General features: G+C 42.6%; 2 protein-coding genes across 2 annotated transcripts in view; both read left to right on the top strand.

Moving 5' to 3' along the window:
- The window catches only part of ngfa (nerve growth factor a (beta polypeptide)), a 58,370-nt gene extending 20,492 nt beyond the window's left edge, over nucleotides 1-37,878 (top strand). Inside the window, 4 exon segments of the mRNA XM_065020063.1 lie at nucleotides 37,038-37,186; nucleotides 37,189-37,743; nucleotides 37,745-37,838; nucleotides 37,841-37,878. Of these exon segments, the coding sequence (XP_064876135.1) occupies nucleotides 37,049-37,186; nucleotides 37,189-37,743; nucleotides 37,745-37,838; nucleotides 37,841-37,878 (825 nt within the window). The 5' untranslated portion in view covers nucleotides 37,038-37,048.
- A 22,828-nt stretch (nucleotides 37,879-60,706) lies between these two features.
- On the top strand, nucleotides 60,707-121,242 carry tspan2b (tetraspanin 2b). Its single transcript, XM_065021009.1, has 9 exons — nucleotides 60,707-61,044; nucleotides 94,750-94,852; nucleotides 110,443-110,540; nucleotides 111,398-111,472; nucleotides 111,662-111,751; nucleotides 115,063-115,119; nucleotides 115,224-115,307; nucleotides 120,912-120,999; nucleotides 121,167-121,242. Exons 1-8 carry the CDS (start codon nucleotides 60,976-60,978, stop codon nucleotides 120,975-120,977), a joined length of 642 nt encoding a protein of 213 aa, XP_064877081.1. The 5' UTR covers nucleotides 60,707-60,975; the 3' UTR covers nucleotides 120,978-120,999; nucleotides 121,167-121,242.
- Nucleotides 121,243-141,135: the final 19,893 nt, after the last annotated feature.

Here is a 141,135-nt window from a genome sequence, read left to right as displayed (position 1 = left end):
TAGTGGTGTGTTAGTGTAGTATAGTGGTGTGTTAGTATAGTGGTGTGTTAGTGTAGTATAGTGGTGTGTTAGTATAAGTGGTGTGTTAGTGTAGTATAGTGGTGTGTTAGTATAGTGTGTGTTAACATGTGTTAGTATAGTGGTGTGTTAGTGTAGTATAGTGGTGTGTTAGTATAGTGATGTGTTAGGTAGTAGTGGTGTGTTAGTATAGTGGTGTGTTAGTATAGTGGTGTGTTAGTGTAGTGGTGTGTTAGTATAGTGGTGTGTTAGTGTAGTATAGTGAATGTGTTAGTATAGTGATGTGTTAGTATAGTGGTGTGTTAGTATAGTGGTGTGTTAGTATATATAGTGGTGTGTTAGTGTAGTATAGTGGTGTGTTAGTATAGTGGTGTGTTAGTATAGTGGTGTGTTAGTAGTGGTGTGTTAGTATAGTATAGTGGTGTGTTAGTATAGTGGTGTGTTAGTGTAGTATAGTGGTGTGTTAGTATAGTGGTGTGTTAGTGTAGTATAGTGGTGTGTTAGTATAGTGGTGTGTTAGTATAGTGGTGTGTTAGTGTAGTATAGTGGTGTGTTAGTATAGTGGTGTGTTAGTGTAGTATAGTGGTGTGTTAGTATAGTGGTGTGTTAGTGTAGTATAGTGGTGTGTTAGTATAGTGGTGTGTTAGTATAGTGGTGTGTTAGTGTAGTATAGTGGTGTGTTAGTATAGTGGTGTGTTAGTATAGTGGTGTGTTAGTATAGTGGTGTGTTAGTATAGTGGTGTGTTAGTGTAGTATAGTGGTGTGTTAGTGTAGTATTCAGTGGTGTGTTAGTAGTATTTATAGTGGTGTGTTAGTATAGTGGTGTGTTAGTGTGGTGTGTTAGTATAGTGGTGTGTTAGTATAGTGGTGTGTTAGTATAGTGGTGTGTTAGTATAGTGGTGTGTTAGTGTAGTATAGTGGTGTGTTAGTATAGTGGTGTGTTAGTATAGTGGTGTGTTAGTATAGTGGTGTGTTAGTAGTGTGTGGTGTGTTAGTGAGGTATAGTGGTGTGTTTAGTATAGTGGTGTGTTAGTGTAGTAATTAGTGGTGTGTTAGTGTAGTATAGTGGTGTGTTAGTGTAGTGGTGTGTTAGTATAGTGGTGTGTTAGTATAGTGTGTGTTAGTTAGTATAGTGGTGTGTTAGTGTAGTGGTGTGTTAGTATAGTGGTGTGTTAGTGTAGTATAGTGGTGTGTTAGTATAGTGGTGTGTTAGTATAGTGGTGTGTTGTTAGTATAGTGGTGTGTTAGTATAGTATAGTGGTGTGTTAGTATAATTGGTGTGTTAGTAATTGGTGTGTTAGTATAGTATAGTGGTGTGTTAGTATAGTGGTGTGTTAGTATAGTGGTGTGTTAGTGTAGTATAGTGGTGTGTTAGTGTAGTGGTGTGTTAGTATAGTATAGTGGTGTGTTAGTGTAGTATAGTGGTGTGTTAGTATAGTGGTGTGTTAGTGTAGTATAGTGGTGTGTTAGTGTAGTGGTGTGTTAGTATAGTGGTGTGTTAGTGTAGTATAGTGGTGTGTTAGTGTAGTATAGTGGTGTGTTAGTGTGTATAGTGGTGTGTTAGTATAATGGTGTGTTAGTATAGTATAGTGGTGTGTTAGTATAGTGGTGTGTTAGTATAGTGGTGTGTTAGTAGTATAGGTGTGTTAGTGTAGTGGTGTGTTAGTATAGTGGTGTGTTAGTATAGTGGTGTTTAGTGTAGTGGTGTGTATAGTGGTGTGTTATAGTGGTGTGTTAGTATAGTGGTGTGTTAGTGTAGTATAGTGGTGTGTTAGTATAGTGGTGTGTTAGTGTAGTATAGTGGTGTGTTAGAGTGGTGTGTTTAGTATGAGTGGTGTGTTAGTACAGTGGTGTGTTAGTATAGTGGTGTGTTAGTGTAGTATAGTGGTGTGTTAGTATAGTATAGTGTGTTAGTGTAGTACAGTGGTGTGTTAGTATAGTGGTGTGTTAGTGTAGTAGTGGTGTGTTAGTATAGTGGTGTGTTAGTGTAGTATAGTGGTGTGTTAGTATAGTGGTGTGTTAGTATAGTGGTGTGTTAGTATAGTGGTGTGTTAGTATATAATGGTGTGTTAGTATAGTATAGTGGTGTGTTAGTGTAGTATAATTGTGTGTTAGTATAGTGGTGTTGTGTTAGTGTTATTATTTAGTATAGTGTGTGTGTTAGTATAATTGTAGTGGTGTTAATGTGGTGTGTTAGTATAGTGGTGTGTTAGTATAGTGGTGTGTTAGTATAGTGGTGTGTTAGTGGTAGTATAGTGGTGTGTTAGTGTATAGTGGTGTGTTAGTATAGTGGTGTGTTAGTGTAGTGGTGGTGTAGTATAGTGGTGTGTTAGTGTAGTGGTGTGTTAGTATAGTGGTGTGTTAGTGTAGTATAGTGGTGTGTTAGTATAGTGGTGTGTTAGTATAGTGGTGCTGTTAGTATAGTGGTGTGTTAGTATAGTATAGTGGTGTGTTAAGTATAGTGGTGTGTTAGTATAGTGGTGTGTTAGTATAGTATGGTGGTGTGTTAGTATAGTGGTGTGTTAGTATAGTGGTGTGTTAGTGTAGTATAGTGGTGTGTTAGTATAGTGGTGTGTTAGTATATAGTATGTGTTAGTGTAGTATAGTGGTGTGTTAGTATAGTGGTGTGTTAGTGTAGTATAGTGGTGTGTTAGTGTAGTGGTGTGTTAGTATAGTATAATGGTGTGTTAGTGTAGTATAGTGGTGTATTTAGTGTAGTATAGTGGTGTGTTAGTGTTTAGTAGTGGTGTGTTAGTGTAGTAGTATAGTGGTGTGTTAGTATAGTGGTGTGTTAGTGTAGTATAGTGGTGTGTTAGTATAGTGGTGTGTGTTAGTATAGTGGTATGTTAGTATAATTGGTGTGTTAGTATAGTATAGTGGTGTGTTAGTATAGTGGTGTGTAGTGTAGTATAGTGGTGTGTTAGTGTAGTGGTGTGTTAGTGTAGTATAGTGGTGTGTTGTTAGTATTTTAGTAGTGGTGTGTTAGTATAGTGGTGTGTTAGTATAGTGGTGTGTTAGTGTAGTGGTGTGTTAGTATAGTGGTGTGTTAGTGGTGTGTTAGTATAGTGGTGTGTTAGTGTAGTGTAGTGGTGTGTTAGTATAGTGGTGTGTTAGTATAGTGGTGTGTTAGTATAGTGTGTGTTAATATGTAGTATAGTGGTGTGTTAGTGTGGTGTGTTAGTGTAGTATATGGTGTGTTAGTTAGTATAGTGGTGTGTTAGTATAGTATAGTGGTGTGTTAGTATAGTGGTGTTAGTTAGTATAGTGGTGTGTTAGTATAGTGGTGTGTTAGTATAGTGGTGTGTTAGTAGTGGTGGTGTGTTAGTATAGTGGTGTGTTAGTATAGTATAGGGTGTTAGTTAGTATGGTGGTGTGTTAGTATGGTGTGTTAGTGTAGTATAGTGGTGTGTTAGTATAGTGGTGTGTTAGTGTAGTATAGTGATGTGTTAGTATAGTGGTGGTATTAGTGGTGTGTATAGTAGTGGTGTGTTAGTGTAGTGGTATAGTGGTGTGTTAGTATAGTGTGTGTTAGTATTAGTGGTGTGTTAGTATAGTGGTGTGTTAGTATAGTGGTGTGTTAGTAGTGTGTTAGTATAGTGGTGTGTTAGTATAGTGGTGTGTTAGTGTAGTATAGTGGTGTGTTAGTATAGTGGTGTGTTAGTATAGTGGTGTGTTAGTATAGTATAGTGGTGTGTTAGTATAGTGGTGTGTTAGTATAGTGGTGTGTTAGTGTAGTATAGTGGTGTGTTAGTATAGTGGTGTGTTAGTATAGTGGTGTGTTAGTGTGTAGTGGTGTGTTAGTATAGTGGTGTGTTAGTATAGTGGTGTGTTAGTATAGTGGTGTGTTAGTATAGTGGTGTGTTAGTGTAGTATAGTGGTGTGTTAGTATGTGTTTAGTATAGTGGTGTGTTAGTATAGTATAGTGGTGTGTTAGTATAGTGGTGTGTTAGTATAGTGGTGTGTTATAGTGGTGTGTTAGTGTAGTATAGTGGTGTGTTAGTATTGGTGTGTTAGTATAGTGGTGTGTTAGTGTAGTATAGTGTGTGTGTTAGTATAGTGGTGTGTTAGTGTATATAGTGGTGTGTTAGTATAGTGGTGTGTTAGTGTAGTATAGTGGTGTGTTAGTATAGTGGTGTGTTAGTGTAGTATAGTGGTGTGTTAGTATAGTGGTGTGTTAGTATAGGTATGGTGGTGTGTAGTATAGTGGTGTGTTAGTAGTATAGTGGTGTGTTAGTGTAGTGTAGTGTAGTATAGTGGTGTGTTAGTGTAGTGGTGTGTTAGGTAGTATAGTGGTGTGTTAGTATAGTGGTGTGTTAGTGTAGTATAGTGGTGTGTTAGTGTAGTATAGTGGTGTGTTAGTGTAGTATAGTGGTGTGTTAGTGTAGTATAGTGGTGTGTTAGTATAGTGGTGTGTTAGTGTAGTATAGTGGTGTGTTAGTATAGTGGTGTGTTAGTGTAGTATAGTGGTGTGTTAGTATAGTGGTGTGTTAGTATAGTGGTGTGTTAGTGTAGTATAGTGGTGTGTTAGTATAGTATGTGTTAGTGGTGGTGTTTAGTATAGTGGTGTGTTAGTATAGTGGTGTGTTAGTATAGTATAATGTGTTAGTATAGTGGTGTGTTAGTGTAGTATAGTGGTGTGTTAGTATAGTGGTGTGTTAGTATAGTGGTGTGTTAGTATAGTGGTGTGTTAGTATAGTGGTGTGTTAGTATAGTGGTGTGTTAGTATAGTGGTGTGTTAGTATAGTGGTGTGTTAGTGTATATAGTGGTGTGTGTTGGTATATAGTGGTGTGTTGTGGTATGGTGGTGTGTTAGTATAGTGGTGTGTTAGTATAGTGATGTGTGTATAGTGGTGTTAGTATAGTGGTGTGTTAGTATATAGTGGTGTGTTAGTATAGTGGTGTGTTAGTGTAGTATAGTGGTGTGTTAGTATAGTGGTGTGTTAGTGTGGTGGTGTGTTAGTATAGTGATGTGTTAGTATAGTGGTGTGTTAGTATAGTGGTGTGTTAGTATAGTGGTGTGTTTAGTATAGTGGTGTGTTAGTATAGTGGTGTGTTAGTATAGTGGTGTGTTAGTATAATGGTGTGTTAGTATAGTGTGTGTGTTAGGTATGGTGGTGTGTTAGTATAGTGGTGTGTTAGTGGTGTGTTAGTATAGTGGTGTGTTAGTGTAGTGGTGGTGTGTTAGTATAATGTAGTATAGTGGTGTGTTAGTATAGTGGTGTGTTAGTGTAGTATAGTGGTGTGTTAGTATAGTGGTGTGTTAGTATGGTGGTGTGTTAGTATAGTGGTGTGTTAGTATAGGTGTGTTAGTGTTAGTATAGTGGTGTGTTAGTATAGTGGTGTGTTAGTATAGTGGTGTGTTAGTGTAGTATAGTGGTGTGTTAGTATAGTGGTGTGTTAGTATAGTATAGTGGTGTGTTAGTATAGTGGTGTGTTAGTGTAGTATAGTGGTGTGTTAGTGTATGGTGGTGTGTTAGTATAGTGGTGTGTTAGTATAGTGGTGTGTTAGTATAGTGGTGTGTTATAGTGGTGTGTTAGTGTAGGTAGTGGTGTGTTAGTATAGTGGTGTGTTAGTATAGTGGTGTGTTAGTATAGTGGTGTGTTATGTAGTATGGTGTGTGTTGTATAGTGGTGTGTTGTGTAGTATAGTGGTGTGTTAGTATAGTGGTGTGTTAGTATAGTGGTGTGTTAGTATAGTGTGTTGTGTTAGTATAGTGGTGTGTTAGTATAGTGGTGTGTTAGTATAGTGGTGTGTTAGTATAGTGGTGTGTTAGTATAGTGGTGTGTTAGTATAGTGTGTGTTAGTATAGTGTGTGTTAGTATATAGTGGTGTGTTAGTGTAGTATGTGTGTTAGTATAGTGGTGTGTTAGTATAGTGGTGTGTTAGTATGTGTGGTGTGTTAGTATAGTATAGTGGTGTGTTAGTATAGTGGTGTGTTAGTATAGTGGTGTGTTAGTATAGTGGTGTGTTAGTATAGTGGTGTGTTAGTGTAGTATAGTGGTGTGTGTAGTATAGTGGTGTGTTAGTATAGTGGTGTGTTAGTGTAGTTAGTATAGTGTGTTAGTGTAGTATAGTTAGTATAGTGGTGTGTTAGTATAGTGGTGTGTTAGTATAGTGGTGTGTTAGTATAGTGGTGTGTTAGTATAGTGGTGTGTTAGTATAGTGGTGTGTTAGTATAGTGGTGTGTTAGTATAGTGGTGTGTTAGTATAGTGGTGTGTTAGTATAGTGGTGTGTTAGTATAGTGGTGTGTTAGTGTAGTATAGTGGTGTGTTAGTATAGTGGTGTGTTAGTGTAGTATAGTGGTGTGTTAGTATAGTGGTGTGTTAGTGTAGTGGTGTGTTAGTATAGTATAGTAGTGTGTTAGTATAGTGGTGGTGTATTAGTATAGTGGTGTGTTAGTATAGTGGTGTGTTAGTATAGTGGTGTGTTAGTATAGTGGTGTGTTAGTATAGTGGTGTGTTAGTATAGTGGTGTGTTAGTGTTAGTATAGTGGTGTGTTGTATAGTGGTGTGTTGAGTTAGTATAGTGGTGTGTTAGTATAGTGGTGTGTTAGTATAGTGTGTTAGTTAGTGGTGTGTTAGTATAGTGGTGTGTTAGTATAGTGGTGTGTTAGTATAGTGGTGTGTTAGTATGTAGTATAGTGGTGTGTTAGTATAGTGGTGTTAGTATAGGTGTGTTAGTATAGTGGTGTGTTAGTATAGTATAGTGGTGTGTTAGTATAGTGGTGTGTTAGTATAGTGGTTGTTAGTATAGTGGTGTGTTAGTGTAGTATAGTGGTGTGTTAGTATAGTGGTGTGTTAGTATAGTGGTGTGTTAGTATAGTATAGTGGTGTGTTAGTATAGTGTGGTGTGTTGGTATAGTGGTGTGTTAGTATAGTGGTGTGTTAGTGTATGGTGGTGTGTTAGTGGTGTGTATAGTGGTGTGTTAGTGTAGTATAGTGGTGTGTTAGTATAGTGGTGTGTTAGTATAGTGGTGTGTTAGTATAGTGGTGTGTTAGTGTAGTATTAGTGGTGTGTTAGTATAGTGGTGTGTTAGTATAGTGGTGTGTTAGTGTAGTGGTGTGTTAGTATATAGTGGTGTGTTAGTATAGTGGTGTGTTAGTGTAGTATAGTGGTGTGTTAGTATAGTGGTGTGTGTTTGAGTGGTGTGTTAGTATAGTGTGTGTTAGTATATAGTGGTGTGTGTTAGTATATAGTGGTGTGTTAGTATAGTGGTGTGTTAGTGTAGTGTTAGTGTGTATTAGTATAGTGGTGTGTTAGTATAGTGGTGTGTTAGTATAGTGGTGGTGTGTTAGTATAGTGGTGTTAGTGTAGTATAGTGGTGTGTTAGTATAGTGGTGTGTTAGTATAGTATAGTAGTACTAGTGGTGTGTTAGTATAGTGGTGTGTTAGTGTGGTGTGTTAGTATAGTGGTGTGTTAGTATAGTGGTGTGTTAGTATAGTGGTGTGTTAGTATAGTGGTGTGTTAGTATAGTGGTGTGTTAGTGTAGTATAGTGGTGTGTTAGTATAGTGGTGTGTTAGTGTAGTGGTGTGTTAGTATAGTGGTGTGTTAGTATAGTGGTGTGTTAGTGGTGTGTTAGTATAGTGGTGTGTTAGTGGTGTGTTAGTATAGTGGTGTGTTAGTATAGTGGTGTGTTAGTATAGTGGTGTGTTAGTATGTAGTATAGTGGTGTGTTAGTATAGTGGTGTGTTAGTATAGTGGTGTGTTAGTATAGTGGTGTGTTAGTGTAGTGGTGTGTTAGTATAGTGGTGTGTTAGTATAGTGGTGTGTTAGTATAGTGGTGTGTTAGTGTAGTGGTGTGTTAGTATAGTGGTGTGTTAGTATAGTATAGTGGTGTGTTAGTGTAGTGTAGTGGTGTGTTAGTATAGTGGTGTGTTAGTATAGTATAGTGGTGTGTTAGTGTAGTGTAGTGGTGTGTTAGTATAGTGGTGTGTTAGTATAGTATAGTGGTGTGTTAGTATAGTGGTGTGTTAGTATAGTGGTGTGTTAGTATAGTGGTGTGTTAGTGTAGTATAGTGGTGTGTTAGTATAGTGGTGTGTTAGTATAGTGGTGTGTTAGTATAGTGGTGTGTTAGTATAGTGGTGTGTTAGTATAGTGGTGTGTTAGTATAGTGGTGTGTTAGTGTAGTGGTGTGTTAGTATAGTGGTATAGTGGTGTGTTAGTGTAGTGGTGTGTTAGTGTAGTATAGTGGTGTGTTAGTGTAGTATTAGTGTGTTAATAGTAGTGTGTTAGTGTAGTATAGTGGTGTGTTAGTGTAGTAGTGGTGTGTTAGTATAGTGGTGTGTTAGTATAGTGGTGTGTTAGTATAGTGGTGTGTTAGTATAGTGGTGTGTTAGTATAGTGGTGTGTTAGTGTAGTGGTGTGTTAGTATAGTGGTGTGTTAGTATAGTGGTGTGTTAGTATAGTGGTGTGTTAGTGTAGTGGTGTGTTAGTATAGTGGTGTGTTAGTATAGTATAGTGGTGTGTTAGTATGTAGTGGTGTGTTAGTATAGTGGTGTGTTAGTATAGTATAGTGGTGTATAGTGGTGTGTTAGTATAGTGGTGTGTTAGTATAGTATAGTGGTGTGTTAGTATAGTGGTGTGTTAGTATAGTGGTGTGTTAGTGTATATGGTGGTGTGTTAGTGTAGTGTAGTGGTGTGTTAGTATAGTGGTGTGTTAGTATAGTGGTGTGTTAGTATAGTGGTGTGTTAGTATAGTGGTGTGTTAGTATAGTGGTGTGTTAGTATAGTGGTGTGTTAGTGTAGTGTGTGTGTTAGTGTAGTATAGTGGTGTGTTAGTGTAGTGGTGTGTTAGTGTAGTATAGTGGTTAGTATTAGTGTAGTATAGTGGTGTGTTAGTATAGTGGTGTGTTAGTGTAGTATGTGTGGTGTGTTGTGTTAGTATAGTGGTGTGTTAGTATAGTGGTGTGTTAGTATAGTATAGGTGTGTTAGTATAATTGGTGTGTTAGTGTAGTGGTGTGTTAGTATAGTGGTGTGTTAGTATAGTGGTGTGTTAGTATAGTGGTGTGTTAGTGTAGTGGTGTGTTAGTATAGTGGTGTGTTAGTATAGTGGTGTGTTAGTATAGTGGTGTGTTATAGTGGTGTGTTAGTATAGTGGTGTGTTAGTGTAGTATAGTGGTGTGTTAGTATAGTGGTGTGTTAGTGTAGTATATAGTGGTGTGTTAGTATGGTGTGTGTTGTTAGTATAGTGGTGTGTTAGTATAATGGTGTGTTAGTATAGTGGTGGTTAGTTGTAGTGGTGTGTTAGTATGGTGTGTTAGTATAGTGGTGTGTTAGTATAGTGGTGTTAGTATAGTGGTATGTTAGTATAGTGGTGTGTTAGTGTAGTGGTGTGTTAGTATAGTGGTGTGTTAGTATATAGTGGTGTGTTAGTATAGTGGTGTGTTAGTATAGTGTGTGTTAGTATAGTGGTGTGTTAGTATAGTAGTGTGTAGTATAGTGGTGTGTTAGTATAGTAGTGGTGTGTTAGTATAGTGGTGTGTTAGTATGTAGTGGTGTGTTAGTATAGTGGTGTGTTAGTATAATTGGTGTGTTAGTGTAGTATAGTGGTGTGTTAGTGTAGTAGTGGTTGTAGTGTGTTAGTATAGTGGTGTGTTAGTATAGTGGTGTGTTAGTATAGTGGTGTGTTAGTATAGTGGTGTGTTAGTATAGTGGTGTGTTAGTATAGTGGTGTGTTAGTATAGTGGTGTGTTAGTATAGTGGTGTGTTAGTATAGTGGTGTGTTAGTATAGTGGTGTGTTAGTATAGTGGTGTGTTAGTATAGTGGTGTGTTAGTATAGTGGTGTGTTAGTATAGTGGTGTGTTAGTATAGTGGTGTTTAGTGTAGTATAGTGGTGTGTTAGTATAGTGGTGTGTTAGTGTAGTGGTGTGTTAGTATAGTGGTGTGTTATAGTGGTGTAGGTAGTATAGTGGTGTGTTAGTGTATAGTGGTGTGTTAGTATAGTGGTGTGTTAGTATAGTGGTGTGTTAGTATAGTGGTGTGTTAGTATAGTGGTGGTTAATGGTATAGTATGGTGTGTGTTGTATTATAGTGGTGTGTTAGTATAGTGGTGTGTTGGTGTAGTGGTGTGTTAGTATAGTGGTGTGTTAGTATAGTGTGTTAGTGTAGTATAGTGGTGTGTTAGTATAGTGGTGTGTTAGTATAGTGGTGTGTTAGTATAGTGGTGTGTTAGTATTAGTGGTGTGTTAGTATAGTGGTGTGTTAGTATAGTGGTGTGTTAGTATATTAGTATAGTGGTGTGTTAGTATAGTGGTGTGTTAGTGTAGTGTAGTGGTGTGTTAGTATAGTGGTGTGTTGTTAGTATAGTGGTGTGTTAGTATAGTGGTGTGTTAGTGTGGTGTGTTAGTATAGTGGTGTGTTTATAATTGTGTGTTGTAGTGTAGTGGTGTGTTAGTATAGTGGTGTGTTAGTATAGTGGTGTGTTAGTATAGTGGTGTGTTAGTATAGTGGTGTGTTAGTATAGTGGTGTGTTAGTATAGTGAATGTGTTAGTATAGTGGTGTGTTAGTATAGTGGTGTGTTAGTATAGTGGTGTGTTAGTATGGTGGTGTGTTAGTGGTGTGTTAGTATAGTGGTGTGTTAGTATGGTGGTGTGTTGTTAGTGTAGTATAGTGTGTGTTAGTATAGTGGTGTGTTAGTATAGTGGTGTGTTATATAGTGGTGTTAGTATAGTGGTGTGTTAGTATAGTGTGTGTTAGTATAGTGGTGTGTTAGTATAGTGGTGTGTTAGTATAGTGGTGTGTTAGTATAGTGGTGTGTTAGTATAGTGGTGTGTTAGTATAGTATAGTGGTGTGTTAGTATAGTGGTGTGTTAGTATAGTGGTGTGTTAGTATAGTGGTGTGTTAGTATAGTGGTGTGTTAGTGTATTAGTATAGTGGTGTGTATATAGTGGTGTGTTAGTATAGTGGTGTGTTAGTATAGTGGTGTGTTAGTATAGTGGTGTGTTAGTATAGTGGTGTGTTAGTAGTATAGTGGTGTGTTAGTATAGTGGTGTGTGTTAGTATAGTGGTGTGTTAGTATAGTATAGTGTGTGTTAGTATAGTGGTGTGTTAGTGTAGTAGTATAGTGGTGTGTTAGTATAGTGGTGTGTTAGTGTAGTATAGTGTGTTTAGTATAGTGGTGTGTTAGTATAGTGGTGTGTTAGTGTAGTGGTGTGTTAGTATAGTGGTGTGTTAGTATAGTGGTGTGTTAGTATAGTGGTGTGTTAGTAGTGGTGTGTTAGTATAGTGTAGTGTGTTAGTATAGTGGTGTGTTAGTATAGTGGTGTGTTAGTATAGTGGTGTGTTAGTATAGTGGTGTGTTAGTGTAGTATAGTGGTGTGTTAGTATAGTGGTGTGTTAGTATAGTGGTGTGTTAGTGGTGTGTTAGTATAGTGGTGTGTTAGTATAGTGGTGTGTTAGTGTAGTGGTGTGTTAGTATAGTGGTGTGTTAGTATAGTGGTGTGTTAGTATAGTGGTGTGTTAGTATAGTGGTGTGTTAGTATAGTGGTGTGTTAGTATAGTGGTGTGTTAGTATAGTGGTGTGTTAGTATAGTGGTGTGTTAGTGTAGTATAGTGGTGTGTTAGTGTAGTGGTGTGTTAGTATAGTGGTGTGTTAGTATAGTGATGTGTTAGTATAGTGATGTGTTAGTATAGTGGTGTGTTAGTATAGTGGTGTGTTAGTATAGTGGTGTGTTAGTATAGTGGTGTGTTAGTATAGTGGTGTGTTAGTATAGTGGTGTGTTAGTATGTGTGGTGTGTTAGTATAGTGGTGTGTTAGTATAGTGGTGTGTTAGTATAGTGGTGTGTTAGTATAGTGGTGTGTTAGTATAGTGGTGTGTTAGTATGTGGTATATAGTGGTGTGTTAGTATAGTGGTGTGTTAGTATAGTGGTGTGTTAGTATAGTGGTGTGTTAGTATAGTGGTGTGTTAGTATAGTGGTGTGTTAGTATAGTGGTGTGTTAGTATAGTGGTGTGTTAGTATAGTATAGTGGTGTGTTAGTATAGTGGTGTGTTAGTATAGTGGTGTGTTATAGTGGTGTGTTAGTATAGTGGTGTGTTAGTATAGTGGTGTGTTAGTATAGTGGTGTGTTAGTATAGTATAGTGGTGTGTTAGTATAGTGGTGTGTTAGTATAGTGGTGTGTTAGTATAGTGGTGTGTGTGTTAGTATAGTGGTGTGTTAGTATAGTGGTGTGTTAGTGTAGTATAGTGGTGTGTTAGTATAGTGGTGTGTTAGTATAGTGGTGTGTTAGTATAGTGGTGTGTTAGTATAGTGGTGTGTTAGTATAGTGGTGTGTTAGTGGTGTGTAGTGGTGTGTTAGTATAGTGGTGTGTTAGTATAGTGGTGTGTTAGTGTAGTATAGTGGTGTGTTAGTGTAGTATAGTGGTGTGTTAGTATAGTGGTGTGTTAGTATAGTGGTGTGTTAGTATAGTGGTGTGTTAGTATAGTGGTGTGTTAGTGTAGTATAGTGGTGTGTTAGTATAGTGGTGTGTTAGTGTAGTATAGTGGTGTGTTAGTATAGTATAGTGGTGTGTTAGTATAGTGGTGTGTTAGTATAGTGGTGTGTTAGTATAGTATAGTGGTGTGTTAGTATAGTGGTGTGGTGTGTAGTATAGTGGTGTGTTAGTATAGTATAGTGGTGTGTTAGTATAGTGGTGTGTTAGTATAGTGGTGTGTTAGTATAGTGGTGTGTTAGTATAGTGGTGTGTTAGTATAGTGGTGTGTTAGTATAGTGGTGTGTTAGTATAGTGGTGTGTTAGTATAGTGGTGTGTTAGTGTAGTGGTGTGTTAGTATAGTGGTGTGTTAGTATAGTGGTGTGTTAGTATAGTGGTGTGTTAGTATAGTGGTGTGTTAGTGTAGTATAGTGGTGTGTTAGTATAGTGGTGTGTTAGTATAGTGGTGTGTTAGTATAGTGGTGTGTTAGTGTAGTATAGTGGTGTGTTAGTATAGTGGTGTGTTAGTATAGTGGTGTGTTAGTATAGTGGTGTGTTAGTATAGTGGTGTGTTAGTATAGTGGTGTGTTAGTATAGTGGTGTGTTGTGTTAGTATAGTGGTGTGTTAGTATAGTGGTGTGTTAGTATAGTGGTGTGTTAGTATAGTGGTGTGTTAGTATAGTGGTGTGTTGAGTTAGTATAGTGGTGTGTTAGTATAGTGGTGTGTTAGTATAGTGGTGTGTTAGTATAGTGGTGTGTTAGTATAGTGGTGTGTTAGTATAGTGGTGTGTTAGTATAGTGGTGTGTTAGTATAGTAGTGTGTTGTTAGTATAGTGATGTGTTAGTATAGTGGTGTGTTAGTATAGTGGTGTGTTAGTATAGTGGTGTGTTAGTATAGTGGTGTGTTAGTATAGTGGTGTGTTAGTATAGTGGTGTGTTAGTATAGTGGTGTGTTAGTATAGTGGTGTGTTAGTATAGTGGTGTGTTAGTGGTAGTATGTGTTAGTATAGTGGTGTGTTAGTATAGTGGTGTGTTAGTATAGTGGTGTGTTAGTATAGTGGTGTGTTAGTATAGTGGTGTGTTAGTATAGTGGTGTGTTAGTATAGTGGTGTGTTAGTATAGTGGTGTGTTAGTGTAGTATAGTGGTGTGTTAGTATAGTGGTGTGTTAGTATGGTGGTGTGTTAGTGTAGTATAGTGGTGTGTTAGTATAGTGGTGTGTTAGTATAGTATGTGTGGTGTAGTTGTTAGTTAGTATAGTGGTGTTAGTATAGTGGTGTGTATAGTGGTGTGTTAGTATAGTGGTGTGTTAGTATAGTGGTGTGTTAGTATAGTGGTGTGTTAGTATAGTGGTGTGTTAGTGTGGTGTGTTAGTATAGTGGTGTGTTAGTATAGTGGTGTGTTAGTATAGTATAGTGTGTGTTAGTGTGTGTTAGTATAGTGGTGTGTTAGTATAGTGGTGTGTTAGTATAGTGGTGTGTTAGTATAGTGGTGTGTTAGTATAGTGGTGTGTTAGTATAGTGGTGTGTTAGTATAGTGGTGTGTTAGTATAGTGGTGTGTTAGTATAGTGGTGTGTTAGTGTGTGTTATATAGTGGTGTGTTAGTATAGTGGTGTGTTAGTGGTGTGTGTTAGTATAGTGGTGTGTTAGTATAGTGGTGTGTTTAGTATAGTGGTGTGTTAGTATAGTGGTGTGTTAGTATAGTGGTGTGTTAGTATAGTGGTGTGTTAGTATAGTGGTGTGTTAGTATAGTGGTGTGTTAGTATAGTGGTGTGTTAGTATAGTGGTGTGTTAGTATAGTGGTGTGTTAGTGTAGTATAGGTGTGTTAGTATATAGTGGTGTGTTAGTATAGTGGTGTGTTAGTAGTATAGTGGTGTGTTAGTATAGTGTAGTGGTGTGTTAGTGTAGTATAGTGGTGTGTTAGTATAGTGGTGTGTTAGTATAGTGGTGTGTTAGTATATAGTGGTGTGTTAGTATAGTGGTGTGTGTGTTAGTATAGTGGTGTGTTAGTTAGTATAGTGGTGTGTTAGTGTATAGTGGTGTGTTAGTATAGTGGTGTGTTAGTGTAGTATAGTGGTGTGTTAGTATAGTGGTGTGTTAGTGTAGTATAGTGGTGTGTTAGTATAGTGGTGTGTTAGTATAGTGGTGTGTTAGTGTAGTGGTGTGTTAGTATAGTGGTGTGTTAGTTAGTATAGTGGTGTGTTAGTATAGTGGTGTGTTAGTATAGTGGTGTGTTAGTATAGTGGTGTGTTAGTATAGTGGTGTGTTAGTATAGTGGTGTGTTAGTATAGTGGTGTGTTAGTGTAGTATAGTGGTGTGTTAGTTAGTATAGTGGTGTGTTAGTATAGTGGTGTGTTAGTATAGTGGTGTGTTAGTAGTATAGTGGTGTGTTAGTATAGTGGTGTGTTAGTATGGTGTGTTAGTGTTAGTATAGTGGTGTGTTAGTGTAGTGGTAGTGGTGTGTTAGTATAGTGGTGTGTTAGTATAGTGGTGTGTTAGTGTAGTATAGTGGTGTGTTAGTATGTGGTGTGTGTTAGTATAGTGGTGTGTTAGTATAGTGGTGTGTTAGTATAGTGGTGTGTTAGTATAGTGGTGTGTTAGTATAGTGGTGTGTTAGTATAGTGGTGTGTTAGTGTAGTGGTGTGTTAGTATAGTGGTGTGTTAGTATAGTGGTGTGTTAGTATAGTGGTGTGTTAGTATAGTGGTGTGTTAGTATAGTGGTGTGTTAGTATAGTGGTGTGTTAGTGTAGTGTGTATAGTGGTGTGTTAGTATAGTGGTGTGTTAGTTAGTATAGTGGTGTGTTAGTGGTAGTGTAGTGGTGTGTTAGTATAGTGGTGTGTTAGTATAGTGTGTGTGTTAGTATAGTGGTGTGTTAGTATAGTGGTGTGTTAGTATAGTGGTGTGTTAGTGTAGTATAGTGGTGTGTTAGTATAGTGGTGTGTTAGTATAGTGGTGTGTTAGTATAGTGGTGTGTTAGTATAGTGGTGTGTTAGTATAGTGGTGTGTTAGTATAGTGGTGTGTTAGTATAGTGGTGTGTTAGTGTAGTATAGTGGTGTGTTAGTATAGTGGTGTGTTAGTGTAGTATAGTGGTGTGTTAGTGTAGTATAGTGGTGTGTTAGTATAGTGGTGTGTTAGTGTAGTATAGTGGTGTGTTAGTGTAGTATAGTGGTGTGTTAGTATAGTGGTGTGTTAGTATAGTGGTGTGTTAGTATAGTGGTGTGTTAGTGTAGTGGTGTGTTAGTATAGTGGTGTGTTAGTATAGTGGTGTGTTAGTATAGTGGTGTGTTAGTGTAGTGGTGTGTTAGTATAGTGGTGTGTTAGTATAGTATAGTGGTGTGTTAGTATAGTGGTGTGTGTTAGTATAGTGGTGTGTTAGTATAGTATAGTGGTGTGTTAGTGTAGTGTAGTGGTGTGTTAGTATAGTGGTGTGTTAGTATAGTATAGTGGTGTGTTAGTATAGTGGTGTGTTAGTATAGTGGTGTGTTAGTATAGTGGTGTGTTAGTGTAGTATAGTGGTGTGTTAGTATAGTGGTGTGTTAGTGTTAGTGTGTTAGTATAGTGGTGTGTTAGTTAGTATAGTGGTGTGTTAGTATAGTGGTGTGTTAGTATAGTGGTGTGTTAGTGTAGTGGTGTGTTAGTATAGTGGTGTGTTAGTATAGTGGTGTGTTAGTATAGTGGTGTGTTAGTGTAGTATAGTGGTGTGTTGGTGTGTTAGTATAGTGGTGTTAGTTAGTATAGTGGTGTGTTAGTGTAGTATAGTGGTGTGTTAGTGTAGTATGTGTATAGTGTTAGTATAGTGGTGTGTTAGTATAGTGGTGTGTTAGTATAGTGGTGTGTTAGTATAGTGGTGTGTTAGTATAGTGGTGTGTTAGTATAGTGGTGTGTTAGTATAGTGGTGTGTTAGTATAGTGGTGTGTTAGTGTAGTATAGTGGTGTGTTAGTATAGTGGTGTGTTAGTATAGTGGTGTGTTAGTATAGTGGTGTGTTAGTGTAGTATAGTGGTGTGTTAGTATAGTGGTGTGTTAGTATAGTGGTGTGTTAGTGTAGTATAGTGGTGTGTTAGTGTAGTGTAGTGGTGTGTTAGTATAGTGGTGTGTTAGTATAGTGGTGTGTTAGTATAGTGGTGTGTTAGTATAGTGGTGTGTTAGTGTAGTATAGTGGTGTGTTAGTATAGTGGTGTGTTAGTGTAGTATAGTGGTGTGTTAGTGTAGTATAGTGGTGTGTTAGTGTAGTATAGTGGTGTGTTAGTATAGTGGTGTGTTAGTATAGTATAGTGGTGTGTTAGTATAGTGGTGTGTTAGTGTAGTATAGTGGTGTGTTAGTATAGTATAGTGGTGTGTTAGTATAGTGGTGTGTTAGTGTAGTGGTGTGTTAGTATAGTGGTGTGTTAGTATAGTGGTGTGTTAGTATAGTGGTGTGTTAGTGTAGTGGTGTGTTAGTGTAGTGGTGTGTTAGTGTAGTGGTGTGTTAGTGTAGTGGTGTGTTAGTATAGTGGTGTGTTAGTGTAGTATAGTGGTGTGTTAGTATAGTGGTGTGTTAGTATAGTGGTGTGTTAGTGTAGTATAGTGGTGTGTTAGTATAGTGGTGTGTTAGTGTAGTGGTGTGTTAGTATAGTGGTGTGTTAGTATAGTGGTGTGTTAGTATAGTGGTGTGTTAGTATAGTGGTGTGTTAGTATAGTGGTGTGTTAGTATAGTGGTGTGTTAGTATAGTGGTGTGTTAGTGTAGTATAGTGGTGTGTTAGTATAGTGGTGTGTTAGTATAGTATAGTGGTGTTTAGTGTATGTGGTGTGTTAGTATAGTGGTGTGTTAGTGTAGTATAGTGGTGTGTTAGTGTAGTGTAGTGGTGTGTTAGTATAGTGGTGTGTTAGTATAGTGATGTGTTAGTATAGTGATGTGTTAGTATAGTGGTGTGTTAGTATAGTGGTGTGTTAGTATAGTGGTGTGTTAGTATAGTGGTGTGTTAGTATAGTGATGTGTTAGTATAGTGATGTGTTAGTATAGTGGTGTGTTAGTATAGTGGTGTGTTAGTATAGGTGTGTGTTTTAGTATAGTGGTGTGTTAGTATAGTGGTGTGTTAGTATAGTGGTGTGTTAGTATAGTGGTGTGTTAGTGTAGTGGTGTGTTAGTATAGTGGTGTGTTAGTATAGTGGTGTGTTAGTATAGTGGTGTGTTAGTATAGTGGTGTGTTAGTATAGTGGTGTGTTAGTATAGTGGTGTGTTAGTATGGTGGTGTGTTAGTATAGTGGTGTGTTAGTGTAGTGGTGTGTTAGTATAGTGGTGTGTTAGTGTAGTGGTGTGTTAGTATAGTGGTGTGTTAGTATAGTGGTGTGTTAGTATAGTGGTGTGTTAGTGTATAGTGGTGTGTTAGTATAGTGGTGTGTTAGTATAGTGGTGTGTTAGTATAGTGGTGTGTTAGTATAGTGGTGTGTTAGTATAGTGGTGTGTTAGTGTGTGTTAGTATAGTGGTGTGTTAGTATAGTGGTGTGTTAGTGTAGTATAGTGGTGTGTTAGTATAGTGGTGTGTTAGTATAGTGGTGTGTTAGTATATAGTGGTGTGTTAGTATAGTGGTGTGTTAGTATAGTGGTGTGTTAGTATAGTGGTGTGTTAGTATAGTGGTGTGTTAGTGTAGTGGTGTGTTAGTATAGTGGTGTGTTAGTATAGTGGTGTGTTAGTATAGTGGTGTGTTAGTATAGTGGTGTGTTAGTGTAGTGGTGTGTTAGTATAGTGGTGTGTTAGTATAGTGGTGTGTTAGTATAGTGGTGTGTTAGTATAGTGGTGTGTTAGTATATTAGTATAGTGGTGTGTTAGTATAGTGGTGTGTTAGTATAGTGGTGTGTTAGTATAGTGGTGTGTTAGTATAGTGGTGTGTTAGTGTAGTGGTGTGTTAGTATAGTGGTGTGTTAGTGTAGTGGTGTGTTAGTATAGTGGTGTGTTAGTATAGTGGTGTGTTAGTATAGTGGTGTGTTAGTATAGTGGTGTGTTAGTATAGTGGTGTGTTAGTATAGTGGTGTGTTAGTATAGTGGTGTGTTAGTATAGTGGTGTGTTAGTATAGTGGTGTGTTAGTATAGTGGTGTGTTAGTATAGTGGTGTGTTAGTATAGTGGTGTGTTAGTATAGTGGTGTGTTAGTATAGTGGTGTGTTAGTATAGTGGTGTGTTAGTGTAGTGGTGTGTTAGTATAGTGGTGTGTTAGTATAGTGGTGTGTTAGTATAGTGTAGTATAGTGGTGTGTTAGTATAGTGGTGTGTTAGTATAGTGGTGTGTTAGTATAGTGGTGTGTTAGTATAGTGGTGTGTTAGTATAGTGGTGTGTTAGTGTGTGTTAGTATAGTGGTGTGTTAGTATAGTGGTGTGTTAGTATAGTGGTGTGTTAGTGTAGTATAGTGGTGTGTTAGTATAATTGTGTAGTATAGTGGTGTGTTAGTATAGTGGTGTGTTAGTATAGTGGTGTGTTAGTATAGTGGTGTGTTAGTATAGTGGTGTGTTAGTGTAGTATAGTGGTGTGTTAGTATAGTGGTGTGTTAGTGTAGTATAGTGGTGTGTTAGTGTAGTATAGTGGTGTGTTAGTGTAGTATAGTGGTGTGTTAGTATAGTGGTGTGTTAGTATAGTATAGTGGTGTGTTAGTATAGTGGTGTGTTAGTGTAGTATAGTGGTGTGTTAGTATAGTATATAGTGGTGTGTTAGTATAGTGGTGTGTTAGTGTAGTGGTGTGTTAGTATAGTGGTGTGTTAGTATAGTGGTGTGTTAGTATAGTGGTGTGTTAGTGTAGTGGTGTGTTAGTGTAGTGGTGTGTTAGTGTAGTGGTGTGTTAGTGTAGTGGTGTGTTAGTATAGTGGTGTGTTAGTGTGTGTTAGTATAGTGGTGTGTTAGTATAGTGGTGTGTTAGTATAGTGGTGTGTTAGTGTAGTATAGTGGTGTGTTAGTATAGTGGTGTGTTAGTATAGTGGTGTGTTAGTATAGTGGTGTGTTAGTATAGTGGTGTGTTAGTATAGTGGTGTGTTAGTATAGTGGTGTGTTAGTATAGTGGTGTGTTAGTATAGTGGTGTGTTAGTATAGTGGTGTGTTAGTATAGTGGTGTGTTAGTGTATATAGTGGTGTGTTAGTATAGTGGTGTGTTAGTATAGTGGTGTGTTAGTATAGTGGTGTGTTAGTATAGTGGTGTGTTAGTGTGAGTATAGTGGTGTGTTAGTGTGGTGTGTTAGTATAGTGGTGTGTTATAGTGATGTGTTAGTATAGTGATGTGTTAGTATAGTGGTGTGTTAGTATAGTGGTGTGTTAGTATAGTGGTGTGTTAGTATAGTGGTGTGTTAGTATAGTGATGTGTTAGTATAGTGATGTGTTAGTATAGTGGTGTGTTAGTATAGTGGTGTGTTAGTATAGTGGTGTGTTAGTATAGTGGTGTGTTAGTATAGTGGTGTGTTAGTATAGTGGTGTGTTAGTATAGTGGTGTGTTAGTGTAGTGTAGTGGTGTGTTAGTATAGTGGTGTGTTAGTATAGTGGTGTGTTAGTATAGTGGTGTGTTAGTATAGTGGTGTGTTAGTATAGTGGTGTGTTAGTATAGTATAGTGTGTTTAGTATAGTGGTGTGTTAGTATAGTGGTGTGTTAGTGTAGTGGTGTGTTAGTATAGTGGTGTGTTAGTGTAGTGGTGTGTTAGTATAGTGGTGTGTTAGTATAGTGGTGTGTTAGTATAGTGGTGTGTTAGTATAGTGGTGTGTTAGTATAGTGGTGTGTTAGTATAGTGGTGTGTTAGTATAGTGGTGTGTTGTGTATAGTGGTGTGTTAGTATAGTGGTGTGTTAGTGTAGTATAGTGGTGTGTTAGTGTAGTGGTGTGTTAGTGTAGTATAGTGGTGTGTTAGTATAGTGGTGTGTTAGTATAGTGGTGTGTTAGTATAGTGGTGTGTTAGTATAGTGGTGTGTTAGTATAGTGGTGTGTTAGTATAGTGGTGTGTTAGTATAGTGGTGTGTTAGTATAGTGGTGTGTTAGTATAGTGGTGTGTTAGTATAGTGGTGTGTTAGTATAGTGGTGTGTTAGTATAGTGGTGTGTTAGTGTGGTGTGTTAGTATAGTGGTGTGTTAGTATAGTGGTGTGTTAGTATAGTGGTGTGTTAGTATAGTGGTGTGTGTTAGTATATTAGTATAGTGGTGTGTTAGTATAGTGGTGTGTTAGTATAGTGGTGTGTTAGTATAGTGGTGTGTTAGTATAGTGGTGTGTTAGTGTAGTGGTGTGTTAGTATAGTGGTGTGTTAGTGTAGTGGTGTGTTAGTATAGTGGTGTGTTAGTATAGTGGTGTGTTAGTATAGTGGTGTGTTAGTATAGTGGTGTGTTAGTATAGTGGTGTGTTAGTATAGTGGTGTGTTAGTATAGTGGTGTGTTAGTATAGTGGTGTGTTAGTATAGTGGTGTGTTAGTATAGTGGTGTGTTAGTATAGTGGTGTGTTAGTATAGTGGTGTGTTAGTATAGTGGTGTGTTGATTAGTATAGTGGTGTGTTAGTATAGTGGTGTGTTAGTATAGTGGTGTGTTAGTGTAGTGGTGTGTTAGTGTAGTGGTGTGTTATATAGTGGTGTGTTAGTATAGTGGTGTGTTAGTGTAGTATAGTGGTGTGTTAGTATAGTGGTGTGTTAGTATAGTGGTGTGTTAGTATAGTGGTGTGTTAGTATAGTGGTGTGTTAGTATAGTGGTGTGTTAGTGTAGTATAGTGGTGTGTTAGTATAGTGGTGTGTTAGTATAGTGGTGTGTTAGTATAGTGGTGTGTTAGTGTGTGTAGTGGTGTGTTAGTATAGTGGTGTGTTAGTATAGTGGTGTGTTAGTATAGTGGTGTGTTAGTATAGTAGTTAGTGTTGTGTTAGTATAGTGGTGTGTTAGTATAGTGGTGTGTTAGTGTAGTATAGTGGTGTGTTAGTGTAGTATAGTGGTGTGTTAGTGTAGTATAGTGGTGTGTTAGTATAGTGGTGTGTTAGTATAGTATAGTGGTGTGTTAGTATAGTGGTGTGTTAGTGTAGTATAGTGGTGTGTTAGTATAGTATAGTGGTGTGTTAGTATAGTGGTGTGTTAGTGTAGTGGTGTGTTAGTATAGTGGTGTGTTAGTATAGTGGTGTGTTAGTATAGTGGTGTGTTAGTGTAGTGGTGTGTTAGTGTAGTGGTGTGTTAGTGTAGTGGTGTGTTAGTGTAGTGGTGTGTTAGTATAGTGGTGTGTTAGTGTAGTATAGTGGTGTGTTAGTATAGTGGTGTGTTAGTATAGTGGTGTGTTAGTGTAGTATAGTGGTGTGTTAGTATAGTGGTGTGTTAGTATAGTGGTGTGTTAGTATAGTGGTGTGTTAGTATAGTGGTGTGTTAGTATAGTGGTGTGTTAGTATAGTGGTGTGTTAGTATAGTGGTGTGTTAGTATGGTGTGTTAGTATAGTGTGTTAGTATAGTGGTGTGTTAGTGTAGTATAGTGGTGTGTTAGTGTAGTGGTGTGTTAGTATAGTGTAGTGTGTTAGTATAGTGGTGTGTTAGTATAGTGGTGTGTTAGTGTGGTGTGTTAGTATAGTGGTGTGTTAGTGTAGTATAGGTGTGTTAGTATAGTGGTGTGTTAGTATAGTGGTGTGTTAGTATAGTGGTGTGTTAGTATAGTGGTGTGTTAGTATAGTGGTGTGTTGTATAGTATAGTGGTGTGTTAGTATAGTGATGTGTTAGTATAGTGATGTGTTAGTATAGTATAGTGTGTGTTAGTATAGTGGTGTGTTAGTATAGTGGTGTGTTAGTATAGTGGTGTGTTAGTATAGTGGTGTGTTAGTATAGTGGTGTGTTAGTATAGTGGTGTGTTAGTATAGTGGTGTGTTAGTGTAGTGGTGTGTTAGTATAGTGGTGTGTTAGTATAGTGGTGTGTTAGTATAGTGGTGTGTTAGTATAGTGGTGTGTTAGTATAGTGGTTTTAGTGTAGTATAGTGGTGTGTTAGTATAGTGGTGTGTTAGTATAGTGGTGTGTTAGTATAGTGGTGTGTTAGTATAGTGGTGTGTTAGTATAATAGTGGTGTGTTAGTATAGTGGTGTGTTAGTATAGTGGTGTGTTAGTATAGTGGTGTGTTAGTATAGTGGTGTGTTAGTATAGTGGTGTGTTAGTATAGTGGTGTGTTAGTATGTGTTAGTATAGTGTGTGTTGTGGTATAGTGGTGTGTTAGTGTAGTGGTGTGTTAGTATAGTGGTGTGTTAGTATAGTGGTGTGTTAGTGTGGTGTGTTAGTATAGTGGTGTGTTAGTGTGTATAGTGGTGTGTTAGTATAGTGGTGTGTTAGTATAGTGGTGTGTTAGTATAGTGGTGTGTTAGTATAGTGGTGTGTTAGTATAGTGGTGTGTTAGTATAGTGGTGTGTTAGTATAGTGGTGTGTTAGTATAGTGGTGTGTTAGTATAGTGGTGTGTTTAGTATAGTGGTGTGTTAGTATAGTGGTGTGTTAGTGTAGTGGTGTGTTAGTATAGTGGTGTGTTAGTATAGTGGTGTGTTAGTATAGTGGTGTGTTAGTATAGTGGTGTGTTAGTATAGTGGTGTGTTAGTATAGTGGTGTGTTAGTATAGTGGTGTGTTAGTATAGTGGTGTGTTAGTATAGTGGTGTGTTAGTGTAGTGGTGTGTTAGTATAGTGGTGTGTTAGTGTAGTGGTGTGTTAGTATAGTGGTGTGTTAGTATAGTGGTGTGTTAGTATAGTGGTGTGTTAGTATAGTGGTGTGTTAGTGTAGTATGTGTTAGTGTAGTGGTGTGTTAGTATAGTGGTGTGTTAGTATAGTGGTGTGTTAGTATAGTGGTGTGTTAGTGTGTATAGTGGTGTGTTAGTATAGTGGTGTGTTAGTATAGTGGTGTGTTAGTATAGTGGTGTGTTAGTATAGTGGTGTGTTAGTATAGTGGTGTGTTAGTATAGTGGTGTGTTAGTATAGTGGTGTGTTAGTGTAGTGGTGTGTTAGTATAGTGGTGTGTTAGTATAGTGGTGTGTTAGTGTAGTATAGTGGTGTGTTAGTATAGTGGTGTGTTAGTATAGTGGTGTGTTAGTATAGTGGTGTGTTAGTATAGTGGTGTGTTAGTATAGTGGTGTGTTAGTATAGTGGTGTGTTTAGTGTAGTGGTGTGTTAGTATAGTGGTGTGTTAGTATAGTGGTGTGTTAGTATAGTGGTGTGTTAGTATAGTGGTGTGTTAGTATAGTAGTGTGTTAGTGTAGTGGTGTGTTAGTATAGTGGTGTGTTAGTATAGTGGTGTGTTAGTATAGTGGTGTGTTAGTATAGTGGTGTGTTAGTGGTGTGTGTTAGTATAGTGGTGTGTTAGTATAGTGGTGTGTTAGTATAGTGGTGTGTTAGTATAGTGGTGTGTTAGTATAGTGGTGTGTTAGTATAGTGGTGTGTTAGTATAGTGGTGTGTTAGTATAGTGGTGTGTTAGTATAGTGGTGTGTTAGTGTAGTGGTGTGTTAGTATAGTGGTGTGTTAGTATAGTGGTGTGTTAGTATAGTGGTGTGTTAGTATATAGTGGTGTGTTAGTATAGTGGTGTGTTAGTATAGTGGTGTGTTAGTGTAGTGTTAGTGTGGTGTGTTAGTATAGTGGTGTGTTAGTATAGTGGTGTGTTAGTATAGTGGTGTGTTAGTATAGTGGTGTGTTAGTATAGTGGTGTGTTAGTATAGTGGTGTGTTAGTATAGTGGTGTGTTAGTATAGTGGTGTGTTAGTATAGTGGTGTGTTAGTATAGTGGTGTGTTAGTATAGTGGTGTGTTAGTATAGTATAGTGGTGTGTTAGTATAGTGGTGTGTTAGTATAGTGGTGTGTTAGTATAGTGGTGTGTTAGTATAGTGGTGTGTTAGTATAGTGGTGTGTTAGTATAGTGGTGTGTTAGTATAGTGGTGTGTTAGTATAGTGGTGTGTTAGTATAGTGGTGTGTTAGTATAGTGGTGTGTTAGTATAGTGGTGTGTTAGTATAGTGGTGTGTTAGTATAGTGGTGTGTTAGTATAGTGGTGTGTTAGTATAGTGGTGTGTTAGTATAGTGGTGTGTTAGTATAGTGGTGTGTTAGTATAGTGGTGTGTTGTATAGTGGTGTGTTAGTATAGTGGTGTGTTAGTATAGTGGTGTGTTAGTATAGTGGTGTGTTAGTGTAGTGGTGTGTTAGTATAGTGGTGTGTTAGTATAGTGGTGTGTTAGTATAGTGGTGTGTTAGTATAGTGGTGTGTTAGTATAGTGGTGTGTTAGTATAGTAGTGTGTTAGTATAGTGGTGTGTTAGTATAGTGGTGTGTTAGTATAGTGGTGTGTTAGTATAGTGGTGTGTTAGTATAGTGGTGTGTTAGTGTAGTGGTGTGTTAGTATAGTGATAGTGGTGTGTTAGTATAGTGGTGTGTTAGTATAGTGGTGTGTTAGTATAGTGGTGTGTTAGTATAGTGGTGTGTTAGTATAGTGGTGTGTTAGTATAGTGGTGTGTTAGTATAGTGGTGTGTTAGTATAGTGGTATAGTGTATGTGTTAGTGTTAATTATAGTGGTGTGTTAGTATAGTGGTGTGTTAGTATATAGTGGTGTGTTAGTGTAGTATAGTGGTGTGTTAGTATAGTGGTGTGTTAGTATAGTGGTGTGTTAGTATAGTGGTGTGTTAGTGTAGTATAGTGGTGTGTTAGTATAGTGGTGTGTTAGTATAGTGGTGTGTTAGTATAGTGGTGTGTTAGTATAGTGGTGTGTTAGTATAGTGGTGTGTTAGTGTAGTGGTGTGTTAGTATAGTGGTGTGTTAGTATAGTGGTGTGTTAGTATAGTGGTGTGTTAGTATATAGTGTGTGTTTAGTGTAGTGGTGTGTTAGTATAGTGGTGTGTTAGTATAGTGGTGTGTTAGTATAGTGGTGTGTTAGTATAGTGGTGTGTTAGTATAGTGGTGTGTTAGTATAGTGGTGTGTTAGTATAGTGGTGTGTTAGTATAGTGGTGTGTTAGTATAGTGGTGTGTTAGTATAGTGGTGTGTTAGTGTAGTGGTGTGTTAGTATAGTGGTGTGTTAGTATAGTGGTGTGTTAGTATAGTGGTGTGTTAGTATAGTGGTGTGTTAGTATAGTGGTGTGTTAGTATAGTGGTGTGTTAGTATAGTGGTGTGTTAGTGTAGTGGTGTGTTAGTATAGTGGTGTGTTAGTATAGTGGTGTGTTATAGTGGTGTGTTAGTATAGTGGTGTGTTAGTATAGTGGTGTGTTAGTATAGTGGTGTGTTAGTATAGTGGTGTGTTAGTATAGTGGTGTGTGTTAGTATAGTGGTGTGTTAGTATAGTGGTGTGTTAGTATAGTGGTGTGTTAGTATAGTATAGTGGTGTGTTAGTATAGTGGTGTGTTAGTATAGTGGTGTGTTATAGTGGTGTGTTAGTATAGTGGTGTGTTAGTATAGTGGTGTGTTAGTATAGTGGTGTGTTAGTGTAGTGGTGTGTTAGTATAGTGGTGTGTTAGTATAGTGGTGTGTTAGTATAGTGGTGTGTTAGTATAGTGGTGTGTTAGTATAGTGGTGTGTTAGTATAGTGGTGTGTTAGTATAGTGGTGTGTTAGTATAGTGGTGTGTTAGTATAGTGGTGTGTTAGTATAGTATAGTGGTGTGTTAGTATAGTGGTGTGTTAGTATAGTGGTGTGTTAGTATAGTGGTGTGTTAGTATAGTGGTGTGTTAGTATAGTGGTGTGTGTTGGTGTGTTAGTATAGTGGTGTGTTAGTATAGTGGTGTGTTAGTGTAGTGGTGTGTTAGTATAGTGGTGTGTTAGTATAGTGGTGTGTTAGTATAGTGGTGTGTTAGTATAGTGGTGTGTTAGTATAGTATAGTGGTGTGTTAGTATAATGGTGTGTTAGTATAGTGGTGTGTTAGTATAGTGGTGTGTTAGTATAGTGGTGGTTAGTTAATGGTGTGTTAGTATAATGGTGTGTTAGTATAGTGGTGTGTTAGTATAGTGGTGTGTTAGTATAATGGTGTGTTAGTATAGTGGTGTGTTAGTATAGTGGTGTGTTAGTATAGTATAGTGGTGTGTTAGTATAGTGGTGTGTTAGTATAGTGGTGTGTTAGTATAGTGGTAGTATAGTGGTGTGTTAGTATAGTGGTGTGTTAGTATAGTGGTGTGTTAGTATAGTGGTGTGTTAGTATAGTGGTGTGTTAGTGTAGTTATCCATTTAATAAACACAATGGAACAGCAACATTGACACATGGGTAAGGTGGCAGAGGCAGGAACAGTGGCATCTTGTGGCCAAAACCTGGTACTGTCACACTATTTCATGGTAAATAATGCAAGCGAATTCAAGGACTAATTTCTCTGAAGAGTTGAAAAAAAAGAAATCACAGGAAATACATTACAAAGGAAGAAGAAGCAATACTCAAAGCTGACCTCAATAGATGTTAGGTACTTGTATTTATTGAAGTTAGCTTAATTTCTCAAAAAATCACATTATATTTCAACAAAATAACGTTTCATGAATGATGATCTTATCTGTTTCTAAGTACAGAAATTATTTTAGAAAATGTTTCGATATTAGGTGTCAAAATCCTCTTTCTTCAGCTTTTTTTTCGTAGACTGACTCCGCTGCTTTGCGACCTTAATCCGCAGACAGGGTTTAGTAGCTTTCACAGGTCTAAACCAGGGCTGCAGTCCTAACAAGTTATTTTTCACCCCTCAGACCTTGCGCTAGACACTTTCCCTCAGGGGAATCCCTGTCGAGACCAGATGCAGTTTAATTGCCATTTTAAGATTGTCCCTGTTATTGTAGAGCACACCAGGGAGCTCCAGGGTGCACCTGTCGGGTACATCTACAGGTGAGCCCGACAGGTGCGCATTTTGATAAGGAAAAAGCATACTCCGGTTGCCAGAAGGTTAAGTCCGATGTTTCTAAACATGCAGGTGAACACCTCCGTACAATTTATAATCCACAAAGGGGTGTCAACTCTGATTTGTAATAACGTGTCGTTGTGTGGTAGACGGGATACTCTGTCTGTTCTTTCCTAGCCCACGTTTGCATCACTGTTGCTAGTTGTAACGTCGTTGTGTGGTAGACGGATACTCTGTCTGTTCTTTCCTAGCCCACGTTTGCATCACTGTGCTCTCGCTGTTGGATACGTTGTAGTAACGTCGTTGTGTGGTAGACGGGATACTCTGTCTGTTCTTTTCCTAGCCCACGTTTGCATCACTGTGCTCTCGCTGTTGGATACGTTGTAGTAACGTCGTTGTGTGGTAGACGGGGTACTCTGTCTGTTCTTTCCTAGCCCACGTTTGCATCACTGTGCTCTCGCTGTTGGATACGTTGTAGTAACGTCGTTGTGTGGTAGACGGGATACTCTGTCTGTTCTTTCCTAGCCCACGTTTGCATCACTGTGCTCTCGCTGTCGGTGTCAGATACCTCAATGAATACAGAGAGAGCTGTCTGCTATGTGTCACTAAAATCTGGCTAAAAGACATGATAGCAATGAACTGAAAATAGAAGGCTTGGGAACCCCAAGTAGAAGAGACAGAGATCCCGTAATCCCCAAAAAGCCACTAGAGGCCGTTTACATATTAATATGTAAGGATTTTACTGTACCGTCATTTTGCAGTGTGGAAGTCGTGTCTTTACCTCTTCAGATTTTCTACCTGCCGAGGGAGTTTGGACAAATATTTGTGACTCTGGTGTCGTGTCTTTGGCTATGCTGGATTACATGCTATTTTATAAAATCCTTTCTCTGTAATTAATATTACCTGATTGAGCTAATCATGTAAATGTAATTAACTAGAAAGTCGGGGAACCACAAAATAATATTTATAGAGCTGTTATCTTCCGAACAAACTAGGGACAATAAAATAAACTCTCTGAATAAACTCTTAAAGACCTAGTAGTATTTTACATCAATAGCAGTCAATATTAATCATCACCTTAATTCAGTCTCATCTGAAAGTTGTACATTCTTGGTTATCTTCACGAACCCTGGCTAACAAGTTGAATCAGCAATACAAAAATTGGGTTTAATTATGTATTACTAAATACCTAACTAATCACACAGACTTACATATACACAGAATGAATCATACCTTGATTACAAATTACATCATGAAGAAAAACTTCCCTAGCGGACGGAACAGATATGACAGCTGGTTACACAAAAGAAAAGGGGCTGGGTTTGAGTGAAAGAGAAGGAAGACTGAGGAACAAGGGGAGAAGCGATGTCTCTATCAGGCCGTAGGCAGCTACACTATCGTAAATACAGTATCTTATGCATTCTAAATTACCGCCCATTTGGAAAAGGAAAATGCAATAAATATTTACTCTGAGCTGCGCTTCAGTAGGTTGGTGGTAGATGGAAGGCCGTGTTGCCAAACCGAGTCCTTTGAAGAATGTCTCTGCTGGTAAATTGGATACGTTGTAGTAACGTAGTTGTGTGGTAGACGGGATACTCTGTCTGTTCTTTCCTAGCCCACGTTTGCAGCTGCTGTTGCTAACTCAACGGCTAGGAGCTATCACTTCTGTAGTGAATAAGAGTTTAAAGTTCATAACATTCTCAACCAAAGCTCACGCTGAGGTGGCTTCGTTCTGTAGTTATTATCTGAACCATTCTGACATCGGATCGTCATCCTAATGTATCCGGAACAGGAGGTTACATTTTCGTCAAGGCTTTATATAGTGGAGGGATAGAAGGGTATGTTTCATAGTTTTATAACCCATGTTCCTTCACAGGGGCGTGCCACTGATTGAGCTGAGCCCTAACCTTATGAAAACCCAAATCTCTCATTTGGAAGCTAAAATTACATTTCATCCTTTCACCAATAATTTTATATTCAAACATTTAAATTGAACAACAATTCCATGTGAATCCGATAACTACAATGTGTAGACTTTCCACTGTAGAGTTTGTCATCCTATCATTGATGAGAATGTCTCAGATGACAACCGAACTAACATCCTATTCATTAAGTACCAACGAAATATGGTTAATTTCCCCCCAGCTTCTGATGTTCCCAGAATCTCTATGTTAACCTGAAGGGTTTGCAAATGTCACATCAGTAGGGTAGAGAGAGGAAAAAGTGGGGAGAGGTATTTCTGATTGTCATAAACCTACCCCCAGGCCAACGTTATGACACTGGTATATATAAAGCCAACTGTAAAGCCAACTACAACAAGGCTGCTGACATCATCCATCATCTCATCGGGAGATTGTTGCGCCAAAACTCGTCCTCTGTGATTTTACCTGGTGATTTTACCTGCCTCCCAAATTATGAACAATATGTAACCTGCCACACTCGATATAAAAATAAAAAAAACTAGATATCTGTTATGGAGGTATATCGCATGGCTATAAAGCACCTCTTGGGGACTCAGATTATAAATTAATTTTGCTCTCACCTAGTATAATGCATGGCTACAAAGCTATCCAGGCTGTATCACAACCGGACGTGATTGGGAGTCCCACAGAGCGGCGCACAATTGGCCCAGCGTCGTCTGGGTTTGGCAGTGTAGGCCGTCATTGTAAATACGAATTTGTTGTTAACTGACTTGTCTAGTTATATGAAAAAAAATATATATATATATATATATATATATATATATATACAGTGGGGCAAAAAATAGTATTTAGTCAGCCACCAATTGTGCAAGTTCTCCCACTTGTTTGTAGGTGACCAAATACTTATTTTCCACCATAATTTGCAAACAAATTCATTAAAAATCCTACAATGTGATTTTCTGGATTTTTGTTTCTTATTTTGTCTGTCATAGTTGAAGTGTACCTATGATAAAAATTACAGGCCTCTCTCATCTTTTTTAAGTGGGAGAACTTGCACAATTGGTGGCTGACTAAATACTTCTTTGCCCCACTGTATATTAAAGCTCATGTGCAGCTGACAATTATCACCTCGCTATTTGAGATGCACTAATCAGGATGTACCTCGTGTTAGGTCGTAGGCTGAAAACGGTTCATTTTTCAATGAGGTCAATTACATGTAGAGAGAGAGAGCTCCCTTTGGTGTTGGTTGGATTTGAGGCTCTCTCTGCTAATGTCAGCTAGCATTGTGCTGTAAGGAGAATGGTTGTGTAATATAGAGTATATGAACAGTGCTACCCAGAAGGAAGCTACGTAAAATATTTTTTTAAATCAGAGAAACCTTATATAAAAGTTGGTGAGGGAACAAATGGACATGTTGAAAGGCTGCTTTTGACCACATGGGAGGAATTCTGGGAAAACAAATGGACATGTTGAAAGGCTGCTTTTGACCACATGGGAGGAATTCTGGGAAAACATGGAGGAATTGAACTATAAAGACACTAAACGTTTTCCTAATGCAAAAACCCTGGATAACTAAGAACATTCAGAGACTTGTCCCGAAGCCACTCCTGCTCTGTGCTTGGTGCAGTAACAGTCCTGAACATAGTCTACAGTCCATGGTGGCAGTAACAGTCCTGAACCTAGCTTACAGTCCATGGTGGCATCAACAGTCCTGAACCTAGCTTACTACAGTCCATGGTGGCATCAACAGTCCTGAACATAGTCTACAGTCCATGGTGGCATCAACAGTCCTGAACATAGTCTACAGTCCATGGTGGCAGTAACAGTCCTGAACATAGTCTACAGTCCACCATAGTCCTTATCTTCAATGTCCTTTTCCTCCAATTAAAGTAAATGTTCTATTCAGTTCAGTCCCACAATCCATTAAGAAATCTAATTAATCCAGCCTTGTATGTGTATCTGTAGTCTTCGATACCACTTATCGAAAGGAAAAATTGTCCGCATAGAAAAAGCCAAAATATTTTATCTGCGCCGGTCGGACTATAGTGTGCATTGTTTGAAACTCAGTGGTAAATTAAAATCTCCCTACCATCATATGTAAGCCAATATGATACCAATGTTGATTAAAAAATTTGCAAATCAACAATGTTTCGAGGACGCATGACTCGACCTTGGCCTCTCCCGTTTGTTGGGGAGTTACAGCGACGAGACGATCGTAATTGGATCGCAATTGGATTGGTGAGAAAATAATCGGGTTAAAATGTAATATATAAAATAAAATAATAAAAATGGCTGATTCTAACAGGACCAAAAGAAGACGTCTAAGAGACACTGGTGTAGGTACCCTTAGTGGGAAGTGGACGTCAACAACTAAACAACTGGAGGGGGGTCTGGGGGAACTCTCCCGGATTTGGGGGGAACTCCTTTCTGAATGCTCACTCAGCCAACTAATTCAGTACTTTCAGTCTCTTACAGGAACTGGTACGTGCCTAATGTAAAGCAGCTGTTGATTTTAACCCCCTTCCCCTCTTTAAAAGGAGAAACCATATGTTTTACATAAATGTAATAGCCAGGAGGCGATTACATTTACATTTAAGTCATTTAGCAGACACTCTTATCCATCTCCCGATAGCGATGGAACTTAAGCTTACGGATGTTTTAACGATGCATAGTTTCTATAACAGCCAAAGAACACACACGCGTTTCCCAACATGTTAGAACATGTGTCATCACCTTTAAACTGTGACGATGTGGATTCTAGAACGTCACCTTTAAACTGTGAAGATGTGGATTCTAGAACGTCACCTTTAAACTGTGAAGATGTGGATTCTAGAACGTCACCTTTAAACTGTGAAGATGTGGATTCTAGAACGCTGATCGGATCGAAAGAAAGGCAGCCTTGCTCTCGGATGAGCGTTCTCCATTCAAATCTTGCCTTAAGCTTAGATACCGAGGAAGGATCAGCTCCTAGAAATAAATGATCACCCCCATTGCTGCAAATATTGAGTCGGCTTTTTCTAATGCTTAGGACACATGTTGTTAGACCTACACATCATGAAATTAGACAGTAGCCTACAATGAGCAAAATAGAACTAATTGATTGAACATGAAAATGATTTCAATATGATTTAAATAAACTGGTCAAAAAAATAAAGGGAACACTTAAACAACACAATGTAACTCCAAGTCAATCACACTTCTGTGAAATCAAACTGTCCACTTAGGAAGCAACACTGATTGACAATAAATTTCACATGCTGTTGTGCAAATGGAATAGACAACAGGTGGAAATTATAGGCCATTAGCAAGACACCCCCAATAAAGGAGTGGTTCTGCAGGTGGGGACCACAGACCACTTCTCAGTTCCTATGCTTCCTGGCTGATGTTTTGGTCACTTTTGAATGCTGGCGGTGCTTTCACTCTAGTGGTAGCATGAGACGGAGTCTACAACCCACACAAGTGGCTCAGGTAGTGTAGCTCATCCAGGATGGCACATCATTGCGAGCTGTGGCAAGAAGGTTTGCTGTGTCTGTCAGCGTAGTGTCCAGAGCATGGAGGCGCTACCAGGAGACCGGCCAGTACATCAGAAGACGTGGAGGAGGCCGTAGGAGGGCAACAACCCAGGAGCAGGACTGCTACCTCCGCCTTTGTGCAAGGAGGAGCAGGAGGAGCACTGCCAGAGCCCTGCAAAATGACCTCCACAGGCCACAAATGTGCATGTATCTGCTCAAACGGTCAGAAACAGACTCCATGACGGTGGTATGAGGGCCCGACGTCCACAGGTGGGGGTTGTGCTTACAGCCCAACACCGTGCAGGACGTTTTTCATTTGCCAGAGAACACCAAGATTGGCAAATTCGCCACTGGTGCCCTGTGCTCTTCACAGATGAAAGCAGGTTCACACTGAGCACATGTGACAGACGTGACAGTCTGGAGACACCGTGGAGAACGTTCTGCTGCCTGCAACATCCTCCAGCATGACCGGTTTGGCGGTGGGTCAGTCATGGTGTGGGGTGGCATTTCTTTGGGGGGCCGCACAGCCCTCCATGTGCGCGCCAGAGGTAGCCTGACTGCCATTAGGTACCTCAGACCCCTTGTGAGACCATATGCTGGTGCGGTTGGCCCTGGGTTCCTCCTAATGCAAGACAATGCTAGACCTTATGTGGCTGGAGTGTGTCAGCAGTTCCTGCAAGAGGAAGGCATTGATGCTATGGACTGGCCCGCTCTTTCCCCAGACCTGAATACAATTGGGCACATCTGGGACATCATGTCTCGCTCCATCCACCAACTGTCCAGGAGTTGGCGGATGCTTTAGTCCAGGTTTGGGAGGAGATCCCTCAGGAGACCATCCGCATCTCATCAGGAGCATGCCCAGGCGTTGTAGGGAGGTCATACAGGCACGTGGAGGCCACACACACTACTGAGCCTCATTTTGACTTGTTTTAAGGACATTACACCAAATCAAATCAAATCAAATCAAATTTATTTATATAGCCCTTCGTACATCAGCTGATATCTCAAAGTGCTGTACAGAAACCCAGCCTAAAACCCCAAACAGCAAGCAATGCAGGTGTAGAAGCATCCAAAGTTGGATCAGCCTGTAGTGTGGTTTTCCACTTTAATTTTGAGTGCGACTCCAAATCCAGACCTCCATGGGTTGATACATTTGATTTCCATTGATAATGTTTGTGTGATTTTGTTGTCAGCACATTCAACTATGTAAAGAAAAAAGTATTTAATAAGAATATTTCATTCATTCAGATCTAGGATGTGTTATTTTAGTGTTCCCTTTATTTATTTTTTGAGCAGTGTATATATGCCTATGTACGTATTTATCTTTCGATAAAGTATCTTTTTACCCTTTGCTTGTTTATAAGACAACTTTATATTGTAGTCAACTTCATTTCTGGAGTAATCGGAGGTCACAGAGAGACCGCTTGATTTTATGTGTAGCGGAGGTCTTCAGTGGATAAAGTGCTCAGGCAGAAGGCACAATTAGCGGTTCTACGAGTGGTTTGAGGAAGTCGCTTAAATAACGATCGTTTTCAAACTTTAGTAACTATGTTTTTTTGAAACAGCTCTGAGATTTAATGATGTGTCCACGGAGGTTCTAACCTCTTAGCCTTTTGGATGTTTTGGGGAAACTGGGTTCTGGACAATACATTATGTGAGACAAACAAAAATATATAATATAATATAAATAAATAAATATAAATATAAATAAATATAAAACATTTTCATCATTTGGTACAATCACCTTCCGGTGTAAAACCTTGGAAATTAAAAACAAAAAAACTATGTTTTAATTAAGAAGTGAGCGTTGGTCTTAAGCCGAAAAGAAAGGAAATTCAAAATGAGTTTAAGGGTTGGAGGGTTGGAGGGTTAGGGTTGGAGGGTTTAAGTGTTTAAAAAGGTTGGAGGGTTTAAGGATTGGAGGGTTTAATGGATGGATGGTTTGAGGTTGTTGGAGGTTTAAGTTGGAGGGTGGAGTTGGAAGGTTTAAGGGTTGGAGGGTTGGAGGGTTGGAAGGTTTAAGGGTTGGAGGGTTGGAGGGTTGGAAGGTTTATGGTTTAAGGGTTGGAGGGTTGGAGGGTTGGAGGGTTTAAGGGTTGGAGGGTTGGAGGGTTGGAAGGTTTAAGGGTTGGAGGGTTGGAGGGTTGGAAAGGTTTAGGGTTGGAAGGGTTGGAGGGTTGGAGGGTTTAAGGGGTTGGAGGGTTGGAGGGGTTGGAAGGTTTAAGGGTTGGAGGGTTGGAAGGTTTAGGATTGGAAGGAGTTGGAGGGTTTAGGTTTAGGGTTGGAGGGTTTAAGGGTTTAAGGGTTGGAGGGTTAAGGGTTGGAGGGTTTTAAGGGTTGCAGGGATGGAGGGTTGGAGGGTTTAAGGGTTTTTAAGGGTTGGAGGGATGGAGGGTTGGAAGTTTAAGGGTTGGAGGGTTTAAGGGTTGCAGGGATGGAGGGTTTTAAGGGTTTGAGGGTTGGAGGGTTTTAGGGTTGGAGGGTTTAGGGTTGCAGGGTTGGAGGATGGAGGGTTTAAGGGTTTAAGGGTTGGAGGGTTGGAGGGTTGGATGGTTTAAGGGTTGGAGGGTTGGAGGAGTTGGAAGGGTTGAAGGAGTTGGATTGTTTAAGGGTTGGAGGGTTTTTAGGGTTGGAAAGGTTGGAGGTTTTATGGGTTGGTGGGTTAAGGGTTGGTGGGTTAAGTGTTGGAGGGTTGAAGGGTTGGATGGTTTAAGGGTTGGAGGGTTTAAGGGTTGGATGGTTTAAGGGTTGGAGGGTTAGGTTAAGGGTTCAAGTGTTTAAAAAGGTTGGATGGTTTAAGGATTGGAGGGTTTAATGGATGGAGTGTTTGAGGGATGGAGGGTTTGAAGGTTGGAGGGTTGGTGGGTTAGGGTTGGTGGGTTAGGGTTGGTGAGTTGGACGTTTAAGGGTTTTTACTCAGTGATGTATCTGTCCCCATTATGATGCATGTGCAGCGCCATTAAGGCCATCTCCATTTCGAAGTAGGCCATTTCTTCCACTACTTCTATGAGTAGGTTGCATACAGTCACCTGGAGGTTTTGTACTGGTGATTTACTGTTATGGATTTCATCTACAGCTATGGGATGTTTTGCTCAGGAGTATAATTCATTGGCTGATTCTTCCTGATAACCTGGATGGAATTGTTTGATTCTTCTTTAACCCGAGAAGGAAGTCCCACCCAGTTCCTAAGTCCTCAATGTCCATGCCAAAACAGGTCATCTTTATCTCTATAGGGTATCCGTAGTAACTGTCTGTGTTTCAGGACGTGTGTCCATGAGGTCCATGTGGCTATGGCATGATGTTGTTGTTGTTGTTGACATGCAATGTGTTGTTTTTGTTGACAGGATGTTGTTTTTGTTGTTGTTAACAGGACGTGTGTTGATGCTGTTGTTGTTGACAGAACGTGTGTTAATGTTGTTGTTGTTTACAGGGCAAGTGTTGATGTTGTTGTTGTTGACAGGACGTGTGTTGTTGTTGTTGACGGGACATGTGTTGTTGTTGCTGTTGACAGGACGTGTGTTGTTGTTGTTAACAGGACGTGTGTTGATGCTGTTGTTGTTGACAGGATGTGTGTTGATGTTGTTGTTGACAGGATGTGTGTTGTTGTTGTTGACAAGGAGTGTTTGATATTTGTTGTCCTTGACAGAACGTGTGTTGATGTTGTTGTTGTTGACAGGGCGTGTGTTGTTGTTGTTGACAGGACGTGTGTTGATGTTGTTGTTGTTGACAAGGAGTGTGTTGATGTTGTTGTTGTTGACTGGGCGTGTGTTGATGTTGTTGTTGTTGACAGGACGTGTGTTGTTACAGTTGACAGGGCGTGTGTTGATGTTGTTGTTGTTGACTGGCGTGTGTTGATGTTGTTGTTGTTGACAGGGCGTGTGTTGATGTTGTTGTTGTTGACAAGTGTGTTGATGTTGTTGTTGTTGACAGGACGTGTGTTATTGTTGTTGACAGGACGTGTGTTGTTGTTGACAGGACATATGTTGTTGTTGTTGACAGGGCGTGTGTTGTTGACAGGGCGTGTGTTGTTGACAGGACGTGTGTTGTTGACAGGACGTGTGTTGTTGTTGACAGGGCGTGTGTTGTTGACAGGGCGTGTGTTGTTGTTGACAGGGCGTGTGTTGTTGACAGGGCGTGTGTTGTTGTTGACAGGACGTGTGTTGTTGTTGACAGGACGTGTGTTGTTGACAGGACATGTGTTGTTGTTGACAGGACGTGTGTTGTTGACAGGACATGTGTTGTGTTGACAGGACGTGTGTTGTTGACAGGAGCGTGTGTTGTTGTTGACAGGGCGTGTGTTGTTGTTGACAGGAATGTGTTTATGTTGTTGTTGACAGGAATGTGTTTATGTTGTTGTTGACAGGAATGTGTTTATGTTGTTGTTGACAGGACGTGTGCCCATGAGGTCGTTGCTGTTGGTGCTTCTGCTGATTGGCGTCCAGGCTGTACTGAACATGGGAGGTGTCCTGGGCCCGGTGGCAACCAGCCACAGCGCAGAACACCACACAGTAGCCAATGGCAGAGCAAAACAGCAGCGGGAGCGGCCCGCCTCTCAGTGTCACCTCAGCAGGAGCAGCAGACTCAGCAGAGACCCAGCCGGACCAGACAGGCCCACAGGCCAGCCTCTCTACCCCAGGGCAGGATCTCTTCCCTGGGCCACTCTGAGACAGGCTCCCCCTCTACCTCCTCCATCCCGGAGGTGGACACCAAACTGTTCGGCAAGCGGCTCTACCACTCCTCACCGCGCGTCGTCTTCAGTGACGTACCCCCCTCTCACCACGGCCTGGGGGGGGAGACGGGGGAAGAGGAGGGAGAGGAGGAAGTGGGGAGGGTGACGGGTGGGGGAGTGAGGGTGAGGCGGAAGGCGGGGGGGCAGCCCATGCACAGGGGGGAGTACTCCGTGTGCGACAGCATCAGCGTGTGGTTGGGGAACCTGACCAAGGCCACAGACATCGCCGGCAACGAGGTGGAGGTTCTGCCAGAGGTGAAGATAGACAACGTTCGCAAGAGACAGTTCTTCTACGAGACCACCTGCCGTGTGGCCACACCCCCGGGGGCGAGGGCCAAATCAGGGTGCCGCGGCATCGACAGCCCCGTCACACTGGAACTCGTACTGCACCAGCACGCACCGTACGTGCTCGCTCACCAAGTCAAGGCAGATGGCGTGGAGGCTGATACGCATCAGCGCGCGCGTGTGTGCGTCCTCAGCCGCAAGTCCTGGAGGCATTGACCTTAACCCCTGGGACTATGGACCCTGAACCACACACCATCATCACTGACCTTTAACCCCTGGGACTATGGACCATGGACCATGAACCCTGAACCACACACAGTACACACACCATCATCACTGACCTTTAACCCCCTGGGAATATGGACCATGGACCATGGACCTGAACCACACACCATCATCACTGACCTTTAACCCTGGGAATATGGACCATGAACCTGAACCACACACCATCATCACTGACCTTTAACCCTGGGACTATGTACCATGAACCTGAACCACACACCATCATCACTGACCTTTAACCCCTGGGACTATGGACCATGGACCATGAACCTGAACCACACACAGTACACACACCATCATCACTGACCTTTAACCCCTGGGAATATGGACCATGGACCATGGACCCTGAACCACACACACCATCATCTGACCTTTAACCCCTGGGACTATGGACCCTGAACCACACACAGTACACACATCATCATCGGCCATCATTAGGGGTCGAGTATGATTGCCCTCTGGTGGGTCTCACACACACACTCTTGAATCACCCCTACCTCAGTCAGTGTCCTGGTTCTTCTAAGTTATGAGGACTGTAAGTCATATTTATATTTTAAACAGTCAAATATGAATTTAAATATATATTAAATAAGTGTGTATATATACACACATCATGAAATCAAGCTTTCATTGTTGTTGTTGTTGATGTTGTTATTTATTAAACTCTTCAGTATATGCCTGGTTCCTTACTCTCATTGGCTGTTGGAGCTTTTCAGAGATCTCTATTGACACCATGCAGAGAACATGGTGTGTGTGTCTGGTGATACTCTCCTTATGGGTACCAGAAGTTCTCACAAACAAGTGGGGACATTTCACGGTCCTACAAGGTTAAAAGGCTATTTTAGGCTTAGGGGTTAGGTTTAGGAGGTTCAAATGAGGGTTAGGGTTAAGGGTTAAGTTTAGGGTTTAACGGTTAAGGAAAATAGGATTTGAATGGGAATCAATTGTTTTGTCCCCACAAGGATAGCATAACAAACGTGTGTGTTTGTGTGTTTGCGTGCATGTGTGTATGCCGGGTGTGAGTTTGCATGGTGCCTGTGGACATGTCGGAGAATCTCACCCTGGCCGTGCTGGCCCTCACTGGTTGACCAGGCAGAGTACAGAATACACACACTGTCTGGGACCAACCTGATGCTGGAACTTCAGGATTCCTGTCACCTTGGAGGGAGTGCTGGTGTTAACAAAGCCGATGGTGTTGAGAACTATGTGATGTTAGAGCTATCACAGGAGGGACGGTCCCAACTAACATCTGGACACCGAAGGAGAGGTGGAGAGAGAAGGAGGGAGGGGGTGAGTGCAGGGTAGGATAGAGTGGAGGAGTTCTGGAAGGAGAGAGGAGGGGAAAGAGGGAGAAGAGAAGAGAGTATGAGGAGGTATGGAGAGGGGAGAGAGGATGGAGAGGATGGAGGAGAGAGAGGATGGAGAGAGAAAGAGAGGATGGAGGGAGAAAGAGAGGATGGAGGGAGGAGAGAGAGGATGGAGGGAGAGAGAGAGGATGGAGGGAGAGAGGAGGATGGAGGGAGGATGGAGAGAGGCTGGAGGGAGAGAGGATGGAGGGAGGATGGAGAGGATGGAGGGAGAGAGGAGGGAGGGATGGATTTTGGCCTTTCTAGGGAGTTTTTCCTAGCCACCGTGCTTTTACACCTGCATTGTTTGCTGTTTGGGGTTTTTAGGCTGGGTTTCTGTACAGCACTTTGAGATATCAGCTGATGTACGAGCTATATAAATAAATTTGATTTGATTTGATTTGATTTGAAGGAGAGAAGGAGAGATGATAGAGGGAGGATGGAGAGAGGCTGTAGAGTGGATGGAGGGGTTGGAGCAAGAGAGGATGGAGGAAGGGAGAGGATGGAGAGAGGATGGGGGAAGGGGGAGAGGATGGAGAGAGGAAATAGGATGGAACGAGGATGGAGACAGGATGAGAAAGGATGGAGAGGATGGAGCTACTTTCTTGCAATTCTATTTTGTAATGACTTATGCCATGTTAATATGATATCTGAGTGAGCCAAAATCAATGTGGTATTCAGCCATGATTACTACAAGTTTAGATAGCTGGATAGACTAACTACAATCTAAAAATGGTTAGCTGACATGGCTAATTGGAGTGACTGACATAACAATAATGATAATAATAATAATAGTTTGTTTTTATGAGTTGGGCCTGTTATGAGAAATAGTGTCTCCCGGCCTAATGGTGTCCCCCTCTGCGTCAACATGGGATTCGATGACTTCTAGCACTGTTGCTAGGGCTGTTGCTAGGGCTGTTGCTAGGGCTGTTGCTAGAAATTCTGACTGGATTACGTCATGAACCAAAGCGTCCGTTGCTATGCCGGTTGCTTGGTTACTGCAGTAGCTGTCGCTAAGGAAGGAGGACACTTGGAGTTCCATTTCACCTCAATTAATTACCTCAGAATTGCTCTCCAAGGGACGGTGACAAGCTGCCGCTTCAGAGGACCGAAAGACTGGAAAGAGATCACTCTTTCTTGACCATATATTTGTTTTTATATAAGAACATTTGTTAAATCGGAATAAATGATTTAAGCTGTTTTTAGATTTGACGTTTACTGTACTTATTTACCTCAGCCTGTCTAGTCAGCTAAAGCCGGCTACAATAGCCAGACAGTTTAATTTAGCTAACGTCAGCTAGCTAGCTACTGTAACTGTTATTGTAGCTTTCTGTTTGTATGTAGCTTGCACTTCAATGGCATGCCTCGAGGAGATTTTATTGTATCTTTCCAACCAGGCTGGGTACTATAAAGACAACACTGATCTCGACAAGAGACACCACATTCAGAAAATTCACAATTCAGGGTAACGTTATGCAGTTCACTTCTATTAGATGGTTAACTGGTTGGATTTACCAATGAAAAACACAGAGATGCATGCTGGACATGTCAGAGTGAAGCACATGATTGCCAAATGAACCTACTCTTCTTCTGATGGAGGTGGTGGACAGCTGGGTAAGTGAAAGAACCTTTTGTTTATCAATCACATTCTAGTATATCTGGAATGATTAGGATTTCAATGAATGTCATATCAGAGAGCACACAATGTTTCAATGTGTCACTTTGTATTTAAAGGTCATAACTTTGTCTAGCCAGACAGAAGTCTGAGAGGGTGAAGACTGTGGTACCAGAGTCCTGTCTAGCCAGCCAGAAGTCTGAGAGGGTGAAGACTGTGGTACCAGAGTCCTGTCTAGCCTGCCAGAAGTCTGAGAGGGTGAAGACTGTGGTACCAGAGTCCTGTCTAGCCAGCCAGTAGTCTGAGAGGGTGAAGACTGTGGTACCAGAGTCCTGTATAGCCTGCCAGAAGTCTGAGAGGGTGAAGACTGTGGTACCAGAGTCCTGTCTAGCCAGCCAGAAGTCTGAGAGGGTGAAGACTGTGGTACCAGAGTCCAAAAGAGCAGGCCAGATTTCTGAGAGGGTGAAGACTGTGGTACCAGAGTCCTGTCTAGCCTTCCAGAAGTCTGAGAGGGTGAAGACTGTGGTACCAGAGTCCTGTCTAGCCAGACAGAAGTCTGAGAGGGTGAAGACTGTGGTACCAGAGTCCTGTCTAGCCAGCCAGAAGTCTGAGAGGGTGAAGACTGTGGTACCAGAGTCCTGTCTAGCCTGCCAGAAGTCTGAGAGGGTGAAGACTGTGGTACCAGAGTCCTGTCTAGCCAGCCAGAAGTCTGAGAGGGTGAAGACTGTGGTACCAGAGTCCTGTCTAGCCAGCCAGAAGTCTGAGAGGGTGAAGACTGTGGTACAAGAGTCAAAAAGAGCATGCCAGAAGTCTGAGAGGGTGAAGAATGTGGTACCAGAGTCCAAAAGAGCCTGCCAGAAGTCTGAGAGGGTGAAGACTGTGGTACCAGAGTCCTGTCTAGCCTGCCAGAAGTCTGAGAGGGTGAAGACTGTGGTACCAGAGTCCTGTCTAACCTGCCAGAAGTCTGAGAGGGTGAAGACTTTGGTACCAGAGTCCTGTCTAGCCTGCCAGAAGTCTGAGAGGGTGAAGACTGTGGTACCAGAGTCCTGTCTAGCCAGCCAGTAGTCTGAGAGGGTGAAGACTGTGGTACCAGAGTCCTGTATAGCCTGCCAGAAGTCTGAGAGGGTGAAGACTGTGGTACCAGAGTCCTGTCTAGCCAGCCAGAAGTCTGAGAGGGTGAAGACTGTGGTACCAGAGTCCTGTCTAGCTGAGGCCAGATTTCTGAGAGGAGAGGGTGAAGACTGTGGTACCAGAGTCCTGTCTAGCCTCTGAAGACTGAGAAGGTGAAGACTGTGGTACCAGAGTCCTGTCTAGCCAGCCAGAAGTCTGAGAGGGTGAAGACTGTGGTACCAGAGTCCTGTCTAGCCAGCCAGAAGTCTGAGAGGGTGAAGACTGTGGTAGCCAGAGTCCTGTCTAGCCAGCCAGAAGTCTGAGAGGGTGAAGACTGTGGTACCAGAGTCCTGTCTGAGCCAGCCAGAAGTCTGAGAGGGTGAAGACTGTGGTACCAGAGTCCTGTCTAGCCTGCCAGAAGTCTGAGAGGGTGAAGACTGTGGTACCAGAGTCCTGTCTAGCCAGCCAGAAGTCTGAGAGGGTGAAGACTGTGGTACCAGAGTCCTGTCTAGCCAGCCAGAAGTCTGAGAGGGTGAAGAGTCCAATCTAGAAACCAGCCAGAAGTCTGAGAGGTGAAGACTGTGGTACCAGAGTCTGAGAGGGTCTAGAGCCAGCCAGTCTGAGTCTGAGAGCCAGGTGAGAGACTGTGGTACCAGAGTCCTGTATAGCCTGCCAGAAGTCTGAGAGGGTGAAGACTGTGGTACCAGAGTCCTGTCTAGCCAGCCAGAAGTCTGAGAGGGTGAAGACTGTGGTACCAGAGTCCTGTCTAAAGAGCCAGCCAGATTTCTGAGAGGGTGAAGACTGTGGTACCAGAGTCCTGTCTAGCCTTCCAGAAGTCTGAGAGGGTGAAGACTGTGGTACCAGAGTCCTGTCTAGCCAGACAGAAGTCTGAGAGGGTGAAGACTGTGGTACCAGAGTCCTGTCTAGCCAGCCAGAAGTCTGAGAGGGTGAAGACTGTGGAGCCAGAGTCCTGTCTAGCCAGCCAGAAGTCTGAGAGGGTGAAGACTGTGGTACCAGAGTCCTGTCTAGCCAGCCAGAAGTCTGAGAGGGTGAAGACTGTGGTACCAGAGTCCTGTCTAGCCAGCCAGAAGTCTGAGAGGGCCAGCCAGAAGTGAAGACTGTGGTACCAGAGTCCTGTCTAGCCAGCCAGAAGTCTGAGAGGGTGAAGACTGTGGTACCAGAGTCCTGTCTAGCCTGCCAGAAGTCTGAGAGGGTGAAGACTGTGGTACCAGAGTCCTGTCTAGCCAGCCAGAAGTCTGAGAGGGTGAAGACTGTGGTACCAGAGTCCTGTCTAGCCAGCCAGAAGTCTGAGAGGGTGAAGACTGTGGTACCAGAGTCCTGTCTAGCCAGCCAGAAGTCTGAGAGGGTGAAGACTGTGGTACCAGAGTCCTGTCTGAGAGGGTGAATACTAGCCAGCCAGATGCCAGGAAGTCTGAGAGGGTGAAGACTGTGGTACCAGAGTCCTGTCTAGCCAGCCAGAAGTCTGAGAGGGTGAAGACTGTGGTACCAGAGTCCTGTCTAGCCAGCCAGAAGTCTGAGAGGGTGAAGACTGTGGTACCAGAGTCCTGTCTAGCCAGTCAGCTGAGAGGGTGAAGACTGTGGTACCAGAGAAGTCCAGAGCTGATGTCTGAGAGGGTGAAGACTGTGGTACCAGAGTCCTGTCTAGCCTGCCAGAAGTCTGAGAGGGTGAAGACTGTGGTACCAGAGTCCTGTCTAGCCAGCCAGAAGTCTGAGAGGGTGAAGACTGTGGTACCAGAGTCCTGTCTAGCCAGCCAGAAGTCTGAGAGGGTGAAGACTGTGGTACCAGAGTCCTGTCTAGCCTGCCAGAAGTCTGAGAGGGTGAAGACTGTGGTACCAGAGTCCTGTCTAGCCAGCCAGTAGTCTGAGAGGGTGAAGACTGTGGTACCAGAGTCCTGTATAGCCTGCCAGAAGTCTGAGAGGGTGAAGACTGTGGTACCAGAGTCCTGTCTAGCCAGCCAGAAGTCTGAGAGGGTGAAGACTGTGGTACCAGAGTCCAAAAGAGCAGGCCAGATTTCTGAGAGGGTGAAGACTGTGGTACCAGAGTCCTGTCTAGCCTGCCAGAAGTCTGAGAGGGTGAAGACTGTGGTACCAGAGTCCTGTCTAGCCAGCCAGAAGTCTGAGAGGGTGAAGACTGTGGTACCAGAGTCCTGTCTAGCCAGCCAGAAGTCTGAGAGGGTGAAGACTGTGGAGCCAGAGTCCTGTCTAGCCAGCCAGAAGTCTGAGAGGGTGAAGACTGTGGTACCAGAGTCCTTGCTAGCCAGCCAGAAGTCTGAGAGGGTGAAGACTGTGGTACCAGAGTCCTGTCTAGCCAGCCAGAAGTCTGAGAGGGTGAAGACTGTGGTACCAGAGTCCTGTCTAGCCAGCCAGTAGTCTGAGAGGGTGAAGACTGTGGTACCAGAGTCCTGTCTAGCCTGCCAGAAGTCTGAGAGGGTGAAGACTGTGGTACCAGAGTCCTGTCTAGCCAGCCAGAAGTCTGAGAGGGTGAAGACTGTGGTACCAGAGTCCTGTCTAGCCAGCCAGAAGTCTGAGAGGGTGAAGACTGTGGTACCAGAGTCCTGTCTAGCCAGCCAGAAGTCTGAGAGGGTGAAGACTGTGGTACCAGAGTCCTGTCTAGCCAGCCAGAAATCTGAGAGGGTGAAGACTGTGGTACCAGAGTCCTGTCTAGCCAGCCAGAAGTCTGAGAGGGTGAAGACTGTGGTACCAGAGTCCTGTCTAGCCTGCCAGAAGTCTGAGAGGGTGAAGACTGTGGTACCAGAGTCCTGTCTAGCCAGCCAGTAGTCTGAGAGGGTGAAGACTGTGGTACCAGAGTCCTGTCTAGCCTGCCAGAAGTCTGAGAGGGTGAAGACTGTGGTACCAGAGTCCTGTCTAGCCTGCCAGAAGTCTGAGTCTGAGAGGGTGAAGACTGTGGTACCAGATGGAGGGTGACCAGATTCCTGTCTAGCCAGCCAGTATTCTGAGAGGGTGAAGACTGTGGTACCAGAGTCCTGTCTAGCCTGCCAGAAGTCTGAGAGGGTGAAGACTGTGGTACCAGAGTCCTGTCTAGCCAGCCAGAAGTCTGAGAGGGTGAAGACTGTGGTACCAGAGTCCTGTCTAGCCAGCCAGAAGTCTGAGAGGGTGAAGACTGTGGTACCAGAGTCCAAAAGAGCATGCCAGATTTCTGAGAGGGTGAAGACTGTGGTACCAGAGTCCTGTCTAGCCAGCCAGTAGTCTGAGAGGGTGAAGACTGCGGTACCAGAGTCCTGTATAGCCTGCCAGAAGTCTGAGAGGGTGAAGACTGTGGTACCAGAGTCCTGTCTAGCCAGCCAGAAGTCTGAGAGGGTGAAGACTGTGGTACCAGAGTCCAAAGCCAGCCAGAATCTGAGAGGGTGAAGACTGTGGTACCAGATTTCTGAGAGGGTGAAGACTGTGGTACCAGAGTCCTGTCTAGCCTTCCAGAAGTCTGACCAGAAGTCTGAGAGGGTGAAGACTGTGGTACCAGAGTCCTGTCTAGCCAGACAGAAGTCTGAGAGGGTGAAGACTGTGGTACCAGAGTCCTGTCTAGCCAGCCAGAAGTCTGAGAGGGTGAAGACTGTGGAGCCAGAGTCCTGTCTAGCCAGCCAGAAGTCTGAGAGGGTGAAGACTGTGGTACCAGAATCCTGTCTAGCCTGCCAGAAGTCTGAGAGGGTGAAGACTGTGGTACCAGAGTCCTGTCTAGCCAGCCAGTAGTCTGAGAGGGTGAAGACTGTGGTACCAGAGTCCTGTCTGTGGTAGCCTGCCAGAAGTCTGAGAGGGTGAAGACTGTGGTACCAGAGTCCTGTCTAGCCAGCCAGAAGTCTGAGAGGGTGAAGACTGTGGTACCAGAGTCCTGTCTAGCCAGCCAGAAGTCTGAGAGGGTGAAGACTGTGGTACCAGAGTCCTGTCTAGCCAGCCAGAAGTCTGAGAGGGTGAAGACTGTGGTACCAGAGTCCTGTCTAGCCAGCCAGAAATCTGAGAGGGTGAAGACTGTGGTACCAGAGTCCTGTCTAGCCAGCCAGAAGTCTGAGAGGGTGAAGACTGTGGTACCAGAGTCCTGTCTAGCCTGCCAGAAGTCTGAGAGGGTGAAGACTGTGGTACCAGAGTCCTGTCTAGCCAGCCAGAAGTCTGAGAGGGTGAAGACTGTGGTACCAGAGTCCTGTCTAGCCAGCCAGAAGTCTGAGAGGGTGAAGACTGTGGTACCAGAGTCCTGTCTAGCCTGCCAGAAGTCTGAGAGGGTGAAGACTGTGGTACCAGAGTCCTGTCTAGCCAGCCAGTAGTCTGAGAGGGTGAAGACTGTGGTACCAGAGTCCTGTCTAGCCTGCCAGAAGTCTGAGAGGGTGAAGACTGTGGTCTGACCAGAGTCCTGTCTAGCCAGCCAGAAGTCTGAGAGGGTGAAGACTGTGGTACCAGAGTCCTGTCTAGCCAGCCAGAAGTCTGAGAGGGTGAAGACTGTGGTACCAGAGTCCAGAGGGTGAAGTCTGAAGAGTGAGATGCCAGATTTCTGAGAGGGTGAAGACTGTGGTACCAGAGTCCTGTCTAGCCTGCCAGAAGTCTGAGAGGGTGAAGACTGTGGTACCAGAGTCCTGTCTAGCCAGCCAGAAGTCTGAGAGGGTGAAGACTGTGGTACCAGAGTCCTGTCTAGCCAGCCAGAAGTCTGAGAGGGTGAAGACTGTGGAGCCAGAGTCCTGTCTAGCCAGCCAGAAGTCTGAGAGGGTGAAGACTGTGGTACCAGAGTCCTTGCTAGCCAGCCAGAAGTCTGAGAGGGTGAAGACTGTGGTACCAGAATCCTGTCTAGCCTGCCAGAAGTCTGAGAGGGTGAAGACTGTGGTACCAGAGTCCTGTCTAGCCAGCCAGAAGTCTGAGAGGGTGAAGACTGTGGTACCAGAGTCCTGTCTAGCCTGCCAGAAGTCTGAGAGGGTGAAGACTGTGGTACCAGAGTCCTGTCTAGCCAGCCAGAAGTCTGAGAGGGTGAAGACTGTGGTACCAGAGTCCTGTCTAGCCAGCCAGAAGTCTGAGAGGGTGAAGACTGTGGTACCAGAGTCCTGTCTAGCCAGCCAGAAGTCTGAGAGGGTGAAGACTGTGGTACCAGAGTCCTGTCTAGCCAGCCAGAAGTCTGAGAGGGTGAAGACTGTGGTACCAGAGTCCTGTCTAGCCAGCCAGAAGTCTGAGAGGGTGAAGACTGTGGTACCAGAGTCCTGTCTAGCCTGCCAGAAGTCTGAGAGGGTGAAGACTGTGGTACCAGAGTCCTGTCTAGCCAGCCAGAAGTCTGAGAGGGTGAAGACTGTGGTACCAGAGTCCTGTCTAGCCAGCCAGAAGTCTGAGAGGGTGAAGACTGTGGTACCAGAGTCCTGTCTAGCCTGCCAGAAGTCTGAGAGGGTGAAGACTGTGGTACCAGAGTCCTGTCTAGCCAGCCAGTAGTCTGAGAGGGTGAAGACTGTGGTACCAGAGTCCTGTCTAGCCTGCCAGAAGTCTGAGAGGGTGAGGGTGAAGACTGTGGTACCAGAGTCCTGTCTAGCCAGCCAGAAGTCTGAGAGGGTGAAGACTGTGGTACCAGAGTCCTGTCTAGCCAGCCAGAAGTCTGAGAGGGTGAAGACTGTGGTACCAGAGTCCAAAAGAGCATGCCAGATTTCTGAGAGGGTGAAGACTGTGGTACCAGAGTCCTGTCTAGCCTGCCAGAAGTCTGAGAGGGTGAAGACTGTGGTACCAGAGTCCTGTCTAGCCTGCCAGAAGTCTGAGAGGGTGAAGACTGTGGTCCAAGAGTCCTGTCTAGCCAGCCAGAAGTCTGAGAGGGTGAAGACTGTGGTACCAGAGTCCTGTCTAGCCAGCCAGAAGTCTGAGAGGGTGAAGACTGTGGTACCAGAGTACAAAAGAGCATGCCAGATTTCTGAGAGGGTGAAGACTGTGGTACCAGAGTCCTGTCTAGCCAGCCAGAAGTCTGAGAGGGTGAAGACTGTGGTACAAGAGTCAAAAAGAGCATGCCAGAAGTCTGAGAGGGTGAAGACTGTGGTACCAGAGTCCAAAAGAGCCTGCCAGAAGTCTGAGAGGGTGAAGACTGTGGTACCAGAGTCCAAAAGAGCCTGCCAGAAGTCTGAGAGGGTGAAGACTGTGGTACCAGAGTCCTGTCTAGCCAGCCAGAAGTCTGAGAGGGTGAAGACTGTGGTACCAGAGTCCTGTCTAGCCAGCCAGAAGTCTGAGAGGGTGAAGACTGTGGTACCAGAGTCCTGTCTAGCCAGCCAGAAGTATGAGAGGGTGAAGACTTTGGTACCAGAGTCCTGTCTAGCCTGCCAGAAGTCTGAGAGGGTGAAGACTGTGGTACCAGAGTCCTGTCTACCCTTCCAGAAGTCTGAGAGGGTGAAGACTGTGGTACCAGAGTCCTGTCTAGCCAGACAGAAGTCTGAGAGGGTGAAGACTGTGGTACCAGAGTCCTGTCTAGCCAGCCAGAAGTCTGATAGGGTGAAGACTGTGGTACCAGAGTCCTGTCTAGCCTGCCAGAAGTCTGAGAGGGTGAAGACTGTGGTACCAGAGTCCTGTCTAGCCAGCCAGAAGTCTGAGAGGGTGAAGACTGTGGTACCAGAGTCCTGTCTAGCCTGCCAGAAGTCTGAGAGGGTGAAGACTGTGGTACCAGAGTCCTGTCTAGCCAGCCAGAAGTCTGAGAGGGTGAAGACTGTGGTACCAGAGTCCTGTCTAGCCAGCCAGAAATCTGAGAGGGTGAAGACTGTGGTACCAGAGTCCTGTCTAGCCTGCCAGAAGTCTGAGAGGGTGAAGACTGCAAGAGTCACCAGAGTCCTGTCTAGCCTGCCAGAAGTCTGAGAGGGTGAAGACTGTGGTACCAGAGTCCTATCTAGCCTGCCATAAGTCTGAGAGGGTGAAGACTGTCACCAGAGTCCTGTCTAGCCTGCCAGAAGTCTGAGAGGGTGAAGACTGCGGTACCAGAGTCCTGTCTAGCCAGCCAGAAGTCTGAGAGGGTGAAGACTGCGGTACCAGAGTCCTGTCTAGCCTGCCAGAAGTCTGAGAGGGTGAAGACTGCGGTACCAGAGTCCTATCTAGCCTGCCATAAGTCTGAGAGGGTGAAGACTGTCACCAGAGTCCTGTCTAGCCTGCCAGAAGTCTGAGAGGGTGAAGACTGTGGTACCAGAGTCCTGTCTAGCCAGCCAGAAGTCTGAGAGGGTGAAGACTGTGGTACCAGAGTCCTGTCTAGCCAGCCAGAAGTCTGAGAGGGTGAAGACTGTGGTACCAGAGTCCTGTCTAGCCTGCCAGAAGTCTGAGAGGGTGAAGACTGTGGTACCAGAGTCCTATCTAGCCTGCCATAAGTCTGAGAGGGTGAAGACTGTCACCAGAGTCCTGTCTAGCCTGCAGAGTCTGAGAGGGTGAAGACTGTGGTACCAGAGTCCTGTCTAGCCAGCCAGAAGTCTGAGAGGGTGAAGACTGTGGTACCAGAGTCCTGTCTAGCCAGCCAGAAGTCTGAGAGGTCTGTGAAGACTGTGGTACCAGAGTCCTGTCTAGCCAGCCAGAAGTCTGAGAGGGTGAAGACTGTGGTACCAGAGTCCTGTCTAGCCTGCCAGAAGTCTGAGAGGGTGAAGACTGTGGTACCAGAGTCCTGTCTAGCCAGCCAGAAGTCTGAGAGGGTGAAGACTGTGGTACCAGAGTCCTGTCTAGCCAGCCAGAAGTCTGAGAGGGTGAAGACTGTGGTACCAGAGTCCTGTCTAGCCAGCCAGAAGTCTGAGAGGGTGAAGACTGTGGTACCAGAGTCCTGTCTAGCCTGCCAGAAGTCTGAGAGGGTGAAGACTGTGGTACCAGAGTCCTGTCTAGCCTGCCAGAAGTCTGAGAGGGTGAAGATTGTGGTACCAGAGTCCTGTCTAGCCAGCCAGAAGTCTGAGAGGGTGAAGACTGTGGTACCAGAGTCCTGTCTAGCCAGCCAGAAGTCTGAGAGGGTGAAGACAGTGGTACCAGAGTCCTGTCTAGCCTGCCAGAAGTCTGAGAGGGTGAAGACTGTGGTACCAGAGTCCTGTCTAGCCAGCCAGAAGTCTGAGAGGGTGAAGACTGTGGTACCAGAGTCCAAAAGAGCATGCCAGAAGTCTGAGAGGGTGAAGACTGTGGTACCAGAGTCCTGTCTAGCCAGCCCGAAGTCTGAGAGGGTGAAGACTGTGGTACCAGAGTCCTGTCTAGCCTGCCAGAAGTCTGAGAGGGTGAAGACTGCGGTACCAGAGTCCTATCTAGCCTGCCATAAGTCTGAGAGGGTGAAGACTGTCACCAGAGTCCTGTCTAGCCAGCCAGAAGTCTGAGAGGGTGAAGACTGTGGTACCAGAGTCCTGTCTAGCCAGCCAGAAGTCTGAGAGGGTGAAGACTGTGGTACCAGAGTCCTGTCTAGCCAGCCAGAAGTCTGAGAGGGTGAAGACTGTGGTACCAGAGTCCTGTCTAGCCTGCCAGAAGTCTGAGAGGGTGAAGACTGTGGTACCAGAGTCCTGTCTAGCCTGCCAGAAGTCTGAGAGGGTGAAGACTGTGGTACCAGAGTCCTGTCTAGCCAGCCAGAAGTCTGAGAGGGTGAAGACTGTGGTACCAGAGTCCTGTCTAGCCAGCCAGAAGTCTGAGAGGGTGAAGACTGTGGTACCAGAGTCCTGTCTAAAAGAGGGTGAAGACATCCCTGTCTAGCCAGAGAAGTCTGAGAGGGTGAAGACTGTGGTACCAGAGTCCTGTCTAGCCAGCCCAGAAGTCTGAGAGGGTGAAGACTGTGGTACCAGAGTCCTGTCCAAAGTCTGAGAGCCAGCCAGAAGTCTGAGAGGGTGAAGACTGTGGTACCAGAGTCCTGTCTAGCCAGCCAGAAGTCTGAGAGGGTGAAGACTGTGGTACCAGAGTCCTGTCTAGCCTGCCAGAAGTCTGAGAGGGTGAAGACTGTGGTACCAGAGTCCTGTCTAGCCAGCCAGAAGTCTGAGAGGGTGAAGACTGTGGTACCAGAGTCCTGTCTAGCCTGCCAGAAGTCTGAGAGGGTGAAGACTGTGGTACCAGAGTCCTGTCTAGCCTGCCAGAAGTCTGAGAGGGTGAAGACTGTGGTACCAGAGTCCTGTCTAGCCAGCCAGAAGTCTGAGAGGGTGAAGACTGTGGTACCAGAGTCCTGTCTAGCCTGCCAGAAGTCTGAGAGGGTGAAGACTGTGGTACCAGAGTCCTGTCTAGCCAGCCAGAAGTCTGAGAGGGTGAAGACTGTGGTACCAGAGTCCTGTCTAGCCTGCCAGAAGTCTGAGAGGGTGAAGACTGTGGTACCAGAGTCCTGTCTAGCCAGCCAGAAGTCTGAGAGGGTGAAGACTGTGGTACCAGAGTCCTGTCTAGCCTGCCAGAAGTCTGAGAGGGTGAAGACTGTGGTACCAGAGTCCTGTCTAGCCAGCCAGAAGTCTGAGAGGGACTGAAGACTGTGCCTGTACTGTGGTACAGAGTCCTGTCTAGCCTGCCAGAAGTCTGAGAGGGTGAAGACTGTGGTACCAGAGTCCTGTCTAGCCAGCCAGAAGTCTGAGAGGGTGAAGACTGTGGTACCAGAGTCCTGTCTAGCCTGCCAGAAGTCTGAGAGGGTGAAGACTGTGGTACCAGAGTCCTGTCTAGCCTGCCAGAAGTCTGAGAGGGTGAAGACTGTGGTACCAGAGTCCTGTCTAGCCAGCCAGAAGTCTGAGAGGGTGAAGACTGTGGTACCAGAGTCCTGTCTAGCCAGAAGTCTGAGAGGGTGAAGACCAGAAGTCTGAGAGGGTGAAGACTGTGGTACCAGAGTCCTGTCTAGCCAGAAGTCTTAGAGGGTGAAGACTGTGGTACAGAAGTCTGAGAGGGTGAAGACTGTGGTACCAGAGTCCTGTCTAGCCAGCCAGAAGTCTGAGAGGGTGAAGACTGTGGTACCAGAGTCCTGTCTAGCCAGCCAGAAGTCTGAGAGGGTGAAGACTGTGGTACCAGAGTCCTGTCTAGCCAGCCAGAAGTCTGAGAGGGTGAAGACTGTGGTACCAGAGTCCTGTGTGCGTGCGTGCGTGCGTGCGTGTGTGCGTGTGTGTGTTTGTGCGTGTGCGTGTGTGCGTGTGTGTGTGTGTGTGTGTGTGTGTGTGTGTGTGTGTGTGTGTGTGTGTGTGTGTGTGTGTGTGTGTGTGTGTGTGTGCATACATCTGCATACTGTATGACATAGATACGGGTAAGAATGAAGGAATCTTGAAAACACAATTATCTCATATATTGTGGTCTTTCAAATGTGTGATTGACTTTTAGTATAATGTCCTTTCAGATCACTGAAACCCCACCTGGTGGGGTGGACGTTGTCGAACCAGATCAGAACTCCTTTCAGGACCACCTTCAGACCACCTTCAGACCACCTTCAGGACCACCTTCAGACCACCTTCAGGACCACCTTCAAACCACCTTCAGACCACCTTCCGACCACCTTCAGGACCACCTTCAGGACCACCTTCAGACCACCTCCAGACCACCTTCAGACCACCTTCAGACCACCTTCAGGACCACCTTCAGACCACCTTCAGACCACCTTCAGGACCACCTCCAGGACCACCTCTGGGACCACCTCCAGGACCACCTTCAGACCACCTTCAGGACCACTTTCAGACCACCTTCAGGCACGGACTGAGAAGGACGGGGAGGTTTCTGACCAGGTAAAAATGATGTGAGACTGAACATGGACGAGATGCAGGAGAAACAGGAGAGCTACCTGAGGAGAATCAAGAAGGGGACCAAGTGCTACGACATCTGGGCCAATGACTTGGTTTGGAAGAAGGTCGAAAGGAAAGCGAGACCTGCGAAACCTGGCTGCTCTTTCGCTCCTAGCTGGGGTCACCATCTGTTAAGGTAAATATAAAACATCTCTGATAATAACTATTTGCAAAATGAGCTCACATCAACCACATCCATCATAACATCAACCTCGACCACAAAAACCAACCAGAGCCTCAACCACACATCAAACTCAAACAAAACCCCAACCTCAACCTCAACCACACTGCCCTCTGGTGGCTGTTACCATGTAACTATATCTTGGGTCGGCATCGGGCGTCCAAAACCGGCCCACAAGTGATTTATTTTTCCCCCCCAAAAGTTTTTAGTAAAATTATTGACTTTTGTTTTTGGTAAAGATAATAAGGACTTCTGCTAAAAATGAAATTTGTTCGCATGAATAAAAATAAACGTTTGGGATTGTGTCTCAATGTAATCAAGGTATGAAATCAGCATGTTATTTTAAAATGCAAGGTCTTCATGGACTTACTTGTGGGTGGTCAATTTGCCGGGTTCAAAATGATTATAACTATGTTCTGTCCTCACAACCATCCGCTCAGACAAAAAAACCTTCCCACTGCTGAGTTGCCTACCCGTGCACTAGATGGTGCTGTTTACCTATAACAGGGACTCTTATGACTTCTTCTTGAGAAATGAATGAAACTGTTAACAGCTGATGTTGTTCTTTAATAACACAAATAGCTAGCTTTAAGCACCAGCTGTCAGAGCAGCTCACAGATTACTGCACCTGTACATAGCCCACCTATCATTTTAGCCCAAACAACTACCTCTTTCCCTACTGTATTTATTTTATTTATTTTGCTCCTTTGCACCCCATTATTTTTATTTCTACTTTGCAAATCTACCATTCCAGTGTTTTACTTGCTATATTGTATTTACTTCGCCACCATGGCCTTTTTTTCATTGCCTTTACCTCCCTTATCTCACCTCATTTGCTCACATGGTATATAGACTTATTTTTCTACTGTATTATTGACTGTATGTTTGTTTTACTCCATGTGTAACTCTGTGTCGTTGTTTGTGTCGAACTGCTTTGCTTTATCTTGGACAGGTCGCAATTGTAAATGAGAACTTGTTCTCAACTGGCTTACCTGGTTAAATAAAGGTGTTCTCAACTAGCCTACCTGGTTAAATAAAGGTGTTCTCAACTGGCCTCCCTGGTTAAATAAAGGTGTTCTCAACTAGCCTACCTGGTTAAATAAAGGTGTTCTCAACTAGCCTACCTGGTTAAATAAAGGTGTTCTCAACTGGCCTACCTGGTTAAATAAAGGTGTTCTCAACTAGCCTACCTGGTTAAATAAAGGTGTTCTCAACTAGCCTACCTGGTTAAATAAAGGTGTTCTCAACTTGCCTACCTGGATAAATAAAGGTGTTCTCAACTTGCCTACCTGGTTAAATAAAGGTGTTCTCAACTAGCCTACCTGGTTAAATAAAGGTGTTCTCAACTAGCCTACCTGGTTACATAAAGGTGTTCTCAACTGGCCTACCTGGTTAAATAAAGGTGTTCTCAACTAGCCTACCTGGTTAAATAAAGGTGTTCTCAACTGGCCTACCTGGTTAAATAAAGGTGTTCTCAACTGGCCTACCTGGTTAAATAAAGGTGTTCTCAACTGGCCTACCTGGTTAAATAAAGGTGTTCTCAACTGGCCTACCTGGTTAAATAAAGGTGTTATCAACTGGCCTACCTGGTTAAATAAAGGTGTTCTCAACTGGCCTACCTGGTTAAATAAAGGTGTTCTCAACTGGCCTACCTGGTTAAATAAAGGTGTTCTCAACTGGCCTACCTGGTTAAATAAAGGTGTTCTCAACTGGCCTACCTGGTTAAATAAAGGTGTTCTCAACTAGCCTACCTGGTTAAATAAAGGTGTTCTCAACTAGCCTACCTGGTTAAATAAAGGTGTTCTCAACTAGTATACCTGGTTAAATAAAGGTGTTCTCAACTAGCCTACCTGGTTAAATAAAGGTGTTCTCAACTGGCCTACCTGGTTAAATAAAGGTGTTCTCAACTAGCCTACCTGGTTACATAAAGGTGTTCTCAACTAGCCTACCTGGATAAATAAAGGTGTTCTCAACTGGCCTACCTGGTTAAATAAAGGTGTTCTCAACTAGCCTACCTGGTTAAATAAAGGTGTTCTCAACTAGCCTACCTGGTTATAAAGGTGTTATCAACTAGCCTACCTGGTTAAATAAAGGTGTTCTCAACTAGCCTACCTGGTTACATAAAGGTGTTCTCAACTGGCCTACCTGGTTAAATAAAGGTGTTCTCAACTAGCCTACCTGGTTATAAAGGTGTTATCAACTAGCCTACCTGGTTAAATAAAGGTGTTCTCAACTGGCCTACCTGGTTACATAAAGGTGTTCTCAACTAGCCTACCTGGTTATAAAGGTGTTATCAACTAGCCTACCTGGTTAAATAAAGGTGTTCTCAACTAGCCTACCTGGTTAAATAAAGGTGTTCTCAACTAGCCTACCTGGTTAAATAAAGGTGTTCTCAACTGGCCTACCTGGTTAAATAAAGGTGTTCTCAACTAGCCTACCTGGTTAAATAAAGCTGTTCTCAACTAGCCTACCTGGTTAAATAAAGGTGTTCTCAACTAGCCTACCTGGTTAAATAAAGGTGTTCTCAACTGGCCTACCTGGTTAAATAAAGGTGTTCTCAACTAGCCTACCTGGTTAAATAAAGGTGTTCTCAACTGGTCTACCTGGTTAAATAAAGGTGTTCTCAACTGGCCTACCTGGTTAAATAAAGGTGTTCTCAACTAGCCTACCTGGTTAAATAAAGGTGTTCTCAACTAGCCTACCTGGTTAAATAAAGGTGAAATACATTTTTAAAAATAAAAAAATCAGGGGGAGGAAAATAGATTTATTTGAAGAGGACAAATCATACAGGGAGGTAGATGGTCATTCTTCCCTGTCCTCAGTGGTTCTCTCCTCAGTGATGCTCTCCAGTGATTCTCTCCTCAGTGATGCTCTCCTCAGTGGTTCTCTCCTCAGTGATGCTCTCTTGTGATTCTCTCCTGTGATTCTCTCCTCAGTGATGCTCTCCTGTGATTCTCTCCTGTGATTCTCTCCTCAGTGATGCTCTCTTGTGATTCTCTCCTGTGATTCTCTCCTCAGTGATGCTCTCCAGTGATTCTCTCCTCAGTGATGCTCTCCTGTGATTCTCTCCTGTGATTATCTCCTGTGATTCTCTCCTCAGTGATGCTCTCCTGTGATGCTCTCCTGTGATTCTCTCCTCAGTGATGCTCTCCTGTGATTCTCTCCTGTGATTCTCTCCTCAGTGATGCTCTCCTGTGATTCTCTCCTGTGATGCTCTCCTGTGATTCTCTCCTCAGTGGTTCTCTCCTCAGTGATTCTCTCCTCAGTGGTTCTCTCCTCAGTGATGCTCTCCTGTGATTCTCTCCTCAGTGATGCTCTCCTGTGATTCTCTCCTGTGATTCTCTCCTGTGATTCTCTCCTCAGTGATGCTCTCCTCAGTGGTTCTCTCCTCAGTGATTCTCTCCTGTGGTTCTCTCCTGTGATTCTCTCCTCAGTGATGCTCTCCTGTGATTCTCTCCTGTGATTCTCTCCTCAGTGATGCTCTCCTCAGTGGTTCTCTCCTCAGTGATTCTCTCCTGTGGTTCTCTCCTGTGGTTCTCTCCTCAGTGGATGCTCTCCTGTGATTCTCTCCTGTGATTCTCTCCTCAGTGATGCTCTCCTGTGATTCTCTCCTGTGATTCTCTCCTCAGTGATGCTCTCCTGTGATTCTCTCCTGTGATTCTCTCCTCAGTGATGCTCTCCTGTGATTCTCTCCAGTGATTCTCTCCAGTGATGCTCTCCTGTGATTCTCTCCTCAGTGATGCTCTCCTGTGATTCTCTCCTCAGTGATTCTCTCCTGCGATTCTCTCCTCAGTGATGCTCTCCTGTGATTCTCTCCTCAGTGATGCTCTCCTGTGATTCTCTCCTCAGTGATGCTCTCCTGTGATTCTCTCCTCAGTGATTCTCTCCTGTGATTCTCTCCTCAGTGATTCTCTCCTGTGATTCTCTCCTCAGTGATGCTCTCCTGTGATTCTCTCCTCAGTGATGCTCTCCTGTGATTCTCTCCAGTGATTCTCTCCAGTGATTCTCTCCAGTGATGCTCTCCAGTGATTCTCTCCAGTGATTCTCTCCAGTGATTCTCTCCAGTGATTCTCTCTCCTGTGATTCTCTCCACAGAACAAAGGGACAGGATGTAGTTTTATAACCCAGCCCTAGCCTGTGGTTGACCAATTAGAATTCCTTGCAGTGAAACTGGGCCAATGGCCAAATAACAAGTATCCTATTTCAGGCTCACTGTATAGACAAATTCCTCCCATGGCTCTGACCCATTGATCAATAATTCCCTATAACAGAAAAAACACTATTTACATTGATCGTTAGTCCTATCGACTTCTCGTATTCTGTCTCTGTGTTGTTTATTTATGTTACAAATATTATTCAGAAACCAAAACATGATTACTGTTTGGTTGGTGTCAAAATAATGTTGATTGCACAACTCAGTATCACGTTCTGACCTTTATTTCCTTTGTTTTGTCATTATTTAGTATGGTCAGGGCGTGACCATACTATGTTTCGGCCTGTTTCGGCCTAGTATGGTTCTCAATCAGAGGCAGGTATCATTAGTTGTCTCTGATTGAGAATAATACTTAGGTAGCCTGGGTTTCACTGTGTGTTTGTGGGTGATTGTTCCTGTCTCTGTCTTTGCACCAGATAGGACTGTTTAGGTTTTCCATGTTTATTGTTTTGTAGTGTTCATGTGTACATTTACGTATTAAAAGAACCATGGACACTTACCACGCCGCAGATTGGTCCTCTGATCCTTTTCGCCTCTCCTCTTCGGAAGAAGAGTAAATCCCTGACACTCAGTTTGTCAGTTAAAATGTCTCTTGTATTGTGCCGTTCCATATGACTCTCTCTATTTAAAATGTCTCTTGTATTGTGCCGTTCCATATGACTCTCTCTATTTAAAATGTCTCTTGTATTGTGCCGTTCCATATGACTCTCTCTATTTAAAATGTCTCTTGTATTGTACCGTTCCATATGACTCTCTCTATTTAAAATGTCTCTTGTATTGTGCCGTTCCATATGACTCTCTCTATTTAAAATGTCTCTTGTATTGTGCCGTTCCATATGACTCTCTCTATTTAAAATGTATCTTGTGTTGTGCCGTTCCATATGACTCTCTCTATTTAAAATGTCTCTTGTGTTGTACCGTTCCATATGACTCTCTCTATTTAAAATGTCTCTTGTATTGTGCCGTTCCATATGACTCTCTATTTAAAATGTCTCTTGTTTAATAAAGCACTAATTCACCTTCGCTTTGTGCAGCTTAATGTTCCAGGAAAACCTCTGGGCCCTAGTCATAAAGGTTCCAGGAAATCCTCTGGGCCCTAGTCATAAAGGTTCAAGGAAAACCTCTGGGCCCTAGTCATAAAGGTTCCAGGAAACCTCTGGGCCCTAGTCATAAAGGTTCAAGGAAAACCTCTGGGCCCTAGTCATAAAGGTTCCAGGAAAACCTCTGGGCCCTAGTCATAAAGGTTCAAGGAAAACCTCTGGGCCCTAGTCATAAGGGTTCAAGGAAAACCTCTGGGCCCTAGTCATAAAGGTTCCAGGAAAACCTCTGGGCCCTAGTCATAAAGGTTCAAGGAAAACCTCTGGGCCCTAGTCATAAGGGTAAGTGGTAGGAGGCACTTTCTCTCTCGGGTAGCCTATCCTCACCAGAGAGGTCTTTGAATAAACTTTGAATAAGGGTTTCAAATTTGGAGAAATGACACTAATTGTTTTATATTTTTGACATTTTGTCAGGAAATGCAGCTCCGTCTCAGGTTCTGCTGTTGTGCAGTGGTTGCACAGCCTTTCCTCTACAGGAAGACAGGTTTTCCTGTGTCTACCCTTCTCAATGGCAAGGCTATGATCACTCAGCCTGTACTTTGTCAAGGTTTTTGATAAACTATGGTCAAATAGTTAGCCACGGTATACTGTCGATTAGGGCGGTGGGGCAGCTCCAGAGTGCAGGTGTTTTAGTCTAGCTCAGTGCTTTCTGTGGTGGTGGGGCAGCTCCAAGGTGCAGGTGTTTCAGTCTAGCTCAGTGCTTTCTGTGGTGGTGGGGCAGCTCCAACGTGCAGGTGTTTCAGTCTAGCTCAGTGCTTTCTGTGGTGGTGGGGCAGCTCCAGAGTGCAGGTGCTTCAGTCTAGCTCAGTGCTTTCTGTGGTGGTGGGGCAGCTCCAACGTGCAGGTGTTTCAGTCCAGCTCAGTGCTTTCTGTGGTGGTGGGGCAGTCAGTGGGAAATACAGAGCGTAGGGGTTGGTAATGTTCTCTAGTTGCGCCGTGATTGGCTCAGTGTTCTGTCACTCATGGGGACACTACATCACTGCAAAGTCTACAGGGAGAGCACAAAAATTCTAGCCCCTTCTTTGGGTGCTGCCATAGAGTTACATTAGAAGTGCCCATCCAAGAAGGCTCAAGGTCATTGGCCACAGATAAAATGATGTCAAATCACGTTATATGTACAGTAGCTTTGATTGGACTGATCATGTCAACATCCTACATTTAAAATCTTAGCTAGAAGTCATCATGAATCAAGTCGACAATCTACTGGCAAATCCTTATTAATTCTTGTCATGTGAAGAGAAATTATAAAGATAAAAAAACATATCGGAGCGCATCGGCCATAAACATTACACAACAAGTTGAAAATTGCAAATTCAACAATGAGCGGTTTGGAAGGAATCAGTGGCTAACTGCAAGTGTTGCAAAGCAATCGTTAGCCTGCTATTCAGTGGAGTGGGTGTGTTGTCCAAGTCTGGGTTTAAGGGTCTCTCTTCCAAGCATAAAACCTGAGTGTCGTTAATGTCTCTAGGACGGTCTCTGCTGCCCTACGGTGACAGGTGGAACCATGACACTCTATGGCAGCACCCGAGGGGCTAGATAAGAATTTACCCTTAGACTTGGTGGTGACGTAGTATCCCCATGAGTGACAGAACACTGAGCCGATCATGGCGCAACGCATTTTCTGCTAGCTTGCCCCACCACCACCACAGAAAGCACTGAGATAGGCTGAAACACCTGCATTTTGGAGCTGCCTTACTCAAGAAAACAAAAAAAAGACCATGTTTGTATGCGGCTTTATTAACTCAATGATATATATGTATTTTGTACATTGTTTGCAAACTGATATGTGACACATATTAATGTCAAATAAAATGTAAAAAAGGCAACAACAAAAATGTATTAATTTATTTTTGCAAAAATGTGGGTCTCAAAACAGTTGGGGTCTGCCCTGAATGACAGGTCGCCACTGCTTATATGGCCCCTTGAATTATCCTACGGTCCTGACTTGGTGTACAGGGAGAATACTGTAAGAACGGCCCATGTTCTGAATTCTGTCGCTGTACATTTCAAAAGTACTCAACATGAACAACGTCCTTCCTAGCTGGCTCATTAATGTCTTAATCGAAATTACGGATTGCCTCTAATCCGCTCTCACTCCCCTTATGCCATGGTTTCTACACCTCGATTGTCAGTAGAAACCACATTTGTTCAAGCAAGTCAGCCAAGTCAGCTGTTTTTTTAAAGGCAGTAAAATGAGGTTGAATTAGTTGTTTCCCTGATAGCCAAGAAAGCGCTGCTGTTGGGACAGCTTTATGTTTGCCGTGACAGTTTGTGTGCACCGTTTTTCACGTTATCGTGCAATCCATGTTGTGCTTTGCTGGCATGGATTGAAAAAAAAAATGGTTTGCCCCGCCAAGATTTACATGCTAAAATCGCCACTGATTCAGCTCTGTCTGAGGAAAAAAATAAGAGACGGCCTAACCACCATCAGACTAAATCATGCAGGAGAGGACACGGCCAGCCAGCTTCATATCCAATCAGAATCAACCAGGCAGTCACTGGACTGGAATCAGCGAGTCCGCATGTCTGCTGTCCCTGTCTGTCTGTGTCGAGTTGGAACCGCCGGTCTGGAACCCCCTTCCACATTGAAATGGGCGGTCTGGAAACACAGTGAGAGGAACCTCAGGTGCTTTTACTCTGCTGACGATATTGACAGCAGCACGGTTGGAACCGATATATTGTTTACATTTTTTTGTTTTAAAGAGAAAGAATAGCGACAAACTCCGATTTACGTTTTGTGAATTAGCGGTGCATTTTTTTGAGCCAACAATGGGGAAAGTGGAAGGAGGAATGAAATGTGTCAAATATCTACTTTTCATCTTCAACTTCATATTCTGGGTAAGTCGTGAAACAGTTTTTTATTTTTATTTTTGGCGAAATATGTTTTGAGTTTGTGTTTGAATGAAGCGGTCTGCTGTGGCGATGCTGCAGTTAACGTTCGCCTATCCAGCCAGCAACAAATGCATGTTGCATCGCCATGCGGACATACCAAACCGCTGAATTATTTTAGCCTATTGTTTGTTTTTTGTAACATTGCTTCTCGAATAGCGACCTTGCAGCTCTAGTCATTTTTTGCCAGTTAATTTGAGTCTCCCCCCGTCCTCGGCTATTTGTGTCCCTTTATTCATCGCGTATATTAAGTAAATCGCGTCGGCATGGAAAGGGTGACTGTTAGGAGGTTGAGTTTTGGCTCGTCGGACACTCGGACTCAAATCACATTTTCCACTGAAGGAAAATCCGCCCTTTTCCCCTAGCCTTGGCGCGGTGTGTTTTTGATCGGAAGGGGAGACGGATAGTCAGGGAGTTATATTACGCTGGCCCGGGTTGAACCGGGCAATGGCCCGTCACATCATCGGTCGAAAGCAGGGAGGTAGTAGCGATCTTCCCAAATCAAACAGTAATTTGCACCACTCTAGGTGCATCGACCAGAAACATTTTTTTTTTAACATAAAATACATGTTTTGAATATAAAGATCGTTTTCATTGGGAAGGCAGATGAAGCGTTTATCAAAAGCAATCACCTTTGCATGTGAAAACACATGGGCCTAATCCTATTCGTCACTCCACGTGCTTATTTACGTTATGTTTGTTTTGAGCCGACTTCGAGAGGGGCATCTAAAAGCTCATTCCCGAACGCTATTGTTTTACACCAGGAAACTCCCCAGACTGACGCGGGCCAGATAAACGAATCCCCTCGGAGTGAGTTCGGGGCAGTATGAAACAACACCATCTCAGCAATTGGCGCTCTCTCTCTCTACGTCTGGGGCATTCATTATAAAACAGACATATTATTGATAAACACACAGTGGCGTGTATTCATGATGTCATCAGACTTATTTTGTGTATCTTTCGTCTCTCTGTGTGTTTTCATAATTTTCCATCAATTCGCAAGTGTCTGAATCTCTCTGGATAAATAATCCAAGCGAGGGAAACAAGCACTCGTCTGTCTCAATATGGACTACACATACTATCTTATGCTGTCTGGACCATAATAGTATAACTTGTTTCTGCCGTAGCATTTGCTTGATTGATGCCAGCAAGCGTTTGGCCTCCCTTGATACAAACAATTATAAAAGAATGAGCCAATCAGCGTTTGTCTGGCGCAGCAAAACGTTCCCCAAGGGAGGGCAGTTTGGATTTGGCTTCAGACCAAATTACTTCCTTTGCAAAATATACATTTCAGAAAAACGTGTCTGTTTCTGGTCTGTTTGTGTTTGATGTCCTGCAGTAGCTAGCTTGCTAACTCAGTCCTTTCCTAAGCCATGGATGGAGATGGGGATTTGGACCTAATTCTCTGTTCAGGTAATTCTGATGTAACCATACATTAATTAATATGTTGTGCCACTGGCCGGAGACTATTGGACTTCACTATGTAGCTTAGATGTAGGCTCACGTTAACTAGCTAGCTAACTTAGCTGGTTCAATGTTGACCATGCTAGGAAGTCAGGTTAGCAATCATTTTAGCTAGGTAGCCTATGACAACAAACTAAAAGTGTACTGTATGACAGAGCGGTTTGGCAACATGAAGGAGAGGAGGGTGACATTGGAGTTCAACTAGTCTACAAGTAGGATTAGTTTATCAGCGGCCACACAGAAATCAGTCCCATGGATAGCCACGTTATATTAAGGAACATTGATTGGACTAAATTGTTTTTGGTATCTTTTAAGTTTGTTTTCAGTGTATTAAACTAAGCGTTTATCGCCTTGTTGATTTGATGATGTATTTAAATGGTGCAGGAATAGTTGTCATTGTGTTGACTTGCAGTATCTCAGTGGTTCTAAATCACTAGTTGTTTAGTAAACGGTTGAAAAGATTAACGTGCTGCAGGTCCTATAACTGTTTGTCTGTGTAGCCGACGTGAAATTGCTAGCTAGTTAGCGGTGGTGCGCGCTAGTGGCGTTTCAATCGGTGACGTCACTTGCTCTGAGACCTTGAAGTAGTAGTTCCCCTTTGCTCTGAGACCTTGAAGTAGTAGTTCCCCTTTGCTCTGAGACCTTGAAGTAGTAGTTCCCCTTTGCTCTGAGACCTTGAAGTAGTAGTTCCCCTTTGCTCTGCAAGGGCCGCGGCTTTTGTGGATCGATGGGTAACGATGCTCCGAAGGTGACTGTTGACGTGTGCAGAGCGTCCCTGGTTCACGCTCGGGTCGGGGCGAGGGGACGTAAAGTCTACACTGTTACAGATGCAACATCTGTTTTGTGGACTTCACCAGACAGATTTTGCTCTCCATTTTTGTGATGAAACAAACGTAGGCTATATGTGCATTTGAATATATTCTACCACTTTGTGACAGTTGTCTTTTTGTTGTCACGGGCCTTATTGTCTATCGCAGTGGCTTAGGGGTTATAGAGCCTCATCACGGGCCTTATTGTCTATCACGGTGGCTTAGGGGTTATAGAGCCTCATCGCGGGCCTTATTGTCTATCGCTGTGGCTTAGGGGTTATAGAGCCTCATCACGGGCCTTATTGTCTATCACGGTGGCTTAGGGGTTATAGAGCCTCATCACGGGCCTTATTGTCTATCACGGTGGCTTAGGGGTTATAGAGCCTCATCGCGGGCCTTATTGTCTATCGCTGTGGCTAAGGGTTATAGAGCCTCATCACGGGCCTTATTGTCTATCACGGTGGCTTAGGGGTTATAGAGCCTCATCGCGGGCCTTATTGTATATCGCTGTGGCTTAGGGGTTATAGAGCCTCATCACGGGCCTTATTGTCTATCACGGTGGTATATTAACGAATGGGTTATAGAGCCTCATCGCGGACCTTATTGTCTATCACTGTGGCTTAGGGGTTATAGACAATAAGGCCTGTGATGAGGCTCTATCACGGTGGCTTAGGGGTTATAGAGCCTCATCACGGGCCTTATTGTCTATCACGGTGGCTTAGGGGTTATAGACAATAAGGCCTGTGATGAGGCTCTATCACGGTGGCTTAGGGGTTATAGAGCCTCATCGCTGGCCTTATTGTACAGTGCCTTGCGAAAGTATTCGGCCCCCTTGAACTTTGAAGGAGTATCAGACCACTGCAAATCTACCAAGACCTGGCCATCCCTCTAAACTTTCAGCTCATACAAGGAGAAGACTGATCAGAGATGCAGCCAAGAGGCCCATGATCACTCTGGATGAACTGCAGAGATCTACAGCTGAGGTGGGAGACTCTGTCCATAGGACAACAATCAGTCGTATATTGCACAAATCTGGCCTTTATGGAAGAGTGGCAAGAAGAAAGACATTTCTTAAAGATATCCATAAAAAGTGTCGGTTAAAGTTTGCCACAAGCCACCTGGGAGACACACCAAACATGTGGAAGAAGGTGCTCTGGTCAGATGAAACCAAAATTGAACTTTTTGGCAACAATGCAAAACGTTATGTTTGGCGTAAAAGCAACACAGCTCATCACCCTGAACACACCATCCCCACTGTCAAACATGGTGGTGGCAGCATCATGGTTTGGGCCTGCTTTTCTTCAGCAGGGACAGGGAAGATGGTTAAAATTGATGGGAAGATGGATGGAGCCAAATACAGGACCATTCTGGAAGAAAACCTGATGGAGTCTGCAAAAGACCTGAGACTGGGACGGAGATTTGTCTTCCAAAAAGACAATGATCCAAAACATAAAGCAAAATCTACAATGGAATGGTTCAAAAATAAACATATCCAGGTGTTAGAATGGCCAAGTCAAAGTCCAGACCTGAATCCAATCAAGAATCTGTGGAAAGAACTGAAAACTGCTGTTCACAAATGCTCTCCATCCAACCTCACTGAGCTCGAGCTGTTTTGCAAGGAGGAATGGGAAAACATTTCAGTCTTTCGATGTGCAAAACTGATAGAGACATACCCCAAGCGACTTACAGCTGTAATCGCAGCAAAAGGTGGCGCTACAAAGTATTAACTTAAGGGGGCTGAATAATTTTGCACGCCCAATTTTTCAGTTTTTGATTTGTTAAAAAAGTTTGAAATATCCAATAAATGTCGTTCCACTTCCTGATTGTGTCCCACTTGTTGTTGATTCTTCACAAAAAAATACAGTTTTATATCTTTATGTTTGAAGCCTGAAATGTGGCAAAAGGTTGCAAAGTTCAAGGGGGCCGAATACTTTCGCAAGGCACTGTATATCACTGTGGCTTATTAACGAATGGGTTAGAGCAAACTACACAATTATCACAACATACAGTAGGTTGTAATATGGCTTTTATACTGGCCTGGCTTCCCCAGCGATTTTCCCCACGTACCTCTACTGTTGTGTACACAGCTAAGCAGATGTTATAGCGGGTGCAGTGAAATGCTTACGTTACTAGCTCCAAACAATGCAGTAAAATGTCACACAGGCAGTGCTTGGGACTGTTTACATGTAGGTGCAGGAGAGCTCCACAATACTTCTGATACTTGGTGTTGTATAAAAGGAACGGGCTGCTCAAGCAGTAGACCATTTGAGGTGCCAGTGCTCTGCTCCTGTGAGCTCCTGAGCCCATTTCAAGCACTGCAAACTTAAGGGTATGACACACATAATCAATGACAAAAAAAACACAGGAAGAACAACAAGAAAGGACGTAAATATTCCAATTACTCAGAGGTGTTGAACAGCGGCTATTCAACACTGTTGGAGTTTTCTAGGCCTGCCTACATTATGTCCTTATTTAGAAGTTGCATGGCAGGGTAGCCTAGTGGTTAGAGTGTTGGACTAGTAACCGAAAGGTTGCAAGTTCAAATACCCGAGCTGACAAGGTACAAATCTGTCGTTCTGCCCCTGAACAGGCAGTTAACCCACTGTTCCTAGGCCGTCATTGAAAATAAGAATTTGTTCTTAACTGACTTGCCTAGTTAAATAAAAGTACAACATAAAAATCTGAAAGAACAAGCGCAAGGGTTGTGGTCATTGTAGTTAATTACCGTGTTCTATGAACTGAACTAGGTTGAATATTTGCTTAATGAAAGCTACAACTCCCTGAAGCCCAGCATCCCACATGACTTCATATTTCTCGTGAATGATTTGATTTCTTCAGAGAAATTGTGTGTTTGGCTCACACACACAAAAAAAAACATAACTAAATGGAATTGAAGAATTTGAACCGATGTTAGTCAATTAGTTCCGTTTGAATGAAAAATGGGTTAATCGCTGAGCACTAACAAGTTGCCTAGTTATGTTATGCACATGCAACAACTGAATTTTTAAAAATGTATTCACATCAATACAGGCTTTAGGCTGCCCTTGGGCTTGGTAGAATATCAGAAGCCAACCTCCAGGCCGTGAAGACCGAATCTAGGTTCATATGGTTGTCCCAAGCACCTGCTCTCTCTCGCGCTCTCTTTCTCTTATCTTACACACAACAGGAAGTGAAGAAAGTGTTGCCACTGTGACAGGATGTGAAGAAACCTTAGCCTCTGATGAAATTAGTGACACACGTGCTGCCGTGACACTTTAGACTCATGAGCATGGTTTTCGTTAGCCGGTAATAGCTGATAAATGAAATTGGTTCCGGCCCGGTTGTCCAAGAGAAGAAGAAACAATCCCATTGTGAAATAATGTTTTATAGCCTCGACACTGATGGAAATACCAGTTGAATGGTCGGCTTTATAGCCTCGACACTGATGGAAATACCAGTTGAATGGTCGGCTTTATAGCCTCGACACTGATGGAAATACCAGTTGAATGGTCGGCTTTATAGCCTCGACACTGATGGAAATACCAGTTGACTGGTCGGCTTTATAGCCTCGACACTGATGGAAATACCAGTTGAATGATGGAAATACCAGTTGAATTTTTATAGCCTCGACACTGATGGAAATACCAGTTGACTGGTCGGCTTTATAGCACTGATGGAAATACCAGTTGAATGGTCGGCTTTATAGCCTCGACACTGATGGAAATACCAGTTGAATGGACACTGATGGAAATACCAGTTGACTTTATATCCTCGACACTGATGGAAATACCAGTTGACTGGTCGGCTTTATATCCTCGACACTGATGGAAATACCAGTTGAATGGTCGGCTTTATAGCCTCGACACTGATGGAAATACCAGTTGAATGGTCGGCTTTATAGCCTCGACACTGATGGAAATACCAGTTGAATGGTCGGCTTTATATCCTCGACACTGATGGAAATACCAGTTGAATGGTCATATCCTCGACACTGATGGAAATACCAGTTGAATGGTCGGCTTTATAGCCTCGACACTGATGGAAATACCAGTTGACTGGTCGGCTTTATATCCTCGACACTGATGGAAATACAAGTTGACTGGTCGGCTTTATATCCTCGACACTGATGGAAATACCAGTTGAATGGTCGGCTTTATAGCCTCGACACTGATGGAAATACCAGTCAATAAATACATTTGACTGGTAATGCTCTTTGATCTATATTTGCATAATTTAGAGGAATTAAATTGGCGCTTGTTAACAATACACTGTGTCTGTTTCCATCTTGTCCAGCTGTGTTTAACGTCACGTAAACCCTGTTTCTTGTCTGCATCGAAGTAGCAGTCCTTGTACCTGGCATCTAGCATGGTGGCGACACAGTAGAGGTCCTTGTACCTGGCATCGAGCATGGTGGTGACACAGTAGAGGTCCTTGTACCTGGCATCTAGCATGGTGGTGACACAGTAGAGGTCCTTGTACCTGGCATCTAGCATGGTGGCGACACAGTAGAGGTCCTTGTACCTGGCATCTAGCATGGTGGCGACACAGTAGAGGTCCTTGTACCTGGCATCGAGCATGGTGGTGACACAGTAGAGGTCCTTGTACCTTGCATCTAGCATGGTGGCGACACAGTAGAGGTCCTTGTACCTGGCATCGAGCATGGTGGTGACACAGTAGAGGTCCTTGTACCTGGCATCTAGCATGGTGGCGACACAGTAGAGGTCCTTGTACCTGGCATCGAGCATGGTGGTGACACAGTAGAGGTCCTTGTACCTGGCATCGAGCATGGTGGCGACACAGTAGAGGTCCTTGTACCTGGCATCGAGCATGGTGGTGACACAGTAGAGGTCCTTGTACCTGGCATCTAGCATGGTGGTGACACAGTAGAGGTCCTTGTACCTGGCATCGACCTGGCATCGAGCATGGTGGTGACACAGTAGAGGTCCTTGTACCTGGCATCTAGCATGGTGGCGACACAGTAGAGGTCCTTGTACCTGGCATCTAGCATGGTGGCGACACAGTAGAGGTCCTTGTACCTAGCATCTAGCATGGTGGCGACACAGTAGAGGTCCTTGTCCCTAGCATGGGGGTTTCAATGCCATGGTGGGGGTTTCAATGCCATGGTGGGGGTTTCACGTCTTCATACATCTTCACGTTTTCATACATATGAGGCATGTCTTACCTTGCTTACAAGTAGCCTATCAGATCTCCTCTTTCTACATTACGAATGGGCTTTTTCATCTGTCACATGAAACAGCTCGCATGTGCAGTGCCCTTTTGACCACGCTGTTAGCTTTTAGCCTTGCATAGCTTAGTGTAATGGGGTTTAGCATAGCCTAGTGGAGTGGGTTTTAGCCTAGCCTAGTGGAGTGGGTTTTAGCCTAGCCTAGTGGAGTGGGTTTTAGCCTAGCCTAGTGGAGTGGGTTTTAGCCTAGCCTAGTGGAGTGGGTTTTAGCCTGGCCGTTAGCCTAGTGGAGTGGGTTTTTAGCATAGCCTAGTGGAGTGGGTTTTAGCCTGGCCGTTAGCCTAGTGGAGTGGGTTTTAGCATAGCCTAGTGGAGTGGGTTTTAGCATAGCCTAGTGGAGTGGGTTTTAGCCTGGCCGTTAGCCTAGTGGAGTGGGTTTTTAGCATAGCCTAGTGGAGTGGGTTTTAGCCTGGCCGTTAGCCTAGTGGAGTGGGTTTTAGCATAGCCTAGTGGAGTGGGTTTTAGCATAGCCTAGTGGAGTGGGTTTTAGCATAGCCTAGTGGAGTGGGTTTTAGCATAGCCTAGTGGAGTGGGTTTTAGCATAGCCTAGTGGAGTGGGTTTTAGCATAGCTTAGTGGAGTGGGTTTTAGCATAGCCTAGTGGAGTGGGTTTTAGCAGTGGAGCCTAGTGGAGTGGGTTTTAGCATAGCCTAGTGGAGTGGGTTTTAGCATGGCCTAGTTAGCCTAGTGGAGTGGGTTTTAGCATAGCCTAGTGGAGTGGGTTTTAGCCTGGCCGTTAGCCTAGTGGAGTGGGTTTTAGCATAGCCTAGTGGAGTGGGTTTTAGCCTGGCCGTTAGCCTAGTGGAGTGGGTTTTAGCATAGCCTAGTGGAGTGGGTTTTAGCCTGGCCGTTAGCCTAGTGGAGTGGGTTTTAGCATAGCCTAGTGGAGTGGGTTTTAGCATAGCCTAGTGGAGTGGGTTTTAGCCTGGCCTAGTGGGAGTGGGTTTTAGCATAGCCTAGTGGAGTGGGTTTTAGCATAGCCTAGTGGAGTGGGTTTTAGCATAGCCTAGTGGAGTGGGTTTTAGCATAGCCTAGTGGAGTGGGTTTTAGCATAGCCTAGTGGAGTGGGTTTTAGCCTGGCCGTTAGCCTAGTGGAGTGGGTTTTAGCCTGGCCGTTAGCCTAGTGGAGTGGGTTTTAGCCTGGCCGTTAGCCTAGTGGAGTGGGTTTTAGCATAGCCTAGTGGAGTGGGTTTTAGCCTAGCCTAGTGGAGTGGGTTTTAGCATAGCTTAGTGGAATGGGGTTTAGCCTAGCATACCTTAGTGGAATGGGGTTTAGCCTAGCATACCTTAGTGGAATGGGGTTTAGCCTAGCATACCTTAGTAGAGTGGGTTTTAGCCTAGCAGTTAGCTTAGTGGAATGGGTTTTAGCCTAGCAGTTAGCTTAGTGGAATGGGGTTTAGCCTAGCATACCATAGTAGAGTGGGTTTTAGCCTAGCCGTTAGCTTAGTGGAATGGGGTTTAGCCTAGCATACCTTAGTGGAATGGGGTTTAGCCTAGCATACCTTAGTGGAATGGGGTTTAGCCTAGCATACCTTAGTGGAATGGGGTTTAGGGTTTTAGCCTAGCCGTTAGCTTAGTGGAATGGGGTTTAGCCTAGCATACCTTAGTAGAGTGGGTTTTAGCCTAGCCGTTAGCTTAGTGGAATGGGGTTTAGCCTAGCATACCTTAGTAGAGTGGGTTTTAGCCTAGCCGTTAGCTTCGTGAAGTGTGTTTGTTTTATCCATGTGAATTCAATTAGTTTTTGACAGCATCCCTTTCGATTTAAACACAACTTTCCATACATGTTTGGCCATGTTGCTCAGAAAGTGCCTTTTTGGACCTGAATGCCAAAACGTTCATGAGATAAAGGTACTCGAAGTTGACTCCTTTTGTATACTATACCATTAACGTTTCAATTGACAGTTTAGTTGTATTTATTTTTCACAAGACGCAATCAAATCAAAATCAGATTCAAATAGAAAACGTTACATTCTTCAGTAAGAAGCTAATCAATATTTTTAATTACCTGACTGTGACCAGAAAATGAGGTCCTTTTTTTAAAACATAAAGTGTATTTACCTAGTAGAGACCCGAGGAACTTCGAGTTAACAAACCTTGTGGATGGGTTTGGAATCTCTTGTAGTAGAGCTTTGTAATGAAGGGGATCTATGGGACTTCATTTAGCAGACACTCTAATCCAGAGAAAATTACAGGAGCATTTAGGGTTGTCTTACTTAACACATCGACAGATTTGTCAGCTAGTTTGCAAGGGGGTTTGAACGAGCGACATGTTCAGTTACTGGCTCAACGCTCTTAACTGCTAGGCTACCTGCCACCATGAGACACCCATTGCTTCATCACTGGAAAAGATACGGTTGACTTTTTATATCATTTAAAAGCTTCCAAACATTGTTTTTCAATTTATTGTCTTTTAAAATCATTTTAACGTAAATGATTAAATAATTACTTATTTCCCTCGTTAAAATGCTAAATCAATTTATAACATTTTTGACGTGTTTTTCTGGATTTTTTGTTGTTGTTATTCTGTCTCTCTCTCTGTTCAAATGAACCATTACAATTATAGACTGATCATTTCTTTGTCAGTGGGCAAACATACCATATCAGCAGGGGATCAAATACTTTTTTTTCCCTCACTGTAGGTTTCCTCTGAAGGATTGACAGTATCATTTAAAACAACAGATAGGGCGGCAAGTAGCCTAGTGGTTAGAGGGTTGGACTAGTAACCAGCAGGTAGCCTAGTGGTCAGAGGGTTGGACTAGTAACCGGCAGGTAGCCTAGTGGTCAGAGGGTTGGACTAGTAACCGGCAGGTAGCCTAGTGGTCAGAGGGTTGGACTAGTAACCGGCAGGTAGCCTAGTGGTCAGAGAGTTGGATTAGTAACCGGCAGGTAGCCTAGTGGTCAGAGGGTTGGACTAGTAACCGGCAGGTAGCCTAGTGGTCAGAGGGTTGGACTAGTAACCGGCAGGTAGCCTAGTGGTCAGAGAGTTGGACTAGTAACCAGCAGGTAGCCTAGTGGTCAGAGAGTTGGACTAGTAACCGGCAGGTAGCCTAGTGGTCAGAGGGTTGGACTAGTAACCGGCAGGTATTCTAGTGGTTAGAGGGTTGGGCCAGTAACCAGCAGGTAGCCTAGTGGTTAGTGGGTTGGGCCAGGAACCAGCAGGTAGCCTAGTGGTTAGTGTTGGACTAGTAACCGGCAGGTAGCCTAGTGGTTAGAGTGTTGGACTAGTAACTGGCAGGTAGCCTAGTGGTTAGTGGGTTGGGCCAGGAACCAGCAGGTAGCCTAGTGGTTAGTGTTGGACTAGTAACCAGCAGGTAGCCTAGTGGTTAGAGTGTTGGACTAGTAACCAGCAGGTAGCCTAGTGGTTAGAGAGTTGGACTAGTAACAGGCAGGTAGCCTAGTGGTTAGAGAGTTGGGCCAGTAACCAGCAGGTAGCCTAGTGGTTAGAGGGTTGGGCCAGTAACCGGCAGGTAGCCTAGTGGTTAGAGAGTTGGACTAGTAACCGGCAGGTCGCTGGTTTGAAAGCTGACCCGACAATGTGAAAACTGAACCCTAATACGATCCACCATGGTTACTGAACCCTAATACGATCCACCATGGTTACTGAACCCTAATACGATCCACCATGGTTATTGAACCCTAATACGATTTGATCCACCATGGTTATTGAACCCTAATACGATTTGATCCACCATGGTTACTGAACCCTAATACGATTTGATCCACCATGGTTACTGAACCCTAATACGATCCACCATGGTTACTGAACCCTAATACGATTTGATCCACCATGGTTACTGAACCCTAGTACAATTTGATCCACCATGGTTACTGAACCCTAGTACAATTTGATCCACCATGGTTACTGAACCCTAGTACGATTTGATCCACCATGGTTACTGAACCCTAATACGATTTGATCCACCATGGTTACTGAACCCTAATACGATTTGATCCACCATGGTTACTGAACCCTAATACGATCCACCATGGTTACTGAACCCTAATACGATCCACCATGGTTACTGAACCCTAGTACGATTTGATCCACCATGGTTACTGAACCCTAATACGATTTGATCCACCATGGTTACTGAACCCTAATACGATTTGATCCACCATGGTTACTGAACCCTAATACGATCCACCATGGTTACTGAACCCTAGTACGATCCGATCCACCATGGTTACTGAACCCTAATCCGATCCACCATGGTTACTGAACCCTAATCCGATCCACCATGGTTACTGAACCCTAATACGATCCGATCCACCATGGTTACTGAACCCTAATATTATTTTATATTAATTTAGATGAAAATGATGTAGTTTAGAGAAGTTCAATTAAATTGACCTAGTTAAACAAACAATTATTATGTCTATCCATCAGAGAGAGAGAGAGACCCCAACTGTCTCTCTTTATGATCCTGACCTAGATAAAGAGAGGAGACACACCAGAGTGGATGTTGCTTCTATCTCCCCTTTCATAGTTTATCCTCCTCTCCTACCCAGTCCCCAGACCTCCTCCACTACAGACAGAGAGGGGGATGAAATCCAGTGGGGGAGGGGCCTGGTAGGACTTTCAAATCCCTTGTTATGGAGAGGAGTGGATAGAGAGACCAGACGGGAGAGGGGAGGATAGAGAGACCAGACGGGAGAGGGGAGGATAGAGAGACCAGACGGGAGAGGGGAGGATAGAGAGACCAGACGGGAGAGGGGAGGATAGAGAGACCAGACGGGAGAGGGGAGGATAGAGAGACCAGACGGGAGAGGGGATAGAGAGACCAGAGGAGAGGGGAGGAGACCAGACGGGAGAGGGGAGGATAGAGAGACCAGACGGGAGAGGGGAGGATAGAGAGACCAGACTGGAGAGGGGAGGATAGAGAGACCAGACGGGAGAGGATGGAGAGGGTAGAGAGACCAGAGGGGAGGGTAGAGTAGAGAGACCAGACGGGAGAGGGAGGGTAGAGTAGAGAGACCAGACGGGAGAGGGGAGGGTAGAGTAGAGAGACCAGACGGGAGAGGGGAGGGTAGAGAGACCAGACGGGAGAGGGGAGGGTAGAGAGACCAGACGGGAGAGGGGAGGGTAGAGAGACCAGACGGGAGAGGGGAGGGTAGAGAGACCAGACGGGAGAGGGTAGAGAGACCAGACGGGAGAGGGGAGGATAGAGAGACCAGACTGGAGAGGGTAGAGAGACCAGACTGGAGAGGGTAGAGAGACCAGACGGGAGAGGAGAGGATAGAGAGACCAGACGGAAGAGGAGAGGTTAGAGAGACCAGACGGGAGAGGGAAGGGTAGAGTTGAGAGACCAGACGGGAGAGGGGGGGGTAGAGTAGAGCGACCAGACGGGAGAGGGGAGGGTAGAGCGACCAGACGGGAGAGGGGAGGGTAGAGCGACCAGACGGGAGAGGGGAGGGTAGAGCGGGAGAGGGGAGGGTAGAGCGACCAGACGGGAGAGGGGAGGGTAGAGCGACCAGACGGGAGAGGGGAGGGTAGAGCGACCAGACGGGAGAGGGGAGGGTAGAGCGACCAGAGGGGAGAGGGGAGGGTAGAGAGACCAGAGGGGAGAGGGGAGGGTAGAGACACCAGAGGGGAGAGGGGAGGGTAGAGACACCAGAGGGGAGAGGGGAGGGTAGAGAGACCAGACGGGAGAGGGGAGGGTAGAGAGACCAGACGGGAGAGGGGAGGGTAGAGCGACCAGACGGGAGAGGGGAGGGTAGAGCGACCAGACGGGAGAGGGAGGGTAGAGCGACCAGACGGGAGAGGGGAGGGTAGAGCGACCAGACGGGAGAGGGTAGAGAGACGAGAGGGGAGGGTAGAGACACCAGAGGGGAGAGGGGAGGGTAGAGACACCAGAGGGGAGGGTAGAGAGACCAGACGGGAGAGGATAGAGAGACCAGACGGGAGAGGATAGAGAGACCAGACGGGAGAGGGGAGGATAGAGAGACCAGACGGGAGAGGCTGGGGAGGATAGAGAGACCAGACGGGAGAGGCTGCGGAGGATAGAGAGACCAGACGGGAGAGGGTAGAGAGGCTGGAGAGGATAGAGAGACCAGACGGAAGAGGGGAGGGTAGAGAGACCAGACGAGAGAGGGGAGGATAGAGAGACCAGACGGGAGAGGATAGAGAGACCAGACGGGAGAGGGGAGGATAGAGAGGCTGGAGAGGATAGAGAGACCAGACGGGAGAGGGTAGAGAGACCAGACGGGAGAGGAGAGGATAGAGAGACTAGACGGAAGAGGGGAGGGTAGAGAGACCAGACGGGAGAGGGGAGGATAGAGAGACCAGACGGGAGAGGGAGGATAGAGACCAGACGGGAGAGGGGAGGGTAGAGAGACCAGACGGGAGAGGGGTGAATAGAGAGACCAGACGGGAGAGGGGAGGGTAGAGAGACCAGACTGGAGAGGGGAGGATAGAGAGACCAGACGGGAGAGGGTAGAGAGACCAGACGGGAGAGGAGAGGATAGAGAGACTAGACGGAAGAGGGGAGGGTAGAGAGACCAGACGGGAGAGGGGAGGATAGAGAGACCAGACGGGAGAGGGGAGGATAGAGACCAGACGGGAGAGGGGAGGGTAGAGAGACCAGACGGGAGAGGGGTGAATAGAGAGACCAGACGGGAGAGGGGAGGGTAGAGAGACCAGACTGGAGAGGGGAGGATAGAGAGACCAGACGGGAGAGGCTGGAGAGGATAGATGGGAGAGGGGAGGATAGAGAGACCAGACGGGAGAGGGGAGGGTAGAGAGACCAGACGGGAGAGGGCAGGATAGAGAGACCAGACGGGAGAGGGGGGGATAGAGAGACCAGACGGGAGAGGAGAGGATAGAGAGACCAGACGGGAGAGGAGAGGATAGAGAGACCAGACTGGAGAGGGGAGGATAGAGAGACCAGACGGGAGAGGATGGAGAGGGTAGAGAGACCAGAGGGGAGGGTAGAGAGACCAGACGGGAGAGGGGAGGGTAGAGAGACCAGACGGGAGGGGGAGGGTAGAGAGACCAGACGGGAGAGGGGAGGGTAGAGAGACCAGACGGGAGAGGAGAGGGTAGAGAGACCAGACGGGAGAGGCTGGAGAGGATAGGGCACAGCCAGGAGATGAGAGACCAGACGGGAGAGGATAGAGAGACCAGACGGGAGGGGATAAAGAGGCTGAAGAGGATAGAGAGACCAGACGGAAGAGGGGAGGGTAGAGAGACCAGACGGGAGAGGGGAGGATAGAGAGACCAGACGGGAGAGGAGAGGATAGAGAGACCAGACGGGAGAGGGGAGGGTAGAGAGACCAGACGGGAGAGGGGAGGATAGAGAGACCAGACGGGAGAGGAGAGGATAGAGAGACCAGACGGGAGAGGAGAGGATAGAGGACAGCCAGGAGATGAGAGACCAGACGGGAGAGGATAGAGAGACCAGACGGGAGAGGAGAGGATAGAGGACAGCCAGGAGATGAGAGACCAGACGGGAGAGGAGAGGATAGAGAGACCAGACGGGAGAGGAGAGGATAGAGGACAGCCAGGAGATGAGAGACCATCATATACTAAGATATTTATAACAAACTAGTTCAACTTCTATACCATTTATACTTTTTATATTAATTTAGATTAAAATGATGTAGTTTCGAGAAGTTTAGAGAAGCGCATATATTTTTGTTTTGTTATCATTTTTAGCTCCAACTTAAGATCAGAAAGTGTCTTCTGCAGTACCAGAAAGTCGATTCAAATTTAGAAAATGCTTGGCCAATAGTAAGCGTGTAAATGAATTTGACAGTTTCTCATGATATCATCGATGTTATTGATCTAGATAGTAAACAATAGCTAGTACCAATGACTAGCGGGCCACCTTTCTGAAGCTCTAGAACCTCCGATACTGCCATGATGGCTAGGGTTCTTTCATGGAGATAATGATTTAACCCTAAGCAAACGTCAGAGCCCAGTCCAATCGAAAGACCGCTTCTTTTTAGTTCCCTGATCATCAGACGCTTTCGATAGGTCAGTAAACACAGCAGCACAACTTTTTCTGTTATCCAAGGCGTTCGCAACAATGGTTGCTTAGCAACTGGATACCAATGTGTTCTGTGGAGAGAGAAAAAAAAGTGATAGTTCCAATATTTGGATAATTGTTGTGATTGGAGGATAGATTGGAGGGGTTATCGAATCAGGATCAACTCCTGTCTTCACCTCAAGCTCATTTAATGATAGAATGTTGATATTTGAAGATGGCAGAAAGGTCAGTCTCTTTGGCAGTGACCAGGAGTACAATAAGTGGATTAGCTAAAGACACTGGCACCCAGGCTAGAATGTCTCTGCTGTAACCAAGAAGATTGATCTTGACCTATAGCTAACTTAGCTAGCAAGTTAGCAAACCAAATGCATAGCTGGAGCCCTGAGCTGGAGATCACTGACACATACCTAACAGAACACTAAGCAGTAGCGCAGCTCCCAAGTACCTCCCATATTATTATCCATTTCTTTACACAGTATTCAAAATCATACCGTCTACCAACGTTGGTCAACGTCTTGACAAAAAGTGACCCGATCCAACTCGCCCAATAATTTAGTCAGGCAGTCGGGAATTCAGTCAGCCAGCCAGCCAGGCAGTCGGGAATTCAGTCAGCCAGCCAGGCAGTCGGGAATTCAGTCAGTCAGCCAGCCAGCCAGGCAGTCAGTAATTCAGTCAACCAGCCAGGCAGTCGGGAATTCAGTCAGCCAGGCAGTCAGTAATTCAGTCAGCCAGTAATTCAGTCAGCCAGCCAGTATTTCAGCCAGTAATTCAGTCAGCCAGTAATTCAGCCAGTCAGTGAGTAATTCACGCAGTCAGTAATTAAGTCAGCCAGCCAGGCAGCCAGTAATTCAGTCAGCCAGCCAGTAATTCAGTCAGCCAGCCAGTAATTCAGTCAGTCAGCCAGTAATTTAGTCAGTCGGTCGGTCAATCAGCCAGCCAGGCAGCCAGTAATTCAGTCAGCCAGCCAGTAATTCAGTCAGCCAGCCAGGCAGCCAGTAATTCAGTCAGCCAGACAGTAATTCAGTCAGCCAGCCAGCCAGCCAGTAATTCAGTCAGCCAGCCAGTAATTCAGTCAGCCAGCCAGTAATTCAGTCAGTCAGCCAGTAATTTAGTCAGTCGGTCGGTCAATCAGCCAGCCAGGCAGCCAGTAATTCAGTCAGCCAGCCAGTAATTCAGTCAGCCAGTCAGCCAGTCAGCCAGTAATTCAGCCAGTCAGTCAGTAATTCAGTCAGCCAGTTAGTCAGTCAGCCAGTAATTCAGTCAGTCAGCCAGTAGATTTAAAGCATGTAGCTGTGCTGTCAATCAGACAGCCAGGCAGCCATGTAATCATGCAGGCAACCAGCCATAATTCAGTCAACAGGCCAGTTAACAACAACCCTCTCAGTCAGCCAGACAGGCCAGATTAATTCAGCCAGACAGACAGGCCTAATTAACAGTCAGCCAGGCCTGATTAACAACAACCCTAGTCAGTCAGACAGGCCTGATTAACAACAACCCTCTTCATGGGCAGTGATTAAAAGCATGTCAGCAGGCCTGATTAACTGTCACTGACAGACAGGCCTGATTAACAACAACCCTCTCAGTCACAGACAGACAGGCCTGATTAACAACAACCCTCTGTCATAGACAGACAGGCCTGATTAACAACAACCCTCTGTCACAGACAGACAGGCCTGATTAACAACAACCCTCTGTCATAGACAGACAGGCCTGATTAACAACAACCCTCTGTCATAGACAGACAGGCCTGATTAACAACAACCCTCTGTCATAGACATCTCTGTCATAGACAGACAGGCCTGATTTACAACAACCCTCTTCTTGTTATGGTGCCTGATTAACTTGTTAACCCTCTGTCATGTTATGACAGTGCCTGATTAACTCTGTTATGGTGACAGACAGGCCTGATTATGGTGCCCTCTGTCATAGACAGACCCTTCTTGATTAACAACAACCCTCTCAGTCATGGACAGACAGAGATGTTATGGTGCCTGATTAACTTCTGTTATGATGCCTCTTCTGTTATGGTGCCAGTGTTCAGTTTATGGTGCCTCTTCTTGTTATGGTGCCTCTTCTTGTTATGGTGCCTCTTCTTGTTATGGTGCCTCTTCTTGTTATGGTGCCTCTTCTTGTTATGGTGCCTCTTCTTGTTATGGTGCCTCTTCTTGTTATGGTGCCTCTTCTTGTTATGGTGCCTCTTCTTGTTATGGTGCCTCTTCTTGTTATGGTGCCGACTTCTTGTTATGGTGCCTCTTCTTGTTATGGTGCCGACAGAGATGTTATGGTGCCGACAGAGATGTTTGCTTCACAGGTCCTCAGGAAACTTTGCAGTATTTCGTTTTTTTATGTATTATTTCTTACATTGTTATCCCAGAAAATATTAAGTCTTATTACAGCTGGGAGGAACTATTGGATATTTAGAGCAACGTGAATTTACCAACATTACGACCAGGAATACGACTTTCCCCAAGTGGATCCTCTGTTTGGACCACCACCCAGGACAATGGATCGGATCCCAGTAGGCGACCCAAAACAACGGCGCCGCAGAAGGGGCAGACGGAGCGGCCTCCTGGTCAGCCTCCGTAGATGGGTTCACCGCTCCCGAGTATGCTACTCGCCAACGTCCAGTCTCTTGACAACAAGGTAGATGAAATCCGAGCAAGGGTTGCCTTCCAGAGAGACATCAGAGATTGTAACGTTCTCTGTTTTTTATTTTATTTTATTTAACCAGGTAGGCAAGTTGAGAACAAGTTCTAATTTACAATTGCGACCTGGCCAAGATAAAGCAAAGCAGTTCGACACAAACAAAACACATTCTGGATCGCCTCAGACAACAACATTGATGTATACGCTGAATCGGTGAGCGAGTTTATTAGCATGGTTTATGTTGTATCCACGGTGACTATTAAAACCTTTCCCAACCAGAAACCGTGAATTGATGGCAGCATTTGCGCAAAACTGGAAGCGCAAACCACTGCTTTTAATCAGGGCAAGGCGGCCAGAAACATGACCGAATGCAAACAGGGGAGCTATTCCCTCTGCAAGGCGATCAAACAAGCTAAGCGTCAGTATAGAGACAAAATAGAGTTGCAATTCAACGGCTCAGACACGAGACGTATGTGCCAGGGTCTACAGTCAATCACGGACTACAAAAAGAAAACCAGCCCCAACGCAGACATTGACGTCTTGCTCCCAGACAAACTAAACAACTTCTTTGCTCGCTTTGAGGACAATACAGTGCCACTGACACAACCCCCTAGCAAAACATGCGGACTCACCGCGGCCAACGTGAGTAAAACATTTAAACGTGTTAACCCTCGCAAGGCTGCCGGGCCCAGACGGCACCCCTAGCCGCGCCTCAACATGCGCAGACCAGCTGGCTGGTGTGTTTACGGACATATTCAATCAATTCTTATCCCAGTCTGCTGTTCCCACATGCTTCAAGAGGGCCACCATTGTTCCTGTTCCCAAGAAAGCTAAGGTAACTGAGCTAAACGACTATCGCCCCATTGCACTCACTTCCGTCATCATGAAGTGCTTTGAGAGACTAGTCAAGGATCATATCACCTCCACCCTACCTGACACCCTAGACCCACTCCAATTTGCTTACCTCCCAAATAGGGCCACAGACCACGCAATCTCAACCACACTGCACACTGCCCTAACCCATCTGGACAAGAGGAATACCTATGTGAGAATGCTGTTCATCGACTACAGCTCAGCATTCAATACCATAGTACCCTCCAAACTCATCATCAAGCTTGAGACTCTGGGTCTCGACCCCGCCCTGTGCAACTGGGTTTTGGACTTTCTGACGGGCCGCCCTCAGGTGGTGAGGGTAGGAAACATCTCCACCCCACAAGGGTGTGTTCTCAGCCCCCTCCTGTACTCCCTGTTTACCCACGACTGCGTGGCCATGCACGCCTCCAACTCAATCATCAAGTTTGCAGACGACACTACAGTGGTAGGCTTGATTACAACAATGACGAGACGGCCTACAGGGAGGAGGTGAGGGCCCTCGGAGTGTGGTGTCAGGAAAATAACCTCACTCAATGTCAACTCAACAAAGGAGATGATTGTGGACAGCAGAGGGAGCACCCCCCTATCGACAGGACAGTAGTGGAGAAGTTTTTTTAAAGTTCCTCGGTGTACACATCACGGACGCATTCACCATTATGGTGAAGAAGGCGCAACAGCGCCTCTTCAACCTCAGTAGGCTGAAGAAATTTGACGTACTGGTAAAGATCAGCTGATGTTCAGTTGAAGTCGGAAGTTTACATACACCTTAGCCAAATACATTTAAACTCAGTTTTTCACAATTCCTGACATTTAATCCAAGTCATAATCGTAGTAAATATTCCCTGTTTTAGGTCAGTTAGGATCACCACTTTATTTTAAGAATGTGAAATGTCAGAATAATAGTAGAGAATTATTTCAGCTTTTATTTCTTTCATCACATTCCCAGTGGGTCAGAAGTTTACATACACTCAATTAGTATTTGGTAGCATTGCCTTTAAATTGTTTAACTTGGGTAAAATGTTTTGAGTAGCCTTCCACAAGCTTTCCACAATAAGTTGGGTGAATTTTGGCCCATTCCTCCTGACAGAGCTGGTGTAACTGAGTCAGGTTTGTAGGCCTCCTTGCTCGCACACACTTTTTCAGTTCTGCCTACACATTTTCTATAGGATTGAGTGATGGCCACTCCAATACCTTGACTTTGTTGCTGTTGTCCTTAAGCCATTTTGCCACAACTTTGATAGTATGCTTGGGGTCTTTGTCCATTTGGAAGACTCATTTGCGACCAAGCTTTAACTTCCTGATTGATGTCTTGAGATGTTGCTTCAATATATCCACATATTTTCCATCCTTATGATGCCATCTATTTTGTGAAGTGCACCAGTCCCTCCTGCAGCAAAGCACCCCCACAACATGATCGGTTTTTTCTGATGACCAGGTGGCGAATCGCATCTCTGCATGTCTGGCAGACATATCAGTGTGGATGACGGATCACCACCTCAAGCTGAACCTCGGCAAGACGGAGCTGCTCTTCCTCCCGGGGAAGGACTGCCCGTTCCATGATCTCGCCATCACGGTTGACAACTCCATCGTGTCCTCCTCCCAGAGCGCTAAGAACCTTGGCGTGATCCTGGACAACACCCTGTCTTTCTCAACTAACATCAAGGCGGTGGCCCGTTCCTGTAGGTTCATGCTCTACAACATCCGCAGAGTACGACCCTGCCTCACACAGGAAGCGGCGCAGGTCCTAATCCAGGCACTTGTCATCTCCCGTCTGGATTACTGCAACTCGCTGTTGGCTGGGCTCCCTGCCTGTGCCATTAAAGCCCTACAACTCATCCAGAACGCCGCAGCCCGTCTGGTGTTCAACCTTCCCAAGTTCTCCCATGTCACCCCGCTCCTCCGCTCTCTCCACTGGCTTCCAGTTGAAGCTCGCATCCGCTACAAGACCATGGTGCTTGCCTACGGAGCTGTGAGGGGAACGGCACCTCACTACCTCCAGGCTCTGATCAGGCCCTACACCCAAACAAGGGCACTGCGTTCATCCACCTCTGGCCTGCTCGCCTCCCTACCACTGAGGAAGTCCAGTTCCCGCTCAGCCCAGTCAAAACTGTTCGCTGCTCTGGCCCCCCAATGGTGGAACAAACTCCCTCACGACGCCAGGACAGCGGAGTCAATCACCACCTTCCGGAGACACCTGAAACCCCACCTCTTTAAGGAATACCTAGGATAGGATAAAGTAATCCTTCTCACCCCCCTTAAAAGACTTAGATGCACTATTGTAAAGTGGCTGTTCCACTGGATGTCATAAGGTGAAAGCACCAATTTGTAAGTCGCTCTGGATAAGAGCGTCTGCTAAATGACTTAAATGTAAATGTAATGATGCTGCCACCCCCGTGCTTCACGGTTGGGATGGTGTTCTTCGGCTTGCAAGCCTCCCCCTTTTTCCTTCAAACATAACGATGGTCATTATGGCCAAACAGTTCTATTTTTGTTTCATCAGACCAGAGGACATTTCTCCTAAAAGTATGATCTTTGTCCCCATGTGCAGTTGCAAACCGTAGTCTGGCTTTTTAATGGCGGTTTTGGAGCAGTGGCTTCTTCCTTGCTGAGCGGCCTTTCAGGTTATGTCGATATAGGACTCGTTTTACTGTGGATATAGATACTTTTGTACCTGTTTCATCCAGCATCTTCACAAGGTCCTTTTCAGTTGTTCTGGGATTGATTTGCACTTTTCACACCAAAGTACGTTCATCTCTAGGAGATAGAACGCATCTCCTTCCTGAGGGGTATGACGGCTGCGTAGTCCCATGGTGTTTATACTTGCGTACTATTGTTTGTACAGATGAACGTGGTACCTTCAGGCATTTGGAAATTGCTCCCAAGGATGAACCAGACCTGTGGAGGTCTACAACTTTTTTTTCTGAGGTCTTGGCTGATTTCTTAGATTTTCCCATGATGTGAAGCAAAGAGGCACTGAGTTTGAAGGTAGGCCTTGAAATACATCCACAGGTACACCTCCAATTGACTCAAATGATGTCAATTAGCCTATCAGAAGCTTCTAAAACCATGACATAATTTTCTGGAATTTTCCAAGCTGTTTAAAGGCACAGTCAACTTAGTGTATGTAAACTTCTGACCCACTGGAATTGTGATACAGTGAAATAATCTTTCTGTAAACAATTTGGACACATTTCTTGTTTTTTACATTTGACAAAACTATAGTTTGTTAACAAGAAATGTGTGAATTGGTTGAAAAACGAGTTTAATGACTCCAACCTAAGTATATGTAAAACTTCCAACTTCAACTGTAGTTCTGACACTGGTAAAGGCTGAATGAATGTGCCCATGTCTCTCCAGCACAGAATGCAAAGCCATTTTAGGAGATGAGACCAGACTAGTGTTTCCCCTATGATTTTTTTTTTCTTTTTTCTTCAGCGGTGGTTGGCGTGGGGGGAGGAGTGGGTGTGGTCACCCACTCCTCCCCCCCACGGTCAGACAATAAGGGTAAAACCCTTTGGGCTGAGGTACCTAGCTGTATTCAGACACACCATTGTCTGTAGCCAAGCCCTCTGTAAAGGATGGTTATAGATGTGGAGAGAATTGATAAACAACATCAGATACAACAGGGGTCCCCCTTTTAAACCCCCTTTCCCTCCACTCTCTCATCAGATACAACAGGGGTCCCCCTTTTTAAACCCCCTTTCCCTCCACTCTCTCATCAGATACAACAGGGGTCCCCCTTTTAAACCCCCTTTCCCTCCACTCTCTCATCAGATACAACAGGGGTCCCCCTTTTAAACCCCCTTTCCCTCCACTCTCTCATCAGATACAACAGGGGTCCCCCTTTTAAACCCCCTTTCCCTCCACTCTCTCATCAGATACAACAGGGGTCCCCCTTTTAAACCCCCTTTCCCTCCACTCTCTCATCAGATACAACAGGGTTCCCCCTTTTAAACCCCTTTCCCTCCACTCTCTCATCAGATACAATGGGGTTTGCCCCCTCCCCTCCCCACCCGTCCTTCCTCTTTCACTCTCATACTTTCTTTTCATCTTCATTCTTTCTCTGTTTACCCTCCCCCCCTCCCCTCTCTCTCTCTGCTGTTAACCCACTATAACAGACCTTAGAGCTACACCCCCTCTCTCTCTGCTGTTAACCCACTATAACAGACCTTAGAGCTACACCCCCCCCACCCCTCTCTCTCTCTCTGCTGTTAACCCACTATAACAGACCTTAGAGCTACACCCCCTCTCCCTCCCCCTCTCTCTCTCTGCTGATAACCCACTATAACAGACCTTAGAGCTACACCCCCCTCTCTCTCTCTGCTGATAACCCACTATAACAGACCTTAGAGCTACACCCCCTCCCCCTCTCTCCCCTCTCTCTCTCTCTGCTGTTAACCCACTATAACAGACCTTAGAGCTACACCCCCTCCCCCTCTCTCTCTGCTGTTAACCCACTATAACAGACCTTAGAGCTACACCCCCCCCCCTCTCTCTCTCTGCTGCTGTTAACCCACTATAACAGACCTTAGAGCTACACCCCCTCCCCCTCTCTCTGCTGATAACTCTGACCTGTTATAACCCACTATAACAGACCTTAGAGCTACACCCCCCCCCCTCTCTCTCTCTGCTGATAACCCACTATAACAGACCTTAGAGCTACACCCCCTCCCCCTCTCTCTCTGCTGATAACCCACTATAACAGACCTTAGAGCTACCCCCAGACCTCCACCCCCCCCCTCTCTCTCTGCTGATAACCCACTATAACAGACCTTAGAGCTACACCCCCCCTCTCTCCTGCTGATAACCCACTATAACAGACCTTAGAGCTCACCCCCCCTCTGCTGTTAACCCACTATAACAGACCTTAGAGCTACACCCCCCCCCCCCTCTCTCTCTCTGCTGTTAACCCACTATAACAGACCTTAGAGCTATAAACTCTCTCCCCCTCTGCTGTTAACCCACTATAACAGACCTTAGAGCTACACCCCCCCCTCCCCCTCTCTCTCTGCTGTTAACCCACTATAACAGACCTTAGAGCTATACCCCCCAGACCCCCTCTCTCTCTCTGCTGTTAACCCACTATAACAGACCTTAGAGCTACACCCCCCCTCTCTCTCTGCTGATAACCCACTATAACAGACCTTAGAGCTACACTGAACAGACCTTTAGACTACACCATTAAAGCCTACACTGCACAGACCTTTAGACTACACCATTAAAGCCTACACTGAACAGACCTTTAGACTACACCATTAAAGCCTACACTGCAAAACTCCCTCAATAAAAAGGCCTTAACAGCCAGATATTTCCACTGTGTACAAAAATACCTGGGTTAATAAACCTCACCGTAGACTAGCTAGGACACACACACACACACACACACCGCTCTCCTTAATCCCTCCCCAAAAAGTATCTACTGTACTCTACTAAACTACTGTACTCTACTAAACTACTCTACTAAACTACTGTACTCTACTAAACTACTCTACTAAACTACTCTACTACTAAACTACTGTACTCTACTAAACTACTCTACTAAACTACTCTACTAAACTACTGTACTCTACTATTGTACTCTACTATTGTACTAAACTACTCTACTAAACTACTGTACTGTACTCTACTAAACTACTGTACTCTACTAAACTACTCTACTAAACTACTCTACTAAACTACTGTACTGTACTCTACTAAACTACTGTACTCTACTAAACTACTGTACTCTACTAAACTACTGTACTCTACTAAACTACTCTACTAAACTACTGTACTAAACTACTGTACTAAACTACTGTACTCTACTAAACTACTGTACTCTACTAAACTACTGTACTAAACTACTGTACTCTACTAAACTACTGTACTAAACTACTCTACTAAACTACTGTACTAAACTAAACTTCTCTACTAAACTACTGTACTCTACTAAACTACTGTACTCTGTACTAAACTACTGTACTAAACTACTGTAAACTACTCTAAAACTACTACTAAACTACTGTACTCTACTAAACTACTGTACTAAAACTACTGTACTACTAAACTACTGTACTAAACTAAACTACTAAACTACTGTACTAAACTACTGTACTAAACTACTGTACTAAACTACTGTACTAAACTCTCTAAACTACTGTACTGTACTCTACTAAACTACTGTACTGTACTAAACTACTAAACTACTGTACTAAACTACTGTAAAACTACTACTAAAACTACTGTACTAAACTACTGTACTAAACTACTGTACTAAACTACTGTACTAAACTACTGTACTACTAAACTACTGTACTAAACTACTGTACTACTAAACTACTGTACTAAACTACTACTAAACTACTGTACTAAAACTACTGTACTAAACTACTACTAAACTACTGTACTAAACTACTGTACTAAACTACTGTACTACTAAACTACTGTACTAAACTACTGTACTGTACTAAACTACTGTACTAAACTACTGTACTAAACTACTGTACTACTAACTAAACTACTGTACTAAACTACTGTACTAAAACTACTAAACTACTGTACTAAACTACTGTACTGTACTAAACTACTGTACTAAACTAAACTACTGTACTAAACTACTGTACTGTACTAAACTACTCTACTAAACTACTGTACTAAACTACTGTACTAAACTACTGTACTAAACTACTGTACTAAACTACTCTACTAAACTACTGTACTCTACTAAACTACTGTACTGTAAACTACTGTACTAAACTACTGTACTGTACTAAACTACTGTACTAAACTACTGTACTAAACTACTGTACTAAACTACTCTACTAAACTACTGTACTGTACTAAACTACTGTACTGTACTAAACTACTGTACTAAACTACTGTACTGTACTAAACTACTGTACTAAACTACTGTACTAAACTACTGTACTAAACTACTGTACTAAACTACTGTACTAAACTACTGTACTGTACTACTACTAAAAACTACTACTACTGTACTAAACTACTGTACTAAACTAACTACTAAACTGTACTGTACTAAACTACTGTACTAAACTACTGTACTGTACTAAACTACTCTACTAAACTACTGTACTGTACTAAACTACTGTACTAAACTACTGTACTGTACTAAACTACTGTACTAAACTACTGTACTGTACTAAACTACTGTACTAAACTACTGTACTACTAAACTACTGTACTAAACTACTGTACTCTACTAAACTACTGTACTGTACTAAACTACTGTACTAAACTACTGTACTGTACTAAACTACTCTACTAAACTACTGTACTAAACTACTGTACTAAACTACTGTACAAACTACTGTACTGTACTAAACTACTGTACTAAACTACTGTACTGTACTAAACTACTGTACTGTACTAAACTACTATTGTACTGTACTAAACTACTGTACTGTACTAAACTACTCTACTAAACTACTGTACTGTAAACTACTAAACTACTGTACTAAACTACTCTACTAAACTACTGTACTGTACTAAACTACTACTAAACTACTGTACTCTACTATTGTACTAAACTACTGTACTGTAACTACTGTACTAAACTACTGTACTGTACTAAACTACTGTAAACTACTGTACTAAACTACTGTACTAAACTACTGTACTAAACTACTGTACTACTAAACTACTGTACTAAACTACTCTAAACTAAACTACTGTACTAAACTACTGTACTAAACTACTGTACTGTACTAAACTACTATTGTACTAAACTACTGTACTCTACTATTGTACTAAACTACTGTACTAAACTACTAACTAAACTACTGTACTAAACTACTGTACTCTAACTAAACTACTGTACTGTACTAAACTACTGTACTAAACTACTGTACTAAAACTACTGTACTCTAAAACTACTGTACTAAACTACTAAACTACTGTACTAAACTACTACTGTACTAAACTACTACTCTACTAAACTACTGTAAACTACTGTACTAAACTACTGTACTGTACTAAACTACTGTACTAAACTACTAAACTACTGTACTGTACTAAACTACTGTACTAAACTACTGTACTGTACTAAACTACTGTACTCTACTAAACTACTGTACTGTACTAAACTACTGTACTAAACTACTGTACTGTACTAAACTACTGTACTCTACTAAACTACTGTACTAAACTACTGTACTAAAAACTACTGTACTCTAAAACTACTGTACTAAACTACTGTACTGTACTAAACTACTGTACTAAACTACTGTAAACTACTGTACTAAACTACTAAACTACTGTACTAATCTACTGTACTAAACTACTGTACTATTGTACTAAAGTTCTGTACTAAACTACTACTACTATTGTACTAAACTACTGTAAACTACTGTACTGTACTACTAAACTACTGTATTGTACTAAACTACTGTACTAAACTACTAAAGTTCTGTACTAAACTACTGTACTCTACTATTGTACTAAACTACTAAACTACTGTACTCTAAACTAACTGTACTCTACTATTGTACTGTACTAAACTACTACTATTGTACTAAACTACTGTACTCTACTATTGTACTAAACTACTGTACTGTACTACTAAACTAACTACTATTACTAAACTACTGTACTAAACTACTGTACTACTAAACTACTGTACTGTACTAAACTACTGTACTGTACTAAACTACTCTACTAAACTACTGTACTAAACTACTGTACTAAACTACTGTACTGTACTAAACTACTGTACTAAACTACTGTACTAAACTACTGTACTAAACTACTGTACTAAACTACTGTACTAAACTACTGTACTAAACTACTGTACTGTACTAAACTACTGTACTAAACTACTGTACTGTACTACTACTAAACTACTTTCACTAAACTACTAAACTACTGTACTCTACTAAACTACTGTACTAAACTACTAAAACTACTGTACTAAACTACTGTACTGTACTAAACTACTGTACTAAACTACTGTACTGTACTTGTACTAAACTACTGTACTCTACTAAACTACTGTACTGTACTAAACTACTGTACTAAACTACTGTACTAAACTACTGTTGTACTAAACTACTGTACTAAACTACTGTACTGTACTAAACTACTGTACTAAACTACTGTACTGTACTACTAAACTACTACTAAACTACTGTACTGTACTAAACTAAACTACTGTACTCTACTAAACTAAACTACTCTACTAAACTACTGTACTAAACTACTGTACTAAACTACTACTAAACTACTGTACTAAACTACTGTACTAAACTACTGTACTGTACTAAACTACTGTACTCTACTAAACTGTCTGTACTAAACTACTGTACTGTACTAAACTACTCTACTAAACTACTGTACTGTACTAAACTACTGTACTAAACTACTGTACTGTACTAAACTACTGTACTAAACTACTGTACTAAACTACTGTACTCTACTATTGTACTAAACTACTGTACTTTGTACTAAACTACTGTACTACTGTACTAAAACTACTATACTATTGTACTAAACTACTGTACTGTACTCTACTATTGTACTAAACTACTGTACTGTACTAAAACTACTGTACTACTAAACTACTATTGTAAAAACTACTGTACTGTACTAAACTACTCTGTACTAAACTACTGTACTGTACTAAACTACTCTACTAAACTACTGTACTAAACTACTGTACTGTACTAAACTACTGTACTAAACTACTGTACTGTACTAAACTACTGTACTAAACTACTGTACTAAACTACTGTACTAAACTACTGTACTAAACTACTCTACTAAACTACTGTACTGTACTCTACTATTGTACTAAACTACTGTACTCTACTATTGTACTAAACTACTGTACTAAACTACTGTACTGTACTAAACTACTGTACTGTACTGTACTCTACTATTGTACTACTACTGTACTAAACTACTACTAAACTACTGTACTAAAAGTTCTACTAAACTACTGTACTCTACTATTGTAAAACTACTGTACTGTACTGTAACTATTGTACTCTACTATTGTACTAAACTACTGTACTGTACTAAACTACTCTACTAAACTACTGTACTGTACTAAACTACTGTACTGTACTAAACTACTGTACTAAACTACTGTACTGTACTAAACTACTGTACTAAACTACTGTACTGTACTAAACTACTGTACTAAACTACTGTACTAAACTACTGTATTGTACTAAACTACTCTACTAAACTACTGTACTGTACTCTACTATTGTACTAAACTACTGTACTCTACTATTGTACTAAACTACTGTACTGTACTAAACTACTGTACTGTACTAAACTACTGTACTCTACTAAACTACTGTACTGTACTAAACTACTGTACTAAACTACTGTACTAAACTACTGTACTCTACTAAACTACTGTACTAAACTACTGTACTCTACTAAACTACTGTACTCTACTAAACTACTGTACTAAACTACTGTACTGTACTCTACTATTGTACTAAACTACTGTACTCTACTATTGTACTAAACTACTGTACTCTACTAAACTACTGTACTCTACTAAACTACTGTACTAAACTACTGTACTCTACTAAACTACTGTACTCTACTAAACTACTGTACTAAACTACTGTACTAAACTACTGTACTAAACTACTGTACTCTACTAAACTACTGTACTCTACTAAACTACTGTACTAAACTACTGTACTAAACTACTGTACTAAACTACTCTACTAAACTACTGTACTGTACTAAACTACTGTACTAAACTACTGTATTGTACTAAACTACTGTACTAAACTACTCTACTAAACTACTGTACTGTACTAAACTACTGTACTAAACTACTGTACTGTACTAAACTACTGTACTCTACTAAACTACTGTACTGTACTAAACTACTGTACTAAACTACTGTACTCTACTAAACTACTGTACTCTACTAAACTACTGTACTAAACTACTGTACTGTACTAAACTACTGTACTAAACTACTGTACTGTACTAAACTACTGTACTAAACTACTGTACTAATCTACTGTACTCTACTATTGTACTAAACTACTGTACTATTGTACTAAAGTTCTGTACTAAACTACTGTACTCTACTATTGTACTAAACTACTATACTATTGTACTAAACTACTGTACTGTACTCTACTATTGTACTCTACTATTGTACTAAACTACTGTACTAAACTACTATACTATTGTACTAAAGTTCTGTACTAAACTACTGTACTCTACTATTGTACTAAACTACTGTACTAAACTACTGTACTGTACTAAACTACTGTACTGTACTCTACTATTGTACTCTACTATTGTACTAAACTACTGTACTATTGTACTAAAGTTCTGTACTAAACTACTGTACTCTACTATTGTACTAAACTACTGTACTGTACTGTACTCTACTATTGTACTCTACTATTGTACTAAACTACTGTACTGTACTAAACTACTCTACTAAACTACTGTACTGTACTAAACTACTGTACTGTACTAAACTACTGTACTAAACTACTGTACTAAACTACTGTACTGTACTAAACTACTGTACTAAACTACTGTACTGTACTAAACTACTGTACTAAACTACTGTACTAAACTACTCTACTAAACTACTGTACTAAACTACTGTATTGTACTAAACTACTCTACTAAACTACTGTACTAAACTACTGTACTCTACTAAACTACTGTACTAAACTACTGTACTCTACTATTGTACTAAACTACTGTACTCTACTAAACTACTAAACTACTGTACTCTACTAAACTACTGTACTAAACTACTCTACTAAACTACTCTACTAAACTACTGTACTGTACTAAACTACTGTTCTAAACTACTGTACTAAACTACTGTATTGTACTAAACTACTCTACTAAACTACTGTACTGTACTAAACTACTGTACTAAACTACTGTACTGTACTCTACTATTGTACTAAACTACTCTACTAAACTACTGTACTGTACTAAACTACTGTACTAAACTACTGTACTGTACTCTACTATTGTACTAAACTACTCTACTAAACTACTGTACTGTACTCTACTATTGTACTAAACTACTGTACTCTACTAAACTAAACTACTCTACTAAACTACTGTACTAAACTACTGTACTAAACTACTGTACTCTACTAAACTACTGTACTCTACTAAACTACTGTACTAAACTACTGTACTCTACTAAACTACTGTACTCTACTAAACTACTGTACTAAACTACTGTACTGTACTAAACTACTCTACTAAACTACTGTACTGTACTAAACTACTCTACTAAACTACTGTACTGTACTAAACTACTGTACTAAACTACTGTACTAATCTACTGTACTCTACTATTGTACTAAACTACTGTACTATTGTACTAAAGTTCTGTACTAAACTACTGTACTCTACTATTGTACTAAACTACTATACTATTGTACTAAACTACTGTACTGTACTCTACTATTGTACTAAACTACTGTACTAAACTACTATACTATTGTACTAAAGTTCTGTACTAAACTACTGTACTCTACTATTGTACTTAACTACTGTACTAAACTACTGTACTGTACTAAACTACTGTACTGTACTGTACTCTACTATTGTACTCTACTATTGTACTAAACTACTGTACTATTGTACTAAAGTTCTGTACTAAACTACTGTACTCTACTATTGTACTCTACTATTGTACTAAACTACTGTACTGTACTGTACTCTACTATTGTACTCTACTATTGTACTAAACTACTGTACTATTGTACTAAAGTTCTGTACTAAACTACTGTACTGTATTGACTTCCTACGGTACTGGCTCAGATTGGTCTGGTTTGGACCAACCAGATGTGGTCTTGTTTATGGAAGGAGGTCATTACGACAATAGCCGGTGTGTAGACCCCAAATATGCAAAAATAAGTGTGTTCCTATTTAGCATAAATTACCATGAAGAGAAGGATATTCATGTCCATAATTATGCATTTCTGTATAGTACCGATCAGTTCTGTTACCGGGTGTTGATCCACCTCCTGTAGTTCAGTAACCAATGGAAAACCCGTCGAGGTGTGATGTCATAGCTGATCTGTTCCGTTACCGGGTGTTGATCCACTTCCTGTAGTTCAGTAACCAATGGAAAACCCGTCGAGGTGTGATGTCATAGCTGACGCATCATTCTCTCTCTGCAGACATCATGGAATGTAAATCCCAGATAGAAAACGTTAAAAAACGCATTTAAAAAAAAACCCAGAGGGAGATTTTGACCGTAATTCTGTTCACCATACTTTGCATCGTCCTAGTTATTAAACTAAATTCGTTTTTTTTTTGTGAAATGCACGTGTAAATTGATCAAAGTAAGCCCCTGTCCATAGAGTTGAATGAGCCCCTGTCCATAGAGTTGAATGAGCCCCTGTCCATAGAGTTGAATGAGCCCCTGTCCATAGAGTTGAATGAGCCCCTGTCCATAGAGTTGAATGAGCCCCTGTCCATAGAGTTGAATGAGCCCCTGTCCATAGAGTTGAATGAGCCCCTGTCCATAGAGTTGAATGAGCCCCTGTCCATAGAGTTGAATGAGCCCCTGTCCATAGAGTTGAATGAGCCCCTGTCCATAGAGTTGAATGAGCCCCTGTCCATAGAGTTGAATGAGCCCCTGTCCATAGAGTTGAATGAGCCCCTGTCCATAGAGTTGAATGAGCCCCTGTCCATAGAGTTGAATGAGCCCCCCCTGTCCATAGAGTTGAATGAGCCCCTGTCCATAGAGTTGAATGAGCCCCTGTCCATAGAGTTGAATGAGCCCCTGTCCATAGAGTTGAATGAGCCCCCATAGAGTTGAATGAGCCCCTGTCCATAGAGTTGAATGAGCCCCTGTCCATAGAGTTGAATGAGCCCCTGTCCATAGAGTTGAATGAGCCCCTGTCCATAGAGTTGAATGAGCCCCTGTCCATAGAGTTGAATGAGCCCCTGTCCATAGAGTTGAATGAGCCCCTGTCCATAGAGTTGAATGAGCCCCTGTCCATAGAGTTGAATGAGCCCCTGTCCATAGAGTTGAATGAGCCCCTGTCCATAGAGTTGAATGAGCCCCTGTCCATAGAGTTGAATGAGCCCCTGTCCATGGAGTTGAATGAGCCCCTGTCCATAGAGTTGAATGAGCCCCTGTCCATAGAGTTGAATGAGCCCCTGTCCATAGAGTTGAATGAGCCCCTGTCCATAGAGTTGAATGAGCCCCTGTCCATAGAGTTGAATGAGCCCCTGTCCATAGAGTTGAATGAGCCCCTGTCCATAGAGTTGAATGAGCCCCTGTCCATAGAGTTGAATGAGCCCCTGTCCATAGAGTTGAATGAGCCCCTGTCCATAGAGTTGAATGAGCCCCTGTCCATAGAGTTGAATGAGCCCCTGTCCATAGAGTTGAATGGTTTGTTAAACTTTTTGGAATCAATGTTTTTTTGTTGTTGTTTTTTTGGCATACATTATGAAAGTGTAATTCCGTTACCGTGGAACTGCCCGAGAGGGTAGAGGAGAGGAGAGGAGAGGAGAGAGGAGAGGAGAGGAGAGGAGAGGGAGTGTGATGTAGGTGTATGCTGAGGGTCTGTTGTTGAGGGGAAATGTGAGTAAGTTAGAAGGCTATTTGTGTCTCTCTCTTATCTTCTTTCCTCTCTGTCACGCTCACTTTCGCTCCCCCTCTCTCCTCTCTCTACTAGTTGATGGGCTCGTTGGTCCTTGCAGTCGGGCTGTGGTTGCGGTTCGATCCTGAGACCGTCGCTCTGCTGAACGGAGACGGAGCGCCAGACACCTTCTTTTATGGTGAGTACAGGTACAGGAATCAGCCAATCAGTAGGGAGGGGATGTGTGAGTTAGCCAATGGGACTGGAGGAGGCCTATAAATGAACCAATGAGCAGGAGCAGGAGAAGTGACAAGATGTCAGAGAGGCTGAAAGTGGCCCTGGAGAAGCGGTGAGGATTGTAATTTGAAGATAGGGTCACAAAAATGTCTGCTTATAAACTGTATGGAAAACAGCGATGTCTAATTCTATACAACGTTGTCGCCCTGAATACTGAACAGAAATTTAAACACAACGTGCACCAAAAACGGGCCACTGTAAAATATCTCAAGTTTCTTGTGTAATTGTGTAATTTGTGAAATGTGTAATTGGCATGCTGACTGCAGGAATGCCCACCAGAGCTGTTACCAGATAATTTAATGTTCATTCATCTACCATAAGCCGCCTCCGACCGGCCTCACAATCATAGACCACGTGTAACCGGCCTGATCAGCTCGATGCAAAGGAGATGTGTCTCGCAGCATGAGCCAAATGGTGATCACACCGGATACTGACTGGTCTCCTGATCCACGCCCCTACCCTAACAGGTATCTGTGCCCAACAGGTATCTGTGCCCAACAGGTATCTGTGCCCAACAGGTATCTGTGCCCAACAGGTATCTGTGCCCAACAGGTATCTGTGCCCACCAACCGGTATCTGTGCCCACCAACCGGTATCTGTGCCCACCAACCGGTATCTGTGCCCACCAACCGGTATCTGTGCCCACCAACCGGTATCTGTGCCCAACCGGTATATGTGCCCAACCGGTATATGTGCCCAACAGGTATCTGTGCCCAACAGGTATCTGTGCCCAACCGGTGGTACTGACTGGTCTCCTGATCCACGCCCCTACCCTAACCGGTATCTGTGCCCAACAGGTATCTGTGCCCAACCGGTATCTGTGCCCAACAGGTATCTGTGCCCACCAACCGGTATCTGTGCCCAACAGGTATCTGTGCCCAACAGGTATCTGTGCCCAACCGGTATCTGTGCCCAACAGGTATATGTGCCCAACAGGTATCTGTGCCCACCAGGTATCTGTGCCCAACCGGTATCTGTGCCCAACCGGTATCTGTGCCCAACCGGTATCTGTGCCCAACAGATGCATATCTGCATGTCCAGTCATGTGAAATCCCAACCGGTGGTACTGACTGGTCTCCTGATCCACGCCCCTACCCTAACCGGTATCTGTGCCCAACAGGTATATGTGCCCAACAGGTATCTGTGCCCACCAGGTATCTGTGCCCAACCGGTATCTGTGCCCAACCGGTATCTGTGCCCAACAGATGCATATCTGCATGTCCAGTCATGTGAAATCATAAACAGTGTAAAAAAACACCAGTCTGAGTCAAGAACATTCACGTTCAACAGTTTCCTGTGTGTATCAAGAATGCCCCAACATACAAAGGACATATGGTTAGTCTATAGACAAACACACTGTCAACTATGGTTAGTTAGACTATAGACAAACACACTGTCAACTATATGGTTAGTTAGACTATAGACAAACACACTGTCAAGTATATGGTTAGTTAGACTATAGACAAACACACTGTCAAGTATATGGTTAGTTAGACTATAGACACACTGTCAACTATGGTTAGTTAGTCTATAGACAAACACACTGTCAACTATATGGTTAGTTAGTCTATAGACAAACACACTGTCAAGTATATGGTTAGTTAGACTATAGACAAACACACTGTCAACTATATGGTTAGTTAGACTATAGACAAACACACTGTCAAGTATATGGTTAGTTAGTCTATAGACAACCACACTGTCAACTATATGGTTAGTTAGTCTATAGACACACTGTCAACTATATGGTTAGTTAGTCTATAGACAAACACACTGTCAACTATGGTTAGTTAGTCTATAGACAAACACACTGTCAACTATGGTTAGTTAGTCTATAGACAAACACACTGTCAACTATGGTTAATTAGTCTATAGACACACTGTCAACTATATGGTTAGTTAGTCTATAGACACACTGTCAACTATATGGTTAGTTAGTCTATAGACACACTGTCAACTATATGGTTGGTTAGTCTATAGACACACTGTCAACTATGGTTAGTTAGTCTATAGACACACTGTCAGCTATATGGTTAGTTAGTCTATAGACAGACTGTCAACTATATGGTTAGTTAGTCTATAGACAAACACACTGTCAACTATGGTTAGTTAGTCTATAGACAAACACACTGTCAACTATGGTTAGTTAGTCTATAGACAAACACACTGTCAACTATGGTTAGTTAGTCTATAGACACACTGTCAACTATATGGTTAGTTAGTCTATAGACACACTGTCAACTATATGGTTAGTTAGTCTATAGACACACTGTCAACTATATGGTTGGTTAGTCTATAGACACACTGTCAACTATATGGTTAGTTAGTCTATAGACACACTGTCAACTATATGGTTGGTTAGTCTATAGACACACTGTCAACTATGGTTAGTTAGTCTATAGACACACTGTCAGCTATATGGCTAGTTAGTCTATAGACAGACTGTCAACTATATGGTTAGTTAGTCTATAGACAAACACACTGTCAACTATGGTTAGTTAGTCTATAGACAAACACACTGTCAACTATGGTTAGTTAGTCTATAGACAAACACACTGTCAACTATGGTTAGTTAGTCTATAGACAAACACACTGTCAACTATGGTTAGTTAGTCTATAGACACACTGTCAACTATATGGTTAGTTAGTCTATAGACACACTGTCAGCTATATGGTTAGTTAGTCTATAGACACACTGTCAGCTATATGGTTAGTTAGTCTATAGACACACTGTCAACTATATGGTTAGTTAGTCTATAGACACACTGTCAACTATGGTTAGTTAGTCTATAGACACACTGTCAACTATGGTTAGTTAGTCTATAGACACACTGTCAACTATATGGTTAGTTAGTCTATAGACACACTGTCAACTATATGGTTAGTTAGTCTATAGACACACACTGTCAACTATATGGTTGGTTAGTCTATAGACACACTGTCAGCTATGGTTGGTTAGTCTATACACACACTGTCAACTATATGGTTTGTTAGTCTATAGACACACTGTCAACTATATGGTTAGTTAGTCTATAGACACACTGTCAACTATATGGTTAGTTAGTCTATAGACACACTGTCAACTATATGGTTAGTTAGTCTATAGACACACTGTCAACTATATGGTTAGTTAGTCTATAGACACTGTCAACTATGGTTAGTTAGTCTATAGACACACTGTCAACTATATGGTTGGTTAGTCTATAGACACACTGTCAACTATATGGTTAGTTAGTCTATAGACAAACACACTGTCAACTATGGTTAGTTAGTCTATAGACAAACACACTGTCAACTATATGGTTAGTTAGTCTATAGACACTGTCAACTATGGTTAGTTAGTCTATAGACACACTGTCAACTATGGTTAGTTAGTCTATAGACACACTGTCAACTATATGGTTAGTTAGTCTATAGACACACACTGTCAACTATGGTTAGTTAGTCTATAGACACACACTGTCAACTATGGTTAGTTAGTCTATAGACACATTGTCAACTATGGTTAGTTAGTCTATAGACACACCCTGTCAACTATATGGTTAGTTAGTCTATAGACACACTGTCAACTATATGGTTAGTTAGTCTATAGACATACTGTCAACTATATGGTTAGTTAGTCTATAGACATACTGTCAACTATATGGTTAGTTAGTCTATAGACACACTGTCAACTATATGGTTAGTTAGTCTATAGACACACTGTCAACTATATGGTTAGTTAGTCTATAGACACACTGTCAACTATATGGTTAGTTAGTCTATAGACACACTGTCAACTATATGGTTAGTTAGTCTATAGACAGACACACTGTCAACTATGGTTAGTTAGTCTATAGACACACTGTCAACTATATGGTTAGTTAGTCTATAGACAAACACACTGTCAGCTATATGGTTAGTTAGTCTATAGACAAACACACTGTCAACTATGGTTAGTTAGTCTATAGACAAACACACTGTCAACTATGGTTAGTTAGTCTATAGACAAACACACTGTCAGCTATGGTTAGTTAGTCTATAGACACACTGTCAACTATATGGTTAGTTAGTCTATAGACACACTGTCAACTATATGGTTAGTTAGTCTATAGACACACTGTCAACTATATGGTTAGTTAGTCTATAGACACACTGTCAACTATATGGTTAGTTAGTCTATAGACACACTGTCTAGTATATGGTTAGTTAGTCTATAGACACACTGTCAACTATGGTTAGTTAGTCTATAGACACACTGTCTAGTATATGGTTAGTTAGTCTATAGACACACTGTCAACTATATGGTTAGTTAGTCTATAGACACACTGTCAACTATATGGTTAGTTAGTCTATAGACAAACACACTGTCAACTATATGGTTAGTTAGTCTATAGACACACTGTCAACTATATGGTTAGTTAGTCTATAGACACACACTGTCAACTATATGGTTGGTTAGTCTATAGACACACTGTCAGCTATGGTTGGTTAGTCTATAGACACACTGTCAACTATATGGTTAGTTAGTCTATAGACACACTGTCAACTATATGGTTAGTTAGTCTATAGACACACTGTCAACTATATGGTTAGTCAACTGTCAACTATATGGTTAGTTAGTCTATAGACACTGTCAACTATGGTTAGTTAGTCTATAGACACACTGTCAACTATATGGTTGGTTAGTCTATAGACACACTGTCAACTATATGGTTAGTTAGTCTATAGACAAACACACTGTCAACTATGGTTAGTTAGTCTATAGACAAACACACTGTCAACTATGGTTAGTTAGTCTATAGACACACTGTCAACTATGGTTAGTTAGTCTATAGACACACTGTCAACTATGGTTAGTTAGTCTATAGACACACTGTCAACTATATGGTTAGTTAGTCTATAGACACACACTGTCAACTATGGTTAGTTAGTCTATAGACACACTGTCAACTATGGTTAGTTAGTCTATAGACACACTGTCAACTATGGTTAGTTAGTCTATAGACACACTGTCAACTATATGGTTAGTTAGTCTATAGACACACTGTCAACTATATGGTTAGTTAGTCTATAGACATACTGTCAACTATATGGTTAGTTAGTCTATAGACACACTGTCAACTATATGGTTAGTTAGTCTATAGACACACTGTCAACTATATGGTTAGTTAGTCTATAGACACACTGTCAACTATATGGTTAGTTAGTCTATAGACACACTGTCAACTATATGGTTAGTTAGTCTATAGACACACTGTCAACTATATGGTTAGTTAGTCTATAGACACACTGTCAACTATACTTAGTCAACTATAGACACACTGTCAACTATGGTTAGTTAGTCTATAGACACACTGTCAACTATATGGTTAGTTAGTCTATAGACAAACACACTGTCAACTATGGTTAGTTAGTCTATAGACACACTGTCAACTATATGGTTAGTTAGTCTATAGACAAACACACTGTCAACTATATGGTTAGTTAGTCTATAGACAAACACACTGTCAACTATGGTTAGTTAGTCTATAGACAAACACACTGTCAACTATGGTTAGTTAGTCTATAGACACACACTGTCAACTATATGGTTAGTTAGTCTATAGACACACTGTCAACTATATGGTTAGTTAGTCTATAGACACACTGTCAACTATATGGTTAGTTAGTCTATAGACAAACACACTGTCAACTATATGGTTAGTTAGTCTATAGACAAACACACTGTCAACTATGGTTAGTTAGACAAACACACTGTCAGCTATAGTTAGTCTATAGACACACTGTCAACTATATGGTTAGTTAGTCTATAGACACACTGTCAACTATATGGTTAGTTAGTCTATAGACACACTGTCAACTATATGGTTAGTTAGTCTATAGACACACTGTCAACTATATGGTTAGTTAGTCTATAGACACACTGTCAACTATATGGTTAGTTAGTCTATAGACACACTGTCAACTATATGGTTAGTTAGTCTATAGACACACTGTCAACTATATGGTTAGTTAGTCTATAGACAGACACACTGTCAACTATGGTTAGTTAGTCTATAGACACACTGTCAACTATATGGTTAGTTAGTCTATAGACAAACACACTGTCAACTATATGGTTAGTTAGTCTATAGACAAACACACTGTCAACTATGGTTAGTTAGTCTATAGACAAACACACTGTCAGCTATGGTTAGTTAGTCTATAGACACACTGTCAACTATATGGTTAGTTAGTCTATAGACACACTGTCAACTATATGGTTAGTTAGTCTATAGACACACTGTCAACTATATGGTTAGTTAGTCTATAGACACACTGTCTAGTATATGGTTAGTTAGTCTATAGACACACTGTCAACTATGGTTAGTTAGTCTATAGACACACTGTCTAGTATATGGTTAGTTAGTCTATAGACACACTGTCAACTATATGGTTAGTTAGTCTATAGACACACTGTCAACTATATGGTTAGTTAGTCTATAGACAAACACACTGTCAACTATATGGTTAGTTAGTCTATAGACACACTGTCAACTATATGGTTAGTTAGTCTATAGACACACACTGTCAACTATATGGTTGGTTAGTCTATAGACACACTGTCAGCTATGGTTGGTTAGTCTATACACACACTGTCAACTATATGGTTTGTTAGTCTATAGACACACTGTCAACTATATGGTTAGTTAGTCTATAGACACACTGTCAACTATATGGTTAGTTAGTCTATAGACACACTGTCAACTATATGGTTAGTTAGTCTATAGACACACTGTCAACTATATGGTTAGTTAGTCTATAGACACTGTCAACTATGGTTAGTTAGTCTATAGACACACTGTCAACTATATGGTTGGTTAGTCTATAGACACACTGTCAACTATATGGTTAGTTAGTCTATAGACAAACACACTGTCAACTATGGTTAGTTAGTCTATAGACAAACACACTGTCAACTATATGGTTAGTTAGTCTATAGACACTGTCAACTATGGTTAGTTAGTCTATAGACACACTGTCAACTATGGTTAGTTAGTCTATAGACACACTGTCAACTATGGTTAGTTAGTCTATAGACACACACTGTCAACTATATGGTTAGTTAGTCTATAGACACACACTGTCAACTATGGTTAGTTAGTCTATAGACACATTGTCAACTATGGTTAGTTAGTCTATAGACACACCCTGTCAACTATATGGTTAGTTAGTCTATAGACACACTGTCAACTATATGGTTAGTTACACACTGTCAACTATATGGTTAGTTAGTCTATAGACAAACACTGTCAACTATATGGTTAGTTAGTCTATAGACACACTGTCAACTATATGGTTAGTTAGTCTATAGACACACTGTCAACTATATGGTTAGTTAGTCTATAGACACACTGTCAACTACACAACTATATGGTTAGTTAGTCTATAGACACACTGTCAACTATATAGTTAGTCTATAGACAGACACACTGTCAACTATGGTTAGTTAGTCTATAGACACACTGTCAACTATATGGTTAGTTAGTCAAACACACTAACTATGACAAAGACACACTGTCAACTATATGGTTAGTTAGTCTATAGACAAACACACTGTCAACTATATGGTTAGTTAGTCTATAGACAAACACACTGTCAACTATATGGTTAGTTAGTCTATGACAAACACACTGTCAACTATATGTTAGTTAGTTAGTCTATAGACACACTGTCAACTATATGGTTAGTTAGTCTATAGACACACTGTCAACTATATGGTTAGTTAGTCTATAGACACACTGTCAACTATATGGTTAGTTAGTCTATAGACACACTGTCAACTATATGGTTAGTTAGTCTATAGACACACTGTCAACTATGGTTAGTTAGTCTATAGACACACTGTCTAGTATATGGTTAGTTAGTCTATAGACACACTGTCTAGTATATGGTTAGTTAGTCTATAGACACACTGTCAACTATATGGTTAGTTAGTCTATAGACACACACACTGTTAACTATATGGTTAGTTAGTCTATAGACACACTGTCAACTATATGGTTAGTTAGTCTATAGACACACTGTCAACTATGGTTAGTTAGTCTATAGACACACAGTCAACTATATGGTTAGTTAGTCTATAGACACACTGTCAACTATATGGTTAGTTAGTCTATAGACACACTGTCAACTATATGGTTAGTTAGTCTATAGACACACTGTTTGGTTAGTCTATAGACACACTGTCAACTATATGGTTAGTTAGTCTATAGACACACTGTCAACTATATGGTTAGTTAGTCTATAGACACACTGTCAAGTCTATATATGGTTAGTTAGTCTATAGACACACTGTCAACTATATGGTTAGTTAGTCTATAGACACACTGTCAACTATATGGTTAGTTAGTCTATAGACACACTGTCAACTATATGGTTAGTTAGTCTATAGACACACTGTCAACTATGGTTAGTTAGTCTATAGACACACTGTCAACTATATGGTTGGTTAGTCTATAGACACACTGTCAACTATATGGTTAGTTAGTCTATAGACAAACACACTGTCAACTATGGTTAGTTAGTCTATAGACAAACACACTGTCAACTATGGTTAGTTAGTCTATAGACAAACACTGTCAACTATGGTTAGTTAGTCTATAGACACACTGTCAACTATATGGTTAGTCTATAGACACACTGTCAACTATAGTTAGTCATAGACACACTGTCAACTATGGTTAGTTAGTCTATAGACACACTGTCAACTATATGGTTAGTTAGTCTATAGACACACTGTCAACTATATGGTTAGTTAGTCTATAGACACACTGTCAACTATATGGTTAGTTAGTCTATAGACACACTGTCAACTATATGGTTAGTTAGTCTATAGACACAGTATATGGTTGGTTAGTCTATAGACACACACTGTCAACTATATGGTTAGTTAGTCTATAGACACACTGTCAACTATATGGTTAGTTAGTCTATAGACACACTGTCAACTATATGGTTAGTTAGTCTATAGACACACTGTCAACTATATGGTTAGTTAGTCTATAGACACACTGTCAACTATATGGTTAGTTAGTCTATAGACACACACTGTCAACTATATGGTTGGTTAGTCTATAGACACACTGTCAACTATATGGTTAGTTAGTCTATAGACACACTGTCAACTATATGGTTAGTTAGTCTATAGACACACTGTCAACTATATGGTTAGTTAGTCTATAGACACACTGTCAACTATATGGTTAGTTAGTCTATAGACACACTGTCAACTATATGGTTAGTTAGTCTATAGACACACTGTCAACTATGGTTAGTTAGTCTATAGACACACTGTCAACTATATGGTTGGTTAGTCTATAGACACACTGTCAACTATATGGTTAGTTAGTCTATAGACAAACACACTGTCAACTATATGGTTAGTTAGTCTATAGACACACTGTCAACTATGGTTAGTTAGTCTATAGACAAACACACTGTCAACTATATGGTTAGTTAGTCTATAGACACACTGTCAACTATTGTTAGTTAGTCTATAGACACACTGTCAACTATATGGTTAGTTAGTCTATAGACACACACTGTCAACTATGGTTAGTTAGTCTATAGACACACTGTCAACTATATGGTTAGTTAGTCTATAGACACACTGTCAACTATATGGTTAGTTAGTCTATAGACACACTGTCAACTATATGGTTAGTTAGTCTATAGACACACTGTCAACTATATGGTTAGTTAGTCTATAGACACACTGTCAACTATATGGTTAGTTAGTCTATAGACACACTGTCAACTATATGGTTAGTTAGTCTATAGACACACTGTCAACTATATGGTTAGTTAGTCTATAGACACACTGTCAACTATATGGTTAGTTAGTCTATAGACACACTGTCAACTATATGGTTAGTTAGTCTATAGACACACTGTCAACTATATGGTTAGTTAGTCTATAGACACACTGTCAACTATATGGTTAGTTAGTCTATAGACACACTGTCAACTATATGGTTAGTTAGTCTATAGACAAAACACACTGTCAACTATATGGTTAGTTAGTCTATAGACACACACAACTATATGGTTGGTTAGTCTATAGACACACTGTCAACTATATGGTTAGTTAGTCTATAGACACACTGTCAACTATATGGTTAGTTAGTCTATAGACACACTGTCAACTATATGGTTAGTTAGTCTATAGACACACTGTCAACTATGGTTAGTTAGTCTATAGACAAACACACTGTCAACTATATGGTTAGTTAGTCTATAGACAAACACACTGTCAACTATGGTTAGTTAGTCTATAGACACACTGTCAACTATATGGTTAGTTAGTCTATAGACACACTGTCAACTATATGGTTAGTTAGTCTATAGACACACTGTCAACTATATGGTTAGTTAGTCTATAGACACACTGTCAACTATATGTTAGTTAGTCTATAGACACACTGTCAACTATATGGTTAGTTAGTCTATAGACACACTGTCAACTATGGTTAGTTAGTCTATAGACACACTGTCAACTATATGGTTAGTTAGTCTATAGACACACTGTCAACTATATGGTTAGTTAGTCTATAGACACACACACTGTCAACTATATGGTTAGTTAGTCTATAGACACACTGTCAACTATATGGGCAGTTAGTCTATAGACACACTGTCAACTATATGGGCAGTTAGTCTATAGACACACTGTCAGCTATGGTTGGTTAGTCTATAGACACACTGTCAACTATATGGTTAGTTAGTCTATAGACACACTGTCAACTATATGGTTAGTTAGTCTATAGACACACTGTCAACTATATGGTTAGTTAGTCTATAGACACACTGTCAACTATATGGTTGGTTAGTCTATAGACACACTGTCAACTATATGGTTAGTTAGTCTATAGACACACACACTGTTAACTATATGGTTAGTTAGTCTATAGACACACACACTAGTCTATAGACTACTGGTTAGTTAGTCTATAGACACACACTGTCAACTATGGTTAGTTAGTCTATAGACACACAGTCAACTATATGGTTAGTTAGTCTATAGACACACTGTCAACTATATGGTTAGTTAGTCTATAGACACACTGTCAACTATATGGTTAGTTAGTCTATAGACACACTGTCAACTATATGGTTAGTTAGTCTATAGACACACTGTCAACTATATGGTTAGTTAGTCTATAGACAAACACACTGTCAACTATATGGTTAGTTAGTCTATAGACACACTGTCAACTATATGGTTAGTTAGTCTATAGACACACTGTCAACTATATGGTTAGTTAGTCTATAGACACAAACTTATGGTTAGTTAGTCTATAGACACACTGTCAACTATATGGTTAGTTAGTCTATAGACACACTGTCTAGTATATGGTTAGTTAGTCTATAGACAAACACACTGTCAACTATGGTTAGTTAGTCTATAGACACACTGTCAACTATATGGTTAGTTAGTCTATAGACACACTGTCAACTATGGTTAGTTAGTCTATAGACACACAGTCAACTATGGTTAGTTAGTTAGACACACTGTCAACTATATGGTTAGTTAGTCTATAGACACACTGTCAACTATATGGTTAGTTAGTCTATAGACACACTGTCAACTATATGGTTAGTTAGTCTATAGACACACTGTCAACTTAGTTAGTTAGTCTATAGACACACTGTCAACTATATGGTTAGTTAGTCTATAGACACACTGTCAACTATATGGTTAGTTAGTCTATAGACACACTGTCAACTATATGGTTAGTTAGTCTATAGACACACTGTCAACTATGGTTAGTTAGTCTATAGACACACTGTCAACTATATGGTTAGTTAGTCTATAGACACACTGTCAACTATATGGTTAGTTAGTCTATAGACAAACACACTGTCAACTATATGGTTAGTTAGTCTATAGACACACTGTCAACTATATGGTTAGTTAGTCTATAGACACACTGTCAACTATATGGTTAGTTAGTCTATAGACACACTGTCAACTATATGGTTAGTTAGTCTATAGACACACTGTCAACTATATGGTTAGTTAGTCTATAGACAAACACACTGTCAACTATGGTTAGTTAGTCTATATACACTGGTTAGTTAGTCAATTATGGTTAGTTAGTCTATAGACACACTGTCAACTATATGGTTAGTTAGTCTATAGACACACTGTCAACTATATGGTTAGTTAGTCTATGTCAACTATATGGTTAGTTAGTCTATAGACACACTGTCAACTATATGGTTAGTTAGTCTATAGACACACTGTCAACTATATGGTTAGTTAGTCTATAGACACACTGTCAACTATGGTTAGTTAGTCACACACTGTCAACTATATGGTTAGTCTATAGACACACTGTCAACTATAGTTAGTCTATAGACACTGTCAACTATATGGTTAGTTAGTCTATAGACACACTGTCAACTATATGGTTAGTTAGTCTATAGACACACTGTCAACTATATGGTTAGTTAGTCTATAGACACACACACTATGTTAGGTGTAACTATATGTCTATAACACACTGTCAACTATATGGTTAGTTAGTCTATAGACACACTGTCAACTATATGGTTAGTTAGTCTATAGACACACTGTCAACTATGGTTAGTTAGTCTATAGACACACTGTCAACTATATGGTTAGTTAGTCTATAGACACACTGTCAACTAACTATAGACACACACTGTTATATGGTTAGTTAGTCTATAGACACACTGTCAACTATATGGTTAGTCAACTATAGACACACTGTCAACTATATGGTTAGTTAGTCTATAGACACACTGTCAACTATATGGTTAGTTAGTCTATAGACACACTGTCAACTATATGGTTAGTTAGTCTATAGACACACTGTCAACTATATGGTTAGTTAGTCTATAGACACACTGTCAACTATATGGTTAGTTAGTCTATAGACACACTGTCAACTATATGGTTAGTTAGTCTATAGACACACTGTCAACTATATGGTTAGTTAGTCTATAGACACACTGTCAACTATATGGTTAGTTAGTCTATAGACACACTGTCAACTATATGGTTAGTTAGTCTATAGACACACTGTCAACTATATGGTTAGTTAGTCTATAGACACACTGTCAACTATATGGTTAGTTAGTCTATAGACACACTGTCAACTATATGGTTAGTTAGTCTATAGACACACTGTCTATAGACAAACACACTGTCAACTATATGGTTAGTTAGTCTATAGACACTACTGTCAACTATATGGTTAGTTAGTCTATAGACACACTGTCAACTATATGGTTAGTTAGTCTATAGACACACTGTCAACTATATGGTTAGTTAGTCTATAGACAAACTATGGTTAGTTAGTCTACACACTGTCAACTATGGTTAGTTAGTCTATAGACACACTGTCAACTATATGGTTAGTTAGTCTATAACTATGACAAGACACACTGTCAACTATATGGTTAGTTAGTCTATAGACACACTGTCAACTATATGGTTAGTTAGTTAGACACACTGTCAACTATATGGTTAGTTACACAAACACACTGTCAACTATATGGTTAGTTAGTCTATAGACACACTGTCAACTATATGGTTAGTTAGTCTATAGACACACTGTCAACTATGGTTAGTTAGTCTATAGACACACTGTCAACTATATGGTTAGTTAGTCTAATACACACTGTAACTATATGTTTAGTCTATAGACACACTGTCACTGTTAACTATAGACACACTGTCAACTATATGGTTAGTTAGTCTATATACACACTGTCAACTATATGGTTAGTTAGTCTATAGACACACTGTCAACTATGGTTAGTTAGTCTATAGACACACTGTTAACTATATGGTTAATTAGTCTATAGACAAACACACTGTTAACTATATGGTTAGTTAGTCTATAGACACACACTGTCAACTATATAGTTAGTCTATAGACACACTGTCAACTATATAGTTAGTTAGTCTATAGACACACTGTCAACTATATGGTTAGTTAGTCTATAGACACACTGTCAACTATATAGTTAGTTAGTCTATAGACACACTGTCAACTATATAGTTAGTTAGTCTATAGACACACTGTCAACTATGGTTAGTTAGTCTATAGACACACTGTCAACTATGGTTAGTTAGTCTATAGACACACTGTCAACTATATGGTTAGTTAGTCTATAGACACACTGTCAACTATATAGTTAGTTAGTCTATAGACACACTGTCAACTATATAGTTAGTTAGTCTATAGACACACTGTCAACTATATAGTTAGTTAGTCTATAGACACACTGTCAACTATATAGTTAGTTAGTCTATAGACACACTGTCAGCTGGGCACTGGTCCTGCAGGTCACTACATTATGTCTGTTTAGTGCAGAGTTATAATACTGACTCTCCTGCTGGTCACTACATTATTTCTGTTTAGTGCAGAGTTATAATACTGACTCTCCTGCAGGTCACTACATTATGTCTGTTTAGTCCACAGTTATAATACTGACTCTCCTGCTGGTCACTACATTATGTCTGTTTAGTCCACAGTTATAATACTGACTCTCCTGCTGGTCACTACATTATGTCTGTTTAGTCCACAGTTATAATACTGACTCTCCTGCTGGTCACTACATTATGTCTGTTTAGTCCACAGTTATAATACTGACTCTCCTGCTGGTCACTACATTATGTCTGTTTAGTCCACAGTTATAATACTGACTCTCCTGTTCCACAGTTATAATACTGACTCTCCTGCTGGTCACTACATTATGTCTGTTTAGTCCACAGTTATAATACTGACTCTCCTGCTGGTCACTTATGTCTGTTTAGTCCATTATAATACTGACTCTCTGCTGGTTACATTATGTCTGTTTAGTCCACAGTTATAATACTGACTCTCCTGCTGGTCACTACATTATGTCTGTTTAGTCCACAGTTATAATACTGACTCTCCTGCTGGTCACTACATTATGTCTGTTTAGTCCACAGTTATAATACTGACTCTCCTGCTGGTCACTACATTATGTCTGTTTAGTCCACAGTTATAATACTGACTCTCCTGCTGGTCACTATGTCTGTTTAGTGCAGATGATGTTCAGCTTGTAAAGGTCTCTCACATATGGTCTGGTTGATAACTGTGTTGTTTGTGTGGTCTAATGCTGCCCTCTGCTGGTGCTCCTGGGAACTGCAACAGTCTCGCTGAATATATAACACTCTGAATGGTCTTTCATCTGATTTGTTTTCCTCTCTCTTTCTCTCCCTCTCTCTCTCTCTCTCTGTCTTTGTCTCTCTCTCTCTCTCTGTCTCTCTCGCTGTCTCTCTCTCGCTGTCTCTGTCTCTCTCTCGCTGTCTCTGTCTCTCTCTCTGTCTCTCTCTCTCTGTCTCTCTCTCTCTGTCTCTCTCTCGCTGTCTCTCCCTCTCTCTCGCTGTCTCTCTCTCGCTGTCTCTCTCTCTCTGTCTCTCTCGCTGTCACTGTATCTCTCTCTCTCTCTCTGCCCCCCCTCCAGGTGTGTATATCCTGATCATAGCGGGCAGTCTAGTGATGTTGGTGGGATTCTTTGGCTGCTGTGGAGCCATACGAGAGTCCCAGTGTCTGCTGGGGTCGGTGAGTTGACACACTTCCCCGAGGGGCAGAAAACACAATCAAGCTAGCTAGATAATTAGTCCGATCTAGACTGAACTCAGAATCTTCAGTAACACTGTATTTTAGAAGTACATTAGTACACACTGATTAGTGTACTAATTAGCACACTGATTAGCACACTGATTTGTAGTTCGTCAGTGTGCTTATAAGTCTCTTATAGGCCCTTTTACTAGGTCTCATTCAGCGGTGGAAAAAGTACCCAAATCTTAAACGGTCCACTCTAACCTGTCTTTGTGTTCCAGATCAGAAACCATGGAAACGGTCCACTCTAACCTGTCTTTGTGTTCCAGATCAGAAACCATGGAAACGGTCCACTCTAACCTGTCTTTGTGTTCCAGATCAGAAACCATGGAAACGGTCCACTCTAACCTGTCTTTGTGTTCCAGATCAGAAACCATGGAAACGGTCCTCTCTAACCTGTCTTTGTATTCCAGATCAGAAACCATGGAAACGGTCCACTATAGCCTTTCTTTGTGTTTCAGATCAGAAACCATGGAAACGGTCCACTCTAACCTGTCTTTGTGTTCCAGATCAGAAACCATGGAAACAGTCCACTCTAACCTGTCTTTGTGTTCCAGATCAGAAACCATGGAAACGGTCCACTCTAGCCTGTCTTTGTGTTCCAGATCAGAAACCATGGAAACGGTCCACTCTAACCTGTCTTTGTGTTCCAGATCAGAAACCATGGAAACGGTCCACTCTAACCTGTCTTTGTGTTCCAGATCAGAAACCATGGAAACGGTCCACTCTAACCTGTCTTTGTGTTCCAGATCAGAAACCATGGAAACGGTCCACTCTAACCTGTCTTTGTGTTCCAGTTCTTTGCCTGCCTGCTGATAATCTTTGGCGCTGAGGTTGCTGCTGGTGTGTTTGGCTTCTTGAACAAAGACAAGGTACCCATAATACACCGCACCAGTCCACCACGCTATTGTGGTTCCAACTGTCATTTATTGTCTTACTTCAGATAACCAATCAGACGGAGTTGTCTCGCGCTAAAGGGACGAGCGTTTGCGTCGCAGTAACGCCACCTGTCGGAAATATAATAATTATTTTTACGGTCTTGTCTGATTCTTTTCTGACAGATAATCGAAGATGTCCAGAACTATTACATCAAATCCTACAACGACAACAAAAACAACAACACAATGACACAAAACTCTTACCACAAAGTTGTAAGTACATACATTAACGCAAAACATTTTCTCCAGGGGGAAAAAAAAACTATGCTTGAAAACAATAGTCCATACGATAGATGCATAAGATTTATTGTTGATTTCAATGATGCTAAACTCTAGTTAGAACTACCGATTTACCCTCCAGAATTATTGTGACATTTTCTTTTGTTATTTTGTCTCCAGCACTTTTGGATTTTATATTAAACAATGACTATGAGGTTGAAGTGCAGACTGGTAGCTTTAATTTGAGGGTGTTTGTGAGACAGCGTTTGGGACCATGTTTTGTGGAGGTACTACTCTTTAATTTGAGGGTATCTCCATTCATATCTGATCAATCATTTAGAAATTACAGTATTTTTGTACTTAGTCCCTCACATTTTAGTGGACCAAAAAATATTGAGACAGATTGACTTATATGTGAATAAAAGTAGTCAGAAGTTTAGTATTTGGTCCCATATTCCTATCACACAATGACATTAAAATGACTATGTGGTTAGTTTTAATTTGAGGATATTTGCATCCATATCTGGTGGACCATTTTCGAAATTACAGCACTTTATGTACAAAAATATTGGAGCCGATTGACTTATATGTGAATAAAAGTAGTCAGAAGTTTAGTATTTGGTCCCATATTCCTAGCACACAATGACCACATCAAACCTGTGACTCTATAAACGTGTTGGATGCATTTTGCTGTTTGTTCTGGTTGTGTTTCAGATTATTTTGTGTCCAATAGAAATGAGATGATAAATAATGTATTGTGTCATATTTTGGAGTCACTTTTATTGCAAATAAGAATAGAATATGTGTCTAAACACTTCTACATGTAAAAATGTATGTTACCATGGTTACGGGTAACTCTGAATGAATCATGAATAACGAGTGAGAAAGTTAGAGGCATAAATATCAACCCCCCCCCCCAAAAATGCTAATCTCTCCTGTTATTGTAATGGTGAGAGGTTAGCATGTCTTGGAGCTATGATATAAGATGCTAACCTCCCCTGTTATTGTAATGGTGAGAGGTTAGCATGTCTTGGAGGTATGATATAAGATGCTAACCTCCCCTGTTATTGTAATGGTGAGAGGTTAGCATGTCTTGGGGGTATGATATAAGATGCTAACCTCTCCTGTTATTGTAATGGTGAGAGGTTAGCATGTCTTGGGGGTATGATATAAGATGCTAACCTCCCCTGTTATTGTAATGGTGAGAGGTTAGCATGTCTTGGAGGTATGATATAAAATGCTAACCTCCACTGTTATTGTAATGGTGAGAGGTTAGCATGTCTTGGAGGTATGATATAAGATGCTAACCTCTCCTGTTATTGTAATGGTGAGAGGTTAGCATGTCTTGGAGGTACGATATAAAATGCTAACCTCCCCTGTTATTGTAATGGTGAGAGGTTAGCATGTCTTGGGGCTATGATATAAGATGCTAACCTCCCCTGTTATTGTAATGGTGAGAGGTTAGCATGTCTTGGGGGTATGATATAAGATGCTAACCTCCCCTGTTATTGTAATGGTGAGAGGTTAGCATGTCTTGGAGGTATGATCTAAAATGCTAACCTCCCCTGTTATTGTAATGGTGAGAGGTTAGCATGTCTTGGAGGTATGATATAAGATGCTAACCTCTCCTGTTATTGTAATGGTGAGAGGTTAGCATGTCTTGGAGGTATGATATAAAATGCTAACCTCTCCTGTTATTGTAATGGTGAGAGGTTAGCATGTCTTGGGGGTATGATATAAGATGCTAACCTCCCCTGTTATTGTAATGGTGAGAGGTTAGCATGTCTTGGAGGTATGATCTAAAATGCTAACCTCCCCTGTTATTGTAATGGTGAGAGGTTAGCATGTCTTGGAGGTATGATCTAAAATGCTAACCTCCCCTGTTATTGTAATGGTGAGAGGTTAGCATGTCTTGGAGGTATGATCTAAAATGCTAACCTCCCCTGTTATTGTAATGGTGAGAGGTTAGCATGTCTTGGAGGTATGATCTAAAATGCTAACCTCCCCTGTTATTGTAATGGTGAGAGGTTAGCATGTCTTGGGGGTATGATATAAGATGCTAACCTCCCCTGTTATTGTAATGGTGAGAGGTTAGCATGTCTTGGAGGTATGATCTAAAATGCTAACCTCCCCTGTTATTGTAATGGTGAGAGGTTAGCATGTCTTGGAGGTATGATCTAAAATGCTAACCTCCCCTGTTATTGTAATGGTGAGAGGTTAGCATGTCTTGGAGGTATGATATAAGATGCTAACCTCTCCTGTTATTGTAATGGTGAGAGGTTAGCATGTCTTGGAGGTATGATATAAGATGCTAACCTCTCCTGTTATTGTAATGGTGAGAGGTTAGCATGTCTTGGGGGTATGATATAAGATGCTAACCTCCCCTGTTATTGTAATGGTGAGAGGTTAGCATGTCTTGGAGGTATGATATAAAATGCTAACCTCCCCTGTTATTGTAATGGTGAGAGGTTAGCATGTCTTGGGGCTATGATATAAAATGCTAACCTCCCCTGTTATTGTAATGGTGAGAGGTTAGCATGTCTTGGGGGTATGCTAACCTCCCCTGTTATTGTAATGGTGAGAGGTTAGCATGTCTTGGAGGTATGATATAAAATGCTAACCTCCCCTGTTATTGTAATGGTGAGAGGTTAGCATGTCTTTGGGGTACGATATAAAATGCTAACCTCCCCTGTTATTGTAATGGTGAGAGGTTAGCATGTCTCGGTGTATGATATAAAATGCTAACCTCCCCTGTTATTGTAATGGTGAGAGGTTAGCATGTCGTGGAGGTATGATATAAAATGCTAACCTCCCCTGTTATTGTAATGGTGAGAGGTTAGCATGTCTTGGGGGTATGATATAAATGCTAACCTCCCTGTTATTGTAATGGTGAGAGGTTAGCATGTCTTGAACTAACCTCCTGTTATTGTAATGGTGAGAGGTTAGCATGTCTTGGAGGTATGATATAAAATGCTAACCTCCCCTGTTATTGTAATGGTGAGAGGTTAGCATGTCTTGGGGGTATGATATAAGATGCTAACCTCCCCTGTTATTGTAATGGTGAGAGGTTAGCATGTCTTGGGGGTATGCTAACCTCCCCTGTTATTGTAATGGTGAGAGGTTAGCATGTCTTGGAGGTATGATATAAAATGCTAACCTCCCCTGTTATTGTAATGGTGAGAGGTTAGCATGTCTTGAGGGTTTGATATTTGTGTATCTGTAACTTAGTCACTCATCATTATTCACGATTCATTCAGGACTATCCGTAACCATGGTAACATCCACACTCCCTCTCCCCCCTGCAGCTCAACTGTTGTGGGACGTCCCAGAGCTTCTGCCCTGAGGCCCCAGCTGACACCAAGGTGGGACTAATGACAGTAGACTAACTTGGGCAAAAGATTGGAACTTTAATTTAAATCTTTATGTTGTTTCTAACGTGTGTGTGTGTGTGTGTGTGTGTGTGTAGGACTGTGAGGTGGGCATCAAGGAGTTCTTCAACAGTAAACTCTACATCATCGGTTACGTGGGGATCGGTATCGCTGGAGTCATGGTGAGAACAGGACTGGGGAGTCTGTCTCTCTCTCTCTCCCACAGACAGACACATAAACACACTGCTTTAAATTGCTCTCCAACAATGTCTCCTTTCTCTCTCGCTCTCTCTGTCTCTGTCCGTCCGTCCGTCCGATAGACTTTATTGACTTTAATTACTTACCATTACAAAAATGGTGAGACCAACAGCAATAATAATAGTAGTAGTGGACATGGGATTACATTTAACAACAACTACAACAACAATATTAATGAGAACAACAACACATTAAAGCAATGGTAGTGGACCAGTGTCAACATGACTGAGAAGACACATGACCTGGTAGTAGACCAGTGTCAACATGACTGAGAAGACACATGACCTGGTAGTAGACCAGTGTCAACATGACTGAGAAGACACATGACCTGGTAGTGGACCAGTGTCAACATGACTGAGAAGACACATGACCTGGTAGTGGACCAGTGTCAACATGACTGAGGAGACACATGACCTGGTAGTGGACCAGTGTCAACATGACTGAGGAGACACATGACCTGGTAGTGGACCAGTGTCAACATGACTGAGAAGACACATGACCTGGTAGTGGACCAGTGTCAACATGACTGAGAAGACACATGACCTGGTAGTGGACCAGTGTCAACATGACTGAGAAGACACATGACCTGGTAGTGGACCAGTGTCAACATGACTGAGAAGACACATGACCTGGTAGTGGACCAGTGTCAACATGACTGAGGAGACACATGACCTGGTAGTGGACCAGTGTCAACATGACTGAGAAGACACATGACCTGGTAGTGGACCAGTGTCAACATGACTGAGAAGACACATGACCTGGTAGTGGACCAGTGTCAACATGACTGAGAAGACACATGACCTGGTAGTGGACCAGTGTCAACATGACTGAGAAGACACATGACCTGGTAGTAGACCAGTGTCAACATGACTGAGAAGACACATGACCTGGTAGTAGACCAGTGTCAACATGACTGAGAAGACACATGACCTGGTAGTAGACCAGTGTCAACATGACTGAGAAGACACATGACCTGGTAGTAGACCAGTGTCAACATGACTGAGAAGACACATGACCTGGTAGTAGACCAGTGTCAACATGACTGAGGAAACACATGACCTGGTAGTGGACCAGTGTCAACATGACTGAGAAGACACATGACCTGGTAGTGGACCAGTGTCAACATGACTGAGAAGACACATGACCTGGTAGTAGACCAGTGTCAACATGACTGAGAAGACACATGACCTGGTAGTAGACCAGTGTCAACATGACTGAGAAGACACATGACCTGGTAGTAGACCAGTGTCAACATGACTGAGGAAACACATGACCTGGTAGTGGACCAGTGTCAACATGACTGAGAAGACACATGACCTGGTAGTGGACCAGTGTCAACATGACTGAGAAGACACATGACCTGGTAGTAGACCAGTGTCAACATGACTGAGGAAACACATGACCTGGTAGTAGACCAGTGTCAACATGACTGAGAAACACATGACCTGGTAGTAGACCAGTGTCAACATGACTGAGAAGACACATGACCTGGTAGTAGACCAGTGTCAACATGACTGAGGAGACGCATGACCTGGTAGTAGACCAGTGTCAACATGACTGAGGAAACACATGACCTGGTAGTGGACCAGTGTCAACATGACTGAGTAAACACATGACCTGGTAGTAGACCAGTGTCAACATGACTGAGAAGACACATGACCTGGTAGTAGACCAGTGTCAACATGACTGAGAAGACACATGACCTGGTAGTGGACCAGTGTCAACATGACTGAGGAGACACATGACCTGGTAGTAGACCAGTGTCAACATGACTGAGAAGACACATGACCTGGTAGTAGACCAGTGTCAACATGACTGAGAAGACACATGACCTGGTAGTAGACCAGTGTCTACATGACTGAGAAGACACATGACCTGGTAGTAGACCAGTGTCAACATGACTGAGAAGACACATGACATGGTAGTAGACCAGTGTCAACATGACTGAGAAGACACATGACCTGGTAGTAGACCAGTGTCAACATGACTGAGAAGACACATGACCTGGTAGTGGACCAGTGTCAACATGACTGAGAAGACACATGACCTGGTAGTGGACCAGTGTCAACATGACTGAGAAGACACATGACCTGGTAGTGGACCAGTGTCAACATGACTGAGGAGACACATGACCTGGTAGTGGACCAGTGTCAACATGACTGAGAAGACACATGACCTGGTAGTGGACCAGTGTCAACATGACTGAGAAGACACATGACCTGGTAGTGGACCAGTGTCAACATGACTGAGAAGACACATGACCTGGTAGTGGACCAGTGTCAACATGACTGAGAAGACACATGACCTGGTAGTAGACCAGTGTCAACATGACTGAGAAGACACATGACCTGGTAGTAGACCAGTGTCAACATGACTGAGAAGACACATGACCTGGTAGTAGACCAGTGTCAACATGACTGAGAAGACACATGACCTGGTAGTAGACCAGTGTCAACATGACTGAGGAAACACATGACCTGGTAGTGGACCAGTGTCAACATGACTGAGAAGACACATGACCTGGTAGTGGACCAGTGTCAACATGACTGAGAAGACACATGACCTGGTAGTAGACCAGTGTCAACATGACTGAGAAGACACATGACCTGGTAGTAGACCAGTGTCAACATGACTGAGAAGACACATGACCTGGTAGTAGACCAGTGTCAACATGACTGAGAAACACATGACCTGGTAGTGGACCAGTGTCAACATGACTGAGAAGACACATGACCTGGTAGTGGACCAGTGTCAACATGACTGAGAAGACACATGACCTGGTAGTAGACCAGTGTCAACATGACTGAGAAGACACATGACCTGGTAGTAGACCAGTGTCAACATGACTGAGGAAACACATGACCTGGTAGTGGACCAGTGTCAACATGACTGAGAAGACACATGACCTGGTAGTGGACCAGTGTCAACATGACTGAGAAGACACATGACCTGGTAGTAGACCAGTGTCAACATGACTGAGGAAACACATGACCTGGTAGTAGACCAGTGTCAACATGACTGAGGAAACACATGACCTGGTAGTAGACCAGTGTCAACATGACTGAGAAGACACATGACCTGGTAGTAGACCAGTGTCAACATGACTGAGGAGACGCATGACCTGGTAGTAGACCAGTGTCAACATGACTGAGGAAACACATGACCTGGTAGTGGACCAGTGTCAACATGACTGAGTAAACACATGACCTGGTAGTAGACCAGTGTCAACATGACTGAGAAGACACATGACCTGGTAGTAGACCAGTGTCAACATGACTGAGAAGACACATGACCTGGTAGTGGACCAGTGTCAACATGACTGAGGAGACACATGACCTGGTAGTAGACCAGTGTCAACATGACTGAGAAGACACATGACCTGGTAGTAGACCAGTGTCAACATGACTGAGAAGACACATGACCTGGTAGTAGACCAGTGTCTACATGACTGAGAAGACACATGACCTGGTAGTAGACCAGTGTCAACATGACTGAGAAGACACATGACATGGTAGTAGACCAGTGTCAACATGACTGAGAAGACACATGACCTGGTAGTAGACCAGTGTCAACATGACTGAGAAGACACATGACCTGGTAGTAGACCAGTGTCAACATGACTGAGAAGACACATGACCTGGTAGTAGACCAGTGTCAACATGACTGAGGAGACACATGACCTGGTAGTAGACCAGTGTCAACATGACTGAGAAGACACATGACCTGGTAGTAGACCAGTGTCAACATGACTGAGAAGACACATGACCTGGTAGTAGACCAGTGTCAACATGACTGAGAAGACACATGACCTGGTAGTAGACCAGTGTCAACATGACTGAGAAGACACATGACCTGGTAGTAGACCAGTGTCAACATGACTGAGGAGACACATGACCTGGTAGTAGACCAGTGTCAACATGACTGAGGAAACACATGACCTGGTAGTGGACCAGTGTCAACATGACTGAGGAAACACATGACCTGGTAGTAGACCAGTGTCAACATGACTGAGGAGACACATGACCTGGTAGTAGACCAGTGTCAACATGACTGAGGAAACACATGACCTGGTAGTGGACCAGTGTCAACATGACTGAGGAAACACATGACCTGGTAGTAGACCAGTGTCAACATGACTGAGAAGACACGTGACCTGGTAGTAGACCAGTGTCAACATGACTGAGAAGACACGTGACCTGGTAGTAGACCAGTGTCAACATGACTGAGGAGACACATGACCTGGTAGTGGACCAGTGTCAACATGACTGAGGAGACACATGACCTGGTAGTGGACCAGTGTCAACATGACTGAGAAGACACATGACCTGGTAGTGGACCAGTGTCAACATGACTGAGAAGACACATGACCTGGTAGTAGACCAGTGTCAACATGACTGAGACGACACATGACCTGGTAGTAGACCAGTGTCAACATGACTGAGAAGACACATGACCTGGTAGTAGACCAGTGTCAACATGACTGAGAAGACACATGACCTGGTAGTGGACCAGTGTCAACATGACTGAGAAGACACATGACCTGGTAGTAGACCAGTGTCAACATGACTGAGACGACACATGACCTGGTAGTAGACCAGTGTCAACATGACTGAGAAGACACATGACCTGGTAGTAGACCAGTGTCAACATGACTGAGAAGACACATGACCTGGTAGTAGACCAGTGTCAACATGACTGAGAAGACACATGACCTGGTAGTGGACCAGTGTCAACATGACTGAGAAGACACGTGACCTGGTATGAAAGACAAAATATTATTGACATCTTTCTCTACCTCTCTATCTCTACCTAATTCAATTTCAATTCAATTCAAGGGGTTTTATTGTCATGGGAAACATGTGTTAACATTGCCAAAGCAAGTGAGGTAGATAATATACAAAAGTGAAATAAACAATACAAATTAACAGTGAACATTACACATACAGAAGTTTCAAAACAGTAAAGACATTACAAATGTCATATTATAACTATACAGTGTTTTAACAATGTACAAATGGTTAAAGTACACAAGGATAAATAAATAAGCATAAATATGGGTTGTATTTACAATGGTGTTTGTTCTTCACTGGTTGCCTTTTTCTTGTGGCAACAGGTCACAAATCTTGCTGCTGTGATGTCACACTGTGGAATTTCACCCAGCAGATATGGGAGTTTATCAACATTGGGTTTGTTTTTGAATTCTATGTGGATCTGTGTAATCTCATCTCTCTCTCTTCTCTCTCTCTCTCTCTCTCTCTCTCTCTCTCTCTCTCTCTTCCTCTCTTCTCTCTCTCTCCTCTCTCTTCTCTCTCCTCTCTCTCTCTCCCTCTTCTCTCTCTCTCTCTCTTCCTCTCTTCTCTCTCTTCCTCTCTTCTCTCTCTTCTCTCTCTCTCCTCTCTCTTCCTCTCTTCTCTCTCTCTCCTCTCTCTTCTCTCTCTCTCTCTTCTCTCTCTCTCTCCCTCTCTCCTCTCTCTCCTCTCTCTTCTCTCTCTCTCTCTCTCTCCCTCTCTTTCTCTTTCCCTCTCTAGGTTATAGGGATGATCTTCAGCATGGTGTTGTGCTGTGCCATCCGCAACAGCAGGGAGATCATGTAACCAGGAAGAGCTTCCACTCCTCAGTCCCCCACAACAGCCCTCCTCCAGTCCCCCACAACAGCCCAACTCCAGTCCCCCACAACAGCCCAACTCCAGTCCCCCACAACAGCCCAACTCCAGTCCCCCACAACAGCCCAACTCCCGTCCCCCACAACAGCCCAACTCCAGTCCCCCACAACAGCCCTCCTCCAGTCCCCCCACAACAGCCCTCCTCCAGTCCCCCACAACAGCCCAACTCCAGTCCCCCCACAACAGCCCTCCTCCAGTCCCCCACAACAGCCCTCCTCCAGTCCCCCACAACAGCCCAACTCCAGTCCCCCACAACAGCCCAACTCCAGTCCCCCACAACAGCCCTCCTCCAGTCCCCCACAACAGCCCAACTCCAGTCCCCCCCACAACCCCAACTCCAGTCCCCCACAACAGCCCAACTCCAGATCCCCACAACAGCCCTCCTCCAGTCCCCCACATCAGCCCTCCTCCAGTCCCCCCCACAACAGCCCAACTCCAGTCCCCCACAACAGCCCAACTCCAGTCCCCCCCACAACAGCCCAACTCCAGTCCCCCCACAACAGCCCAACTCCAGTCCCCCACAACAGCCCAACTCCAGTCCCCCACAACAGCCCAACTCCAGTCCCCCACAACAGCCCAACTCCAGTCCTCCCCACAACAGCCCAACTCCAGTCCCCCAACAGCCCAACTCCAGTCCTCCCACAACAGCCCAACTCCAGTCCCCCACAACAGCCCAACTCCAGTCCCCCACAACAGCCCAACTCCCGTCCCCCCACAACAGCCCAACTCCAGTCCCCCACAACAGCCCAACTCCAGTCCCCCACAACAGCCCAACTCCAGTCCCCCCCACAACAGCCCAACTCCAGTCCCCCACAACAGCCCAACTCCAGTCCTCCCACAACAGCCCAACTCCAGTCCTCCCCACAACAGCCCAACTCCAGTCCTCCCCACAACAGCCCAACTCTAGTCCCCCACAACAGCCCAACTCCAGTCCCCCACAACAGCCCAACTCCAGTCCCCCCACAACAGCCCAACTCCAGTCCCCCCACAACAGCCCAACTCCCGTCCCCCACAACAGCCCAACTCCAGTCCTCCCCACAACAGCCCAACTCCAGTCCTCCCCACAACAGCCCAACTCCAGTCCTCCCCACAACAGCCCAACTCCAGTCCTCCCCACAACAGCCCAACTCCAGTCCTCCCCACAACAGCCCAACTCCAGTCCTCCCCTCTCACCCACTGACATCTCCACTTCTACGTTCTGTAGTCATCGTGACAAAGCTTTTCCACAGCCAGCACAAACATATAAAAAACTAACCAGTGGCCAGAAGCAAAGTTTGTAGTAATATCTAAACTGCCAGGCAACTAGATTCCAAGACATTTCACTGAATGGTTGTAAAAGACATCTGTAGGTGATATATATATATTTTTTTTTTTGGGGGGGGCAACAAGTAGCACCAGTGGCATGACTGTTGACACGATGGTCACCTTCCAGACCAACTACATTACAAAACGTTGCATTGCACCAACCAATGGTTGTGTCCCACGTCATCGACCACACAGTCGGACATTAGGTGGCTGTATCATGTGATGAGGCTTTAGCTGATGTGTCAAACACCATTCCGAGTGTTGTTGAAATCTAGCAGGCGTAAGGCAATGTAGTTAGCCTGGTGCGTGGCCATTGTGACAGCCAGCTCTGCGAGGCCGACGCCCCCGGTAACAGTGGTGGTGGTGGTGGTGTAAACGTGGTGGTGGTGGTGGTGGTGTAAACGTGGTGGTGGTGGTGGTGTAAACGTGGTGGTAGTAGTGGTGGTGGTGGTGTAAACGTGGTGGTGGTGGTGGTGTAAACGTGGTGGTGGTGGTGGTGGTAGTGGTGGTGGTGGTGGTGGTGGTAAACGTGGTGGTGGTGGTGGTGGTGGTGGTGGTAGTGGTGGTGGTGGTGTAAACGTGGTGGTGGTGGTAGTAGTGGTGGTGGTGGTGTAAATGTGCGTCCCAAGCGGCATCCTATCCCCTTCATAGTGCACACCGTTTCAACAGGGCCCATATGGCTGTGGTCAGACAATCTAAAAGGACTCAGATTTCATTTGATGTTGTTGTTGTTTTTTTACGGTAAATTGACTGAGAACACGTTCTCATTTACAGCAACGACCTGGGGAATGGTTACAGGGTTGGGGGCGGATGGTCATACCGTTTGTGTATCATACCCGGGGTATACGTTATTACCAGAAGTGCACACAAGGGGCGCTATTTAAAAATATATATTGGGGGGGGTTTGACACGCAAAACAAATTGGGCAATAAGGATTTAGATCCAGGAGGGGTTGGATGTCTCTAGTCTGGGTAACAGTCACTTTAGCCAACGTTCCACTCCATGTCATCGCCAAACAGACTGGCCAATCGGCTATCTCAACGCTCAATATGCAGCTGGATTTATGGCGGAGTTGCTCATTGGTTGTTGGAAATAACATTATTAATATTTTCCATGACAAAATGTAATTATAATTAAGAACAAAGTCAGCTGTTAGCTAGGTCAGTTCTTATGTTTTTTAGGTTTAAATTCAATTCAAAGTGTTATTTTGGTTTGAATTACAGTATTTATTTAGTTTTTTAAAAGTGAGCAACAATGGTTGCTTAGCAACTGGATACCAATGTGTTCTGTGGAGAGAGAAAAAAAAGTGATAGTTCCAATATTTGGATAATTGTTGTGATTGGAGGATAGATTGGAGGGGTTATCGAATCAGGATCAACTCCTGTCTTCACCTCAAGCTCATTTAATGATAGAATGTTGATATTTGAAGATGGCAGAAAGGTCAGTCTCTTTGGCAGTGACCAGGAGTACAATAAGTGGATTAGCTAAAGACACTGGCACCCAGGCTAGAATGTCTCTGCTGTAACCAAGAAGATTGATTTTGACCTATAGCTAACTTGGCTAGCAAGTTAGCAAACCAAATGCATAGCTGGAGCCCTGAGCTGGAGATCACTGATTGGACACATCCACCCTTAAAAGATTTAGATGCACTACTGTTCCACTGGATGTCATAAGGTGAACGCACCAATTTGTAAGTCGCTCTGGATAAGAGCGTCTGCTAAATGACTTAAATGTAAATGTAAATTTCTTTTAGTTACACTGTTTCTTATACTTAACGTGTAAGGGATAATCAACGAGATAATAATAAGCAATCAATGAATATCCCTTTCATACCACGGCTATAACTTAACACATTTACCGCTAGTTTTAACATCCACTGAAGTAGCTAGCAAGTTTACTAGATAGCTACAGTAAACAAACAGACTTGCTAGTTTAACTAACCAAACCATCAGTCCTAGCTGGCCATTATGACAATCGAATTTTCAATTCGACTTTTTCTTTTAAAAGCAGCTCAACTATTAGAACGTGTAAGAATGAACTACAGCGTTTGAGAGAGAGAGAGAGAGAGAGAGCCCACCCCAAAATAAATATTATATAAACGCTATTGAAAATTGTCAGATTGTCGTACTTTTTATACCGACCTTGTGCCATACCGGAATATTCGGGAATGCCGGCACTGAACCCCACCTCCTGTAATCTAAAGGTTAGCAATGCTAACAGGTACATGTAAAATCCCATAGAGAATAGTAGCTAAAATGCTAACGAGCTCATTGCGAACATTTTATCGTCTCTGACCTAAGCTATTGCAGGACAGACATCCCAGCTCAGGGGATTCCAAGTGAAGCTTGATTTTTTGGAAGAAGCTAAGCACTTAGCTAGATAGCTAACGAGCTAATAAATTAGCAAACCAATGCAAAACTGCAGAGTGTTTTTAGCACATTGTAGACAGTTAACTGTTAATAGTTAGAAGATATCGAGCTGGCCGACATTTAGTTGTGAATCCCCTACGGTAACTAGATCAACCTGGTGTGTAACAGTGAGTGACATGCAAGGCTCCGGTCTCTAGTCGTTGTTCTAAACCAACACCACGTGACTGGGTGTCTACCGGGAAACTTCATAATGGAGACGTTTTTTTGTGACTTTTTCGTGAAATCTCATTACACAAGCTAACTGCAGGTATTTACTTAAAATAGAAACAAATATTCAAAATCAGATTTTTTTTTAAAAATAGTTTCAACGCTATTGGAAAAGCATACCCCGGTATACGGTATACTACCCAAGCCTAACGCCAAGGTCACTAAACTCCTCCTTGTGAAGGACAATAAAGTTGTTTTTGTACTGAATCGTATTCCCTAAAGACCTGTTGCAGTTCCGCTGTCTGTGATTGTGTGTTAATTTATTCTTTCATTTTAATGGCTGATGTAATTTGAGTTCAGGTGGCCGCCGCTCAGGAAGACAGATGTTCTGTTCAACTAATAAACTTTTAAACCGTTTTACAACACTTGTCTCTTTACTGCCGTTCTCCTCGTCTCTCTGCTTACTTTCAACATTCTTTTCTGTTTTATCAGAATGTGAAGCCATCTTCAGAAGTCACACACACAATCTCAATCATGATAGTCAGACATTACAGATGCTGTATCTTAATTTGACCGTGCTGTCGCTGCACGATTTAAAATGCAAACCTGTATTTGTATGTCGAATGTATTATTATTATTATTATCCCCCCAAATTTAAGGTTTTAAAAACAATACAATTACATTCACAGATTTCACAACACGGTGTGTTCCCTCAGGCCCCAACACTACCACATATCTACAATACAAAATACGTGTGTGTGTGCCTGTGTGTGCCTGTGTGTGTGTGTGCATGTCTGTGCCTGAGTGTGTGTATGCATGAGCCTGTGCCTGTGTGTGTGTATGCATGTGTGTGTGTGTGTGTATGCATGTGTCTGTGCCTGTGTGTGTATGCATGAGCCTGTGCCTGTGTGTGTGTATGCATGTGCCTGTGTGTGTGTGTGCATGTCTGTGCCTGTGTGTGTGTATGCATGAGCCTGTGCCTGTGTGTGTGTATGCATGTGTGTGTGTGTGTGTATGCATGTGTCTGTGCCTGTGTGTGTATGCATGAGCCTGTGCCTGTGTGTGTGTATGCATGTGTCTGTGCCTGTGTGTGTGTATGCATGCATGTGTGTGTGTATGCGTGTGTATGTGTGTGTGTATGCATGAGCCTGTGCCTGTGTGTGTGTATGCATGTGTGTGTGTGTATGTATGCATGTGCCTGTGTGTGTGTATGCATGTGCCTGTGTGTGTGTATGCATGTGTGTGTGTATGCATGTGCCTGTGTGTGTGTATGTGTGTGTGTGTGTGTATGCATGTGTCTGTGTGTGTGTGTCTCTTCACAGTCTCCACTGTTCCATAAGGTGTATTTTAATCTCTTTTAAAATCTAATTTAAAATCTCCTTTTTTACTTTCATCAGTTACTAGATGTGGAATAGAGTTGCATGTACATTACCAGTCAACAGTTTGGACACACCTACTCATCAAGGGTTTTTCCTTTATTGTTACTATGTTCTACATTGTAGAATAACAGTAAAGACATCAACACTATGAAATAACATTTACATTTAAGTCATTTAGCAGACGCTCTTATCCAGAGCGACTTACAAATTGGTGCATTCACCTTATGTAATACATGTATCACTAGCCACTTTAACTATGCCACTTTGTTTACATACCCTACATTACTCATCTCATATGTATATACTGTATCTTGCCTATGCCGCTCTGTACCATCACTCCTTCATATATCCTTATGTACATATTCTTTATCCCCTTACACTGTGTATAAGACAGTAGTTTTGGAATTGTTAGTTAGATTACTTGTTGGTTATCACTGCATTGTCGGAACTAGAAACACAAGCATTTCGCTACACTCGCATTAACATCTGCTAACCATGTGTATGTTACAAATAAAATCTGATTTGATTCTGATTTGAGTAGTTTAACCTCGCGCTTCAACGCTCCCTAGTTGTGGAGGAAATGGATCCACTACGTGTTAACTTTGTGCAACGACATCTCGCTGAGTCAGCCTTTAATGAAACCATTCACAATCTGGTAACACAGAAAGCTGCTGTAACATTGTATTAGCCTACATTATGGTCTCATCCAAGAAACAGCAACAAAATACCTTTATATCACAGATGTGATATTACCACCTCTCTCTCAGCCCTTAGTCTGCCTTAAAGAGAGAACATGGCTGTTATTCTACATGGAGGGTTCAGAGATGATGTGAGACCTGTGTGCGTCCCAAATAACACGTATGGAATCACGTAGTAACCAAAAAAAAAGTGTTTAAACAAATTCAAATACATTTTATATGTGAGTTTCTTCAAAGTAGCCACCCTTTGCCTTGACAGCTTTGCACATACTTGGCATTCTCTCAACCAGCTTCATGAGGTAGTCACCTGGAGTACATTTCAATCTTTGTTCGATAAGTTCCTCCATTTCTTATTGTGTTTCCTCCAACTTATTCTGTGCCTCCATGGTATCGTTTTTATTGCTATCTAACTGTACTGTTAGTCCTTCCATTGCCTTTGTTAATATGGACTCTTTTGATCTAAATTGATTTTTTGTTTTATAGATGAGTACTGAATTGCATGGCCTCTAAAGGCACATTTAAAAGTGTCCCATACAATACGGGGATCTGCTGTTATGTCTGGAAAATGTCAGTTATAAATGATTCTGTCCTAGTTCTAAACAATGTATCAACTAGTAGGCTTTGATTAAATTTCCAATATCTTTCACGTGGAAATTCTCTAAGAATAATATACAGTTGAAGTCGGACGTTTACATACACCTAGGTTGGAGTCATTAAAACTCGTTTTTCAACCACTCCACACATTTCTTGTTAACAAACTATAGTTTTGGCAAGTCAGTTAGGACATCTACTTTGTGCATGACACAAGGAATTTTTCCAACAATTGTTTACAGACAGATTATTTCACTTATAATTCACTGTATCACAATTCCAGTGGGTCAGAAGTTTACATATACTAAGTTGACTGTGCCTTTAAACAGCTTGGAAAATTCCAGAAAATTATGTCATGGCTTTAGAAGCTTCTGATAGGCTAATTGACATAATTTGAGTCAATTGGAGGTGTACCTGTGGATGTATTTCAAGGCCTACCTTCAAACTCAGGGGGGGCTTGCAAGCCGAAGAACACCATCCCAACCGTGAAACATGGGGGTGGCAGCATCATGTTGTGGGGGTTCTTTGCTGCAGGAAGGACTGGTGCACTTCACAAAATAAGTTCTCTGAAATCAGAACACTCCGAACGAGAGTTCTCTGAAATCAGAGTAGAAGTAACAGAACACTCCGAACGAGAGTTCTCTGAAATCAGAGTAGAAGTAACAGAACACTCCGAACGAGAGTTCTCTGAAATCAGAGTAGAAGTAACAGAACACTCCGAACGAGAGTTCTCTGAAATCAGAGTAGAAGTAACAGAACACTCTTCTGAAATCAGAGTAGAAGTAACAGAACACTCCGAACGAGAGTTCTCTGAAATCAGAGTAGAAGTAACAGAACACTCCGAACGAGAGTTCTCTGAAATCAGAGTAGAAGTAACAGAACACTCCGAACGAGAGTTCTCTGAGTTCTCTGAAATCAGAGTAGAAGTAACAGAACACTCCGAATGAGAGTTCTCTGAGAGTTCTCTGAAATCAGAGTAGAAGTAACAGAACACTTCTCTGAAATCAGAGAGAGTAACAGAACACTCTTCTGAAATCAGAGTAGAAGTAACAGAACACTCCGAACGAGAGTTCTCTGAAATCAGAGTAGAAGTAACAGAACACTCCGAACGAGAGTTCTCTGAAATCAGAGTAGAAGTAACAGAACACTCCGAATGAGAGTTCTCTGAAATCAGAGTAGAAGTAACAGAACACTCCGAATGAGAGTTCTCTGAAATCAGAGTAGAAGTAACAGAACACTCCGAATGAGAGTTCTCTGAAATCAGAGTAGAAGTAACAGAACACTCCGAATGAGAGTTCTCTGAAATCAGAGTAGAAGTAACAGAACACTCCGAATGAGAGTTCTCTGAAATCAGAGTAGAAGTAACAGAACACTCCGAGAAAATCACAGAACACTCCGAATGAGAGTTCTCTGAATTCAGAGTAGAAGTAACAGAACACTCCGAACGAGAGTTCTCTGAAATCAGAGCAGAAGTAACAGAACACTCCGAATGAGAGTTCTCTGAAATCAGAGTAGAAGTAACAGAACACTCCGAATGAGAGTTCTCTGAAATCAGAGTAGAAGTAACAGAACACTCCGAACGAGAGTTCTCTGAAATCAGAGTAGAAGTAACATAATTTAACAGTCTATCGACAGTTGTAACAGTGACATCATGAATATTCTACTGAAATGGTTACTTGCATAGTGGAGTCTTTTGTTTAGACATGTAGCTAGCTAGCTAAACAATGAACCATATTCCCAACTCATAATGTTACTACCCTGCTGAATCTCACCTCGTTGGCTCACATTGGACTTATTTTTCTACTGTATTATTGAGTGTATGTTTGTTTTACTCCATGTGTAACTCCGTGTCGAACTGCTTTGCTTTATCTTGGCCGGGTCACAGTTGTAAATGAGAACTTCTCAACTAGCCTACCTGGTTAAATAAAGGTGTTCTCAACTAGCCTACCTGGTTAAATAAAGGTGTTCTCAACTAGCCTACCTGGTTAAATAAAGGTGTTCTCAACTAGCCTACCTGGTTAAATAAAGGTGTTCTCAACTAGCCTACCTGGTTAAATAAAGGTGTTATCAACTAGCCTACCTGGTTAAATAAAGGTGTTCTCAACTAGCCTACCTGGTTAAATAAAGGTGTTCTCTACTGGCCTACCTGGTTAAATAAAGGTGTTCTCTACTGGCCTACCTGGTTAAATAAAGGTGTTCTCAACTGGCCTACCTGGTTAAATAAAGGTGTTCTCAACTAGCCTACCTGGTTAAATAAAGGTGTTCTCTACTGGCCTACCTGGTTAAATAAAGGTGTTCTCAACTAGCCTACCTGGTTAAATAAAGGTGTTCTCAACTAGCCTACCTGGTTAAATAAAGGTGTTCTCAACTAGCCTACCTGGTTAAATAAAGGTGTTCTCAACTAGCCTACCTGGTTAAATAAAGGTGTTCTCAACTAGCCTACCTGGTTAAATAAAGGTGTTCTCAACTAGCCTACCTGGTTAAATAAAGGTGTTCTCAACTGGCCTACCTGGTTAAATAAAGGTGTTATCAACTAGCCTACCTGGTTAAATAAAGGTGTTCTCAACTAGCCTACCTGGTTAAATAAAGGTGTTCTCAACTAGCCTACCTGGTTAAATAAAGGTGTTCTCAACTAGCCTACCTGGTTAAATAAAGGTGTTATCAACTAGCCTACCTGGTTAAATAAAGGTGTTCTCAACTAGCCTACCTGGTTAAATAAAGGTGTTCTCTACTGGCCTACCTGGTTAAATAAAGGTGTTCTCTACTGGCCTACCTGGTTAAATAAAGGTGTTCTCAACTGGCCTACCTGGTTAAATAAAGGTGTTCTCAACTAGCCTACCTGGTTAAATAAAGGTGTTCTCTACTGGCCTACCTGGTTAAATAAAGGTGTTCTCAACTAGCCTACCTGGTTAAATAAATGTGTTCTCAACTAGCCTACCTGGTTAAATAAAGGTGTTCTCAACTAGCCTACCTGGTTAAATAAAGGTGTTCTCAACTAGCCTACCTGGTTAAATAAAGGTGTTCTCAACTAGCCTACCTGGTTAAATAAAGGTGTTCTCAACTAGCCTACCTGGTTAAATAAAGGTGTTCTCTACTGGCCTACCTGGTTAAATAAAGGTGTTCTCTACTGGCCTACCTGGTTAAATAAAGGTGTTCTCAACTGGCCTACCTGGTTAAATAAAGGTGTTCTCAACTAGCCTACCTGGTTAAATAAAGGTGTTCTCTACTGGCCTACCTGGTTAAATAAAGGTGTTCTCAACTAGCCTACCTGGTTAAATAAATGTGTTCTCAACTAGCCTACCTGGTTAAATAAAGGTGTTCTCAACTAGCCTACCTGGTTAAATAAAGGTGTTCTCAACTAGCCTACCTGGTTAAATAAAGGTGTTCTCAACTAGCCTACCTGGTTAAATAAAGGTGTTCTCAACTAGCCTACCTGGTTAAATAAAGGTGTTCTCAACTAGCCTACCTGGTTAAATAAAGGTGAAATAAATCAAGATCTAACAAGTAATCTAACAATTCACAACAACTACCTTATACACACAAATGTAATAAAAATTTAAAAAAAAGGTAGATTGATTTTTAAATGTTTTATTCCATCAGTAAAAAACATCAACAATATATTAAGGCAAAAACTGATTTTAAAAAATGTACAAAAAAAATGCAAAAAAAAGTAAAATTATCAGGAAAAAGCTCAAAACAGAGACCCAAATAATGTTGAATTAAACCTTCATTACTGTGAGACTTTAAAACTCCATAAACGTACACTCAGAACCCCAAAACCAAAGTACAACAGCAAGCAATAGGAAAAAAATATCTAATCTAGAGGCATTAGTGATACAAAATGGTGTCTGTCTATAGTCGTGTAACATCGTTTAAATCAATGCAAATGCAGAACAATGTATCAGTGTAACCTGATGTCTCTAGAGTAACCTGATGTAACCTGATGTCTCTAGAGTAACCTGATGTCTCTAGTGTAACCTGATGTCTCTAGAGTAACTTGATGTCTCTAGAGTAACCTGTCTCTACAGTAACCTGATGTCTCTAGAGTAACCTGATGTCTCTAGTGTAACCTGATGTCTCTAGTGTAACCTGTCTCTACAGTAACCTGATGTCTCTAGAGTAACCTGATGTCTCTAGTGTAACCTGATGTCTCTAGTGTAACCTGATGTCTCTAGTGTAACCTGATGTCTCTAGAGTAACCTGATGTCTCTAGAGTAACATGATGTCTCTACAGTAACCTGATGTCTCTAGAGTAACCTGTCTCTAGTGTAACCTGATGTCTCTAGTGTAACCTGATGTCTCTAGAGTAACCTGATGTCTCTAGTGTAACCTGATGTCTCTAGTGTAACCTGATGTCTCTAGAGTAACCTGATGTCTCTAGTGTAACCTGATGTCTCTAGTGTAACCTGATGTCTCTAGTGTAACCTGTCTCTAGTGTAACCTGATGTCTCTAGAGTAACCTGATGTCTCTACAGTAACCTGATGTCTCTAGTGTAACCTGATGTCTCTAGAGTAACCTGATGTCTCTAGTGTAACCTGATGTCTCTAGTGTAACCTGATGTCTCTACAGTAACCTGATGTCTCTAGTGTAACCTGATGTCTCTATAGTAACCTGATGTCTCTAGTGTAACCTGATGTCTCTAGTGTAACCTGATGTCTCTACAGTAACCTGATGTCTCTAGTGTAACCTGATGTCTCTAGTGTAACCTGATGTCTCTGCAGTAACCTGATGTCTCTAGTGTAACCTGATGTCTCTAGAGCAACTTGATGTCTCTAGAGTAACCTGATGTCTCTAGAGTAACCTGATGTCTCTAGTGTAACCTGATGTCTCTAGCGTAACCTGTCTCTACAGTAACCTGATGTCTCTAGTGTAACCTGATATCTCCTGATATCTCCAGAGTAACCTGATGTAACCTGATGTCTCTAGCGTAACCTGATGTCTCTAGTGTAACCTGATGTCTCTAGAGTAACCTGATGTAACCTGATGTCTCTACAGTAACCTGATGTCTCTAGAGTAACCTGATGTCTCTAGAGTAACCTTGTAACCTGATGTCTCTAGAGTAACCTGATGTCTCTAGAGTAACCTGATGTCTCTAGTGTAACCTGATGTCTCTACATTAACCTGATGTCTCTAGTGTAACCTGATGTCTCTAGAGTAACCTGATGTCTCTAGTGTAACCTGATGTCTCTAGTGTAACCTGATGTAACCTGATGTCTCTAGAGTAACCTGATGTCTCTAGAGTAACCTGATGTCTCTAGAGTAACCTGATGTCTCTACTGTAACCTGATGTAACCTGATGTCTCTAGTGTAACCTGATGTCTCTAGTGTAACCTGATGTCTCTAGTGTAACCTGATGTCTCTACAGTAACCTGATGTCTCTAGTGTAACCTGATGTCTCTAGAGTAACCTGATGTCTCTACTGTAACCTGATGTAACCTGATGTCTCTAGTGTAACCTGATGTCTCTAGTGTAACCTGATGTCTCTAGTGTAACCTGATGTCTCTACAGTAACCTGATGTCTCTAGTGTAACCTGATGTCTCTAGAGTAACCTGATGTCTCTAGTGTAATCTGATGTCTCTAGAGTAACCTGATGTCTCTAGTGTAACCTGATGTCTCGAGCGTAACCTGATGTCTCTACAGTAACCTGATGTCTCTACAGTAACCTGTCTCTACAGTAACCTGATGTCTCTAGAGTAACCTGATGTCTCTATAGTAACCTGATGTATCTAGTGTAACCTGATGTCTCTAGAGTAACCTGATGTCTCTAGTGTAACCTGATGTCTCTACAGTAACCTGATGTCTTTAGTGTAACCTGATGTCTCTACAGTAACCTGATGTCTCTAGTGTAACCTGATGTCTCTAGTGTAACCTGATGTCTCTACAGTAACCTGATGTCTCTAGTGTAACCTGATGTCTCTAGTGTAACCTGATGTCTCTACAGTAACCTGATGTCTCTAGTGTAACCTGATGTCTCTAGAGTAACCTGATGTAACCTGATGTCTCCAGTGTAACCTGATGTCTCTAGATTAACATGATGTCTCTAGAGTAACCTGATGTCTCTAGTGTAACCTGATGTCTCTAGATTAACATAATGTCTCTAGAGTAACCTGATGTCTCTAGTGTAACCTGATGTCTCTAGAGCAACTTGATGTCTCTAGTGTAACCTGATGTCTCTAGCGTAACCTGTCTCTACAGTAACCTGATGTCTCTAGTGTAACCTGATGTCTCTAGAGTAACCTGATATCTCCTGATATCTCCAGAGTAACCTGATGTAACCTGATGTCTCTAGTGTAACCTGATGTCTCTAGTGTAACCTGATGTCTCTAGAGTAACTTGATGTCTCTAGAGTAACCTGATGTCTCTAGAGTAACCTGATGTCTCTAGTGTAACCTGATGGCTCTAGTGTAACCTGATGTCTCTAGAGTAACCTGATGTCTCTAGTGTAACCTGATGTCTCTAGAGTAACCTGATGTAACCTGATGTCTCTACAGTAACCTGATGTCTCTAGTGTAACCTGATGTAACCTGATGTCTCTAGCGTAACCTGATGTCTCTAGTGTAACCTGATGTCTCTAGAGTAACCTGATGTAACCTGATGTCTCTAGTGTAACCTGATGTCTCTAGAGTAACCTGATGTCTCTAGAGTAACCTGATGTCTCTAGTGTAACCTGATGTATCTAGTGTAACCTGATGTCTCTAGTGTAACCTGATGTCTCTAGAGTAACCTGATGTAACCTGATGTCTCTACAGTAACCTGATGTCTCTAGTGTAACCTGATGTAACCTGATGTCTCTAGCGTAACCTGATGTCTCTAGTGTAACCTGATGTCTCTAGAGTAACCTGATGTAACCTGATGTCTCTAGTGTAACCTGATGTCTCTAGAGTAACCTGATGTCTCTAGAGTAACCTGATGTCTCTAGTGTAACCTGATGTATCTAGTGTAACCTGATGTCTCTAGTGTAACCTGATGTAACCTGATGTCTCTAGAGTAACCTGATGTCTCTAGTGTAACCTGATGTCTCTAGTGTAACCTGATGTAACCTGATGTCTCTAGAGTAACCTGATGTCTCTAGTGTAACCTGATGTCTCTAGTGTAACCTGATGTCTCTAGAGTAACCTGATGTCTCTAGTGTAACCTGATGTCTCTAGTGTAACCTGATGTCTCTACAGTAACCTGATGTCTCTAGAGTAACCTGATGTCTCCAGTGTAACCTGATGTCTCTAGATTAACATGATGTCTCTAGAGTAACCTGATGTCTCTAGTGCAACTTGATGTCTCTCGAGTAACCTGTCTCTAGAGTAACCTGATGTAACCTGATGTCTCTAGTGTAACCTGATGTCTCTAGCGTAACCTGTCTCTACAGTAACCTGATGTCTCTAGAGTAACCTGATGTCTCTAGTGTAACCTGATGTCTCTAGAGTAACCTGATGTAACCTGATGTCTCTAGCGTAACCTGATGTCTCTAGAGTAACCTGATGTAACCTGATGTCTCTAGAGTAACCTGATGTAACCTGATGTCTCTAGAGTAACCTGATGTAACCTGATGTCTCTAGAGTAACCTGATGTAACCTGATGTCTCTAGAGTAACCTGATGTAACCTGATGTCTCTAGTGTAACCTGATGTCTCTAGAGTAACCTGATGTCTCTAGTGTAACCTGATGTCGCTAGTGTAACCTGATGTCTCTAGTGTAACCTGATGTCTCTAGAGTAACCTGATGTCTCTAGAGTAACCTGATGTCTCTAGAGTAACCTGATGTCTCTAGAGTAACCTGATGTAACCTGATGTCTCTAGCGTAACCTGATGTCTCTAGAGTAACCTGATGTAACCTGATGTCTCTAGAGTAACCTGATGTAACCTGATGTCTCTAGAGTAACCTGATGTAACCTGATGTCTCTAGAGTAACCTGATGTAACCTGATGTCTCTAGAGTAACCTGATGTAACCTGATGTCTCTAGTGTAACCTGATGTCTCTAGAGTAACCTGATGTCTCTAGTGTAACCTGATGTCGCTAGTGTAACCTGATGTCTCTAGTGTAACCTGATGTCTCTAGTGTAACCTGATGTCTCTAGAGTAACCTGATGTCTCTAGTGTAACCTGATGTCTCTAGTGTAACCTGATGTCTCTAGAGTAACCTGATGTCTCTAGAGTAACCTGATGTCTCTAGAGTAACCTGATGTCTCTAGAGTAACCTGATGTCTCTAGAGTAACCTAATGTAACCTGATGTCTCTACAGTAACCTGATGTCTCTAGTGTAACCTGATGTCTCTAGAGTAACCTGATGTCTCTAGAGTAACCTGATGTCTCTAGTGTAACCTGATGTCTCTACAGTAACCTGATGTCTCTAGTGTAACCTGTCTCTAGAGTCACCTGATGTCTCTAGTGTAACCTGATGTCTCTAGTGTAACCTGATGTCTCTAGTGTAACCTGATGTCTCTACAGTAACCTGATGTCTCTAGTGTAACCTGATGTCTCTAGTGTAACCTGATGTCTCTAGCGTAACCTGATGTCTCTAGCGTAACCTGATGTCTCTACAGTAACCTGATGTCTCTACAGTAACCTGATGTCTCTAGTGTAACCTGATGTCTCTACAGTAACCTGATGTCTCTAGTGTAACCTGATGTCTCTACAGTAACCTGATGTCTCTACAGTAACCTGATGTCTCTAGTGTAACCTGATGTCTCTACAGTAACCTGATGTCTCTAGTGTAACCTGATGTCTCTAGTGTAACCTGATGTCTCTAGAGTAACCTGATGTCTCTAGAGTAACCTGATGTCTCTAGAGTAACCTAATGTAACCTGATGTCTCTACAGTAACCTGATGTCTCTAGTGTAACCTGATGTCTCTAGAGTAACCTGATGTCTCTAGAGTAACCTGATGTCTCTAGTGTAACCTGATGTCTCTACAGTAACCTGATGTCTCTAGTGTAACCTGTCTCTAGAGTCACCTGATGTCTCTAGTGTAACCTGATGTCTCTAGTGTAACCTGATGTCTCTAGTGTAACCTGATGTCTCTACAGTAACCTGATGTCTCTAGTGTAACCTGATGTCTCTAGTGTAACCTGATGTCTCTAGCGTAACCTGATGTCTCTAGCGTAACCTGATGTCTCTACAGTAACCTGATGTCTCTACAGTACCCTGATGTCTCTAGTGTAACCTGATGTCTCTAGTGTAACCTGATGTCTCTAGTGTAACCTGATGTCTCTACAGTAACCTGATGTCTCTAGTGTAACCTGATGTCTCTACAGTAACCTGATGTCTCTACAGTAACCTGATGTCTCTAGTGTAACCTGATGTCTCTACAGTAACCTGATGTCTCTAGTGTAACCTGATGTCTCTAGTGTAACCTGATGTCTCTAGAGTAACCTGATGTCTCTAGAGTAACCTGATGTCTCTAGAGTAACCTGATGTCTCTAGAGTAACCTAATGTAACCTGATGTCTCTACAGTAACCTGATGTCTCTAGTGTAACCTGATGTCTCTAGAGTAACCTGATGTCTCTAGAGTAACCTGATGTCTCTAGTGTAACCTGATGTCTCTACAGTAACCTGATGTCTCTAGTGTAACCTGTCTCTAGAGTCACCTGATGTCTCTAGTGTAACCTGATGTCTCTAGTGTAACCTGATGTCTCTAGTGTAACCTGATGTCTCTACAGTAACCTGATGTCTCTAGTGTAACCTGATGTCTCTAGTGTAACCTGATGTCTCTAGCGTAACCTGATGTCTCTAGCGTAACCTGATGTCTCTACAGTAACCTGATGTCTCTACAGTACCCTGATGTCTCTAGTGTAACCTGATGTCTCTACAGTAACCTGATGTCTCTAGTGTAACCTGATGTCTCTACAGTAACCTGATGTCTCTACAGTAACCTGATGTCTCTAGTGTAACCTGATGTCTCTACAGTAACCTGATGTCTCTAGTGTAACCTGATGTCTCTAGCGTAACCTGATGTCTCTACAGTAACCTGATGTCTCTACAGTAACCTGATGTCTCTACAGTAACCTGTCTCTACAGTAACCTGATGTCTCTAGAGTAACCTGATGTCTCTAGTGTAACCTGATGTCTCTACAGTAACCTGATGTCTCTAGTGTAACCTGTCTCTAGAGTCACCTGATGTCTCTAGTGTAACCTGATGTCTCTAGTGTAACCTGATGTCTCTAGTGTAACCTGATGTCTCTACAGTAACCTGATGTCTCTAGTGTAACCTGATGTCTCTAGTGTAACCTGATGTCTCTAGCGTAACCTGATGTCTCTAGCGTAACCTGATGTCTCTACAGTAACCTGATGTCTCTACAGTACCCTGATGTCTCTAGTGTAACCTGATGTCTCTACAGTAACCTGATGTCTCTAGTGTAACCTGATGTCTCTACAGTAACCTGATGTCTCTACAGTAACCTGATGTCTCTAGTGTAACCTGATGTCTCTACAGTAACCTGATGTCTCTAGTGTAACCTGATGTCTCTAGCGTAACCTGATGTCTCTACAGTAACCTGATGTCTCTAGAGTAACCTGATGTCTCTAGTGTAACCTGATGTCTCAAGTGTAACCTCTGCAAAACAGACAGAACCCGAGAAAGAGCTGCTTTTCCTGTACAAATCTACATGTACTGTACATACTACCTCAATCAGCCCAACTAACAGGTGCCTGTATATAGCCCCTCTACTGTATATAACCTATCTGCTGTATATAGCCCCTCTACTGTATATAACCTCTCTACTGTATATAGCCCCTCTTCTGTATATAACCTCTCTACTGTATATAGCCCCTCTACTGTATATAGCCTCTCTACTGTATATAGCCCCTCTACTGTATATAGCCTCTCTACTGTATATAGCCTCTCTACTGTATATAGCCTCTAATGTATATAGCCTCTCTACTGTATATTAGCCTCTCTACTGTTATTTTTCACTGTCTTTTTTACTGTTTTATTTCTTTACCTACCCATTGTTCACCTAATACCTTTTTTTGCACTATTGGTTAGAGCCTGTATGGAAGCATTTCACTGTAAGGTCTACTACACCTGTTGAATTCAGCGCATGTGACAAATAAACTTTGATTTCTTAGAGACCAATAGTCAATCGATAATCAATACAACTAACACAGGATCAATACAACTAACACAGGATCAATACAACTAACACAGGATCACACGATTAATATCATTTATTAGATCTTTAATTATTTTGGGAAATGGGACGGTATTTTGACGTCTGGATGAAAAGCATGCCCAAAGTAAACTGCCTGCTACTCAGGCCTAGAAGCTAGGATATGCATATAATTGGTAGATTTGGATAGGAAACACTCTACAGTTTCGAAAACTGTTAAAATGATGTCTGTGTGTATAACAGAACTTATTTTGGCAGGCGAAACCCAGAGGACAAACCATCCAGGAATTTTTGTTGTTGTTGAGTTCACCGTGTTTTCAATTGATTTTCTATGGGATACTTAGAAGGCATTTGAGTGCAGTTCCTATGGCTTCCACTGGATGTCAACAGTCTTTAGAAATTGGTTGATTTTTCTTTTGAGTAATGAAGAAGTAGCCCTTTCCTTTCTTGGTGTCGAGCCAAGTGGACTGTTTTTTGTTTGGGGTGAGTGACCTGGGGCGCGCCAGTACACAGTGTGTAGTATGACCAGTACACAGTGTGTAGTATGACCAGTACACAGTGTGTAGTATGACCAGTACACAGTGTGTAGTATGACCAGTACACAGTGTGTAGTATGGCCAGTACACAGTGTGTAGTATGGCCAGTACACAGTGTGTAGTATGGCCAGTACACAATGTGTAGTATGACCAGTACACAGTGTGTAGTATGGCCAGTACACAGTGTGTAGTATAGCCAGTACACAGTGTGTAGTATGACCAGTACACCAGTACACAGTGTGTAGTATGACCAGTACACAGTGTGTAGTATGGCCAGTACACAGTGTGTAGTATGACCAGTACACAGTGTGTAGTATGACCAGTACACCAGTACACAGTGTGTAGTATGACCAGTACACAGTGTGTAGTATGACCAGTACACAGTGTGTAGTATGACCAGTACACAGTGTGTAGTATAGCCAGTACACAGTGTGTAGTATGGCCAGTACACAGTGTGTAGTATGACCAGTACACCAGTACACAGTGTGTAGTATGACCAGTACACAGTGTGTAGTATGACCAGTACACAGTGTGTAGTATGACCAGTACACAGTGTGTAGTATGACCAGTACACAGTGTGTAGTATGACCATGTGTAGTTTTAGTGAGTACACAGTGTGTAGTTTTAGTGAGTACACAGTGTGTAGTTTTAGTAAGTACACAGGGTGTAGTTTTAGTAAGTACACAGTGTGTAGTTTTAGTAAGTACACAGTGTGTAGTTTTAGTAAGTACACAGTGTGTCGTTTTAGTGAGTACACAGTGTGTAGTATGACCAGTACACAGTGTGTAGTTTTAGTAAGTACACAGGGTGTAGTTTTAGTAAGTACACAGTGTGTAGTTTTAGTGAGTACACAGTGTGTAGTTTTAGTGAGTACACAGTGTGTAGTTTTAGTGAGTACACAGTGTGTAGTTTTAGTAAGTACACAGTGTGTCATTTTAGTGAGTACACAGGGTGTCATTTTAGTGAGTACACAGGGTGTAGTTTTAGTGAGTACACAGGGTGTCGTTTTAGTGAGTACACAGTGTGTAGTTTTAGTGAGTACACAGGGTGTAGTTTTAGTAAGTACACAGGGTGTCGTTTTAGTGAGTACACAGTGTGTAGTTTTAGTGAGTACACAGTGTGTAGTTTTAGTGAGTACACAGTGTGTCGTTTTAGTGAGTACACAGGGTGTCGTTTTAGTGAGTACACAGGGTGTAGTTTTAGTAAGTACACAGGGTGTCGTTTTAGTGAGTACACAGTGTGTAGTTTTAGTAAGTACACAGTGTGTAGTTTTAGTAAGTACACAGTGTGTCGTTTTAGTAAGTACACAGTGTGTAGTTTTAGTAAGTACACAGTGTGTCGTTTTAGTGAGTACACAGTGTGTAGTTTTAGTAAGTACACAGTGTGTAGTTTTAGTAAGTACACAGTGTGTCGTTTTAGTAAGTACACAGTGTGTAGTTTTAGTAAGTACACAGTGTGTCGTTTTAGTAAGTACACAGTGTGTAGTTTTAGTAAGTACACAGTGTGTAGTGTTAGTAAGTACACAGTGTGTAGTGTTAGTAAGTACACAGTGTGTAGTTTTAGTAAGTAGTCTAGTAGGCAGAACACGACCAGAGAGTCACGCCCTCTGCTGACTAAGTAGTGCTAGAGATGGTGCTAGAGTCAGGCATCTCTCTGTGTGTGTGTGTGTGTGTGTGTGTGTGTGTGTGTGTGTGTGTGGACACAGAGTCAGAACAAGTTCCACAGTACATGGGTTGACAGGTTCAGGCAGTCTGCTTCAGATCTATCTTATAAACACACCTAAAGACATGACATGTGTGATCACTAAACAGAATATCTTTACAATTCCTCACATGGTGTTGTAACCATCCTTCAAACGGCATCATGATTTAGCAGGTCATAGTTTGATCGACACAGACTGAT

Source organism: Oncorhynchus nerka, linkage group LG7 (assembly GCF_034236695.1).
Source record: "Oncorhynchus nerka isolate Pitt River linkage group LG7, Oner_Uvic_2.0, whole genome shotgun sequence".
NCBI lineage: Eukaryota > Metazoa > Chordata > Actinopteri > Salmoniformes > Salmonidae > Oncorhynchus > Oncorhynchus nerka.
Note: the sequence above shows the minus strand (reverse complement) of the source record. Positions and strands in the feature narration are given on the sequence as shown.

What these genes read in the sequence shown, in the direction of transcription:
- tspan2b (XM_065021009.1), top strand. Translation starts at nt 60,976, where the DNA reads ATGGGGAAAGTGGAAGGAGGAATGAAATGTGTCAAATATCTACTTTTC. An exon ending in TCTTCAACTTCATATTCTGG is followed by an intron (nt 61,045 to 94,749) that starts GTAAGTCGTGAA and finishes TCTCTCTACTAG; the next exon opens with TTGATGGGCTCGTTGGTCCT. An exon ending in AAAACTCTTACCACAAAGTT is followed by an intron (nt 111,752 to 115,062) that starts GTAAGTACATAC and finishes TCCCCCCTGCAG; the next exon opens with CTCAACTGTTGTGGGACGTC.